The sequence below is a fragment of the Alligator mississippiensis genome, chromosome 4 (genome assembly GCF_030867095.1).
Source record: "Alligator mississippiensis isolate rAllMis1 chromosome 4, rAllMis1, whole genome shotgun sequence".
Classification (NCBI taxonomy): domain Eukaryota; kingdom Metazoa; phylum Chordata; order Crocodylia; family Alligatoridae; genus Alligator; species Alligator mississippiensis.
Window position 1 is genome coordinate 132,428,679 of NC_081827.1, and position 144,179 is coordinate 132,572,857.

A 144,179-nucleotide genomic window follows, 5' to 3' on the forward strand; every position below is an offset into this window, starting at 1 on the left:
TCAGTGACAAATTCTTTTGTTTGTGAGTACTGTGTGATTTATTGACTATGGTCTGATTGATTATTGGCCTGCCTCTGCTTTGGGGGGTCAGGAGCTTTGGAGAGAGTGGGGTACTTCCCTTTGGGCATGGTCACACTGGTGCCAGGTTGAGCAGAAAGAAGGGCAAGGGGGTGTTGGCTCCTGAGATGCAGCAGCATTGCTGTGGTCTTGAAATGTTTCACCTCCTTGCCCTGGCTGATCTGCCTTCAGCAGTGCTGGCAGATAGAAAACCTGGGATCATCTTCCAGTTGAAAATTCTCCCACATTATGCTACTTTCCTGCTTCTGGGCTGAAGATGGGGATGCTGTCTTACCCCACTCTTTAGCAGGCTGCAGCACAACAGCAGGAGGAGCTGCCTCAGCTGACCTACTTGCCTGAGCCTCCACAACCTCAACCTCCTCCAAGGTGATGCTTTCTGGAGAAGGAGATCTGGGTCTAGGGGAACTTTGAGGGGTGTGGAGCACAAACTCAGATTCCCCCTCGGTCCCCAGAATTGCTTGAGCTAGGGCGCTCTGGTCCCTTGATTCCAGCTCCAGGTCCTGACTCTGGCAGTGGGAGGCTCATGCTGGGAGATGACATGCTGGGGTGGAGGAGACAGAAATTCTGCTGCTGGTGCCTATTTCTGGAGTTAGTGCAGGTGCAGGGACCTCAGGTACTGTACCCACCTCCTTGCTCCTACTGTTGTCTTATGGGGCCAGGCCAACTCTCAGGATCTCAAAATTGCGCTGTTAGATGGGAGGGTGAGACAAAATTGCACATATACACACACAAAAATCAATCAGGTGCATACACACAACGTACCAACTCAGGCACATACGCATCTAAGATTACCAGTCTAAGGATATGCACACCTATCACCAATTCAAGCACATACATACTATACACACCAAAAATTAGACAAAAATCGGTCTTGTTAATACCTGCACACCCAATACACATACACAATCATGCACTTTCATAGCTGTATGTTAACCCTAGGGTGTGTTTGGGGTAACTTGGTGCTTGGGGTTACTTAAGGTCAAGTGGGTCACTGGAGGTCACTGGGTTATTTGAGATCACTGAGGCTTGGGGTTACATAGGATTAATGTGCCCTGGGGTTATCCGGGGTAACCTGGTGCTGGGGAGGAAGCAAGGCAAAAAGCCCGGTGGCAAGAAGGAGACAGCCGGGAAACAGAGAGGCAGAAAGCTGGGAGGTAGCCAGGAAACTAAGGAGGAGGTTTGGGAGGTCAATAAGACAAAAACCCAACTTGCAGTTTCAAAATAACAGGTTTATTAAACATACTACACAGCCCCATGAAGTTATTGGTTCCTACACACACACACACACACACACACACACACACACACACACCCATGCAATGGTAGCAGGAGAGAAAAAGGCTTGGTGGAGGGATTAAAGTCAAGGTATATAGGGAGAGAATCCAGGTCCTTTCCTTGGGGAAGGAAGGTGGGTAATAGCTACCTATCGTGGGCTGTGAGTTGATCCTCAATGGCCAGTCAGGGTCTTCTCCAGCAAGGTGTTGTCTAGAGGGGGTCACCAGCAGGGCCTCTGGGTGGATAGGTGGCATAGCATAGTTCTAGTCCAGATGGAGAGGGTGTCCCACTGGGTCTGTCTTCACAATCCCTCTTTGTAGGGGCAGACCTTCTATTACCCTAGTGGCAGGGGCATGCCCAGGCAAGGGTCAGCCCTGGTGTACTGAGCTTGTGCACTTCAGGTGAGAACGAGGAGTTTCAGGTGTCTGTGCTGCAATGGTGGGTTGGCTGGTTTGTGCAGCAGTCTTTGTCTTTCAAATGTTGGGTTCCTGTAGGCTCTTTATCTTTCAAATGCTGGGCTTTGTCTCTGTTCCTGGGTGAGTCAATGCAAGGCAATGGTCTTGAGTTGTTCAGTTGATGGTTCATTCATTACTGGTCATTCAGAAGAGGCCTGCTACCATTATCCCTCAAGCACCCTCACTCATTCCCATTCATTCAGGAACCAATTTTCATAGGAGGGTCACCCTGGAGTGGTGGGGGAAAGCTGGAGACAGAGGGGGTTGCACTCCCAAGGTGAACGAGATCACCCAGAGCATTGGGGAGATGCTTGCTCTGGATAGCCAGCCCTTCTCCCTAGCTGAGTGGCCAGGGTTCAGGCAGCCCATGGCACTTGTAGCTCCATCTTACCGAGTGCCTGCACACACCACTTTTAGCAGGACAGTGGTGCCCTTCCTGTATGAGGCATGCAGGGAGTATTTGAAGGAGGAAGTGTGCAAGGCAGGGCCACAGGTAGCCTTGCACTTCACCTCGGACATCTGGAGCAGCCAGGGTGGTGATCACGCCTACCTCTCCCTCACAGGGCACTGGTGCGATCAGTCAGGCCATTGCTGGTCTCTCCTCAAAGCTGAGGTGCTGGATGAGTCCCACACAGCAAGGGAGATCATGGTGGCCATGAACCACATGGTGCAGGGGTGGCTTGTTGGGCAGGCCAAGCTCACCCTCGGGTTCATGGTCACCGACAATGAGGCCAATATGGTCAAGGCTGTCCGTCATGTCAACTTTGCTGGCATCCACTGTGTGGCACACAGGCTGCACCTCATAGTCTGGGATACCTTGGAGGGAGACATGGCTGCCAGTGATGGCACCACCACCATTACTGCTACAAGCCAGATGATTTCAAAATGAAGGAAGGTGGCAGGCTACTTCCACAGCAGCATCGAGGGGGGCGTGATGCTGTGGAAGAAACAGGTAGAACTGAACATCCCACAGCACAAAATCTTGCAGGTTGTGGAGACTCAGTGGAACTCCACATACCTGATACACAAAAGACTCATGGAGCAACAGAAGACCATCCATGAGATGGCCTTGCTTGGGGAGATTGGGATCAGCAGCCCCCTGAATGGAGCTGAGTGGGGAACCATCTCCTAGATCTTGGTGGTCCTCAAGCCCTTCCTAGAGGCCACTGAGACCCTAAGCACTGGCAATGACCTCCTCAGCCAGGTGATCCCTGTAGTGAGGAAACTTGAGAACCAAATGGAGAAGTTCCAGGGGATCAATGTTCCTGGCTGGGCCAGGGCGCTCCCACCAGATGTGCAGGCACTGGTGAGGTGGCTGAATTAGGTCATTGGGAGATGGCTGGATCCCTTGCAGTCCGGTACGGTCTACATGCTGGCAGGCATGTTCAACCTGAGGGTGAAGGGGAGCATGTGCACTGGCAGCACCAAAACCCTTGATCACTGGATGCAGGTACTGGTGAACAAAGTTAGGGAGACTGAAGGGAAGAGGTGAAGGGATGTGGAAGGGGGGGATCCACTTTCCCATGCCAGCACTCCCAGCACTAGCACTGACACTGGCACCAGCCAATTTCCTCCACACCAGCCACTGCCAATGTGGGCCAATGGCATGGCTTCAGCGCTGGGATCCAGATGCACCAGACCTGAGCCTTGGGCAGGTAGTGCCGAGGATTTGGTGGGTACCTATCTCGCTGAGGATGTGGAGCCACTGGACTATGACCCTTTGGCCTACTGGGCAAGCCTCAGCCAAATGTGTCAGGATCTGGCCACAGTTGCCCGGCAATGCCTGTCTTGTCCACCAACCAGTGTTCCAAGTGACAGCATGTTCAGCATTGCTGGGGATGTTGTGACACCCCACTGCACCTGCTTGGATCCTGGTTTGGTGGTGCAGCTGGTGTTCTTGAAGGTTTCATAGTTTCATAGTAGCTAGGGTCAGGAGGGACCTGAACAGATCATCTAGCCTGACCCCCTGCCACAGGCAGGAATGAATGCTAGGTTCACAAGACCCCAGACAGGTGATCGTCCAACCTCCTCTTGAATTTGCCCAAGGTAGGGGCGAGGACCACTTCCCTGGGAAGCTGGTTCCAGATTTTGGCCACCCTAACTGTAAAATATTGCCTTCTGATCTCCAACCTAAACCTATTCTCCATCAGTTTATGACCATTGTTCCTCATCACCCCAGGTGGTGCTGGGGAGAAAAGAGTGAGGAACCTCCCACTACTGGGGTTCCCCAAGCTCTACTTGCAGACAGACTGAGAGTCACCCTCCTCACTCCATCTGCACCAATTTCCTTTTTCATTTTTTTAAAAACCAGTTAATGCCCCACTCTCAGCCTGAGGGGCCATTCACTGCATTACCAGACAGCAGGGGAAGAACATGTCCCCTACTGAGATTACTCCCCTGCCAGGACAAACTTGGAGGTATGGGCTGCAGCTATAGGGAAGGAGGAGGCCCCAGGTCCTGGGCATGACCACTGAAACTGCACCCTGCCAGGGTCGGGAGGCCTGGTGGGATTGCTGGCAGCATGAAAGCCCCATAAATGCCAGGACCAACGATCCCCTGGTGAAAGGTGGGTAGGAGGTGTGTAACAGGGGGGCTTCTTGGGGTTGATTTGACATTGGCCTGCCCACCTGTTTCTTGGCCAACCACCCGCCTTCTCATTTGCCATCCCTTGATGATATCTAATTAGGATGTTAATTAGGTGGGAAGCTGCCCATTTCTTGCCCTGATGCCAGGGGGCGCTATCTGCGGCTCTGTTCCTCCCCTACACCACAGCCCAAGCCTTGCAGATGGCATCCACAGTTGTTAACATCACCGGCTCCACTCTGGGCCCCAGAATCCTCCAGTCCAGACTTCTACAAGATCCCTCTACTCAGGCGGCCTACTCCACCGTCATTCTGGGCTGCCTAGCTCCCTGAACTGTTCCCCCTTTTGGGTGTGGCCCCCCTGAGACCTTTGGCCACACAGGCCCTGGCCTCACCTCCAAGGCCAGTCAGAAACCCCAGGCTCTGAGCTCTGGGCATCCCTTGCAGTGGGCCTCTAGCTCTTTTGACCCTTCCGGTTCTTGCCCCAGCATTGACTAGTTGATGGATTTCAAGTCAGGTCTCTGAGCCTCTAGCTCCCTCTCTAACTTGGGTCCACCTTCTTGGCCTGGCTATGGGTTAACCCACCCATTTGTGGGAGCTGAGGTTATTAAGGCACCCTAACCCACCTTTCACCAAGGTGGTAACTGGCCTGGCATTTCCTGGCGGCTTCCGCGCCACTGAGAGCCCCACCAGGCCACCCACTCCTGGCAGGGTGCAGTTTTAGGTCATGCCCAGTGTAACAGGGGGCTTAAGCTGAGCCCCTGTTATTAAGGGTGAAACTGAGGGTGAAACTAAGACTCAGGTAAATAAGGGAGATAGGATGCACACACCAGGAATGGATAAGAGGTTAATGACCACTGCCAGACATAAAAGGCGGTGGTCAAATAGCATAGCATTAGATACTATGCTATCAAATAGCATAGCATTAGATGTTGCCCTCGGGGCATGAGAAGAAAGGAGAAGGAACTGTTTTCAGCAGAATTGCCTGAAGATTAAAGGGCACCATGAATAGGAACATGAGAAGATGGCCTGGGTCTGGTGAGATGCGGGGGGGAGAACACTTACCTCTGGGAGGAGTGACAGGAAAATCAGCCAGCAACACCTCAGGGAGGCGGGAGTTGCGATACTTGGTAGCTCCATTTCCCGTGATGGTTGATGGGCATCTGAAGTGGCAGCAAACAGCTGCAATTGGGGAAGGAGTATTGAAGGAATTCCACCCTGGGACACAGGGGACAGCAACCAGCAGTGCAGACCTCCAGGAGGGGGGAGAGGAGTGAGAAGCATGACCCCAGTGACCAAACCCCAGGAGACAACTGGCATAACTGGAGCTATGGGGAGTCCCCATGTCCAGCAGCAGAGCAGCTGGGAAGCTGAAAGTTTCTTGAGTGGTGATTTTGCCACCTCATGCTAATGAGGCAATTAGCATGATTATACTTTTGTTTCCATGTTAAATAAAACCAGCACTGGTGAAGCATCCCATTGGGTGGCCTGGCATATTTTACCCCTCCCCTCAGGGATTAACATCAAATCATTTTTCCATCTCCTTAGTCATTGCAGGTGAGTCCTGAGGAAGGACGGGGCGGAGAGTAGACACACTCCAACACCCAGGACCAGGAGCCTCCAAACCATTCCCTTAAGCTCCTGCCCTTACCACTAGGATGTTGCATGCAGCCTTGCAGCCAGGCAATGATACTGCCTGGCCTGCCAGCAGTGAACTGTTCTGTTTATATAGGCAGCCAGAGATTTAAAATGGTCACCACAATCAAGCACCTGCTGACTGCTTGGCTCAGCCCCTAAAGTGGCAGGCACTAAAAGTGCCCTGACACAAGGTGCCATACGTAACCTCCAGCTAATGCACTCATGCACTAGCATGACTGGCTGGGGAAAGCCCAGACATGTTACGTCTTTGACAGGCCCGAGGCTTGCTGGTTACAGTGAAGTTGTGAGGCTCTCGGTGAGCTCAGCTTGGATGCCTGGGATGCCAACTTTTGTGTTGAAAAACTCTTTGTCAGGCTGAGGAATTATGAGCAGTTGGTGTGTCTCCTGGTCTTGGATGGAAGGAATAGTAAAGAAGCCAGAGTCTTGCCTGGCACACAATGCAGGCAAGAAAGCCAGTCAGTGAAAATGGAAATGGAGGCATCAGGGGATGAGGGACAGGCTGGGGACAGGGGGCAGGTGGGAAAGGGGGATGTAGCAGCGCAAGTAAAAGTGCAGAAGTACCTGGGAGTCATATGCAGTGTGTCATTTTATGTCCATTTTATTACAGAAGCACAGTACAGCCTTATTATATTTCCCCCAAAACTGACAAAAGTTTTGAATAGGCAGGAGAGGAGTAGGCAAAACATTTTTTTTGTCTGCAAGCTTGATTACATCATAACAGATGTGGCTGCAATGCTTCTCCAAAAGGCACAATGCCCCGGTGCACTGGGGTGAAGTGTTGAAAAAGCAGCTAAGCCATGCAGACACACAGTTCCTGCCACAATGGTGCAGACAGGTCAGTGGCCGCTGCTGGGAGATGGGCAAAATAGAAAATGAGGATGAAGTACATGGCATGATGATGGAGAACATGGAGCATGAGGAGCAGGAGGGGGAGGATGTATTGCTGGGAATGCTGTTTTATGGTAGAATGCTGTACAACACTACAGTTTTCAGTGGCAAGTGGTGTGATGTCTGCTTTAAAAGCACAAACTAGAAGATACTCACCATACAGAAGGGAGCAAAGCAGCAAAGAAGTAGAATCTGACTGGGCTCTGTGCATAAACCTCAGGAGGACCAGCAGAATCTGTGAGCCCACAAGAGCAGCTCAGACTGGTGGGAGCAAATCGTCCTCACCACTTGGAATGATCAGCAGTGGCTGGAGATGTTCAGAATGAAAAATGAGATATTTTACCATATTATCTTGATACTGGGCCCACACATCACGAGGCAAGACACAAAAATGTGTCAGGCCATCCTACCAGACAAGAGGGTTGCAATTGCCATTGTGAAGCTAGCCAGCCCAGCCAGCCTCTGCTACATTGCCAACCAGTTTGGCATGGCTGCCTGCACAGTGGGGCAAGTGAGTCAGGAGGTATGCCAGCTGCTTATGAACATAGTTTCTAACAAAGTTGTCTGCCTGGCAAATCCACAGCAAGTGATGGATGGCTTTAAAGAGAAGGGGTTCCCAAGCTGCATGGGGCCTTTAGACAGCACTCACATTCCAGTGCTGTGCGCTGCAGGGGGTGAGAGGCTTTACACTAACAGGAAAGAATATTCCTCCATGATCCTACAAGCCATGGTGGACCACCAGAGCTGGTTCATGAACATTTTTACAGAGTGGGCTGGCAGCGTGCACGATGCACAGGTGTTGCAAAACTTCCCTCTGGCTGACATCATGAAGAAAGGACACTATGCACCTGATGTGTAGGAGTGATCTACAGTGTCACCATTCCCCCCATCATACTAGCAGATGCTGCCTGCCCCCTAAAGCCCTGGCTCATTAAACCTTATGGAGGGAACGTCATGGACCCACAGAAGCTTGTTTTTTAACTACCACCTCAGCAGTTGCAGGATGGTGGTGCAATGTATGTTTGGATGACTGAAAGGATGATGGAGGATGATTATGTGCTGGCTTGACATGGACAAAGAAAATCTAATTCACTTTACTGGGGCAGCCTGCGTGCTGCACGATATCTGTGAGAGCCGAGGAGAGGTTTTCAAGGGCTCATGGGAACAAGAAGCACAACAGGTGGTAAAAAGACAGCAGAGATGTAGGACAGCAGCACAGGGACCGAGGAGATATCCTCAAGGAGAGGCTGGTCAGGTGGCCCTTGTGCAAGATTGTCTTGCATGGCACATTGCTGAGAATAGCCACTAGGAAGTGCTTTGTTCCAAAATAAATTGTTTTTCTCTTTTACACTTAAAAAAAAATCTGTTCCTGTCTACAGTGGTTTGTGGGAGACATACATTGGCTGTATAGCTTCTCCACTTCTACTTTTTTACTGTCTTTTTATGGATAAAAACACCACAGGGGTTTAAGCTAGTAGTTCTTATCAGGCTCCACACACAACATAGCTAGAGAAGGTAATGCCTCTCACTTTTTGTTTTAATTGCACTGTTTAGTGACTAAAGTACTTAGTCAGGATGTGTGTAAGATTAAAGTTATAGAAATAGATGTTGCCACATGAAGCAGCACAGCTGATGTGTGTCCTGGCACAGGTGATCCTTTTCACTGAGCAAAACATGTGTTGCCTGTTGTCCTGCCCACGGATCTTGTGAAACAATGGGTGATCTGTCCCCACTTCCAGATGCGCTGCTGGAAATCTCTGAGGCAGATCTCTACAAGTGGTAAAAGGCTTTCCAGAAAGGGTTGGGAGGACTTTCTCCAGCTCCAGAGATGCACCCTGAAGATCCTAACAGTGTGCAGGACTGAGCCCCTCAAGGCCTGAGAGCACATGCCAAGGACAGCTGTATAGTGAAGGAAGCTCTGGGCTGTCCATGCTCTCCTGCCACAAAGCAAATAGATGTCTGCTGCAATAAAGCAAGCAGTGCAAATAATTACTACCATTAGTCAGGACCACACATTGTAGCATGACAAAGAGTAAGAACATCTATTTACTTTGCTTCATGCCACCATAAAAATGTTTATGGCAAAACAAAGGTGGCAAAAAGTGACATGTTTCCATTCTGTGAGTTTTTCAGGTGCTTGCTTGCTTTCTTTCTAGATTTCAATTGCATGGTCGATGTGCATCTTGACTGGAATGAGATGGAACCCCATCCCTACTCAGCCTGGAAGCTGTGGACTACCTTAGAGGCAGCAGATCTTGTTGATGTCTGTCACCATCTCCATGTCAATGCAAGGCAGTACACCTGGTGACTGCCAGTGGGCTCTCTATAGCATGCTTTGATGGCCTGTACATTGCCAGGCACCACCTACCACTCCTGCGTAGCAGCCACATTACCCCAGCAGGACTGTCAGATCATAGCCATATTCCTGTGTGCTGAGCCTTCCTGGCAGGACGCGTTCCTGGGCACCCTACTGGTGCCTCGACACTACTGTCTTGCAGGATGCTCACTTGTGTCACTGTTTTGCTCATTCCTGGCAGACATGGTGACATGGCAAGCCACAAGAGCCACCTTTCCCTCCTGGAAGCAGTGGTGGGATGTGGGAAAGGTGAAGATTAGAGTTTTCTGTCAGCAATACATGCAGTTGGCAACAAGTGAGCTTTACTGCCATGTTTGGGAGTTGGAGGAGGATGTGGCGCAGCTTGAGGTGGCCCTGCATGACACTGGTGGTGATGCAGGGCTGCTCAAGAGTCTTAAGATCCACAAGAAACATCTGTGGGAACTGGCAGAGAGTGCAGCCCAGGGTGCAAGGGTCTGCACCCACTTCCAAGAGCTGGTGGAGACTGAAGCCCCGACTCATTTCTTCAGCCTTTAGAAATGATGAGCTGCACGGAAGGACATTGACTATCTTAAGACCACAGATGGTCAAATGCTCGCAGATCCTGTTGAGCTCCAACACCATGCCATTGCCTTCTACCAGGAACTGTTTACAGCCAAACTGACTTCCCTAGAGTTTGCTAGGCACTTACATGATGGCCTCCCTAGGCTTTGCTCATCATAGCCCGATCATCTTGAGCAAGAACTGTCTTTGGAGGAACTCATGGCTGCTGTCAGAGTCCTCACCTCAGGCAAAGCCCCTGGTATTGATGGGTTGCTTGCTGAGTTTTATAAGACCTTGTGGCCTCTCCTTGGCCCCTGCCTCCTACGTGTTTTTCATGAGAGTCTCGTGGACCTGACAATGCCAACCAGCTGTCACCAAGCAGTCCTCACCCTGCTGCCTAAGAAAGAAGACCTTGGCTGCACCAAGAACTGGCAACCAGTGTCTCTCTTGTGAGCTGATTACAAGATCCTGGCCAAGACTTTGGCTAACTGGCTGTGCACTGTTATGACTTCCATCATTGTCCCTGAGAAGAGCTACTGTGTACCGGGCAGGACCACCCAGGACCATCTGTTCCTGCTTCGAGACCTGCTGATGGCTGCAGACCTCTTTGGCCTCAACTTCAGGCTCATCTCCATGGACCAGAAGAAAACCTTTGATCGGGTCAGCCATGACTACCTGTTTCAGACCCTTGAGGCCTTCAGCTTCGGGTCTGTCTTCACCTCTGCTCTCTGGGTCCTGTATTGGGACATTTCAAACATCCTGAAGGTGAATGGCATGCTCTACACCCCATTCTCAGCCTTCAAGGGCATCCTCTAGGGCTGCCGTCTGTCAGGAATGTTGTAGGCTGTATCCATCGAGCCCCTACTTCATGTCTTGTGACAGCACCTGGCCAGACTGACTCTTCCATCTGCCTCTGTCCCAGGAGGCTGCCTGCCGGTCAGGCTGACAGAATATGCAGACAATATGACTGTCCTCATCAGCACCCAGGGTGATGTTCAGTCCTTGGTCACCTGTCAGAAAGCCTATGAGCACACCTCTTCAGCTCATGTGAACTGGACCAAGAATGACACCCTCCTTACCTGGTGTTGGAAGGGCCTCAAGGCCCTGGGGGGTGTCCCTTGGGCCATTGGTCTTCTCGGCATGGAACTAGGAGGACTTCGGTGCTGAGGTGGAGGCATGCCTGCAGCGATGGTACTGGCATCTACCCAGCCTCTCCTACTGCAGGCAGGTCCTTATTGTCAAGAACCTGGCAGCTGCAAAATTGTGGCACTACTGCACCATATTGGACTCCCCATTGGACCTGCTGGAGATGCTCCAGTGACTGCTTGTGGGCTTCCTCTGGGATAGGCATCACTGGCTCCCCTGAGGCATTCTTTATTTGCCGGTGGCTGAGGGGGGCCAGGGCTTTGGTTGGCCTGGTGGGCAGAGTCCTAGCCTTCAACCTACAGGCCCTCCAAAGGCTCCTCTACTGTGAAGACCTCCTCCCTTGGTGGCAGCTAGCTCCTTTGTTTTTGCACTGGGTGCAGGGCCTCAGTTTTGAATGGGAGCTGTTCCTTCTGGTCCCCACCTTCCTGGACTGGGGTGTCCTCCTGCCCTTTTATCAAAGCATGGCATGGTCCTGGTGAGCTGCAATCTGCCTCCTGCCCCAAGCCAGGTATCTGTGGTTTCCAAAGTTACTGCAGGAGCCCCTGGTTCATAACCCAGCCCTGCAGCCCAGTCTGTCAAGCCTTGCCTTTATCAGCCTTGTCGAGCCCCTCATCTTTTCACATACCATCTGGCTGGGATACCTCCTTGACATGACCCCATCCAACTGGTTGTCAGCTGAGGCTCTGGCAACCTTCTTAGTCATGTGCTCAGTCTGCTGTGCTGCCCACTTCCTAAGGGATGTGCAGGCCATTTTCCCGGAGGATGTGGCAGCCACCCTGGAGGAACACCTCCAAGCATGGAGAGCCCTCTCTGGTGGGGATGTCCTGGGTGCGCCCTTTCCACCACTGCCCACGGTCCTGGTTGTGGATAGTAACTGCATAGAAGTAGGGTCAGAAGGGACCTTGTAGATCATCAAGTCCGACCCCCTGCCCTGGGCAGGAGAGAAAAACCAGGCTCAAATGACCCCATCCAGGTAGACATCAAGCCTCCTTTTAAAGACCACCAGTGTAGGAGCCATCACCACTTCCCTTAGAAGTTGGTTCCAGATCCTAGCCACTCTGACTGTGAAGTAGTGCCTTTGGATGTCTAGTCTAAACCTTCTCTCTAACAATTTGTGACAGTTATTCCTTGTTATCCTGGGGGGTACTAGGGGGAACAGGGTCTCTCCCAACCCCTGCTGGTCCCCCCTGGTGAGTTTATAGATGGCCACCAGGTCTCCCCTCAGCCTTCTCTTGTGAAGGCTGAACAGGTTAAGGTTCCATAGCCTCTCTTCATAGGGTCTGCCATGCTGTCCCTGGATCATGCAGGTGGCCCTCCTCTGGACCCTGTCAATGCTGTCCACATCCCTCCAGAAGTGCGGCACCCATAACTGAACACAGTACTCCAGCTGCGGCCTGACCAGTGTTGCATAGAGGGGGAGGATCACCTCCTTGACCCTGCTTGAGATGCATCTCTGGATGCACAACAAGGTACGGTTAGTGCTACTGACTGTGACCTTGCATTGTAGGCCCATGTTCATCTTCGAGTCAATAATGACTCCAAGATCTCTTTCTGCCACCGTGCTCTCGAGAAGGGAGTTTCCCAGCTTATAAGTGTGCTGCTGGTTCCCAATAGCCCTGACTGTTGCAGCTGTTTGCTGCCCTCAGCTCTTTGCTTGAGGCACTAAGTTTGGCCTTCTCGGAGGCAACTTACTTATTCTCCCTCCCCTACCAGGCAGCCAATGGGGGTGTCATCTGGCTGGCCAACTTCTTACTCAGCCAGGCTAAGGTGGCTATACTCTAGAGTCACAGGTGCCGGCTTGCCAGGGCCAGCATAAATGATGCCCTGTGGCTCTTCCAGTTTTTGGTATGGTCATGCCTGTCCCTGGAGTTTGAGCACACTGTCCTCCAGCATATGACGACTGCCTTCCAGGCATGTTGGGCAATTCAGAGGGTGCTCTGCAGTGTCAAGGGTGGCCATTTAGGCCCCACACAGTGATACTGCTAGGCCTCTTCATAGGGTACCAGCAGGGGTCTCAGAAGGCTGATGTTGCACTGGATATTTTTGTTTTTAGACTGTGAGGGCAGGGCTTCCAGACCAAAGACTTAGGCTCTGTTTGTTGTACCTGGGCCTATGCATGGGCAGTGTTTTATTACTTTGTTGGGTTGTTGCCCCCTTTTACCCTTAATAAACCTTCATAAAAAGTAAAAAAAAAAATCTTTCTTTCTTTCTTCCAAGATGGCCACCAACGGGTGAAGCCTTTCTGAGCTCCTGCAGCTCAGGTGCCTTCTGCGCATTCCCCGGCACTCCCCGCCCCCCCAAACCTTGCCTCTCCCCAGCCTGTGCTTGGGGACCCCCTCCCTGCCCCTTTCCCCCGCTTTCTGGGCTTTTTCACCTGGGCTCTGGCAGTCTCGTTTGCCTCTGCCCCTCCCCCACCCCTGCCTGAATTCTCCCTTTGATTCCTGCTGCTCCCTCCCCCAGAGCCCTTTACCTTGGTCTCTGCCATCTCCCCCTATCTTAGGGCTTGCCTTCAGCCCCTGCAGGGTTGCTCTGCACCCCATCAGGCTGATTTTGGGGCTGTTTCAGCCCCCTCCCAGTCCCACTCCCCAGCATCAGTCTGAGGCTTTTTTTTTCCCCTCCCTTCTGTGGAAGAGTTAACCCTCTCCTGCCCAGGATGGCTGCCAGCAGCCAGGGCACTTGGCATGAGGATGTCTGTGTGGCCTCAGCCATGGCCTGTGGGTGCATATCCCTCTCCACGTCAGGTTGGAGGACTGCGCCGGAACTCTGTTGGACCTTCTGGGATGCATCTAGTATGCCTCCCGGGTAAACTCAGTGCCCATCATATATTTGAGCTCTCCCAACCTGGTGAGGGAGGTGTGTGTGGCAGGGCTGGAAATCTCGGGGGTCCACCATTTGGTTATGCCCTTGGAGACCCTGGCAGTGCGGGTGGTGGCTTCCAATGTTTCCCCGCACTTGCCAGACTGGGACCTTACCAATGCACTTGAGCACTATGATGTCCTCACCAGCCCATGGCGCAGGTTGACCATGGGGAGCAGGGACCCCAAGCTCAGACATGTCCTGTCCTTCCAGAGGCAGGTGTTCATGCTTCTCATAGGTGGTGCCCAGAAACCGCCTCTCTCCCTGACCTTTGTGTTGGATGGGAGGTCCTATGTGGTGTATTGCTCCCAGGGTGGGAATTTATGCTGCCACTGCAGTGGAAGCTCCCACCTAGCTGCCCAGTGCCCATTAGGGCAGTCAGCTGGGGCACCACCTGCTGCACCCTTACAGGAGGATGGTGCATCCACCTCTGGTATGGGACCCTCATCAAAGGGTGGGGTTGGGGGATCCGCCAGGCCCCCCGCCACCCCTGCTCCATCCAGGGGGATTGACCCCTCTGGCGTTGGCATGCCACCCACGGGGGGGGGGGGGCCTGGGACATCCTCCCAGGTTTCTCCCACCCCTGTTGCAGTTGATGCCCCATCTGGCGGAGGGGCTGGGGAGTCCTTCCAGTCCCAGTCCCTCTCTATCCTAGTTCCACGCGGGGTGGCTAGCTTCTCAGGTGCTGGGGCCCCATCAGGTGGAGCACCCTCCACCTCCCTCCACCCCTGCCTCAGCTGAGGTGGTGGACCAGAGGTGGCAAACCCCAAGCAGCCTAGCCCGCCCCCTATGGGGGAGGTGCCGGCTACCCAAAAAAAGCCAAAAGCAAGAGGCAAAAAGGAGTGTCTAAAGGAGCTCCTGCCCCTTTGGGGCCTGCCTCAGACAGCATTGGGGAAAAGGTAGCCAGGGAACCTGAGCCCGCCTTACCTGCCCCCCCAGAAACCCTGCCCCCTCAGGCCATGACTGAGGGTGTCCCAGAGACATCTGGCAACCCCTCGCCCCCATCCCAGCTAGTGGGGCTTGTGAGCAGCAAGGCAGGGGGAGAGTGCCTGCCTCCCAAGCAGCAACAGGCACGAGAGACAGTAGAGGGTCCTACCACCCCACCGCCCACTCCCCTGCCTGCCAAGGCTGATGAGGAAGGAGGAGGGGATGGAGTGCCTGCCCTCCGAGTGCCACAAATGGCCCTGGGAACAGGATGACATCTGCCCCTCAAAGCAGATGGGGATCGATCTCCCGGAGACGGTCTTCAACCCAGATATGGAGGGGGACCTGCTAGGAAGCCTGGCCCTTGAAGGCACTTTCACCGGTCTCACCGGGAAGTCCCTTCCCAGAGTACAGCCCCGCTGGTTCTCAGTCATCAATATCCAACTACTTCTGGAGAAACCCCTCTGGGTGGCCCCCAGCTATGGAGGACTCCTCAACCTCTTGGACCAGACCAAGGGCCAGAGGAACGTGGCCGAGAGTATCCAGCAATGGTGCCCGGACCCCATGCAGTTTGTCCACACTGTTAGCGACGCGGCGAGGCTCACGCGCCGGGACCCGGGCATGCATCAACATGCCTTCCAGCTTGAGAAGCTGGTGACCCGGGTGAGGGAGGTGTGGGGCTGAAATGGGCCCATGGAATAGGGCAGGGCAACACTAGGCCTCCCCCTGTCTCCGTGGTTTTTACCCAGTATCTGTCACCTTCTCTCCCACCGGTACCCTGCCTACCCTTTCTCCTTCTTCGCCTGTTCATGGCAGTTACCACAATTGCCTCACTCAACACCAATGGCTGCAGAGACCCGGTGAAGTGGACGGCCATCCTGGAGGGCTTGCAGCAAAAGCGACTGGTGATTACCTTCCTCCAGGAGATGCACAGCGACGTGCACGTTCAAGCCGACTGGCATGCCGCCTGGTGAGGTCGCTTGTTCTTCAGCCACGGCACCAACCTCAGCGCAGGAGTGGCAACCCTCCTCTCACCACAGCTGTGGTACGACTAGGCGGTGGCATGAGAGGTCGTCCCCAGCTGGCTGCTGACCGTCCACGTCACCCTGGCACACCAGAGCCTGATCCTCCTCAATGTCTATGCACCCACTGATGGGAGAGAGAGGGTTGCCTTCCTAGAGACCGTGGGCGACCTCCTGCATGATGCCAGCGAGAAGGATGACCTGCTCCTTGTGGGCGGGGACTTCAATTGCACCATTGACGTGCTGCTAGACTGGACGGGGCCAGAGCTGCACATGCCTTCAGCCCACAAGTTGCGGACTGTGCTGGAGGCGGCTGACCTCATCAACGCCTGGTGGGTCCTCCATGCTGACGCGCGACAATACACCTGGGCAAAGATGAGTGCCAGCAGGCTCACCATGGCCTGCCTCGACCACCTCTACATCGGCCAGCACCACCTGCTTTTACTGCGCAGCAGCAGCCGCATCATTCCATCGGCCCTCTCAGACCACGCCCTGGTCTGCTGTGAGCTGAGCCTGCCTGGCAGAGCACGTACGCGGGCCCCTTACTCGTGCCTCAACAGCATCAGCCTGCTGCAAGACACCCATTTCAGGGACTGCTTTGCCCACCTCTGGAAGAGCTGGGAGGCAGCGCGAGCAGACTACTCCTCCTGGCGCCTGTGGTGGGACGTGGGGAAGGTCCAGATCCGGGCATTCTGCCAGCAGTATTGCCAGCTGGCAGCGAGCGACCTCCACCGCCACACCCAGGAGCTGGAGAAGGATGTGGCGGAGTTCGAGGCAGCCCTGCTCCACACGGGCAATGACACGGCACTCCGAGAGCCTCAGGTCCTGCAAGAAATGCCTGCGGGAGCTGGCAGAGGGCTCAGCCCACGGTGCGCGAGTCTGTGCCCGCTGCCAGGAGCTGGCAGAGGCCGACGCCCTGACCGGCTTCTTCTTCAGCCTGGAGAGGCAGTGGGCTGCGGCAAAGACACTGGATCACCTCAAGACCCCGGATGGACCGCTGCTCACAGACCCAGACGAAGTGCGGGAGCATGCCGTCGCCTTCTATCAGGACTTGTTTATGGCTGAGCCTGTTTGTCCACGGGCCACCCAGCAGCTGCATCAGCATCTGCCACGCCTGGGCGCTTCGCAGGTCGAGGCCCTGGAGCATGAACTCTCCCTGGCAGAGCTGGAGGCCGCGGTGGGGAGGCTCGCCTCGGGCAGGGCCCCGGGCCTTGACGGCCTGCCCGCGGAATTTTACAGAGCCTTCTGGCCCCTCCTTGGGCCCAGCCTCCTCCACGTCTTCTGCGATAGCCTCAGCGACAGGACCCTGCTGACCAGCTGCCGCTGGGCAGTGCTCACCTTGCTGCCCAAGAAGGGGGACCTCGGCTGCCTGATGAACTGGTGGCCTGTCTCCCTCCTGTGTGCCGACTACAAGATCCTGGCCAAGGTGCTGGCTAACCGTCTCCGTACCGTCATGGCCTCCATCATCGGGCCCGAGCAGAGCTACTGTGTGCCAGGCAGGACCATCCAGGACAACTTGTTTCTGCTACATGACATGCTCACGGCTGCGGAGGTTTTTGGCCTGGACATTGGCGTGGTCTCCGTGGACCAGGAGAAGGCCTTTGACCACGTCGACCACCGGTACCTGCTCGGCACCCTCAAGGCTTTTGGCTTCGGGCCACTCTTCACTGCGGCGCTCCGGGTCCTGTACCACGACGCCTCTGGCCTGCTCAAGGTGAACGGCGCACTGTGCTCCCCATTCCCCGTGTATCATGGCATATGCCAGGGCTGCCCCCTGTCGGGCATGCTGTACACCCTGGCCGTCAAACTGCTGCTGCACGCTCTGCGACATCACCTGACCAACCTAGCCCTGCCACCGGCACCAGGCCCCACCACCGGCCCCCCGATCCAGCTGACAGCATACGCGGACGATGTGACCATCTTCCTGGGCAGCCAGGAGGATGTGCGGGCCCTGATGGATTGCCAACGCGCCTATGAGCTCGCTGCGTCAGCCCGCATTAACTGGGGCAAGAGCAACAACTTCCTGCTCGGGACGTGGGCCAGCATGCCACGTCCGGACCTGCCGGGAGGCCTTGCCTGGTGCCGGGAAGGCACCAAAGCCCTGGGAGTGTTCCTGGGGCCACAAGCCTTTTCAGCCCACAACTGGGAGGACCTGGTGGAGGAAGTGGAGGCCCGCCTTCAGCGCTGACACCTGCCTGCCCTCTCTTACCATGGCCGGGTCCTCGTCGTCAACAACCTGGCAGCGGCGACCCTGCGGCACCGCTGCACAGTGCTGCACCCTCCACCGGAGCTCCTGGAGAGACTGCAGTGGCTCCTGGTGGACTTCCTGTGGGACGGATGCCACTGGCTCCCACGAGCTGCCCTCTACCTGTCCACCAGTGAGGGGGTCCAAGGCCTGATCGACCTGGCCAGCAGGGTGGCCGCCTACTGGCTGCAGGCCCTCCAACGGCTCCTGTACGTCGAAGGCCACCTCCCGTGGTGGCAGCTGGTGTGCCGATTCCTATGGCAAGTGGGGGGCCTCGGCTTTGACCAGGAGCTGTTTCTGCTGGACCTCACCTTCCTGAACAGGGTGGTCCTTCCTCCGTTCTACCGCAGCATGGTGCGGGCCTGGCGGGTGGCCTTCCATCTCTGTCCCCAGGCCAGGCACCTGTGGTTCCTGCAACTGCTTTGGGAGCCCCTGGTCTACAACCCGGCCCTGCAGCGAGTCGCGCTGAGCCTGGCATCCGCCAGCCTCGTAGCAGCTCTCATTGAGGCGTGCACCCCCCACCTGGAGCACCTCCTGGACCCTGCTCGATCGGACTGGCTGTCACCCGAAGCCTTGGCTGTCCGGCTGGCGCTGTGCTCCATCCACATTGTAGGCCAGCTTCTGTGAACCGTTAGGGGCGCCCTCCTGCCGGAAGCAGCAACCGCCCTGGAAGTCCATCTCCAGACTCACTGGACCCTCCCCGCTGCGGACGCCACACACGACGTCTTTCCACCGCTGCCTGTCATCCCAGCAGTACCCGGCAAGCTGGCTGAGTGGCCCAACACGCTGCTCAGGCTCCCGGTGCCCCCCAGCAGCAATACAGGCTGCCTTTTTGGCACCCTGCCCCGCAAGGGCCTCTACGCGTGGGTGGTGTGCACCCAGCATGCCCAGGTGCTGGCCAGCCACCCTGACACTATGTGGCGGTGGTGCCTGGTGCGGCCTGGGACCCCAGAGTGGCACACGCTGTATAAGGCACCCACCGCCAAGACGGGCGACCTGCAGTGGCAACTCATGCACGGCATCCTGGCCACCAGCACCTTTGTTCACCATCTGGACCTGATGGGCTCAGCGGCTTGCCTCTTCTGCCCGGGGGTGCTGGACGAGGACATTTTCCATGCGTTCCTCGACTGCCCCGGCTACAGCCACTCTTTGCCAGCCTGGGCGTGCTGCTTTGGGCACTGGGCCAAGACTTCTCGGAGGACATCTACATCCACTCCTTCCCCTACCGGGCGGTGAGCAGGCCACGGTCAGCCTGGCCAACTTCCTTCTGGGCCAGGCCAAGATGGCCACCCTGAAGAGCCGGTGAAACTGGCTCACCGGTACCAGGATGGTCGACGCCCTGCAGCTCTTCCGCCTGCTGGTGCAGGCCCACCTCTTGCTTGAGTTTGAGCATGCGGTCCTGCGGCGGACGGTGCCCACCTTCGAGGAATGCCGGGCCCTCGAGGGGGTGCTGTGCCAAGCCAAGAACGGATGCCTGCTCCTCGCCCTGTAACATCACTGGCTGCTCAAGCTGCGGAGACGCTTCCAGCGGGCCGAGGCCTTGGACTTTGTTTCACGCTGGTCGACCCCTGAGGCCCCCCATGGGTGTCCCCGCTGGCAGAACTGTAAATATGTAAATAGTCCTTTTGTTCATTGTGGTTTTTAGTCTAGAGTGTACGGGCAGGCCTTGCAGGCCATGAGCCCAGGCCATGTCCGTGAGGCCCAGGTGTTCGGGCCAATCTGTACATAGTTACTACTGGCCCCGATTTGTCACCCTCCCTGGAATAAATGCCTCTTAAAAGTCAAAGTCTTTCTTTCTTTTCATTTGAGTAAGTTAGATTATTTCTGTAAAAAAAAAAAAAAAAAAAAAAATTATTGATGTAATAAAATACAAAAATTAGAAAAACATATCACCTGTACATGTAAAACTGAATGATATCAAATAAAATAAGCAAAACAAGGAAAAAGGATAAAAAGGAGGGAAGAATGAGGAATAGAAGAAAAGAGACATGTACAATGAACAACAATCTAGTGTGACAGAACTGTGTCCCAGGAGTGGCTATGATGCCCCCTGGTGGCCATTCAGCTCTTGCCTCACATGCTTCTGTGGGGTACCTTCCCTTTCCTCTTGTGTGTCACACCTTGCTGGAATTATTTTCTGCTGTAGAAAGAAGGCTGCCCCAAGGTCCCCGAGGAAGCCCTAGCCTGTCTTGCCTTGCCCTCCTGTGTTCTACAGTGCCCTAAGTTGGGGCTCCCCTTGGTCCCCATCAGTGCTCTAGAGCACTAGTTGCCTTAAGGACTACTTGTGGCCCCCTTCTGCAATTCTAAACCTATTTGCCATATTGGGCCATACTTGGAGCTCTCAATGTGTTATGTGGGCCACACCCACACAATTTACTTCCTGTGTATCCATTTAAAAACATTTTAAAAGGATGTTGCATGGGCCACAACAGCATGCTGACTGGGCTTCATGCAGCCGGTGGGCTAAGAACCAATGCTCTAGATCCATGCACCAACTTGTGTGGGCTTCAACCCTCTTAAACTTTAGCCCACTGGTTACTCTCATTGTTGACTGCCAGCCTAGGCCCACTTCCTCTGTTTCAGCTTCTGAGTCTTAGCCTGGTCTGACCCCTGACCCATCTAACTCTGCTTCGGCCCTCAGCCCTTGGCTGGAGCCTGCCCCTATCTCCCTGTTGGGGCTCAGGGTCAGTTCCTCACAGCTGGAGCTGGTCTCCTTGTTGGGGCCCAAACCTTGGCATTCTCATCTGGAGCCTGCCCTTGATAGGAATAAAAATCTGGATCACCTCCCAGGCACCCTTGTGTGGTCTCCTGTCCTCCCTTCCAGGCACTACTCAGTCCTCTGGTTCTTAATTGGAACATAAAAGCAATCTCTTGGTCAGTAACTTCCTTATATATGAAAAGTCCTCCTTGGATCTATACTTGCATCTCTCAGGCACAACCTAGGTGCCAGTCAGTCCCTTTCTGCAGCCATTCGGGCTGTGTGAAAATTTTCTGGCTGTTTCATTTTAACACTGTTTCAACTCATTTTGAACTCGAAGCAGTGTAGTCAAAATCAAACAAATGGGTTCAAAACAGCCTCAAAGCAAAACAAAGGCAGTTGAAATGTTTCAAAAGTTTTGAAATGTTTCGAGTTTCAAAGCTCAGGCTGGGCTTGCCTGCAGGGAAACAGAAAGTAAGGAGAGGGAGGGAGAAGGGCTACTCTCATATTGACTGTGTAGCTGGCCAGTGATTGTGATCTTTCCCTGAGGTCCCTTCCAGTCCCAGTGCTGTGGGGGAGGGATGTAAAAACAGCATAAAAAGCAGCATTGTTTGAACTGAGGTGCTTTCTGCCTTGGGATCAGTTACGTAGCTCCGTCTTTCAGCACCTCAGCAAAATCAGGCAATGAAGGCTATCATTTCCTACTTGCTAGCCTGTTTGTAAGAAGTGATAATCATTATTATTATTATTATTATTATTATATTAATTCATTCCTTTCAATTTATTCCTCCCCCAAAATCCTCTTTTTGTTTTTGTTAGTCTCTTTTGATTCTTTTCCTCCAGAAAAGCAAATCTGTGCTCTCTCACAGTATGCATTCCATTGTGCAGGGAAGCACAGCATATATTGCAAATTATAATATAGAATTTATTCAGGAGCGCATAAATAAAATATATAAATATGTGTACTATTACATAAATACATACATTACATAAATCAGATTACATTACAGAAGAGCACACAGATTTTCCAGCACACCAAGGCAAAGACACTATGAAAACACACCATGAAGCATCTTGGAAAGGCAGCTGGCAAGCCTTCAGGGAGGAGCAGAAGAGGGGGTAGAGGGAGAGCTGTAAGTCCGTACCCCCCCCCCAAAAAAAAAAACAACAAAAAAAACAAAACTGAGATGCAACCTCTTTGCTACAAGCAGGTGGGAGGCTTCCAGTCCTACAGGCAGCAAGGAGAGGGGAGAAGTGTTATTGCCTGTTCCTGAGTCTGCATCCCCTCCAAGAGCATCAGCCATAACCTCCCCTACCACCACCATGACAACAAGCAGCAGCACCAGCATGACAGTCTCATCCACGTCCATTTTACTTCCCATGCTGAGCCTACCAGTGCCAGAGGAAGAGCTGGAGCTAGAGCTGGATCCGAGTGCCATAGCAAGGGAAATTCTAAGGAAGGAGGGAGAATCAGCTGAATTTCTGCTCCACACCCATCAAGTTTCCCCTAGAGCCAGCAGGTCTCCTTCCTCAGAAGGCACTTTGGAGGAAGTTGAGGTAGAGGGTGTGGAGGCAAGTGGCTCAGCTGAGTCTGATCCTCCTGTTGCTGTGCCTCTGCCTGCTGAGGAGGGGGAAAATGGCAGCATCAACACAAGCACCCGCACCTCAGAAGTGAGCAGGTAATGTGGTATGGGATCATTCTGAGCTGGCAGATGATCCCACATATGCTATCTGCATGCACTGCCGAGCCAAAACCAGCTGGGGCAAGGGAACAAAACACATGAGCACCATGGGGATCCTGATGCATCTCTGCAGGCACCACACCTTGACCTTGCTCCTCCTCAATCTGGCACCACTGGTAGTGTGCCCCAAAAGAAGTCCCCTTCTTGCTCCAAAGTCCCCCAGTCCCCTGAAGCAGAGGCAGGACACCCTGGAACAGTGGGGGAAAGATGGACAGAAAGCGGGGCATGTTGCAAAGGCGAGAAAGATCACCCAGACCATTGGGGAGTTGCTTGCTGTGAATGGTCAGCCCTTCTCCTTAGTTGAGAGGCCAGGGTTCAGGTGGCTCATGGCACTCGTGGCCCCATCATACCAAGTGCCCACATGCACCACCTTCAGCAGGATGGTGGTGCCCTCCCTGTATGAGGCATGCAGGGGGTACAAGGCAAGAGCTGAACAAGGCAAGTCCACAGGTGGCCTTACACTTTACCTTAGACATCTGGAGCAGCTGGGATGGAGATCATGCATAACTTTCCCTCACAGGACACTGGTATAACCAGGCAGGCTGTTGGTGGGCTCTCCTTCAAGCCAAGCTGAAGGATGAGTCCCACACGGCAAGCAAGGTAATGGGGACCATGAATTGCTTGGTGCAGGGGTGACTCATTGGGCATGGAGAGATCACCCACAGATGGTCATGGTCACTGACAATAAGGGCCAATACGGTCAAGGTTGTCCATGATGCCAACAAAGTTGGCATCCACTGTGAGGCACACAAGTTGCACCTCATTGTCACAGACACTTTGGAGGGGGACAGGGCTGCTGGTGATGGCACCAGCACAACCAGCAAGCTCATTTCCAAATGCAGGAAGGTGGCATGCTACTTCCACCAGAGCATCAAGTGGGGCAGGATGCTGTGGCACAAACAGGCAGAGCTGAACATCCCACAGCATAAAATCATGCAGGATGTAGAGAAATCGGGGAAACTCCACATACCTGATGCTTGAGAGGCTGGTGGAGCAACAGAAGGCCATCCATGAGATGGCCTTGCTCAGGGAGGTCAGGATCAGTGGCCCCCTTAGCAGAGCTGAGTGGGATACCATCTCCCAGATCTTGGTAGTCCTCAAGCTCTTCCTTGAGGCCACCAAGACCCACAGTGCTGGTAATACCCTCCATAGCCAGATAATCCCTGTAGTGAGGGAACTTCAGAACCAAATGGAGAAATTCCAGGGGATCAATGTTATTGACTGAAGAAGCCACTGTCACCAGATGTGCAGGCACTGGTGAGGCAGCTGAAGGAGGGCATGAGGAAATGGCCTGATCCCTTGTGGTCTAGTACAGTCCACATGCTGGCTGCCATGTGTGACCCAACAATGAAGGGGAGCGTATACAGCAATCAAAGCCTGGATCAGTGGACAGAGGTTCTGGTGAAGAGTCAGGGAGGCAGAATGGTGGAGGTGGGGGAACATGGAAATGGAGATCCACTGTTCTGTGCCAGCATGCCATCTATCAGCGAGTCTCCTCCTCCACCACAGGTGTTGCCAATGTGGGCCAAGGGCATGGCCTCCATGGTGGGATCTAGAGGCACAAGACTCCACCATCAGGCAGGTAGTGCTCAGGCCCTGGTGGCTGCCTATTTCACTGAGGATGTGGAGCCACTGCTGTGTGACCCCCTTGGCCTACTGGAGAAGCCATAGCCAGATGTGTTCCAGGACTACCGTGGCCAGATCCGGTCACCTGTCCTGTCCACTGACCAGTGTACCAAGTAAGAGGGTGTTCAGCATTGCTGGGGATGTAGTGACACCCCATCACACCTACTTGGTTTGGTGGAGCAGCTGGTGTTCCTCAAGGTGAACCTCCTGCTGCTGGGGTTCCCCAAGCGCAGATGGAGTGAGTGCCACCCTTGTCACTCTGACTGCACCCATTTCCTTTTTTCATTTTTTAAAAACTAGTTAATGCCCTGCTCTCAGCTGGCGGTGCAAGGCCACTCACTGCATCACCAGCCAGCAGGGGAAGAATGTGTCCCTACTATAACAGGTTGCCCTCCCCAGTTCCATCTTCCTGGTCATCTGAGCCTTATGTGGGTGCGTCCTTAGAGCCCTCTTGGAATTCTTCTGTCCTGCTCTAATCTCACCTGCCACATCTTCATGGAAATTATGTGAGCGGGAGACTGCCTATTATATTGGTTATGTTGGGGTCTCTCCTAGAATGGCCTGACCCCTTTTCCTCTAGCTAGGCCTTCCCATCCAAACCCACTAAACAGGATTTGACTCCGAGGCTCTAGCTTTTCCTTTTAGTGCCTGGAGGCTCGTTGCCCCTTTTTCTGCTCCCTTCTGGAGCACGGCACTCCCTGGCCCAGGTGCACTAGGCCTCCCTGGCCTTTTTAAAATCGTCCCAAAACTGTGTCCTTACCAGCACTCGGACTGTACGCAGCCCCGTCTCCCTCTACGCCTCACTGGCGCCAGGGTCTGTGCCCCCAAAAGCTGCGTCCTCACTGGCGCTGGGGCTCCCACTCTGGACTGGGTCCCCAAAATGAGGCCTCCTCCATCCCCTAATAGCCTCACCCAAACCTCCGGTCTTACTATTTTGTTTTTGGGATTATTGAATAATAATAACTGCATGCACTCAATCAACACAGCAGGTCAGCTTACATGAACTCTCTTCGAGTCTCAGCTCCACACCGCTGGCTACAGTCCTTGTTGTGGATGCAGTTGTCGTCTTGCAGGGGCTTTGGTAGTTTCTTCCTTCCTGCTGTGGACCACCCCCAAACTCCTTCCTGGAACTCTCAGGGGCACTGCTTCCCCTTCGGCTGCTGACTTTCTTACTGCCATTCAACCCAGAGTTTTTATAGTCCTGCCTCTTCTGGTCAGCTGACTAGCCATCCCAGTTCAGCAGTTAACCCCTTCCTCACCAGCCCCCCATGCCCAGAAGGTTCTGGCCTTATAGGGACACACCTTCCTCATGACAGGGTTAGGGTTCTCTGTCACACCTAGGTACCACAATGAATGGGAGTTTGTATACTCATTTTTTTATATTGGGTACCTTTCACTGGTATATTTGTTTATAAGTTGCCAGTTATTTTGATGTTTGTTGGACTCACTTTTGGGCTCAATATTAATTTTCTATATTCAATCTCTGGTAAAATATTAACCTGTGCTCCAGTACCCAATTTAAGTGAAACAATTATTCCTTCTGCTTCCACTCACAAAATCCAGTCTCTCTCATTGATTTTGCTTAATTCTACTATAACTATAAAAAAATTGCTTTCCACTATGTGCTTAATTGCATGCACTTGAGGTTTATATGTTTGGGATCTACAGCACTTGGCAAAATGGTTCCTCTTGTCACATTTAAAACAAAGCTTTCTGAATACAGCACAACACTTGGGGTATATTGCTTTCCACACTTGTTGCATGTCTGCCTGTGATCTCTCCCTCCCTTGGAGGGCTCCTTACCAATGAAAAATTCTACCTGTGAGGTGGCTTTTTCTAGCCACATGCTTTAATATCTACTGCAGAAATGACAACTTTGGGGGCAGTCAGCTCTGCAGTTAGGTTTTAAGTGTGTGCTGTCCTGCACATGTGGATAGTCTTTTACAGGGACAAGTCTCCCTCCACCAGCTTTTCTTGTAATTCAGTGTCTGTGATGCCATTAATAATCCCACCTCTAAACAGAGATTCTGTCAAATTCAGAATAGCATGGTTTATACTCAGTTCCTTTAGTTCAGTCTCAGTCTCTGATCTTACAAAGACTTACGCTTTTGCTTTATTTTACACATTGTGAGTAGCTCCAATGACTGCATGGACTATGCAATATATAAAGTTAAGCACATGTATTGACAAGATCAAGAGGATCTTAGTTTCTAAGCACCCAGATCTGCACAATAGACATAGCTAAACAGACAATGCACAGCCAATAACTAACTTATGGCTTTGTGAGATGTTTCAAAACACCATGTATAAGCAAGTCACTGCATAAAACCAAAGGTCAACAGTGGTGAACTACCATATGTTGATGGAAAGGGAGTAAAATATCAAAAGACAGTTGACCCAAACAATCATCTTCCAAGCACTTTCACTCTTTTGCTTTTATGGAAACTGAATGGAACACAGTTTAAAACAACTTTTAAAATGCTGGATCTACTGTACAAGTGGAAGCCACAAAAGATGTTGTGCTTAAGAATCCCAATGAAAAGTTTGTTTACACTGTGTTAGAAGTTGCCCAGACTTCCATAGCTGACCTTTGGTCAACTGTAATTGTGCTGCTTGTGCAAAAGAGTAATATATATTAGTTCAGCTGTGAAATCTACCACAGCAATTGAAACGACTTTCCTAGGTGAAACAAAATCATACTAAGCTGCTTATAATGTTTAATAAGGGTCTCAGCTTATAAAAAAAATATTAACAAGAAGTAAAAAAAGCAGAATACCTGCTTATCATGGGAAATACTGGTTTACTTGACCTGCATATTACCCAAATTAATTAAATAGCAAAGTATTCTTGGAGCTGCCAGCAACCTTTCACAGACAAAGTCATGAATCAGAGGTGTAACAAGTCAGCCGGGCTCCTAGGACAGCTGTGATAAACAGAGGCAGCAGCAACTTCTAGCTGCTGCCATGCCACCAAAACAATGATGTAGTTGTGGTGCCAGCTGCTATTTTTTTACACCTGTCCCCACCAAATTGGCACCCAGGGCTTCTGCTCCAGTTACCCTGCCCTAGCTATGCTACTAGTGGAAACAACACAGATTGTGTCTGACATAATGTGTTCGGACCTGGCTGTCACTGCTTTTCTCTGCTCCACAGCTGTGGCATGTGTGTAGCCCACAACTGCCTAGTCCTTGTGTCCATTCTTAATGAATGCTAAAGTGTAATTGATGTCAGTCTCACCTCAAAAGTAATCAATTAATCTCATATGGTTATTACTTTCTCTAGAAGGTTTGTTTGTTTTTTCCCTCCTACTAAAGCAGTGATTCCTCTTTAGCCAGCTGACTGACGACTGCCAGGATCCTTCTTGATGCAAAGTTCCACACACCCCCAACTCTCACCTGCCACAACTTGATGACAAGGGAGAAAAGAAGAAATGTCTGGGCATGTAGCTTCTTGCACAATCAGTCCTTATGTCCACCTTAGTATAGTGAGGGCTTCACCAACTCCTATGCCGTCTCCTGTTCCATCGGGTGTTAACTTAGAGTCCATATAATCTGCCAGAGTCTATCAGAGTCTGTCCTATGTCTCTGACTCAAATAAGTCACCACAAACTTAGTCCCGTTTAGCCTCCACTAGGGCTTTAGAAAATGAAGTGACTTGTGTTTAAACAGCCTCCTGGCTTATGTGCAGATAGTTACTCTTCACTATTGCTCTGTGTCCAGGAGGGTTCTTCCCCTCTTCCCAGATGAAGAAAGCAAATTTAACTTTTCTCTGCTCTTCTATTCAGGTCTTTACTATACCTCTTTCTCAGTCCTTCTCACCAGGCCGCTGTGCTGATTCTTCAGGTTACCTGAAAGCTGCTTTGTCTTGGCCTCATCACTGTCAGCTATCTCACTAGAGCTGACTCCCTGAAGACACTTCCTTGCTGCCTCCTGGATGCTCTCAGCCATTCTGAGTCTCACTCTGTAAGATTCAGGAACTTCTGGTTCTGGTTGTTCCCTTCTTGTCTGCTCTGAGTCTCTTTTTATAGTGGAGCTCACATTCCTTCCTCCTCCCCTCCGGAAACATTGGGAGAAGAAAGATCCCTGTGTGGCTATGTTTAGCTTCAGTGATGGAACGGCTGCTTGCAAGCACCCTTCCGACCCCAGTGTCTTACTCTCTGCCACTGGTGTCTCTTCTCTTCCCTTACACCTGGGTACAACCCCCCCCCCCCCCCCACTACCAGTGCTACCAAAGTCCACTGGGCTATTTGTTACAGGTGCCTGGTCTAGAGTCCTTGAGCCAGATTCTCATCCATTGTTCTGATTCCACAGTGATCAGAAAGCTGAAAGGCAAGATTGAGATTCTCCTCCCATAGAAAACAATCACTTTCATGCCTCCCAAGGCTGGGGGGACACGATGAGCTCCCACAGGTGGTGGTGGTGGTGGTGGTGGTGGGAGCATGGTGGTGGTGAGTGAGGAGCTCCCACAGGCAGCTGTGGCAGTGTTGGTGGTGGGGGGTGGGGTGGTGCTGAGTGGTGAAAAACAGAGGACATAAAGTCATTCAGTTTCATATCAATAGAGGACAGAGGAACAAAAAACTGGACTGTCCTCTAGAAAACCGGGTGAATGGGCACTCTACTTGCTTCCCTTCTTATATTCAGCAGGCATATTGGAAATAGGGTTGTAACAGAGTCAGTCTTCATCCACAGAGCAGTCTAGAAGCGGTCACCACTTCCGATGTAATTTACAGCAGTCCCATGAAACAGCAGATAGTTGAAAGACTGCTAAAGCGAACATTCTCGACATTATTTAGGTTCCTACTTGCCTAAACTCTTTCAGCTGCTAGTTAATCCTGTAAAAGCATATCTTACATATGTACATACACTTCTGCCTTAGCACTTTGTTACAACTTACTCTGTAAGCCACACAAATGTTGATGTGTATTATTGCTAGCTCAAGTTTGGAGCAGTCACATTTTCAGGCCAGCAGGGGCCTAAAGGACTGAAAGGTAAGACTCTACCCCCTCCCATTCCAGGCTCCACTCCATGACTCTCCCCAACCCCCCCCTGGACTTCCTCTGTTCCTCCTTGCCCCTCAGGGTTCCCAACCTACACCCCTTCCCTACTGTCTACTTCTAGGTGCCGAGCTATCTGTCCCAAAGGAGCAGGCAGGGAAGACTTGTCCAACCTGTTCAGCTACTAGGGCTGTGTGAAACAGCAGCATTCCATTTGGACTAAAGTTTCAATGTTTCGATAGAACAGCATTTCGTTTTGAATTTTGTTTTGATTCAAGTCAGCTGTTCCATTCTGTTCTGTCAAAACAGGGTCAAAACAGCAAAACTGTTTTGATGTTTTGCCCATAGGGTATAGTGGAGAAGGACAAAACAGCCTATAACTTTGTCATTTCTGGCTTGATTTGGATGAAACAAGCCAGCATGGTAGCCCTTTCTGAGAACATGAAGTCTGCCAGGTTTCAAGGAGGTAGGTACAGGGAATTTGGGGAATCTGCACACCATGTTTTTGAAAGGAAAACTTGTGTCACGTGTATGTGTTAAGCCACAGTGGGGCCAAAACTGCAGGCATGCTAGCCCCTGTGGAGGTCACAAAATCTGCCAAGTTTTAAGGAGATAGGTGCAGTAGTTTGGGGGGAACTGCACCTCAAATTGTGTATTGAGTTGGTCCCTGAGTGAATCATGATTGATTGCATAACACAGTAACTAGTGAGGATAACAAGTTAATGAGCAAGGATTAACATCTGCAGAACCACAGACTAAGGAGAAGAAAGAATCAATACAGATGCAGACATGCTAGCCCCTTCTGAGGCCAGAAAGCCTGCCAAGTTTCAAGGAGATAGGTGCAGGGATTTGGGGGAAACTGTACCACAAATTCTTGAAAGCAAAACTCATGTCACGTGTATGTGTTAAGCCACAGTAGGGTCAAAACTGCAGGCATGCTAGCCCCTTCTGAAGCCACAAAACCTGCCAAGTTTCAAGGATATAGGTTCAGGGGTTTAGGGGAAACTGTATGTCAAGCTACGGACAAGCAAAACTCATGACATGGATGACACTGTGTGCATTAAGGTGCAGCAGGGTGAAAACTGCAGGCCTGCTATCCCCTGCTGAGGCCACAAAGTCTGCCATCTGTCAAGGAGATAGGTGCAGGGGATTCTGGGTTCTGGGGCCCTGTACCTCTAGCTGCTGACAAGCAAAACTCATGTTATAGTTGCTTGTGCAACTGTGTCTGACTTGAGGCATGGGGGGCAAGCAGAAACTATTGCAGGCCTATCTGTTGTCCCTGATGCAGCCAGAAAGCCTGCCAACTGTTAATGAAATAGGTGCAGGGGTGTTCTAGGGCCCTGCACCCCTACCTGCTAACAGGCAAAACTCATGACATGGGTACTTGTGCAACTGACTGTGTCTGTGTCTGTTTTGGGGCAGAAGCAGTTCCGGGCTCTGTATTGATTTTTTCCTCTCCTTAGTCTGTGGTTTCATAGGTGCTAGTCCTTGCTCATTAATTCATTATCCTAGTGAGCTCCCGTGTATTGAGCTGGTCCCTGAGTGAATCATGATTGACTGCATAACATAGTAGCTAATGAGTTAATGAGCAAGGACTAACACATACCAAACCACAGACTAAGGAGAGGAATTAATCAATACAGAGCCAGCAGGCTTCAGACCCTCAGAATGGGCTAACATTCCTGCAAGTTTAATCCAAATCAGGCCAGAAATGATAAAGTTATAGGCTGTTTTGTCCTTCCCCATTATAGCCTATGGGAGAAACGTCAAAATGTTTTGACTTGCCTCATTTTGTTTCGAGGTTGTTTTTACTATATCTTTTCCATTTAGATTTTGTTGTTTTGACCTTGAAACAGTGTTGAAACAAAACTGGCAGTGAAATTTTGCACAGCCCTACCAGCCACCATTTCTGGGCTGTTGCTCTTCTCAGGGCTGAGCATGCTCTGAGAGCAGCAGTGGCAGTGGCTGGGAAGGAAGATGAACCCTTCCCTGCCTGCTCCCCCAGGACAAAGGGCACAGGCAGTGGGCCCAATTCTGGCCAGCAGGGGAAGGGGGCAGAGGGGGTGTAGCAAAAGCTGAGTAGCACAGATCAGAGATGATCTTGCCCTGGAGTGGCATCACTTTGAGCTGAATAACATGTGCTTAAAACCAGTTTCAGGTGTTAATGTATGTACAATCCAAGCGTTAAGAGCTCCAGGAGACATCCAAAATTATCGTGCAATAAGGGCCCTAGATACCAAAGTTTCCACAACTTGTCATGCAAACCTGTCTAAGTGCTGACAGTGCTTAGAGGCCTAGGCATTCCCTCAGCTCTCTAATGGAGGTCCAGTCCTATGGGCATGTTCACCAAAGGCAGCAAGTCAGGATTTGTTTTTATATTCATGTATCACCCAGGCACAGCACAGATGTGCATGCAGTCCTTTGTTTCATCTTGTCTAAATTGAGGTGGATCACTTTAAGCTGCATGAAAGTAAAGTGGGAGTGGCATGTATAGGCATAAGGGCATATGGGTGGGATCAGGGTAGGGGGTATTGGTTGGCAGGTCTGTTGGGGGGGGGGGTGCTGCCTGAGAGTATAGGGGTTAATGGGTCTAAAAATAGCCTGGTCAGGGTTGGTGGGAATAAAAGAGAACAGCCCTGAGGCTTGGGTGAGCAGCTGAGCTTTTTTTAGCCCTGGGGTTGCACTCCAAGGCTAGGGACAGATATTCTCAGAAGCCTGAGCCTGAATTGACTCAATCTTTGCAGGTTAATCTAATCTGCAAAGCTTGAACCAATTTGGAGGTGGATAGATATTCCCTTTTCATTCCAGAAATGCAGGCACATGCCTGCAGTGACTCAGGCTAGAAGGTGGGGGTCATTAGAGCAACCTTCTCTTCCAGAGCACTGAGATGAGGGGGGGCCTGGCCAGGCCTTAGCAGGATGCTCTGATTAGCCCAGCAGGGAATTGATAACAGTGTTTATCATTCCTAACTCAGTGTTCATCACCCCATTAAGAAGACAACAGAGGGACATTACTAACTACCTGTTGGTTCTGCCTGTTGATTCATCACAGACCATAGCCAGCATATGGTCTGCTAAATACACAGACACCTTTCCACAAGGCAGAGGGGGAGGAGGGAATTCCTGCTTAGCAGGGAATGGGGAGGGGGAAGAGTAGCTTGCAGTCTTGACAGACCTGCAGCCAGGGAGGAGAGCGGAGGGGCTTGCCCTGCTATGGAGCAGAGAGCCCTGCACAGCCCAGAGAGCATGGCAGGATGCTGGGGGAGTCTGATTAATCTTAAACCAGCAAGGGGTCTGGGACACATGTTGCATAAACCGGTTTGATCAGTTAAGTCTGATACTACATTCAACCAGGTTTGTCTCAAACCAGTTTCAGCCATTTTCAAACAGGTTTGTGTGCACTGAATATGTATTCTGTTAAAAGTTTTAAACAGTTTCTGATCACTTAAACCAGTTTATATGTAATGTCTGTCCCTAGCCCCTATACATACAAACATTCAATAGATTGGGCTAACCCATTCCTGAACTAAATTAGTTCACCTCCTCAGGCCTGCTATTTTTTGCTCAATTTAACCCCCCATAATGCCTGTACATTTCGGTATTTAGAGCAACCTAACCTAACCTAATGAAGCTGATTGACCACTAGATTTGGAGGAGAGAAATCTAGGTTCAAATCCATCCTCTAGAGCGGGTATGGCCACCTGTGACAGGTGCCAGAAGCAGCATGGAAGAGGACAGGCAGCACAGTGGCAAATGGGATAGGAAGTAGACAGCAAAGCAACAGCTCAGACAAGGTAAAGAGATCAGAGTGATACTTGTGGAGGATGCAGGGCTAATTTGTGGTTGTCTATACCTACAGCAGAGATATCAAATCCAGTCTCCTACATATTCATTCAGCTCAGAGAGCCGCATAGTCTTTCTCCCACACAATAAAACAATTCTAGCAGGGAAGTTTGATTGGGATTCACCCAGAATATCACAGAGTCTGGATGGCTGTTAAAGTACCAGGTCTTAGTCAGATAGAGCAAGAATTTAAACGTGGGTTTCCTGCATCCCAGCTCTAACTACTGGCTGAGTTGCTACTCAGAGGTTGAGGTTCCTCTGTCTCTCATTTTTTTGAAGATAGGCATCAAAATCCAGAAGAGGATTCATAGCTGATTGTTGGGAATTGCCTATCACTTTGGCATCCCAATGCCACTTGCAGATAACAAAGCAGATAACAGTTGTTTCTGAACTTTGATTTCAAAAGCCTGAGTCAAAGAATGAGGTACTCAGTCAAGAGAGGAAATACCAGGGTTTATCCCTAAAGAAGTGCATGAGAAAGATTGCAGAAGCCTTGGTGGACTGATGGAAGGTTTTTCCATCTGAGATCTAATTACCAGTTCTGACACGGCTGGACACCAGAACCAGATGCTTTGATACAAGACATTTTTAGGACAACTTGTCAATGTAAAAGAAAGGAGGTGCTTCATTCTGGCACCCAAACTCCAATAATTGGCAACATGCCTACCATAACATTGTGAATTGCAGAGTCATGAGATGTATAATTCTCATAGGACTCTATCACTTAAAACAAAACTGAGCAAAGCCCCTGCATTAGATATCAACTAAGATTTTGTAATGTGTCACAGGGATTTTCCATGTTACTTTTTATTCTGACTTCCCAATGACATTTATATGCCCATGCAAATGGTACTGATCTCAATAGCAGAAATTAATCCATAAAAACATGCTCCAATTACAGAGCCTCCTAGATTGATAAAACAAAAGAGAAAAAAAAAAGTAATACAACTATTAGTATTCAAGGAAAGTGTCCACCCTACAGATTATAGCTAGACTGACCCAGCTATATTTAAGAGTAATTAAAACCCTTAGTAAAACCCTTTCAGGAAAATGCTGCTTTATATTCATCACTCTCAAAAAGAAATCATCAATCGTGTAAACCTCTTGCCACTTTATCCAGCATGCACATAGTAGAAAGTCACCATTTAGCAGCTCTATTTAGAATATGGCTTTGAGTCTTAACAGCAGAAGGTTTAAACATGCCATGAGAGTTGCAGCCACAGATTAATGATTTAATGACTGGCTCTGACTTAGTTGCTGCATGGGTTTATAAGAGAATTTTCTCCTCTAATTGCCAAGAGTTTTGCCCTCTATTTTTACACCACTGTTCAATCTGTGCTTTGCTCTTTGAAGCTTGAGAAAGGAAAGGAAGAAGAACAGGAGGCTGTGATTATTTCATTGATTCCCCACATCCAATATTACCTTAACAATATGATATAATCTCCCGCAAACAACGTGAAAAAGGGAAGGTAACACCACTATATCCTCTGTGCAAACCTGTGAAAGGCATTTAGCTACTTTCTCTCAAGAAAAAAATATAAAATATGTGGCTCAGGAAGTACTCTCCTACTTCCTTTGTGTTCTAAGGCTTACCTAATATTCATAAACCACTGATTAAAAAAGTCATGCAATATAACAGAATTGCTTTGGTGAGGAGGATATTTTCCATACACATTATGGTTTTTTTTCTGTTACCTCTCTCTTTAATAATATTGAAATATTGTTGTTACTTCTGTGAATGAATAATATACTGGAAGCATAAAACTTGCACAGAAGAGCAGTTGCAGGCATTTTAATGGGCAGCTGAAAAATGAGACAATTCAGGAAACAAAAGTGATGAACAGAAACAAATTTACTGAACCACAGCACAGCTTTTATTCCCCTGAGTTTCATACAACATTGTAACAACATAACACATGCAGCCAGTCCCATTTAATCAAAAAGCTCATTTTTTGTGATTGTCCAGAAGAGGGGGTTTTTTTGCTCCAGAAGAGGTTTTAGGGAAACCTGACAAATTTCCATGAATCAAGTGGAACCTGCTGGTTAGGGCCTTGTCAGGCATTCACTTGCAAAAGTTACAATTACTGGGCGTGCCTACGCATGTGCATTTAATGTGCATTAGCCCAATGTAAGGCATATTAAAAGTATGCATCTACAAGAGCATGTGCTTAATGTGCCTTAAAAATGGTGATTTTAGTCTATTCAAGCCTAAATTTGATGCCTGCATAAAGCAGGTATCAAATGTATGCGGGAATAGCTGAGTTGCATTAATGAGCATGTAGACACACTAATGCACATTAATGTGGTGTGCATCAATGGATAGACACTGCGTTAATGTGTATTAGTATGTCTGCATTTGTCTGCATATGTGCTAATGTGACTTAGCTACTCACGCCTAAATTTAATGGGCCTTAATGCATATTAGTGCATCCATGTGTAGATGCACACCTAAATCACCTTAAGCAAAGGCGCGTTAAGTTTAGGTGTGTGTAAATACATGTGTAGACATGCCCACTGAGATGGCCTATTAAAGTTAGTATGTGGTAAGGAGATAATCCTTGCCTAAAATGGAGCAACTTTGTAATAATAAGAGGGCACTTAGCATGTGTTAAACTGATTGACCATGTGGCTGCTTGAGTTTTAACAGCACTTAGTAAGTCTTAAATTGAATGTGACACCACTCTTAGCCTCTAAAGAACATCAGTCTAAGAAAAGGAGTTTCATATTTCTCTAAACTCGGATGTCAGACTCATCCAGCTCCATTTGGCATGCACCCCAGCCTGTGTCTCATGTGAAATGAGCCCCTGAAACCAAGCCTGTATACTGCCCGCAGTGCACATTGGTTCCAGCCCCCACACCACATGCAGACCACATCAGATGGGCTACATGCACTGTATGCAGCATGTGGAGCCAGGGCCACTGACAGCACTGCAAGTCAGATGATATGGTAGGGCTCTGAAGGCTGGACTCAGCCTTTGGGCCATATATTTAACACCCCTACTGTAACATTAGAGAGAAAGGGTGGTGTCATACATTCAACTTAACGCTTACTAAGTGAAGTTAAAATGCAAGCAGATGCATATTGAAGCAGTTTATCACTTGTTATGTGCCCTCACTGCATTGCAAAGTTGTTCTAATTCAGGGGAGGTTTATCTCCCAACATGTACTTACTTGAATAGGTCATTACATCCTAATGATTTACAAGTATTGCAAGTGAACCTGTGACAACGTCCAAACAAGATGCACTCCAATCTGAGTTGCATCTTGGATCATAGCGAAGGCCCCCCAGCATTATTTCAATAAACAATAAGTAATAACTATTATTCCTGGGTACCTGTTTCTTTTAATACATTTAGGGGGAAAAAAGCCAAATCTCTCTCTCTTTTTTTTCTCATTCCCCTCCACATATTAATAAAAACAATACAAATGTCAATTTAAAACATCTTACCAAACTGAATTATTGCAGATTTTGTTGGAAGAGGAGCAACAGAATAATCAATAAAGAGCTTGCAAGACCTAAATTGTAGGGGTATGTGAAACAGGCCCTATTCAATTTCAATTTGGCCTGAATCAGGGATAGTGATTCGATTTGTTGATTCAGATCACTGTCCCTGATTCAATTTGGCTGAATCCAAATCTGAAGATTCAATGCTTATTTGGAGAATCAATGATTCAGACATAGACACAGCTTTTAATGTTTTTTCTACATACCTGAAGGTACCAGACATGGCTCGTGAACACTGAGATATTGGGGTGGATACAGCGTCCCACAAGAGCATGCCCCCCCATGCTCAGCATTGAACCCAGAAGTGGACCAGACCAGAGGTACTTCCAATCCACTTCTGGGTCCACTGGGGAGCGTGCCGCCCCACCCTGTGCTACCCTGGCTTGGTGATTGGCCACGGGGTGGCCATGGGTGCCCCCTCAGACCCAGAAGGCACCAGTTGCTGAGCAGGAAGGTGCAGGGAGGGAACCCAGTGCACTTTCCTGGCAGACCCAGAAGTGCAGGTGGGGAAGAACTGCTCTCATGTTGACATTTGTACCTGGTCAGTCTCAGCGATCTGTCCCTGAGGTTCCTTTCAATCCCAGTGCTCTGCTGGAGGGACAGCAGTCTGCTGTCATCAAGTGTGCAGATCTGGGGGTCTGTGCCTCCCAGGAGAAGTCTGGCACATCCCTGCAGCCCTCCTGGGGGGAACAGGCCCCCAGAACTATGTTCAAGATGACATCATGCTGCCTCTGCCTGCTGGGACCAGCGGCAGCACCAGTCTTCCTGGTGGTTGGTGCAGGCTGCACCAACCACCAGTCCCAGCCAACAGCGGCATCCTGCTGTCATCCTGCATGCAGATCTGGGGGCCCACATCCCGCAGGAGGAATCTGGCACAGCCCTGAAGCCCTCTTGGGGGGCTTGGGCACCTGGATCTGTGTGTGGGATGACAGCATGGTGTGGCTGCCGGCAAGTGATACGAGTTTTGCTTTGAAGTTTGAGATGCAGTTTTACAAAAAACCCTAAATCTATGTCCATGAAACTTGTCAGGTTTCATGCCCTTAGAAGGGGCTACCAGCCCTACAAGTTTCATTTGAATCAGCCAAAAACTGACAAAGTTATAGGTGTTTTAGTGATTTCCCATTATAGTCTGTGGCCAAATCTCTGAAATAGTGTTGAAATTCTGAAACAATTTTGGCCAAATGGAATCGGGACAGTGATCCAAAACACTGAAACAAATTACTGTCCCTCTGAAATGGCCAAATCCAAATCTTAATTGGAACAGCGCTGTTTTTCATAGCCTTACTTTCAGGCACCAACTGCAATGTTTCAGTTGCAAATAAAGCAGGAATAAGTAGAAGTCATTCTTGTTTTAACTTTCAATGGATTAACAAATCATGGCAATATTTTTTTGGAATAAATTTTGAATTTAAGGCAAGATTTGACAAAATAAGTGAACTGTTAGTGTTACTGAAGCAATATATCATTAAATTATGAAATGAAAGACTGTTTAGCATAGAGGTATCAACATATGACCCGTGGGCCAGATTCTGCCCATGGAGCCTTTCTATCTGGCCCACCAGGCTACCAGAATGCACCCTAACTTGGACCCTGTGACCCTTCCTTGCCTCTGCCAAACCCTGAAACACCCCCTCTCCAACTGTCACTAGAGGCTGAACCCCTGGCCCCACCCATACTGGATCCTGAGTACTGCATAGCTTCTAACATCATTGCAGTGGCCACTGTGGCAGACTTCATGCCCCAAGCTGGATCTGGCCTGCTAGTAGCCCCAAAATCCAGATCTAGCCTAGAGACCCATATGAGTCTGACACCCCTGGCCTAAGACATTTAGAGAGTGACCAGAAATGACATGATAGAAACAAGACTTATGAATGAAACAATCCTGTAGCAGATAAGGCAGTTGATTAGGATTTAGAAGACTTGAAAGTTTTTTTCTCACTTAGGATGCTCAAATTTCTGTTGTCTCATCCTATCTTGCCTTTTTGGATTATTAACTCTATAGACAGATAGTGTCTCTTCCTCTGTGTTTGTATAGTTTCAAGCCCAATGATGGTCTGATATAGATAAGGTACTGCACTACTCCAAATAAAAACAATGGATTTTGCCATATTTTGCCATGTTTTTTGCCATCCTGTTTTTTTGCCAAAAGAATCTTCTTTATGCACATAATGGAGATATTTTAATAATATATCATCTGAAAAATCAAAAAATACCTCTGTATGTTCTGCTTGTTAATTCAAGCCATTACATTTTATCAGAGTCGCTTTTTATCAAACACAGCACCAGGAAAAAAAAATTGCTGCTACTGACAGATAGTGGCTAGTCAAGCAATTGCAAATTGGTAACTGCTGTTAAATTCCAGTAGAAACCTTTGCACATTTAATTTTTCCCCCATAAAAGTGGAATAATTTATTGTGAATGAATTTTTCAGTGCTATTCAAAGCCTTAATTCCATTGCCATTTCTTTCTGTAAAAGGTTTTGTTTTTCTTAAACTGATTTCTTCACAATGTCACCAGTGCCAATAACTGACATTACTACAGGGGTGCTCAACCCCTGGCCTATACAGCCAGATCAGACCTGTGTAGCCATGTCATCTGGCCCACTGTTACATCTCAGCTGTGTGTTCTTGGGAACCCTAGCACAGGATGCAGTCTGTCTGACTCACCCCCTCCCCCTCCCTCCCCTCGTCTACATAAATAAAACTGATTAAGATGCAGTGAGAGACACACCTAAGACCCTCCAGATAAGGGTGACAAGAGTGAAACAACTGCCCTAGGTCTCATTTGCATTTGAGGTGGAACCAGATGACCATTCATTTACATGAGAGATGGAGAACAGAAAGCCTGAAGCAGAGACTGTAGTGAATTCTGGGACCAGAGAAGCAGAGGAGCACTGCATGATGGGGAATCTGTGCTCCATATGTTAATCAACCCATGTTCACACACACCCAGCTCAGCATTTATCAGACCAGTTCTAATCTGGATTTAATAAGGACTTCCCCCCCCAGACACACACACACAGCTCTAAGTTAGGCATCTCGGGCTGTACATTCCCCGGTCCCACTATGCTCCCATAGTTCAACTTGATTGACTAAAACTCAGTTGCCGGGTTAGGGAATGCTGAGGCAAGAGACCGAGTCAGAGGGGGTATGGGCAACATTTGAACAATGGTTAAGGGTTCATCACAGCATCCAGCCTGTTGGAGACCTAATCACAGGTGTTGTCGTGCTTTTCTCAAGACGACTGGTGGAAGTCCTCTCCACTAAAGGTTATGAGCACCCCAATAATTGTCTTAAGTCTGTTAAAAGACTATAGTAAAATCTGGAAAAGTCATGCTAACCTGAGGCTTGTTCACAACAAGTAAAAATCCAAAATCCTGATGCTGAAAGCTATCTATTGTTTCTGAAGAAACCATGAGATATCCTGTCAGTATATCTGCTATCCATAGGAATTTCAAGCTGGCTCCGAAGTATTTGGTTACTCCCTAATCTTAAGTGTTTCCTGATTATCAATCAGTTTCTTGAGATGTTCCAAACCAGATAACCCCTTGTCAATAGAAAAGACAATGATTTACACAACTGAGGATGCTTCGAAGCAGCTGAACTGAGGGTATAAAAATCTGTAAAAAGTGTGGGTGCTTTAGAGATAAAGGAAGAAAAGAAGAAGAAAACTCCTGTGCTGACACCATCCCCTGTTGTTCTTGGGACGCTGGAAGAACAGATCATCTCCCTTCAAGGACGGTGTTAGGAATTTTACCTGTCAGCTTTGAGACTCGAGTACCTTGAACTGGTGAGATCACAGCTCTCTCTCTCTCTCTCTCTCTTTTCTCTCTAGGCATACATTTCTGAACCTGAACTGTATTAGTTAAGCTTGAGCTAAGTTTCCCCAAATACTTAGTGAAACCAGGGTAGTATTGTCATTGTTTGTGTTTGTTTTTCTTTTGCATGTCTATTACTACTAGTACTATTATATCTTTCATATGCTTAGCAATAAATAACTTTTATAGTCAAACTGGTAGTAATTGGGTATATTTTTCCTTCTCTGCTTCTCTTTCCTCCCATGCTCTGCAGCAACGCTTCTTTTACCTAAGCTAAAGATCCCTGTGAAGCCCAAAAATACTGTGGGGTCTGCTCATCAAGAGGCCAAAGATTGGGACGTGCTGAGTTTGAAACACATAAGGGGATCAGCTTGTACAGGCTGATTGACCCAGTTTGACTCAGACGTGCCCTTATGAACTGAATGCTGGCCCATGAGGGTGTCAGCTGGACACCCAGCTGGATTCAGAGGGATTCTGTTCACATGTGTGCTTGTGTCTCACTGCAGTTTATTGTTGCTCTGATAATGAACTGATTCTTGGCATATGAGGGTGTCAGCCTGTCCATGCTGATCAACCCGGCCGGGTCAGGCGTCACATTAATTTGTGTGTGTTTGTGTGTATGACTGATTTGGTGACTGGAGGAACCCAGTCCCATTGAAACTGAGTCCTGCAAGATAGCTCCATTGGGGGTGAGGGCTTGCAGAAGGGAGAGATACAGCTCCGTATAGTAACACAAGCAGCACATTGACAGAATTACCAAGACCCTAGAAACTATCCCTAATAAATGAGCACACCCCAAAGTAATGGGCAAATCTGGTAACACCACTGAGCTCCCTATGGCCCACCAGCCATCCCCAGGTATCAGGGAAAGGATGGTAGCGTTAATTACCACTGCCCTGCTGCCAAATTTCTAGACCTGTGGGCTGGACAGCATGGCCCTGTGTGCTAGATGGGCCACATGGAGAAGGGCAAGACAGGATCAGGACAGTGAGGTTTGATCTGGACACATGGAATCTGATCTGGGTTGTGCAATGCAAGACCCAAGCCATGTGGGGCCTGATTTAGGTGGTGACCCCAGGGACCTGGCCTTGGAGTGGCTGATCACCACTCATTGGTCCTGTAGGACCAAAAGGATGAGCACCACTGGATTACAGTAACAGATACTACCATTTCTGTTGGGGACCTTCCATTAGTTTACCAATGAATGCTGAATTTCATGTCTGACATAACTAATCCTTGGAAGCACAGTAGGATCCCTGACCGAGATGCAAAGAATAGGCACTCAAAATCAATTAAATTGTGCTACATTCCCAGTTAACTTAATGGATTACTTTAAAGAGTTCTCTATATGAAGGATAGATATATGAAACTAGAACAGTCAGTCCTTTCATTCCATTGACAACTCATTTTTTCATTATATTGATATCTCAGCATGGTTATTCAAACACAAATTAAACATTTTTAGTAATGTAAAGAGGTGAATGAATTACAGAGATATATAGAGATAGAGATATATAAATATGGGGATACATAGAGATAGAGATATATAGAGATGGAGATAGAGATGGAGATAGTGATATATAGAGATATGTATAAGGGAGGTTACAGGCAGTGAAACAGTTGAACTGATTTAAAAGGTATGCAGCAGAATCTGGTACAACAGTTTTATCTCTCTGCTCCTTCCTTTCTGGAGGTGAAACTAAACTGTAGTGAACTATCTCATTTTATTCAGTATTAAATTGTTTTGGATTATCTTCACTTCTTGTGGGCAGGCAAAATGTTTATAACAGATTAGCTGAAGTTCCTATCCAGCCAATAGGCCTCCAGCCTAAAATGATATCATTGTACACCTGTCCTGAGTTAATCTTCTTCATGTGGTCTGCAGACAGATGTTTTTTAAATATATGGTTAAACAGAATATTAGTTTTAACTTCATTTTAATGTTACATCAGTTTAATGTAAGAGTTGGCAAGCTATGGCTCACGGGCTAGATCTGGCTCATGGAGCCATTTGATCCAGCCTGCAGATATGGGGCTTCAGCAGCTGGATTTATCTAATTTGGATCAGAGGCAGGCAAGCCTGCAGGCTCTAGGACTCAGCTACTCCTGCCACCACTTTTCCCAGTGGCTGCACGGGAAAAGTACCCAGCACTGCTGCTTTTCTGTATGGTGACACAGGGAGAGTGCCTGGAGTCAGAGCTTGTCCCTGCAATTGTGGGGGAGGAGGAAGGTGTGGGCTTTGGAAGCAGTTGTTCTCCCCTACTACCAGTGGAATAAGTGCCAGCTGTGGACACTGTCCCCATGCTGCTGCAGGGAAGAGCAGCAGCAATATGCACTTTCCCTGTGCAGCCACTGGGAAAACAGGTGGTAGTGACTGGGTCATAGTGCCAAACCATCACCTGCTGGACCACTATTGACTCATAATAATAGGTCAGTCCAGCCCACAGCCTGAAAGGGTTCCCAACCCCTGGTTTAAATGTCCTTTTAATGACAAAATCGTGCCTTCGGCTAACATTTCCTAAGGTCAAGTGAAATGATTTGATGCAAGAGCTGGACTCTGGGGCTGACTCCCTTATCATTTATACCACTGTAAATCAAAAGTAAATCACACTGGTGAAGTACTTTTCATTTAACTAGAACAGGTTCTAATATACACCTGTAAGAATGAAGCAGGCCCAATAACAAAGCGAATGTTTTGAAGTAAGATGCAACATAAAGTAGGTGACAAAGATTGTCAGAATACTAGCATGCTAATCTCTTCATTCTTAGCTAATTGGTGTGTTAGAGAGCTAATTTGGGTGATTATTAATCTTTGATTAAAAAGCCTATCAGGAATTTTGTATTTTGTCATCTTTGTCTTCTTAGAAAATGGTGCTTTCACAAAGAGCTCCTATACACATGCAGGGAGGCTGCTGCGACACAGTATAATGATAGCATGTCTGAGCAGACTTGATTAATCTTGGTAATTACTAACACTCCAACAGACTCCAGCATCACATGTATCAGCCTCCCCACACTAAAAGATGGGTGCATGGTGCTTTAACCTAAAGCTTATTCAATGAGCTTTAGTTCAAAGTGCCGCACTGCCATTTTTCAGCATGGGAATGCTGATACATGCAACACTCCAGGCACTTTTAATTAACATGACTCCCAGAGTTGTAATAATTAAAGTGTCCCCACCCCTTACCTCCCAAAGCGCATGTAGAGGCATGCCTGGTAGGGTTTCTGTCCTGGACCAGCAAGAAGAGGCTCAAGGTTCTGGCAGCTGTGGACTCTAGCTCTGTGCAGCAGAAAGAGGTGTCTAGGAGCTAGGTGGTCATTCCTAAGTATGACTGAGTGGAAGTCAGTCCACTTGTAACTGTACTATATATTTTGAGTCAAGATATACTAGAATAGGAGAGCCCTGTAAAGTCAGCAATGTCATTTTGAAAACTTCTGCAAAGACAGCATCACCATGCTTCAATCAGTCATCAAGGTATAGCTGTGAACAAAAGGTTTAAGTGTAATTTCATACTGTAGGATTGCTACTTTTTCCACTTTATAATTCATATTTTACCCTAGGTTTTGTGAAATGTCTTCATCAACAGTTTTTCACCCCAATTCTAGAGTCAGATACTTGCAAAATAATGAGATTGAAGGAGAGAAAGAAGGACCTATTGATCTGGAAGCAGACCTTAGCACCAAGAGAACGTATGAGTTCCAAACACAGCAATAATGTAGGCTGACTGTGCAGCTTTGAGTTAATCAACTCTCCATACTGCAGTTTTCTTATTTTTAAAGTGAAGATAATGCTTATGTCTAGAGGATGCTGTGAAGATTCAATACCACTTGAAAAACACTTCAAAGATAAGCTTCTAAATACAGTACTGGCAATTTAAAATCTTGCAGGCTTGAAACATGACACAGTTGATTTAAGAACATATATGATGAGATAGCAAGAATTGGTTTTATTTTGTTCATTTCCGGTAGATAGAAGCAGGTGAGATTAAACAAGTTTTTGGCCAGTGTTTGGATAATTATGAAAAAAAAAAATTTTAAAAAGAGAAAAAGAAAGGACAAACAGAAAAATTAAGATCCCACTAGAGATGAGGGGAGGAGAAAGGACTTATCAGGAGATCACATAATATACAGTTTTATATTTGTAAGGAAGGCAATAGATTGGTGAATTTGATCCATAGTGTTAAGGTGACAATAATTTGGATTTTCGGGAAGTGTTAGATCTGCAGCTGGAATAAAGGCTTTTTCCTGTGTCTCAGCAAAATTGCTGGTCACAAGGCAGGATAATATTGTCCCAGGGACAACGGGACTAGAGGGAGCCCCCGGCCCAGGGCCAGGGGAAACACTCACTTATGCTCTGCAGGAGAGGGGAGCAGCGGCGGTGTGCAGGCCGGGGAACCACCCGCGCGGCTCGTTAGCCACGCTTTCATACGGCTGGGGCGGAGCGACGTTAGCGAGAGGTGCCGCTCAGGGGAAATAAAACGCGGCCCCAAAGACAGAGGCAGCGCGCGGCGGGAGGACGTGGAGCCCAGGAGGAAGCCCGGGAGTGGAACCGGGCCCCTGCAAGGGGCCTTGGCCGTGGGCCGAACAGGCTGCAGCCGCACAAGGAGCAATGGAGGCTGGGAGAGCCACGCTGCCGGGGAAGAGCAGCGAAACTGACGAGGGAGCCGGCAGAAGCTCCGAGGAGGAGCCCAGAGAGAGGGCCAGCTGGAACCACCGGTGAGGTAACTGGGGACGAGCTGGCAGAGGCTCCGGGGAGCCGGCGGAAACCCCGGTGAGGGAACTGGATGGGAGCTGGTGGAAACCCCGGTGAGGGAACCAGATTGGAGCCGGCGGAAGGTCCAGTGAGGGAACCGGATTGGAGCCGGTGGAAACTCCGGCGAGGGAACCGGGATAGAGCTGGTGGGAATCCCGGTGAGGGAACCAGGGAAGACCAGGCAGAGACGCCGGCGGGGCATCGGGGAAGAGAGCCACAAGGGGCAGAGAGGGCCCTCGATGCCCAGTCCTCATTCGGGGACAAGGGACAGAAGGTCCACGACCAAAGGTGGCATTGTCCGGGGTGTAGGGGAGGTCAGAGCCCCGTGTGAGCCCACCCCGGGGCGCTTCGGCGCTGGAGGCCACAGTGAGGGGGACCCTCCTACTGCGGGCCCAGCTGCGACCGCGGTCGGCGAGTTCCGGGGACTCCCCAGCGAGAGCGGGGCAGGCCCGGTTAGCCACCCGTGCAAGAGTTGCCTGGGAGCACCTTCTGGAGCAGAGGCGGGCACAACGTAGTGGCAGAGGTGGGATCATGGAGAACCCCGATCTGGCAACTTCGCCGACATGCAGGCCCCAGCTATGGGCCCCGTTGATATTCTTGGACAGAATCTGCAACTGCTGACCCAGATTCTGGGCTCCCAGCAACAGATGTTGGACCAGCAACAAGAATGGCGCCAGCAGAGCCTGGCATCCTTTAAGATGCCTAAGTTGACTAAAGAGGATGACCCGGAGGTGTATATTGAGGCCTTTGAACGGCATGCCCTCGTGGTAGGGTTGGATAAGAGATACTGGGCCAGCCAGCTGGGGGCCTTAGTAGTGGGCAAGGCCCAAGCCGCGTATCGGGCCCTGTCGAGGGAGGATGCCCTGGACTACGAGTCCGTAAAGGAAGCCATCTTATATCGCTTAGAGATCAACCCAGAGCACTACCGGCGCCAATTCCAAGCTAAGAAGGGCCACGAGATAAGACAGCCGAGTGTGTTGTTACAACAGTTGTGCGACTTGCTGGATAAGTGGGTGAGCCCAGCAGGGCATGACTGGGAGGCACTAGCCGACCAGATCGTCCTGGAGCAGTTCCAGAACGACTTAGAGGAGCGGACGCAACGATGGGTCTGGCAGCATACCCCACGGAACTGTGAGGAAGCTCTGAGGTTGGCTGAAGCTTTCTCTGCCTCGGAGGCGTACTACCCCAGGGAGAGAAGGAGCCAGGGACCCTCAGTGGCGGCCCCACGAGAACCGGAACGCAAGCGTCTGCCCGACCGAGGGACTCCCAGGGATACGGTATGTTTCCGGTGCGGGCAGAAGGGCCATTTTTCCAGAGAATGCCTGAGGCCGGCCACGGAACGGTGGGCCCTGGATAACTGAACAAGAGCCCCAGCGGAGCGGTGGTGAGGTCAAAACCTCGGTGAGCCTATGGACTGCAGTTATGCGGTCGGCGGAGGGAACGTGGCTTGGAAGCGCCCGGTTGTCACAGCGTGGGTAGAAGGCCGCCCCGTGCAAGCTACCTTGGATTCGGCATGTGCTTAATCCCTTGTCAGGGAAGATTTGATACCACCGCGTGGGTGGAGGACAGCTTCCCCCGTGAGAATTGCCTGCCTCCATGGGGATGCAAAGCAGACCGAGCGCCAATGGGTCCGCCTACAGGTAATGGAGCATCAGGGAAAATTCCTGGTGGGCGCAGTGCCCCGGTTAGCCTGCGAAATGCTCCTGGAGCGAGGCGGGGCACCGATATACGATGTCCTAGACAGGGTAAGGGACTCAGAAGGGGCCCAGAAAAGGATCCAGAGCCGAGAGGGCTGGTTGGGCGAGCTGGAAGAAGACGAGGGGCCAACCGATGAGGTGAATATGTTGGACCTCGACAACCTCACGAGTAGTCTCCTGTTCCATGACGCCCAGGAGAAGGATCCGGAGATTGGGGCGCTTCGAGAACAGGCCCAAGGTACCCAGAGGGCCTCTACGTCGACACCGGAAGGACAAGCCCACTTCGAGGTAAGGGATCGACTCCTGTACCGCCTACAGGGGGACAGGGGGGAGGAGGTCGAGGGTCCACAGCTAGTGGTGCCCGCCCAATTCCGCCAGGCTATTTGGCAGTTGGCGCATGCAAGCCCCATAGGGGGGCATCTGGGCCGAGACAAAACCCTCGTGAAGGTGAACAGATGGTTTTTTTGGCCCGGGATGAGGGAGGAAGTAGCCTGCCGCTGTGCGGCCTGCCCCATTTGTCAAAAGACAAGAACCGAACGCCCTCCTCGGGCCCCCCTCCAATCCATGCCTGTTATTACCACCCTGTTTGCGAGGATCGCATTAGACGTCGTGGGCCCTGTTCCTGTAGCTTGGGTCACCGATATATTCTAGTTATCGTGGACTATGCCACCCGATACCCGGAGGCAATCCCCCTGCGAACAGTGACGGCACCGTGTATCGCGGAGGAACTAATAAATTGGATAGCCCGAGTGGGGATCCCACAAGAAATCCTGACAGACCAAGGGAAAAATTTAATGTCTGGGGTTTTAAGATCGGTATGCCGGACCCTTCAGATAAAGCAGCTCCGCACCTCGGTCTACCATCCCCAGACCAACGGGCTGGTAGAACGCCTTAACGGAACCATAAAACAGGCATTGCGACGGTGCATACAGGGGGATCCCTGGAAATGGAACCTCCTCCTCCCCCTAATACTATTCACTCTCAGGGACACCCCCCAAGAATCCACAAAGTTCTCATCGTTCGAGCTGGTATTGGGGCATCACCCGCGGAGCCTATTACAGGTCCTAAGAGAAGAATGGGAGCGAGGAGAAGGACCCTCCCAGAAGCCGAAGACATACCAGCAGACGTTCCAACAGAGGATCAGATTGGCCCAGGATCTGGCCCACGAGAACCTCAGGGAAGCCCAAGCCCGCCAAAAGGGCCAGTATGATCGCTGGGTCAAGGAGCGAGAATTCGAACCGGGGCAGAGGGTCCTGGTATTGCTCCCTACGTCCACCAGTAAGCTCCTAACGCAGTGGCAAGGGCCGTTCGAGATCCTCCGCTGGGTGGGGCCTGTAGATTATGAGGTTCACAGACCCGGACACCTCTGGGAGAAGCAGATCTATCATGTGAACCTCCTGCGGGAATGGCGGGATCCCGAGGGATGGGCAGCCTTTTCCGAGGCTGAGGACAAAGAACTAGGACCCCAAGGGCCAGAGAGAGGGATGGAGCCCACTCCGGGAAATACCCCAGTCAGGCTGGGGGAGGAATTAACTCTGGCACAACAGCGAGAGGCCCGAACTCTGATAGATGAATTCAGAGGGGTCTTTCGTGAAGAGCCCGGCTGGGTTCAGAATGCGTGCCACACCATAAAAACACCCCCTGGGGCAATAGTGAGGGAGAGATGGCGACCCATTCCCCACCATCTCCTGGAAACGATCCGCAAAGAGGTTGAGTCCATGTTGCAGCTAGGAGTTATCCGGCCTTTCAGAAGTCCCTGGAGAAGCCCATTGGTACCTGTGCGTAAGCCAGATGGATCGTTAAGACTGTGCGTGGACTACCGGCGCTTGAATGCCATGGCGGTCTTTGATGCATTCCCCACGCCCCACGTGGCAGAGCTGGTAGAAAGGATAGGAGATGCACGGTATATATCGACCCTTGACATGGCCAAGGGATATTGGCAGATTCCGGTAGCCAAGAGAGACTGGCAGAAAACGGCATTCAGCACCCTGTGGGGGCTGTACGAATTTGTTTGCCTTTTGGATTGCACGGTGCCGCCGCAACATTCCAACGTTTGATGGATCAAATCCTGGCACCCCACACCGAATATGCAGCAGCGTATATAGATGACATCATCATATACACCCGGACTTGGGAACAACACATGGGAGCCCTTTGGGCCGTCCTCGCAGAGTTGAGACGCGTCGGCCTAACTGCAAATCCTTGGAAGTGTGCTTTTGCGCAGAAAGAAACAAAATATTTGGGATTCTTGGTCAGCAGGGGCACAATTAAACCTTTGGCCGACAAAGTAGAAATTATCCGAAACTTCTCGGCCCCACAAGATTGTCGCCAGTTACAGTCCTTCCTGGGACTAACCAACTATTATAGGCAATTCGTACCCCATTTTGCAGAATTAGCAGCACCCCTGTCAGGGGCCCTCAAAGGGCGGAAAACGGGAGTAGTCAGGTGGTCGGAGGAGATGATACAAAGTTTTGAAAAGTTGAAGAGGGCATTATGCGAAGACGTCATAATTCATACCCCTGACTTCCAAAAACCCTTGATCTTGCAGCCAGACGCCTCGGAGACGGCGGTGGGTGCAGTCCTCACCCAAGAAGGGGGGGGGGGGGGCGAAAGACCTGTGGCATATGCGAGCCGCAAGCTACTACCGGCAGAAAGAAGGTACGCCACTATTGAGCGCGAGTGCCTGGCAATTCGGTGGGTGGTGGATTACTTCAGGTACTACCTGATGGGCCGAGAATTTACACTAGTGACGGACCACGCCCCACTGAAGTGGCTAAGTACGGCCAAGTCCGATAATGCTCGGATCACCCGGTGGGCGTTAGTGCTCCAACCGTATAAGTTCCACGTCACATACCGACCCGGGAAAACCAACACCGTGGCGGACTTCTTGTCTAGGTGTGGAAATGAAGACCAGGCCGGGGACCAAAAGGATCCAGGGAAAGGGTGGACCGACCCTACAGGTACGACCCGCAGGGGAAACAAAGCAGCGCCCCAAGGCATCTTAAGTGGGGGGTTATGTCCCAGGGACAACGGGACTAGAGGGAGAACCCGGCCCAGGGCCAGGGGAAACACTCACTTATGCTCCGCAGGAGAGGGGAGCAGCGGCGGCATGCAGGCCGGGGAACCACCCGTGCGGCTCGTTAGCTGCGCTTTCATACGGTTGGGGCGGAGTGACATCAGCGAGAGGCGCCGCTCAGGGGAAATAAAATGCGGCCCCGAAGACAGAGGCAGCGCACGGCAGGAGGACGTGGAGCCCGGGAGGAAGCCCGGGAGTGGAACCGGGCCCCCGCAAGGGGCCTTGGCCGTGGGCCGAACAGGCTGCAGCCACGCCGGGAGCAACAGAGGCTGGGAGAGCCGCGCTGCTGGGGAAGAGCGGTGAAACTGACGAGGGAGCTGGCAGAAGCTCCAAGGAGGAGCCCAGAGAGAGGGCCAGCTGGAACCACCAGTGAGGTAACTGGGGACGAGCTGGCAGAGGCTCCGGGGAGCCGGTGGAAACCCCGGTGAGGGAACTGGACGGGAGCCGGTGGAAACCCCGGTGAGGGAACCAGATTGGAGCCGGCGGAAGCTCCGGTGAGGGAACTGGATTGGAGCCAGCAGAAACTCCGGCGAGGGAACCGGACTAGAGCCGGTGGGAACCCCGGTGAGGGAACCAGATTGGAGCTGGCAGAAGCTCCGGTGAGGGAACTGGATTGGAGCTGACGGAAACTCCAGCGAGGGAACCGGACTAGAGCCGGCGGGAACCCCAGTGAGGGAACCGGGATAGAGCTGGTGGGAATCCCGGTGAGGGAACCAGGGAAGACCAGGCAGAGACGCCGGCGGGGCGTCGGGGAAGAGAGCCACAAGGGGCAGAGAGGACCCTCAACGCCCAGTCCTCGTTCAGGGACAAGGGACAGAAGGTCCACGACCAAAGGTGGCATTGGCCGGTGTGTAGGGGAGGTCGGAGCCCCGTGTGAGCCCGCCCCGGGGTGCTTCGGCGCTGGAGGCTGCAGTGAGGGGGACCCCCCTGCTGTGGGGGCCCAGCCACGACTGCGGTCGGCGAGTTCCGGGGACTCCCCAGCGAGAGCGGGGCAGGCCTGGTTAGCCACCCGCGCAAGAGTTGCCCGGGAGCACCTTCTGGAGCAGAGGCGGGTACAAATATATTAAGACTAACCTTGCAAATGCTTAGGCAAGCAATTTTCTAAACAAAGTCTCAGTGTTAGAGCCCATTGTGTAAGAAGAACAAGATGAAGCCCACCAGCTATTGTCAGGAGATAAAGCAGAAGCAAGACCTTGGAGCTGAAAAAAGAGTCAGGAAGAACCAGCAAAAAACAGTGATTGACAGAGAGTACCCGAGTTCATGGCCTTATGCATGAGCTCCTAGCAGAGAGGTATGTAAATGAATGAAATGCATAGGCAATTCTATGCTAATGAAGTATACGGGGAGCTGGAGGAAAAGCAAGGGCAACATTGGACCCCTGCTAAACCAGATGGGATGACTGACAACTGACACCCAGGAAAAAGCCAACTTGCTAAATGAGTACTTTGCATCGGTTTTTTCACCAGTCCCATGTGATGCCCCTGCCAATTATGGGATGGGAAGGCCTGGGTGAGAGAGATTCCTTACCCTCCATCATAGCTGACATTGTGAAGGAACACCTTGAGAGGTTGGATACCGTCAAGTCAGCTGGCCCTCACAGCTTATACCCCAGGATACTCAAGAAGCTGGCAAACATCATAGCCCAGCCCCTGGCATGGATCTTTAAGAGCTCCTGGCACTCTGGTGAAGTGCCTGATGATTGGAAGAAGGCCAATGTAGTGCCTATCTTCAAGAAAGGGAGGAAAGTGGATCCAGCAAACTACAGGCCCATAAGCCTGACCTCTATTCCAGGGAAGATCCTAGAAAAGATCACCAAAGAGACCATTCTCAACAGACTGGCTGATGACAAAATCCTGAGGGATAGCCAGCATGGGTTTGTTGTGGGTAGGTCTTGCTTGACCAATCTTATTTCCTTTTACAACCAGGTGACCTATCGCCTGGGAATTGGCTCCATGGTCAGACCCAGAGGGTGGTGGTTGATGGAAGTCAATCATTATGGTGCACTGTAACCAGTGGGGTCCCTCAAGTCTCTGTCCCTGGGCCTATATTATTTAACATCTTCATTAATGCAGACACTGGAGACAGAAGTGGAGTGGCCAAGTTCGCAGATGACACCAAACTTGTGACTCTTCAGCCTGGAAAAGTGCAGGCTCAGGCATGAACTAGTGGCCACCTATAAGTTTATCAGGGGTGCTCATCAGGATCTGGGGGAATGTCTGTTCACCAGAGCACCCCAAAGGATGACAAGATTGAATGGTCACAAACTCCTCCATGAACGTTTCAGGCTGGACATACCAGCCATCCACAGATGCATCTCAAACAGGTTCAAGGAGGTGATCCTCTCCCTCTATACAACACTGGTCAGGCTGCAGCTGGAGTACTGCATCCAGTTCTGGGTGCCGCACTTCAGTAGGGATGTGGACAACATGGAGAGGGTCCAGAGAAGGGCCACCCGCATGATCAGAGGTCAGCAGGGCAGGCCCTACGAGGAGAGGTTAAGGGACATGAACCTATTCAGCCTCCACAAGAGAAGGCTGGGGGGGACCTAGTGGCCATTTACAAACTGGTCAGGGGGGGACCAGCAGGCCTTGGAGGAGTCCCTGTTCCCCTGAGTACTACCAGGAGTGACAAGAAATAATGGTCACAAGCTGGCAGAGGGTAGATTTAGGCTAGATATCAGGAGGCGCTACATCACTGTCAGGGTGGCTAGGTTCTGGAACCAACTTCCAAGAGAAGTGGTGCTGGCTCCTACCCTGGGGGTTTTTAAAAGGAGGCTGGATGAACACCTTGCCAGGGTCATTTGACCCCAGTACTCTTTCCTGCCATGGTAGGGGGTCGGATTTGATGATCTGCTCAGGTCCCGTCCGACCCTACCAACTATGAAACTATACGAACTTCTTTACTGTCTGAGTCCCCAAGGTTTGGCATAGACTGCTTCTGGAGGTGGTTCAAGCACCTACTTTGAACGTCTTCAAGAGCCATTTGGATGTTTATCTTGCTGGGATCCTATGACCTCTGCTGACTTCCTGCCCCTGGGACAGGGGGCTGAACTCAAAGATCTTCTGAGGTCCCTTCCAGCCCTAACATCTATGAAATCTATGAAATCTATAAAGTAAACAGTAAATGGAAGTGGAGTTTGAGATGGTAGGAGAAATGGGTGGAACTGAAGGAGGGATGAGGGCAGAGTGGATGTTAATATGTATGAACCAAAGTGTATAAAATGTAAAAAGAACTAATGTTCAGTGCAGGTCCCTGGTTTGTTGGTTTTTTGGGACCTGGTCCAAAGTTGTTTCCATTCTAAATAAAGCTGTTGTGAATAATGTGTGCTGGTGTTTGCTCCCTGCTTGCTCTGGCTAATGAGTAACAGGATCCATGGGCAATTGGATCGTCATCTCCCTAGTCATTCAGTACTGAATGGAGTGAGGGTCTAACACATAGTTCTATGAAAAACAAATATAAAGTCGCCAATATGCCCTGTGTTTGCCCTTTTTCAATCATCTGGTATCTCTTCTGATGGCCAGGAGTTTTTAAAGATGGTGACCAGTAGTTTTGCAATCACATCAGTCAACACCCTCAGCACCCTTGGGTGCATCCCATTTGTTCCCATGGACTTATATATGTCCCACTTTTCTAAATAGTCCCTAACTTGTTCTCTCACCACTATTGGCTGCTCACCTCCTCCCCAAACTGTGCTGCCAGATGCAGCTGCCTGGGAGCTGACCTTGCCTGTGAAGACTGAGGTGAAAATGGCATTGAGTACTTCCACCTTTTCTGCATCTTTTGTCACTAGGTTGCCTCCACCATTCAGTAAGAGACCCACACTTTCCCTGATGTTTCATCTTGTTACTGAAATACTTGCATAAGTTCTTCATGTTACTCTTAGCATACCTTGATAGCTGCAACTCCAAACATGCTTTGGCTTTCCTAACTTCATCCCTGCAGGCTCGAGCAATAGGCCTGTCTGAATAGAGAACTATTCGATTGGGATTTGGATTCAGCCAATTCAGAAGCCAGTGATTCAATTCAGAGATTTGGATCACTTTTCTGAATTGATTCAACCAAATCAGCTTCAGAAGATTTGGCGCTGATTCGGCAAAATTTGGAGATTCAGCCATAGAGTATATTGGAGAATCAATGAAATATCAATAATTTTGTCAATTTTAGCCTTCCTTAGATGAAACTTGCCGGGATGGTAGTCCCTGCTCAGATAATGAAGTCCGCCAAGGTTCAAGGAGATAGGTGCAGGGGTTTCTGTGAAATTGCACCTCAGGCTGATGACAAGCAAAACTCATGACATGGGTGACACTGTGTGTGTTAAAGTGTGCCCTCACTTATGCTGGGGCTTCTACACTACATGGTAGTGTGTCCCAATGAGGTCTTCTCCTCCCCTACAGCCTCAGTCCAGGCCACCACTTTACATGACAACACATAAGACCATCTGGTGTCTTTTTAGTAGGATAACTTTATAGGTAATGTATTTTAACAAGCTTTTGGGTTGAAAAATGCTTTGTCAGGCTGAGGAAGCATGTGCAGCTAGTGGGTCTGCTGGTCCTGGATGAAAGGAAAAGTAAAGAAGCCAGAGGATGAGCTGGAACACAATTCAGGCAGGAAAGCCAGACAGTGAAAATGGAAATGGAGGTGTCAGGGGGTGAGGGACAGCCTGGGATGGGGGGGGGGGGCGGGGGGGCAGTGGTGAAGAAGGGATGTAGCAGCACAGGTAAAATTGCAGAGGTACCTGGGGAGTCAGGATGTCTGGCAGGTTGTCGTGTGTCAGAATTACACTGTCTATATGAGTCCATGAGTTTCTGTACCTACTACCTAGGAGATTGATGAAGTGGAGTTCATAGGCCTGGCTCTAAAAAGTGGTTTGAAAATTCAAACAAGCACCTAACCTCATCACCAGAACTGAAGCCATCTTCTAACAGCTCAAACCACAAAACCTGCCAACTATCTCTGGAACCCCCCACAAACTGAACACCAGAATCTATCAAATAAAACAATACCCAACTACCTGTGGGGGCACATTCCTCACCAAAAAAATACTCTGCCTCCAGGCTCTCAGGCCTGATACTGAAAGGGAACAATTTACAAACCCCTTTTCACAGCTGGACCCATGAACTTCACTTCTTCAGCCTCCTAGGTACAGAAACTCATGGACCCAATATAGATTAGACAGTGGAATTCTGACACACTGCAACCTGCTGGACATCTTGACTACCCAGGTGCCACTGCACTTTTACCTGTTCTGCCTCCATTGCCATTTTCACTGACTGGCTTTCTTGTCTGCATTGCATGCCAGGCCAGTCTTTGTCTTCTTTGCTGGTCCTGGATGGAAGGAATAGTAAACACACCTACTGCAGGTGCTTCCTCAGCCGGATAAAGGGTTTTTCAACCCAAAAGCTGGCATCCCAGGCAGATAAGCTGAGTTCACCTGGAGCTCACAATTCCAATGAAACCAGCAAGCCTGAGGCCTGTCAAAGACATGATAGGTCTGGGCTTTCCCCAGCCATGACTGTGTGTGTGCATGCATTAGCTGAAGGTTATGGTGCCTCCTACCCGCCTTTCACCAGGAGATCATTGGTCGTGGCATTTACAGGGCTGCCACAACACCTGCAGTCCCACCAGGCCCCCCTACCATGGCAGGGTGCAGTTTGAGTGGTCATGCCCAGGACCTGGAATCTCCTCCTTCCCCATAGCCCCAGCCCATACCTCCAAGTTTATCCTGGCATGGTTGCGAGCTCAACAGGGGCATGTTCTTCCACTGCTGGCTGGTGATGCAGTGAATGGTGTGGCCCCTGCACTGAGAGAGGGTCATTAACTGGTTTTAAAAAAATGAAAAAAGGAAATAGGTGCAGACAGAGTGAGGAGGGTGGCACTCAGTCCTACTGCAGGGGGAGCCTTGGAAACCTCAGCAGTGGGAGGTTCATTTTCAAGAACACCAGTTGCTCCACCAAACCAGGATCCAAACAGGTGCAGTGGGGTGTCACAATATCCCCAGCAATGCTGAACACCCTCTTACTGGGAACACTGGGTGGTGGGTAGGCCAGATGTTGCCGGTCAACCATGGTCAGATCCTGCCACATATGGCTGTGGCTTGCCCAGTAGGCCAAGGAGTCACAGTCTAGTGGCTCCACATCCTTGTTGAAATAGGTAGCCACCGAAGCCTTGGTGTTATTTGCCCAAGGCTGTGGTTTGGTGTGTTTGGACCCCAGCATTGAAGCCATGCCCGTGGTCCAAATTGGCAGTGACTGGCATGGAGACTGGCTGGTGCTGGTGCCAGTGCTGGAAATGATGTCACAGGAAAGTGGATCCTCCTCTTCCACATCCCCTTGCCTCTGCCCTTATGCCTCCCTGACTCTGTTGACCAGCACCTATGTCCAGTGATCAAGGATTTTGGTGCTGCCAGTACACATGATTCCCTTCACCCTTGGGTTGCACATGCCTGCCAGCATGTGGACCATACTGGACCACAAGGGATCCAGCCATTTCGTTCATCTGCCTCATGAGTGCCTGCACGTCTGGTGACAGTGGCTGATCCCCTGAAACTTCTCCATTTGGTTCTCCAATTCCCTCACTATGGGGATCACCTGGCTAAGAAGGGCATCGGCAGTGCTGAGGGTCTCAGTGGCCTCAAGGAAGGGCTTGAGGACCACCTGTACCTCGGAGATGGTACCTACTCAGCTCTGTTTGGGGGGCTGCTGATCCTGATCTCCCCAAGGAAGGCATTTCATGGATGGCCTTCTGTTGCTCCACCAGCCTCTTAAGCATCAATATCCTGCATGATTTTGTGGGGCAGGATGCTCAGCTCTGCCTGTTTCTCCTGCAACATCTTGTCCCCCTTGTTGCTGCTGTGGAAGTAGCCCACCACCTTCCTTCATTTGGAAATGAGCTGGCTGATAGTGGTAGTGACAGCACCATCACTGGCTGCCCTGTCCCCCATCAAGACATCTCTATGAGGTGCAGTCTGTGCGCCACAGCGAATGCCAACACAGTTGGCATCACGGACCGACCTGACCATATTGGCTCCATTGTCAGTGACCATGAACCTGCGGGTGAGCTCAGCCTGCCCAATGAACCACTCTTGTACCATGCAGTTCACGGCCACTGTTAGACCCTGACTCCATGTGGTGCCCAATGAGTAGGGAGATGACAATCCAATCACTCATGGATCCTGTTACTCATTAGCCAGAGCAAGCAGGGAGCAAACGCTACTTGCACACATTGCTTGCAACAGCTTTATTCAGAATGGAGACAGCTTCGGGCAAGCTCCCTCATAGACACACAGCCTGTGAACATGGGGAGTGGCAGTGAATATTAGTTCTTTTCACATTTTATATGCCTTGCCTCATACTCATTAACATTCACTCCACCTTCGTCCCTCCTTTTGTTCCACCCATATCTCCTCCCATCTCAAGCTCCAACTCTGTTTACGTCATTAGCATGCAATTGTCTATGCATTTCATTTATTTACAAGCCTCCCTGCTAAGAGTGCATGCTCAAGACTTTGACCTCCACTTCCTCCAGTCACTTGCTGGTTCTTTCTGGTTCCTTGCTGACTCCATCTTCATCTCCAAGGTCTTGCTTCTGCTTTATCTCCTGATGATAGCTAGTAAGCTAAATCTTGTTCTTCTTACACAAGGAATCATGCATCCTGCATGTTATCCCATTCTTAGGAAACTGCTTGCCTAAGCATTTGCAAGGTTATTTTTATACATTATTCTGCCTTGTGGTCAGCAGCTTTTGCTGGGCCACAGATTAAAGCCTTGTTTCAGCTGCAAATTCAGTGCTCCCCAAGATCCAAATACAGTTACCTGCCACCATGATCTCCCTTGACATGTGGGACTCATCCAGCACCTCAGCTTGGAGGAGAGACCACCAACAGCCTGACTGATTGCACCAGTGCTCTGTGTGGGAGAGGTAGGCGTAATCGCCACCCAGAATGCTCCAGATGTTGGAGGTGAAGTGCAAAACTACCTGTAGCCCTGCCTTGCACAGCTCCTCCCTCAAGTATTCCTTGTATGCCTCATACAGGAATGGCACCACCATCCTGCTAAAGGTGGTGCATGCAGGCACTTGGTAAGATGGGGCCATGAGTGCCATGAGCCACCTGAACCCTGGCTGCTCAACTAAGGAGAAGGACTGGTTATCCAGAGCAAACATCTCCCCAGTGGTCTGGGTGATTTTTCTTGCTTTGGAAACATGCCCTGCTTTGTCTGCAGCTTTCCCTCACTACTCCAGCATGGCCTGCCTCTGCTTTGGAAGACTGGGGCTTTGGAGTGAGTGGGGGACTTCCCTTTGGGCACACTTGCACTGGTGCCAGGCTGAGAAGGAAGAAGGGCAAGGGGGTGCTGCCTCCTAAGATGCAGCAGCATCGCTGTGATAGTGAATGTTTCGCCTACTTGCTTTGGCTGAGCTGCCTTTGGCAGTGCTGGCAGATAGCAAACCTGGGATCATCTGCCACCTCAAAATGATCCCACACTACACTACTCCCCCACTTCTGGGTTAAGGGTGGAGATCCTTCCTTATCCTCAGCTGAGCCACTTGCCTAAGCCTCCACAATCTCCTCTGAGGTGCTGCTTTCCAGAGGTGACCTGGGTCTAGGTGACTTGTTTGCTTTGCTTTTTGTATACTGGACTGCAGCTATTGATTATTAATAAGTACGTGGTGTGTGTTGTTCTTCACTGATGTGCTGTCTGCCCTGACTGAATGGGTGACTGCCTGACGTCTTCATGTTCATCTTAGTTTTCCTAAATCTGACTCTCTGACTTTTTCTGTGTTGTCTTTAGTCTATATGTAAACTAACTATAATAATATTAATAACTTATAACTACTATGTATAATCTAAATCTCCTTTTTGTCTATGAATATCTGACTTGTTCTTCTATGATGTGTATGTGTGCAATGTGTGCTTCCCTGCACAGTGATGGATAAAACTGCCAGGAGAAACAGTGAGCTTTCTCTTTAAGAGGTATTGGGAAAAAACCCAAAACAAATATAAATTTAAAAAAAATGAATTGGAAGTAGAGGCATTCTAAATTAAGATAAGATAAACTAAGCTAATCTATATCCTATCTAATCCTTTCTAAGAGCAAGAAGTAGCAGGCCACTGACTAGGAAGCCAGTCCAGTAGACACAGTACCTTTGAGATGCTGTTGCTCAGGCAGAAACAGCTCAGAAAAGGGACAGAAAAGCCTACAGACAGAGGCTTTTATGGTGTTTCTATGTCTCTCTGCCAGACACTGTGATTGGAAGGGGAGTCAGAGAGAAATCACACTCACTGGCCATGTAGAGATGTCAATCCTTCCCCCCCAGCTTCCCCACCCTCCCCTCCCTCTTCTAATTTTGTGTTTCCCCTCAAAGACTACCTTCTGAATCACCAAATCTCTTCCAAATCTTTTCAGAATTGATTCAGAAAGTTTTAAGCTTTGAGCAATTTGATTTGGATTTGGAGATTCAGCCTCTGAATCAGGCTGAATCTTCTCCAAATCAAATTGCAAACTGAAGTTTCGCACAGCCCTACTGAGCAGTACTTACACACCTCCCTAAATGGTTGTCCAAGTTTCCATTTCTTATAAGCTTCCTTTTTGTGATTTAATTTACAGAAGAGTTCCCATCTAGGCCAAGCTGGTCTTCTGCCATATGTGCTAGTCTTCCTGAACATTGGGATGGTTTGTTCATGCGCCCTCAATAAGGCTTCTTTATAGTACAGCCATCTCTCCTGGACAGCTCTCCCCCTCAGACTGGCTTCCCAGGGAATCCTGCCCATGAGTTCCCTGAGTGAGTTAAAGTCTGCTTTTCTCAAGTCCAGGGTCCTTACTTTGCAGCTTTCCATCCTTCCTTTCCTTAGCATCCTGAACTCAATCATCTCATGGTTGGTGTTGGCCATGTTGCCATCTACTAGTACATTCCCCACCAATTCTTCCCTGTTTGTGACCAGCACATCAAGAAGATCATGGCTTCTAGTTGGCCTCTCTAGCACTTGCACCAGGAAGTTTTCCCAGCACTCACCAAAAACTTCTTGGATTGCCTGCATGCTGCTGTATTGCCCTCCTAGCAGATGTCAGGATGATTGAAGTCCCCCATGAGAACCAGGGCCTGTGATTGGGAAACTTCCATTAGCTGTTAGAAGAAAGACTCATCCACCAATTGCTCCTGGTCTCATGGTCTATAGCAGACCCTCACCACAACATCACCCTTGTTGCTCTCTCCTCTGACCCTAACCCAGACACTTTTGACAGACCTATCTTCAGTTTCATACTGGAGCTTTGAGCAGTCATATGACTTTTTTACATCAAGTGCAACTCCTCTTCCTTTTCTTCCCTGCCTGTGCTTCCTAAACACTTTGTAAACATCCATGACCATACTCCAATCATGAAAGCTATCTCACCAAGTCTCTGTTGTTCCAATGATGTCATAGTCCATTACTATGCAAGGACTATCAATTCTTCCTGCTTGTTTCCCATGCTCAGTGCATTTGTGTACAGGTACCTAAGGTAACTAGTCTATTGCCCTGATATCTCAGGAAGAATGAAAATACCTCCCTTGTTGCCCCCTGCTTCTTACTTTTCCTCCAGGTCACCCACTTCCCCACTTACCTCAGGGCTTTGGTTTCCATTCCCTGGCAAACCTAGTTTAAATCCCTCTTCAGTAGGTTAGCAAGCCTATTTGAAAAGATGCTCTTCCCCCTCTTCATCAGATGGATCACATCTGTTTCTAGCAGTCCTTCTTGGAACATTATCCCAAGGTCAAATAAACCAAACCCCTGCAGGTGACACCACCTGAGCAGCCATGCATTGATCTGCAGGATGAACCCACTCCTGCCAGGACCATTTTCCCATGACTGGGAGGATTGAAGAGAACACCACCTGAACCCCTGTCCCCTTCACCCTTGCACCAAAAGCCCTGTAGTTACTTTTGATTTACTCAGGGTCTTCCCTGGCAGTTTCATGGTGCCCACATGGATGAGCAGCATGGGGTAGTAGTTAAAGGGCTGGATGAGTCTTGGTAATCCCTCCATGACATCTTGAATATGGGCTCTGGGCAAGCAGCAGACTTCCCAAGAAAATGGGTTAGGTCAGCAAATGGATCTCTCCATTCCCAGCAGAAGGGAGTCTCCAACAACCATCACCCATTGCTTCTTCTTGGTGGCAGTGGTGTCAATCCTTCCCACCTTGGGGAGGCCTTGTCTGTTATCTTCCACCAATGGAAAGTGCTCCTTGCCCTCCATTGCTAGGGCTCCATATCTGTTCTCCAGATGAACTGTTGCAGGTGGAGATGAAGATTTCTGCTTGCTGCCAGAGGTCACAAGCTTCCAGCTTCCTGGGAGCCCATGTCTTCTCCCTTCTATAGTGCTGCCTCTGGCAGTTCTTCCTCCACAATCCAAAAGGTCTCCTCCAGCATGAAATTGATGAATGCCTCATGGCGGACAATGCTTTGGAGCCTTACCACCTTCTCCTGTAGGTCTCTTGCCTGTTCCCTGAGAGTGACCACCAGGAGGCACAACTCATACCACAGGAACTCCCCAACCTGCAAGCTGCAGTCCCCACAGTGCCAAACCCAGACCTGGATGGAAGCCTTGATGGTGAGCAGTCCTGGACAGAAACCTCACAGGGCAAGCAGAGGTAGTGGCAGTGGCTCTGGCATTGTGATGTTCACCAGTCATTTCTCTGAGTCTCTTAATCTGCCTCTTCTCCTTTACTGCCCTTCTTCCCAAGCTGAAAGGCTTCCCCCTCAAGGGAAGAATGGGGGGGGGGGGGGAGGGGGGAAACTGACCTGTGAACTGACTAGTAAACTGCCTGCAAACTTCTTGCCCTGTACACTTGGGCATCATGAGTAAGTGTTGATACTATAGTCATTATTAGTCTTGCTGTGCTATCATAGCCAGGATGGTCCATAAAAGATGTAAGAAGCAAGATTTTTCTGGTGACACTGTTTATTGAACAAACTTCACAGCTGGAAGAGATACAAGCCAGTCTTTCAGGCACAAAGTTGTCTGAACTATAGAATTGGTCCAATAATAGGCGTCCCCAGACAAATCTTGCTTCTTGCAAACACAGCATTAGATAGGCAGACTATCCTACACAGCTTGGAACTTGAAATATACAGGAGACATATATCATGTACAAAGTGAAATGGAACACCTGCTCCATGGGAAAAATCAAAAGAGAGGTAATGTAACTTTAAAAAAAAAAAGACACAGAGCCAGATTCAAGAATAGAATTAAATCAGGAGCTTTGAGGAGTTCTTTCCATATCCATATTAAGAATATTTCAAATGTGAGATGTTTTAACTATTTTTTCCTGTGAAACCTGTAATGATATTAAGAGCCAGTAGATCAGTATCTATAAAATGATAGCTTTTTAAGCCACAAGGGAGCATTATGCTTAACTAGACTGATATCTTGTATGACACAGATCACAGATTTTCACCAAATGATTTTCATGTCAAGTTTCTATCTTTTGTGTGATGTTCTAGCCTGCCACATTCTGTTTATAGTTTCATAGTTCCATAGTTGGTAGCGTCAGAAGGGACCTGAGCAGATCATCAACTCTGACCCCCTGCCATGGGCAGGAAAGAATGCTGGGGACAAACAAACCTGGCTAGGTGATTTTGAAGACCCCCAAGGTAGAAGTGAGCACCACTTCCCTTGGAAGTTGGTTCCAGATCCTAGCTGCCCTGACTGTGAAGTAGTGCCTCCTGATGTCTAGCCTGAATCTACTCTTGGTCAACTTATGGCCGTTATTCCTCGTTACTCCCGGTAGTGCTTGGGGAAACAGGGACTCTCCCATTGCCTGCTGGTCCACCTTGGCCAGTTTGTAGATTGCCACCAGATCCCCTCTCAGCCTTCTCTTGTAGAGGCTGAACAGGTTCAGGTCCCATAGCCTCCGTTCGTAGGGCCTGCCTTGCTGCCCCCTGATCATGTGAGTGGCCCTCCTCTGGACCCTCTCAATGCTGTCCACATCCCTCCTGAAGCGTGGTGCCCAGAACTGAACACAGTACTTCAACTGCAGCCGGAACAGCTTTGCATACAGGGGGAGGATCACTTCCTTGGACCTGCTTGTGATGCATCTGTGGATGCATGACAAGGTGCAGTTAGCTTTCCTGATCGTGCCCCCACATTGGCGGCCCATATTCATTTTGGAATCAGTAATGACACCAAGATCCTTTTCTGCCTCTGTCCTGACTAGAAGGGAGTTCCCCAGCCTGTAGGTATGCTGCTGGTTCTTCCTCCCTAGGTGCAGTACCTTGCATTTGTCAGTATTGAATCCCATCCTGTTCTCATATGCCCACCCCTGTAACTTGTCTAGATCTAGTTGCAGCTTGTCCCTCTCCTCCAATGTGCCCACTTCTCCCCACATCTTAGTGTCATCTGTGAGTTTGAACAAGGTGCTTTTCACCCCCTTGTCCAAGTCGCTGATGAAGATGTTGAACAGTGCAGGCCTGAGGACTGAGCCCTGGGGAATCCCACTGCCCACATCCCTCCAGGTTGAAAAAGACCCATACATCACCACTCTCTGGGTGTGGCCCTCCAGTCAATTTGTGATCCATCTGACTGTGTAGGCATCAACGCCACAATCGCCTAATTTTTTAATGAGAATGGGGTGAGAGAGAGTGTCGAAGACACTCCTAAAGTCCAGAAAGACTTCGTCCACTGTGACACGTGTCCAAGGATTTTTGTGACCTGGTCATAGAAGGCCACCAGGTTGGTCTGACAGGACTTGCCTCGAATGAACCCATGTTGCTTGCACCTAAGCATGATCCCCGCTGCTGGTCCCTCCCAGATGTGCTCCTGGATAATTTTCTCAAAGAGCTTCCCCAGGACTGAGGTAAGACTACCGGGCCTGTAGTTTCCTGGGTCCTCCTTCCTCCTTTTTTTGAAAATGGGGACCACATTGACCCTTTTCCAGTCCTCTGGAACCTTGACAGAGCACCATGAGTGCTTGTAAAGCTGTGCCAGAAGTCCTGCAATGACCTCTGCTAATTCCCTCAGCACTCTGAGGTGGAGATCATCAGAACCTGCTGATTTGAACACATCTAGTCCCACCAGAAGTTCCCTGACTAGGTTCTCACTGATCCTAGGTCTGGCAGCACCTCCCCTGGGTCTGTTGGGGATCCAAGTAGGGGGGATGCCCTGGTCCCTGCTCAAAAAGTTGGAGGCAAAGAAATTGTTAAAGAGGTTAGCTTTGTCGTCTGATGTGACCACTCAATTTCCTAGCATATCCTGCAGAGGCCTTACATTACCTGATACCTTCTTTTTTACCCCCTATGTATTTAAAAAAGGACTTCTTTTTATCCTTGATCTGGGTCACTAGCCCCAGTTCCATCTCTGCCTTAGCCTTCCTAACAGCCCCCCTACAGTCTTGAGCAATGGAGGTTTAATCCTCCTTGGTGATGGCCCCTCCCTTCCATTGGGTGTATGCCTCCTTTTTGGCTTTGAGACATTCCTGGATGCTTTTGGTGAGCCATGGGGGCCTTTGAGCACTCTTGCCCCCTTTGATCCTCACTGGGATTGTCACCCTTTGGGCTTGGAGGATTATCTTCTTAAGGAATAACCACTCTTCTTGGACTCCCCCCTCCCCTCCATGACCTAAGTGCCTCCCTGACTAGTCTCCTTATCTCATTTAAATCTGCCCTCCTGTTGCCTTGCTGCAGGCCTTTGACACCCTGCACTGGATGGTGAATTCCAGTAGGCAAAGATTGCTATCACCCAGGTGGTCAAGAACCCGCAGTCCACTCACCAGGTCATCGCCCATAGCCAGGACCAGGTCGAACAAGGCATTTACCTTGGTGGGATGTGCACTTCCTGGGTTAGATGGAGGTCCTGTATCTCATCTAGGAACCTACAGGAGCAGTTAGACCTGGCTGACTGCTCTTCCCAACAGATGTCTGGGTAGTTTAGGTCACCCATGATGACCATGTCCCTTGACTTAACTGCCTCCGCATGCTGAACTGAGAATTCCTGGTCCAGCTCTTCCCCCTGGTTGGGTGGCCTATAGTAAACCCCTACTGTTAAGTCTCTTTCCCCCTGAACCCCTTATATATGGACCCAGAGAACTTCAGTCTGCCCCTCTTCTGACCCAGTGCTCTTTGTTGAGGATGTGTATTGCTCTTTGACGTAGAGTGCCACACCCCCACCTTTCTTCCCTGTTCTATCCCTCCTGTACAGCCTATAGCCCCTGATGTTTACCACCCAGTCATGCGTTGAATCCCAGCAAGTTTCAGTGAGCCCCACTATTTCCGGGTTAGTGTTAGCTAACAGGAGGGCAAGATCCTCCTGCTTGTTCCCCATGCTATAAGCATTAGTGTAGAGGCATTTAAGGCCTCCTGGAGGTGTATGCACTGCCCCCCTAATCTCAGGACTATCTGGGCCCCTGTCTCTTACCTGGTTATTTCTTGTGCTGATTGCCTGTCTTGGCTGGGCTGTTCCTGTGGGTGGCTCTTGGCTCAGTGTTCCATGGCTCCCTCTGTCCTCATCTTCCCCCTCACGTGACATGGGATCTTAGCAACAGATGAGACCCTCTGTACCTCTCAGGATAGAGTCACCTATGACAAGCACCCAGCATCTCTTCTTCTGGGTCAGCTTGCCTCCTTCAGCCTGTTCTGCACATGGACAGGCCTCCTCTCCAGTGGTTTCCTCCTCTCCTTCCTCTTCCTATAATCTCATTGGGGCCTCATACCTGTTCCCTAGCTGAACTGAGGGAACTGGCACTGCACTGCTGCAAGCAGCCCTGGCTCTGGAGGGAACTGTCTGCCATTCTGCTATGGAGAGCACCTCCTGGGGTTCTTCTCACTTTGGTGCTTGGCCCTGCAGGGAAAAGAAATACCCATCAATTTCATCCTCTGCTTCTTTGATCCCCCTCAGCCTGCTAACCTCCTCCTGGAACTCCCTCACCTGCTCCTCCAGGGCCCTAAGATGGGCACCTGCAGGATAGGTGTGGGGGACCCCATTCCCTGCCCCCCCCCTGGCCCTGCCAGGCATCCCCTGCAGGCCATGGGGTAGGGTGATGCCAGCCCCCCTGTGGGCTCCATCTGGGTGGAGGCCTCAGAGAAGCCCCGGGTGGGCAGCATCCCCCAGGCAGGAGCCCTAGCTGCACTCCGCATTCACACCATTTTTAGTTATTTGGTTTGGTGCCTTCACCTTTCCCTTGCTGAAGACTTCCTCCTGGCCCCTTCTGCTTGCCTGCCTGTGTGAACGCCGGCAAAAACACTGGCGCACTCTGTTCATGTGAATGGCTCAGGAGCGTGGCTCCCTGCTCGCTAAACTAAAAGGGATCTGGGAGGCTCTCCCTCTGGATCCACCTCAGCTGCACCAGGTCCCTCTGCCCCACTTACCTTAGGGGGATCAGCTGGGGCTGCCCCCGCTGCTGCCTCTGCCACCTCCACTGTCGATCAGGTAAGGTGACACACGTGTGTATGGGGACTCACATGTGCCCAGCTCCCTCCTTTCCACTCTGTCCCCAACTGCCAGGGGTTACGTCAAACCGTGGCTTTTAAAGGCTGCAGTTTTAATTTCCCACAACTGCCCTAGAGCCAATCAGGTGCTCTGGGCTTCCCAGAAGTGCCTGCCGGCAGTTCTGTCCCCTTCGTTCCTCTGCTGTGGGGATCTGGTGCCACCGGTGACTGTGCCTGTGCCCCAAGGGACAGCCCCTGGGGTGCTCCCTAGCTTGGGGGGGGGGGATCAGTCCCCCTTAGCCCACCCCCTTTTTGTGCACTCTGTTCACGCGCATGGCTCAGGAGCGCAGCTCCCTGCCGGCTAAGCTAAAAGGGTTCTGGGGGACTTCCCCTCCAGATCTACCTCAGCTGCACTGGGTCCCTCTGCCCCTCTTACCTTAGAGGGATCAGCTGCTGCTGTCCCCACTGCTTCCTCTGCCACCTCCACCACCAGTCAGGTAAGGGGGCACACGTGTGTATGGGGACTCACATGTTCCCAGCTCTCTCCTCTTCACTCTGTCCCCAACAATTAAAAGGTCCCCTATTTGGACCTTTTAATTGGTCCCCTGATTCAATTCAGAAATTTGGCCACAGAATCGGGCTGAATCTCTTTTCAATCAAATCAGCACCTGAAATAGCATATAGTTAATAAAGCAAAGAAAAATGGTGCTTCTGTTGTAGAACGGTCCCTCACAAAAGCTATCCCCACTACAGTAAGGGTTCTCTTTTACAGGGCCTTCCTCAGTGATTTTTTTTCTTCATGCTGAGCTGCTGCTTATAAAGATGTACTCATTAGGCCTGTGTGAAGCGGCTAGTATTCACTTTAGATTCAGCTGATTTGGAGGACAGCGATTCAATTTGGTGATACGAATCACTGTCCCAAATCAATTCAGCTGAATCTCTGAATCATGCAGGCCCATCCCCCACTCGCTCTCCCAGCCCCAGTAATGGCTGCCTCACCCTCCTCAGCTCCTGGTACTTGGGGAAAAAAAGCCCCAACTCAGCGGGTGCTGCTGGGTGGGGGTGACGATTCCCACTGCCCCACTCTTCATGGGGGGCTCTGCACAAGCCCCCTAACCCCTCCTGCTGTTGCAACCCCCCCCATGGCTGCCCCACCCACCCCAGCTCCAGCCCTTTAAGAAAAAAAACAAACAAAATCCCTGGACTCACTGTTCCTGCCAGGTGGGGAGTGATCCCCACTGCCCCACACCACGTGAGGGGCTCTGCACAAACCCCCTGAAGCCCCAAGGGCACTGCAGGAGTTGGTGAGCCCTGGGGCTTTTCTCATTTTTTTTTCTTCAAGGGCTGGACCTGGGGTGGGTGGGGCAGCAGCGTGGGGGGGCGGGGTTAGGGGAACAAGGTTGGGGGTTGGAGGGTTTGTGGTAGAGTCCCCCACATGGTGTTGGGAAGTGAGGGGCAGCAGGGATCACCCCCCCCCCCCCACTGCCTGGTAGCACCTTGTGAGTGGGGTTTTTTTTAAAGCACTGGGAGCTGGGGCAGGCAGGGCAGCCATGGAGCGGGGGTGGGGGCTGTGGCAGCAGGCAGGGGATGAGGCCTGGCAGGGGACCCCCCCCATGGTCCACTCCCCTCCTCTTCCAGCCCCCACTCCCTGCCCCATGTCACTGAGTCATCAAAGCTTTCCAAATCTTTTTCCAAAGGCTCAGAGTTTTGAATCTTTGAATTGGTTTGGACCTTTTAATTGGTCCCCTGATTCAAGTGAGAAATTTGGCCGCTGAATCAGGCTGAATCTCCTCTCAATCAAATCAGCACCTGAAGCTTTCACAGCCCTAGTATTCATGTAAACTCAGTTAAGCAAAAAGTAAATGTAGGAAAATTAAAAAATTATACAGAGGGGGAGGGGGAAACGACACCAAACAACTCAAATTTTCAACTTGAATAGTATCTAATTGTCTAACATGAAATGTTAAAACTACACCCTGCAAAGGAGAAACAAATTTCCAGTGACAACACATAGGAATTTACATTTCTGCATGTGAAAACTCCATTCTGTGACATTTAACATGAAAGCTACATTCTGCTAGTGTAGAATATTTCACAAATATTTTAATAATTTTCCATTAACCACCCCCCACCTAACCAGAATTCTGTGGTTCCTGGCTTCTATGCTTGTACTAAATCACACCTCAGTTTCAGAGATTTGTGAACCTCAATTTAAGGTCTCTTTTGTTTTCATTTAATCTTCAGGGTTATTCATGACTTTTAAAGAATGTGCAGTTTATCTCATGTTCCATTTTATAGTTTGCAAATTCATTTTGAATTAGATATAACTTATATGAAAACCAACCCACGAACTTTGGCCCAAAGTAATCAAAGGAAGGAAAGCCAGCTGACAAAATGAAAATCGCAGCATGTTCCTTAAAATGAGTAGTTGGGGAAAAGATATCATGATGAAAGTGATAGACTAATTTGAGATAAATAACTGAACGATAGCTGTACGGAGTCCAATCAAGTCTGAATCAGTGCTCAAATCTTTCAAAGCCTGAACAATCTTCCTTGCAATTTATGGCTTCTTGCTGCCTATTCTCTCTGGGATTGCAGGTGGAAATTGTGGCCAAGAATGTCAGGCATTCATCACTTCTTGATGCAGTCCAGCTTATCAATGCTATCACCCTTTACCACTAAGTGAGGGAATAGAGTTTATTAGCTAATAATATATACTGTATAGACTGATGACATATCACATTATGCAAGAAGTGACTAGATGACAGAATTATGTGCCAAGAATATAAAGATGCTACATACTGAAATTTAAACTGTAGTCCATTGGGAAATTAAAGTACAACATGCAACTAGCTCCTGTCATTGTTAGATGATAGGACAGAAGAAGGGAGGACAATTGCATATTATTTATACATGGACATATATCTTCTTTCTCTCCTTCTCTCTCTGTATAAATATATAAAGAGAACATTGCAAGCCAGTGGGCTATGCAGACAACATGCCTACTATATCTATCTTGATCCACCTACATGCTTTCATATTTGGTATACTAAAATCTAACTCAATAATTGTAGGAAGTGTTCACTTCATGCTTACACGAGTGCTTCTTAATCCACACCACTTGTCTCCTCCTCAGATGTCTCCACTGGCCTCCACTTGCCACATGAAGGCCAAGTTCCTCTTCCTTCCTTCAAGGCTCCACATGACTCCCATCTCCTACACTTATTTGGATTATTGAACATATTTTTTCTCTGCTACTGAATACTATTATGCTATTTCTTGGGTTTGCTTCTCTCTGTACTGCACCCTAAAACTTCCTTCTTACCCAAGAGCCCAGGCATTTTCTTCTTCCCTTCCTCTTAAAATTCTGTTTCCCAACCACACTCAGCTCCCATCTTGGTTAAACAGTGTCACAAAATTCTTGTATTTCCTCTCCACAAACTTTTAAAATGAATAGCATTCTTCAGGTCTCCCAGTCCATTCTTCTGTTTTCTTTGCCAACTAAAACTAATTTGGGCAAAGTACATATGTTGTCCTTTTTCTTGTACAGCACTGTAGTTATATCACACAGAACAGACTAACCCATGACTCAGATATCCCTGTCCTCACAGTGGCCTTACATTGTCCTTTGAGGTGATCTTCTAGTAAATGGTTTCCATTCCGTCTTCACCAGATGTGCCCCATCCCACCCCCAGCATTTCAATCTTGAGCTGAACTCAGGGAGAACCATTCTCTGAAGGTCAGCCTAACTCTCTGAAACCACTGGTTTTCACATGCATAAATCGTCCTATAGTGTTATGTCCAAGCAATCTATTTCTTTAGAAACCTCTTTTAGCCCTTCCTTTTGAAAGTCCTCAGATTAATTAATTCTACCATATAGCCTCATTAATAGAGCTGCACCCCATACAAATAGGATACTTTATACAAGTAGAAATAATTGAAATTATTTGATTATATACAGTGTCTTTCTATTTTTCCTTAGCAAAAAGCTTTCAACCTCAGCTGCCTAATTTAGTTTATAGCCCTTCTTCAAACCCTTAGTTAAAAACATGGCCACACCAAATTAGAGAAAACTCCAAATGATAGTCTTGAGATTATTTAGATTTAATTATCAGGTTAACTCTAGGGTGCTGTTTGGATTGAATAAACAACAAACAAGTCAATTGTACTTTGAGATGAGTAATATAGATGGGTCAGGAATTATGTCAGGGGAATTAATTGCAGAAATGATAGGATTGAAGACCAAACTCCTGATAAGGACACCTATTACATGCGCAAAAGTTTGTTAAGCCTTCAACCTCACCAGGCATCTATATAATGCAGGATAACAAAGGGTTAATTGCCCTGGACATTGGCCTGCAGACTGGCCCCATCCAGATGTACACCACTATCATTGAAAACTTAATGCTTAGGCAAAGGTTAACAAGAATATATTATCAAGGTAAATATAAAAAAACCCCACAACAATAATAAATACACAATACAACAATGAGCCAGTCAACAGAGAGTTAAGAGAACACTATATACAATAATAGATACAAGAAAAAAATCAATGCGGGCCGATCACCAGAGGTGGCAGGCAAGATTACTCTGAAGCTGAAAGGCAAGATGGTCCATCAGTCTGTTACAGAGTGCCTATTCCCTAGAGGATTTCTATCTTTTCCTCACTCACAGTGAGTACTCAATACCTCAAAAAAATGGGTGATACTTCACCATCCAAAGGTATACTTGTAAATACACGTGAGTAGAGCATGGCTTTGTCTATGAGTGTATACCTCCATGAATGGATGGAGTTCAGTTACCCACTCCACTCTACACACTCCACTCAAGCAACTCTCATACTAGTCACATATATGAGCAGGTTTCACACCACACACTCATCAAGGGACTCAGTTTCTCACAAGCTTTCAGTCCCAATCATATACAACATGCACTAACACCAACTTAGTCACTCTCCCAGGTGAGCACCCAGCCACCACACAGGCTCACAATGCACACAGACTCAATCGCTTCCTCAGTAACTCTCCAAGTGACAGTTCTGACAGGTTTTATAGTGTCTACCTCATGCCACTTGTCAATCATATGCCAGAACCAATTATCAGTTAAACACTTGTCACAGGCCAGCTGGGCACTGTGAGTGTATCAATTCTATCACAGGTCAACTGAGCACTGTGAGGCTATCAGCCACTGGGCTGTTTGGTTCAGTTTCAGATTGAGGAGGGAAAGTTGGGAGTGAAGTAAAGGCAAATTTATTATAGCTTACACACACACAACAGTTAATAGAAAGATAAATGCGATAGATAATGCAGTATTAAAGAGCTAATAGTAAATAATAACAACAGATAGACCAATTCTGTCCCAGTCCAACTGGGCACTATCAGCCACTGGGCTGTTTAAAACAACAAATAGACAGACATGAGTTGGCAACTTATTGATAGTCCCTCAATACCAGGTATGAGTCAAGTGATTCCAGTGAAGATAGGTGTCCCCGATGTTGTCAGAGGGATTACCTGATCCTTGATTAGGATCCAATCCTTACTCACACTGGGAGTCCAGGGTCCAGGCGTGGAACAGAAATGATTGTTCTGTTCCCTCCTTCCTGCTGGTCACCTGATGCATGTGCTTTTTACACCTAGTCTTATGCTAATCTTTTGGCTTTAGAGCCACTCACAATCTTGCCCTATAGCTGTTACCCTATGGGATTAAAAGATGTTAAAAATTATCATAAAAGATTACTACCCAGACTCAGGTTTATCCAATAAGTAAATTACAATGCAGCACCTTTAGGTTTGAAATTGACATTACTAAGCCCAACCCTTTTACTTTTCTCTGAATATGCTTTCTTGGGATTTGCTTTCCTGGAATGTGTTGGGTGTGCCAGGTGGTTAGATCCAGTTTTATCGTCAAGGCTGAACCCTAAATAAAAAACCATCATGTCAGCTAATTTTGCAGCAACAGCTTTGCCTATGGGGCCCAGTCAGTTCAACAAACAGTTAATTTATCATTTTGGTTAAACTTATGACAAACAAGTTACATTTGCGGGTTACAAACTTATAAATTTTATATTATCTAAAATGACCTGTTTAGGAAAAATACCAAATACCTCCAAGAAGCACATATTTATTGCTTATTAATCCCTCTGGTTCTGACCATCACAGACCCTTCCATCATTCATCTGTCCATCACATACTAACCAATCTGGAGGGTTGTTAACCGCCTGTGAGAATACTAGCTGTGAGAAGCGGCTAGTATTTACTTCAGTTTCAGATTTGGCCAATTCGGGGGACAGTGATTCAATTCAGTGATTCGAATCACTGTCCCAAATTGATTCAGCCAAATCAAACAGGCCCCATCCCTCGTCCACTCTCCCAGGCCTGTCAATAGCTGCCCTGCCTGGCCCCAGTGTCCCGGCTCTTAAAAAAAACAACCCCCCCCCCCCCCAAAAGCTATGCACTCACCAACTCCTGCCAGGTTGCGAGTGATCCCTGCTTTACCCTGCTGCTCTGTGTGTGTGTGGGGGGGGGGGTCGGGTCTTCCATGAGCCCCCAGAAGATCCAATGTCCACTGCAGCAGCTGATGAGTGCAGGGCTTTTTTTTTTTTAAGACCTGGCACGCTGGGGCCAGGCAGGGTGGCCATTGAGAGGGCTGGGAGAGTGGGCAGGGGTCAGGGGGGCACTCAGAAAGGCTGAGGGAGCAGGCAGGGGATGCGGCCTGGCGGGGGTCCCCCCATGGTCCCCTCTCCCCTTCTTCAGCCCATCCCCTGTCCCCTACTTACTGGCACAGAGCCTGGGTCCAGCTCCCTGTGGTGGTGAGCAGGGACTGCCCGAATTGCCAAATCTTCCTCCAAATCTTTTCTGAAACTTAGAGGCTTTGAATCAATTTAGACCTTTTTATTGGTCTCCTGATTCAATTTGGATTCAGAGATTTGGCTGCTGAATCGGGCCGACTTTCCTCCGAATTGAATCAGCACCTGAAGCTTCACACAGCCCTAGTTATTACCTCAGGTAAGTATTTCATGCCACACTTTACAGTGGAAATAAGTTCCCTCCAAAGTCAACTTATATAATACAGGCTGAATGAGCATGCTTGCCAGTCCTATGTGGGTCAATGGACCCGTAAGTTCAAGAGTTCACTCTCCTCTATCCAGGGTACTGCAGCTGGGGTTAACAGGGTCAAAGAAAATAAAAGTGATTACATTGGGATGAGTAGTAAGGAATGGAATTCAGAGGAGACTGGTGTGGTCTGGGGGCAGAAACTTCAGTGTTGAGAGAGGCATTTAAACATTTGGGGTTTCATGAAACTGAACCAAGCTTCCAAACCCATTGAATTAAATCCACAATGGAAGACAGATTCCCTGCATAATAGCAAGTGACAATTGGAGAAAACATGACTTTTAAAGTAATAGCTTTTGTAAATCATTTAGTCTTTGCTTTATTAAAGGATGAAGGGTAAAAAGTAGAAGTCACTCTCAGAGAAGGAGTATGGTTGCAGGTGGCATTTAAACATCATAAGCCTTGTAGATGAGTAATTCAGGGACTGGATCTGAAAACAGTACAAAGGCTATTTCACACTCCTGTGACCTTTTTGCCTAGGGAGCTGCTATTTTACTTCTTAGTAATGAGATTTGCTCAGCTCTTAGGAAATTCATATTGAAATGGAGAGCTAGAGGAACCCTGAAGCAAGGCATTTTTACTAAAGGAATTATCTTTGCATTTTATATGAGAGATCAATATTAAATTAGTTCTTACACTGAAGAAATGGTGCTTTTTTGCAGCAGCAGGCTATTATTTCATGTCAAACAAGTCAATAATCAACCAACGAGGAAGTCCCTGAAGGCCATAAAAGATAATTGTAAAAAAAAACAAAACAACCCTCTGCACCACCACCCCCTACAAAACCCCCCCCCCCAAAACCAACAAAGCCTCCAACATAATTTTTGATTTCTTCCTCATTTCAACAAAACACCTGAAAGAAAAGCACTTACCCAAAAATATACTCAAGTTAGTTGATTAACTAGGAATGCTCACTTAATTATTGGCTCTGCTTTTTTGATTCAAGTACCAATCAATAAAAGCCTGTGAAGCTCTGAAATGAGTTTGGTGGTTCCTAGAGAATAGGCACTGACATCACAAAAAAACAACAACAGTATGTTCATATTGAAACCCCCTTTGGTACTTTCAACAAAGAGCAGCAAGGAATGCTTGAGTACAGCAGTGAGCCTAGCCTCCAGGTCATGGTTGAGGCAAATAGGGAAGGCAACAGAGAGGGAGCTGGCTCCCCTGCTGCTGACTGCCTGCTGTGGCCTCAGGTGGGGTCAGCTTCCAGCAGCAGCACTCACTCCCAGGGTACAGGGGGGGCCTTTGCCTCCCAGATCTGTGTAGAGGGTGGAGACAGGGTGGGTGCACGCTGTGTGTGGCTTCCCTGAAAGGCTGATAGTGCACCACTCTGGGTCCATGCACTACCGGCCAGGCAGGTACTCCTGCAGGAAGCTGGCTGGGGACTGAGGGAGTGGGGAGATGTTGGGGAAAGCCCTACATATAGTGCCTGCCTGGACAGCAGCACATGGACCCAGAGTGGTGTGGTATTGGCCCTTCAGGGAAACCACACAGGAAAGTATGGAAACCACTCAGGCTGAGAATGCTCTGCTCCCGGTCTATGCACCGCTAGCTAGTGGTGCACTCCTCCAGGAAGCTGGCTGGGGGATGAGGGAGGGGGGAGGTGTTAAAAGCCACGTGTGGAGTGCCCACCAGGCCAGCAGCACATGGACCCAAAGTGGTGCACTATCAGCCCAAGCAGGCTCCAAGCCTCCATGTGCAGCTTCCTTGAAGGGCCAATAGCACGTTGTTCGAGATTCATGTGCTGCCAGCTGGGCAGGCACTCCATGATTTTCCCAAACACCACCCCCTCCCTCAGCCAGCTTCCCACAGGAGTGCCCACCTGGCCAGCAGTGCTTGGACCCAGAGCGGTGCACCATCAGCCCTTCAGGGAAGCTGCACATGAAGGCACAGAGACTATTTCAGCCAATTCCACACTGCTCGTGGTACACATGCCACCGGCTGGGCATGTACTCCATGTCTTTCCCTAACACATCCCCACTCCCTCAGTCCCCAGCCAGTTTCCCGCAGTCAGCTTCCCCCCCCAGCCCTGCTGTTGCCCCCCAGCCTTGACCTGCAACCCCCTATCTCCCTGCAAGCCCCACTTACCTCACAGGGTCCAGGAAGGAAAGTGAGCCTGAGCCAAGCCTTGGGCAACTAAGAACCTCAGGCCCTGCCATTTCCCCCTCTCCCTCCTCTGCCGGACAAGGTTGGGGGTTTCCACCTGTTTCACAAGCAGCTCCTGCAGGCTGGAATTCTTCAAGCCTAAAGAGCTCTTTGCAAAACTGGGAAATCCATGGGCTTCTCTGCTAAAATGTAAAATCCATTTTTTATCTGATAAAACCAGGAAATTCATGGTTTTCTCTAGTTTTCCAAAGGAAATGGAAAACCTGGATCTCTTACCATCGTACATATGTGCTGGAGATGTAGCTAAGGGAATTTGCAGACAGCTTCACCAAAGAATGCAGAGAGCTACATTTACGTTATGAAACAGAATCTGTAAAATGTGGGAATACCTAAACAAAGCCTTTCTGAATGCCTGGATGTAAGGAGACACTGCCCTATGGATTATGTAAGACTTATGCAAAGCTTTCTCTTGTCTTCCTGGTTTACATTTGAAGTTAGACTAAACTGTGTATGCTGTGTTTTACTGGGCAAAGATTTTTGGTAGTTCCCTGCTGTATGCTTTGCAAAATGCCATGTTCAATGCATGCTTGCTTCAGAGAAAGGACTTTTTCCTCATCCTCACTCCTCATTCCTCAGTCTGCCTGGAAGCAGCTGCCCTCCCTGCCCCCTCCACTCCAGGCTCATGGCTGGCATCCCGTGTGTTGTGCTAGCCCCGGCTGGTGCCTGGCCAATCCCCCTCTGGTACAGCAGGGAGGGCTGAGAGCCTTGGAGAGCATCTCTCTTCCCTCCCCTTTGGCAGTGGCTGGCAGGTGTGCTCTAGCACCTCTCAGCTTCCGGCTTGAGCCACTACAGGCACATGGCTGCATTTCCTGATTTAACAGAGAATGTCTGTCCAGTTATTAATCAGTTTAAGCTGAGCAGTTTAGACTAACCTGCAAAGAGTGAATCAATTCCAGCTCAGGCTTTTTGAATGTCTGTCCCTAGCCCAAGGAGTAAATTACTCTATAGTTATCATGTAATATCTATACCCTTAGATTACCTTTTACCGTATCCATACCCTTAGATTGCCTAAGCCACTCCATAGGAACCAATGCCATGCTAAGATCAGATAACACGTCCTGGCTGGCACTGCCCAGTTTTGTATACCACTCAAACAACAGACTTGCAGTATTGAAGGAGATTACGTAGCAGCAACAGGTAATCTGGACAGCAGGTGTGCTTGGAAAAAGCATGCCTTTGGCAGCTGCTTGAACCTGCATACACATTTAACAAGACAGTTGTTACAAACTGGATATGGGATAGTACAGGCTTCGAGTAGAAGCAGGGCACATCCATCAAACAGAGATGTTTAAATCAATGCACATACCAGATGGGATCAGGCAGCATTGATAAGTCCTTGCATTCACTCCATAGGGCCAAACAAAGCATGAAGTAGCCACTATTAAAATCTTTGCAGATGCCTTAGCAAGATAATTCCTCATTGATATTTGTTATTTCATGGTAAAGGCTGAAAAGTCTTTTTTGAGTTCAATTTTTTTTTACATTCCACTTACAGTGAGTTGCTAACACTGTATGTTCCTGAAAGAGAACAAGAGTTTGGACACCAGACATTTCCATAGGTGGCTGCAAAGTCATAAACCTGAACAGAAGATATTAATGATATCGGTAAAAAGTTTTTGGGTATTAGGTTGAATATGGGATTTGATTTAGAGGCCTGATAAGGACTGTGGTTAAACCTAGGCAATGCCAAAGGCAGATCTGGGAGTGGAGGAGGTGCAGTGGTGCAGATGCATCTCCCTTCTGCTGCTGTTGTCTCAGTTCCCAGCCATTGGCGATGTGTAAGGGATGCATGCAGGTGCATGTTCACCCCTTGAGCATGGCAGTGCACCCCCTGGTAGCTGCTCACCCCCCCTCCCCCAATGCTGACACTGCTGGTGGTGTCTGCAGGCAGTCCGCGATCACCACTGGCCCCCACCGACACTACTGGTGGTGTATGTGGGTGATCACCGACCACTAGTCAGTGCTCGCCACCCCCCCACCCCCCACTGCTGACAGTGCTGCAGCTGCCTGTGGGAAATTCTTGCTTACCTCCACCATGCTCCCACAGCTGACAGCACCGCTGCCACCCGCAGAAGCTCCCATGCCCCCCCAGCCTCCAAGGGCACAGTGTTAATGTTCCCAGCTGATCCAGGTGCAGAGGAAGCCCCAGAGATGCTCCTGCACCCCTCTAAGTGCAGACTGCAGCTATAAATGGTGCTGGGCTTGGTAAGGGATTGAATGCTGGACTCCCCTGCCAAGCTCAGAACCTTGTATAGCAGGAAGGAGGAACCTGAATGCTGCAATAGCTCTCCCTGGCTGATGCAGCCACAGAGGAGCCTAGAGCAAGTCCTGCCCTATTCTGCGGGGAGCAGCTGTGCAGGGAGCTCGGCTCAGCTAGGAACAGCAGCAGCAGGGAGACAGTTCCTCCTTTCAGCATCTGCTTCTGGCCATTAGGGAACACCTTCAGGGGAGAGGTGGGTCAGGAACAGATTGAACTGTGGCCACTGCTGCCACTGCTGAAGCTCAGCCAACATCCCCCAGCTGGAGCAGGGCAGGAGCGCATATCAGCAAGGGCCAGGGGCTACTCATGGAGATGGCATCATTTGCAGCCTTGCAATAACAGCTATGCTCATGAGATTCAGATGATGTGCAATATTGGGATCTAACCTCACATTGAGCCACTGGGGCTGACCTGGCCCCAAACCTAAAAAATCAAAGATATATGGATTGGGATTATGCCCTTAGCTGGTGAAGATCAGTTTTGTTGAGCCTTACATGCTCCAAATCTTTCCCCATCTCCAGTAAAGAAAGAATCCAAATTCATTCCTTGACAGGTATATGGAGGCTTTGACTTTAAACAATTTTGATCTACTCTAAGTGTACTCAATGTCTGCCCTCATGCCTGATGTTACTCAACACCGATTTTATGTAGGACTTTATTTAGAAAGTATTTGGGGGTTTGTTTTTCTTTTTCTCCATTTGTTCAGGGGCTGCTAGAAACCAAAGGATTGAATGTGAGAAATCATCCAAGATAGCACCTAGAAAGCAATGATTAGCAAAAGCAATTGACTCTCATAAGTAAGTTTTGTCCATTTGCCATGTGTTCAGTTTTGATATTTTCCTGACACCTGACAGTGCTTAGCTTCAGGACACTTTCCCAAGGGAAACCTTCAAAGGTAACACATTAACAGTCTTCAAAGGGGAAATAGGATCTGAAAATGACAGTGAATATTAGATCACTTGTTCTCTTAACACCATTCCAGTATAGAGCCTGGAAGCAATTGCATATGACTACCAAGTATGATTTTTCACTCACATCAGTTTTACTAGTGTAATTCTATTGCCTTTTATGAAATAACTCCAATGGAATGAAATAATGTAAGTGACATAGGAATCAGGCCCTTAGGATACAGGAAGATATAGGAATCTATACAAAGCTATTTGCCCTTAAAATAGCATTAATTAAATGCTAGAAGAGTATTCCCAGGGTGGATATGCTGTCACTTTGCTTTATATTTAGTATTTTTCTAGCACTATAGCTAGTGATTGGACAAAAATTGTAAGTCTAGCTAACATAGCCTAACCTAACCCTTCATTAAGGGAGTAAGTACAATTTTCTGGATAATAGCATTGCTTCCAGCCCACTTACAGTATTTTCTATCCATAAAAACACAACTGGCCTTAGGAAAAATGGATCCCTGGGCAAACTTGTAGATTAGCACTCTCCCCCTCCCTCCCAGGCACCCCTTCTGCCTAGTCAGTGGTGCTGCTGCAGGCAGAGTTGGTGGGTAGGGGCACAAGTTACAGGCTGGTGGGGTGGCAAAGCAGAATAGTGCACTACTGCCCCCTGTGTGCCTCGGGCCTGCTCCTCCTTAGTAATAGCCAAAGGTGGGGAAGGTGGACTGGAGGCAGACAGGTGGGCTAGGCTGGGCATCACTCCATCTGCTAGGGTGGGGCAGGGGGAAGTGCTGCTCTAGGTATGGGCTGCTCATGAGTGTGTATGTGGTGACCTTCTGACCATGGCATGCTGGATGGTCATCCATGTTGCCCACCTCTGAGGCCAGCTCTGCATATAAAGTATAAATGCCACTAACATAACTATTTCTGGATATGTAGAATCTAAGAAGTATCCATGATTGTCAATGAGACCTGGAATGAGGCCATATTTAGAAGTCATGGTGGATCAATATGACAGACCTCAGCTGTCCAAACCAACAAAGAGAGTCCTTGGACCGATACTTTTCAATATCTTCATCAGCAACTTGGACGAGGGAGTGAAGTGTACTCTGTCCAAGTTTGGGGATGACACAAAACTGTGGGGAGAAGAGGACATGCTGGAGGGCAGGGAACAACTACAAGCCGACCTGGACAGGTTGTACATATGGGCAGAAAACAACAGAATGCAATTCAACGAGAAATTCAAAGTGCTGCACCTAGGGAGGAAAAATGTCCAGCATACCTACTGCCTAGGAAATGACCTGCTTGGTGGAACGGAAGTGGAAAGGGATCTTGGAGTCCTTGTGGACTCCAAGATGAACATGAGTCGGCAGTATGACGAAGCCATCAGAAAAGCTAATGGCACTTTATTGTGCATCAGCAGATGTATGACAAACAGATCCAAGGAGGTGATACTTCCCCTCTATCGGACGCTGGTCAGACCGCAGTTGGAATACTGTGTGCAATTTTGGGCGACACACTTCAAGAGGGATGTGGATAAGCTGGAGAGGGTCCAGAGAAGGACCATTCGTATGATTAAGGGCTTGCAGGCCAAGCCCTATGAGGAGAGACTAGGGCACCTGGACCTCTTCAGCCTCCGCAAGAGAAGGTTGAGAGATGACCTTGTGGCTGCCTATAAGTTCAACATGGGGGCAAAGAAGGGAATTGGTGAGGCTTTACTCACCAAGACACCCCTGGGGGTTACAAGAAATAATGGCCATAAGCTAGCAGAGAGCAGATTTAGACTAGACATTAGGAAGAACTTCTTCACAGTTAGAGTGGGCAAGATCTGGAATGGACTCCCAAGGGAGGTGGTGCTCTCCCCTACCCTGGGGGTCTTCAAGAGGAGGTTAGATAATCATCTAGCTGGGGTCATCTAGACCCAGCACTCTTTCCTGCCTATGCAGGGGGTCAGACAAGATGATCTATTGAGGTCCCTTCCAACCCTAGCATCTATGAATTGATGAAAACATCAATAGAATACCTTGAAATTGTTCCCTTGATTCTCCGTGGTAGAACCACGTTTGTTTTGTTTTTCTTTTATCTGCCAATGAGTAAACTGAAAGGATATACCTGGAAGACAAAAATGCAAAGGTTTCTCAGTGAAAGCGTCATAATTGTACTCAGAAACAAATGAGGAAAAATGTGTGTTCAGTTCCATAGTTGTCTGATGTCCATTTGCTTTACCACATGGAAAAGAGAAGTTTGCTAAGGACAATGGTGAAATCTTGTAGATAAATGCTTTTCCACATAAAAATAATGAAAGAAAAAACATGTTAAAAGAAAAGGATGACAGACCTTTATCATTTTATTAGATCTACCACTCTGCTGCAAATGGTTATTTATGTAAGAAAGCCTCAATTCCAAACTTCATCTAATATATACTAATTTTCACACAAAAGAACTAGGAAGGATTATAAATCATAGACTATCTCTGTAGCCCCTGATTTATGGCTCCAGATAAAAACCAGGCCTGTCTATAACACATGCAACAGGAGTCCTTAATTATGTCATCTGAAGACCATTCGAATCCATAGAGAAAGAGGCCTTCGCCTGTGCTGAGGATCTGGAAGAAAGTGGCTTTACAGTCTAGGAATTCCCTCTAGGCTGTGGAGATTCCCCAGGTAGCAGGGTAAGTTGGAGCAGTACAAAACAGGTAGAATAAGGAGCAACATCTGAGTTCCCTTTTTTTCCCCTGTTACTATATATTTATATTCATTAGATTCAGAGACGAACAGCAGCAACAGACATCATTTATCTTAATTTAGTGTAAAGGTGGGGTTTTCAAAATCTCAATATTGTAAACGGAGCCACATTCTAATACAGTTTTTATTCATGTATGGTTTAAACCAGCATTTCTTCTGCATGCAGAATTTGCAGAGAGTTACTGGGACCTGCTTAGCAAATCTGTTTTAAGACAGATTTATTTTTCATCTCTACAGAGTGCTGATAACAATTCAGACTGTTCTCTCCTAGAAGAAAATAAAAGGCATTTATATGAATTAAGTGTAAATTACCCATGGAATTCATTTTGTTCATGACATGCACCACTTTCTTATTCCAGCAACGTTGTATAGAATAATACATTATTCAGGGTAATCAGAAAACACTAGCAAATCTATGCAGGTAGCAAAACAATTAAAATATAGAGAATCTTACTTTCACTCTTCAGTCCTGAGAATAGGGTGGATTTGGAAAAGTGCAGCAGTTAACATCCTGGGAGACCTTCAAAATGTTTGTGGAGAAGAGGTGAATATATTACAGGATACATTATTTTGCAGGCTTTAGCTATGCATGGTGCAGTATTACCTCTAACAGATTTCTGCTTTAAAGATCCTAAGTACTAGCCAGCATACTACAAGGTGATAAGAGCAATGAGCTATACTAAAAGTACATGGTTGATAATTAAATATAGCCCAAAGAGCTGTATCAGAAGATACATAAGAAGACAATTAAAATACATGTTTTATGAATTTTTTATATAGAAAGTTGAGAAAAATTTAGGCCACCAAGCACTGTGCACCTTTTCAAACAACAGAAAAAAGCATTAAATAACTGCACCTATTAGAAGTGTAACTGAACAGTTGCATTTCCTGGGCGGTGATGACCTCATTTCCCATTCCTCACCCTTCTAAAGATTTCCACCTTTGTACACCATTTGGAAGATAGAATAATGTATTCTGTATGACACATGAACTAACAAAACCTTAGATTAAAGGAATATCATTAAAGTTGCAAAGTCATACATTCTAAAATCTGGAATGTCAGAAGTAAGTTTTCCTGTGCAGTCATATTTGGTAGCTCTGTGTATATGCATTATAGTATGGTCTTTAATAATGTGGTGAAATGCTGCACTTTTCACTGGGGTCCTAATTCAGTGAAAAGGATGGATAGTGCTCATTTAAGACCAAGTCTTCTTTACTCTTCATGTCCCCTCCTTGGGGGTCTGTCTTTTGGTGGCCCCACCCACCTATTATGGGCCAACCGCCCACCTTCTCTCCTGCCATGCCTTGTTGTTAATGAATTGTTATTAATTAAGCGGGAGGCTGCCCACTCTATGCCCCAATGCCAGGGGGCACTATCTGCTGCTCCATTCCTCCCCTACACTGCAGCTCAAGCCTTGCAGATGGTATTTGTAAATTCCTCTTTATGTTGGGGTCTAGGTCACTGTGGGCCCTTTTCTGTGGGCCCTTTTCTCTCTAGCTAGGCCTGTCAGTCAACCCCCCCCCACTAATCAGGGTTTGACTCCCAAGCTCTAGCTTTCAAAAAAAAACTCACTCAGGCTCCTGCCCCTTTGTGGCACTGGGGTCTATTCACCCCTGAATACTGACCCTCTCTGGCACTGGGGTCAGCTCACCCCCAAATATTGTACCCTCTCTGGTGCTAGGGTCAGCTCACCCCTAGATATTGTGCCTTCTCTGGCGGTGGGGTCACCACACTGCAGTGGGCCCCCAATGAGGCCTCCTCCTTCCCCAAATAGCCTCATCCAAACCACTGGTGTTAACATTAAACAAGGGAGGCAATATGCCTGCTTACTTTAGATGATCATGAGGATGGTTCTGGGCATGGTGTAATCTTCCGACAGAGACTGCAGACACGGCACCATAGTCATTGGGAGTCCACTTCCCTGCTGCCCCTCTGGCCTTCTCCACTCAACATATGTAAGGTCCTGGCCTTCCTCTTCCTGTCACCTGACCAGCTGGCAGGGGTTGAGTCTTAACCTGTACTTGACTGGCCAGCCATGACTGGAAGGTTCTGGACTTAAAGGGGTTACCCTGTATCTTAGTAAGAAGGTTAGGGTTCCCTGTTACAGTGCCACATGCATACCTGCAGTTTTTGATATTTATAGAGAATTTGGGATGCATGGTCACTATACTCACTACATATTTCCATACTTATTGTGCACAGAAGGCCACACAATGGCTGTGTAGCTGCCCATGAGGAATGGGTTTGCCAGGCATACTCATAATGTTAAGCAAGTCTCAAAACCTTACTTGTAGTAAAAACATGGCTAGTAGGTATGAGGAAGAGAGGCTCTCCTGTATTTTAGCCCGATGTCCTAGCAAGAAGGGCACATGCCCATAGAGCACTCTCAACAAAGTGCTCTAACTAACCAATTAAGAGCTAGACATTGCCCCCTATGACTCTGGGAGCTGGCCCACTGGATGGCCAGAAGATGAACAAGTGGGAGGAAGGGTTGTTCAGATGTCTGGTACCTTAAAAGGGGCCTTGGGTTCTAACTTGAGCCACTGCTCCCAGTGGAGTAGAAACTATCCCAACATTGTTTATCCTTTTCATCCAGTGAATGTAAAATGCAAATGAAATGGATCAGATTCAAGGAGAGGGCACTTTGGGTAATACCTAATCCACAGCCTCATAGTTGGAGGGGTTTTCTTAAAAGCAGGAGACACAACTTCAAAACCTTTCTGAGTAAAAGGGGAGCTCAAACCCAGGTTTCCTACTCCCTGCCAAGTGCCCTAACCACTAGACTATTAAGCTGAAAGATAGGTGAGCCCCCCTTTTGCTTCTTCTTCATTTGATTTCTGGCAAGTACTCATGCAGCACGAACCCATTAAACCATATAAATAAATAGACTCCCAAACAATGCAAAAGTGCTGAACTTTTCAACTAGACAACCATATATGTAGCATGCAGTATGTATCCATATGCTATATTTACCACACACTATTCAGATTCTATTCTGACTACAGACTTAATTTCCTAAAGGATTTTTTCCAAGCTGCTCATTACAATAGCATCTTGTGAAGAAAAAATTAATCTATCTCCCAAAAACACCTATGGAAGCAAGGAGGCATTATGAGTTCTAACTTCTAGATTAGGAGCCAAAGGTACACGTAAAGTTCTTCATTAGTGTTGGGTGGTCAATTTGAGACACACAGGACCCGATTTTCAGTATAATTATATGTTAAATCAGCACAGAAGGCCACACAATGTTAAATCACTGGCAACTCTCACTGACTCCAGTTGCAGATCTTGGGACTGGAAGTCAGGCACCCAGCAACTGAGAACTGGAAAAAAACAGTGATTAAATAAGAAAGAAAAATAAAGAGGTAAACAAAAGAGGCTAGCTATTTTGGTGGCCTGGGCAGGGGTTGGAAGGAATGGGGGCTTTGTGCTGAACTTTGGAGAGTAAAGGACTTTGGATATTGCTACTGTGGCAGCAGGACAATAATAGGCCTAGACCCAGATTCAGATTCAATTTTCCTAAAGTAGGGGGGTACTCAAAATAAGCATTGGAATCTTGTCTTCACTGAAGTGAATGGTGATTTTGAATCCATTTCATTTAATGCTTAGGCTTTGGATTGGTTTGATATAGAGGGAGGGTAAGCTTCATATTTGGACAGGCAGCTAGTGGTAGAATTCTTCTGAAATACACTCAAATTAATATTTGGGAAAGTTCTTTTTAGACCAGAGAAAATCAAATAGTATTCTTGGAAGTCACTTACATATGAAAACAAATTTTATTTTGACAGTATTCATAATTCTTTCATATTTGTCTTCTTCAGTTACTTGAGCAGTTTAGCTTTACTAGCATGACTACTTGCAGGAGGACATTTTAAGTTCAGATAATTAAATATTTACCAGAGGTATATTTCATATAGTGCATTACAGTGAGGTAGCAATGAAGTTTGGTGCCCAGGGCAAAGCCCTCAGTGGTAGCCCACCGTTGCCCTGCACACAGATCTGGGGGGTACACACCTCCTCATGCTTGACTGGGAGTGCACGCAGTGGTGGAAGCCACCCTTTCCCAAGCCTGCACACCCCCCAAACAAGCCACTTGCAGCTCCATCCCATGTTCTGTCCTGTGTGGGCAGTGCCTGTTGGCACCCCTTCACTTCGGTGCCTGATGTGGTCACCCCACTTGCCACCTCTTTGCTATGGCACTGGTGCATTATTTTCAGTTCTGTTCATTGAGATTAACATTGTTTTGCCTAGCCATGTAAATAATTTAATTAGGAAATACAAGCAATGTCACAGATATATTCTAATATTATAAAAGCCTAAGTCTGTTTATCTATCTGTCTGTAACACTTTATTCATGCTCTGATTGGCTGACAAACAACCAATCAGAGTGTGAACAACCATTGAACAGGAGCTGGCAGTGCAGTGGAGTGCCGCCATGATGGTAGGGGCACAAGGGACAGAGTTGGGGAGGCAAGGGCAGCTGTGCTGGCCTTGCCCCCCTGCCCTGCTCCATGGAGGCAGAGGCAATAGAGATGGAATGGGGAGGGGGGGGCGAGGCCAACAGCACTGGCCTCATCCCCCCTGCCTTGCTCCTGGCAGGTGACAACGATGTAGTGGAGGGGGGTGTGGGGCCACTGGAGCTGGCCTCGCCCACCCCCACTCCTTGCAGGTGACAGCAGTGGTGGTGTGGGGGGAGTGGAGTCAGGACACCATAAGGGGGCAAGGCTACCAGTTCTGGCCTCGGCTCACCCCTCCCCACTTCCATTTTTGATGCCTGCAGGGCCTCACATGGGAAGACGTGGCGCCAGTGGGAGAAGGAGTGGGCTTGATGTAGGTTGGGGGAATAGCGGGCATGCTGCAACAGTGGTGGTGGCAGTGGGGGAAGGGGAGGAGTGGGTACAGGCCCTGTGGGGGTGGGGGGAGGAGGACTGATCCCAAACTGAGAGAGAAACTGGCCCACCACAGCAGTTGGGGAGGGGCAGCAGGCCAACCCGGCAGCAGAAGGGGAACTGGAGCAGTGGGCTCTAACTCAATGGGTGGGAGAAGAGGAGGAGGACGCTTGCACATATGTGTGTGTGTAAATAAATTGAGTTTTAGAATTATAGATTCATAGATTCATAGATTCATAGATGTTAGGGTCGGAAGGGACCTCGATAGATCATCGAGTCCGACCCCCTGCATAGGCAGGAAAGAGTGCTGGGTCTAGATGACCCCAGCTAGATACTCATCTAACCTCCTCTTGAAGACTCCCAAGGTAGGGGAGAGCACCACCTCCCTTGGGAGCCCATTCCAGACCTTGGCCACTCGAACTGTGAAGAAGTTCTTCCTAATGTCCAATCTAAATCTGCTCTCTGCTAGCTTGTGGCTATTATTTCTTGTAACCCTCGGGGGCGCCTTGGTGAATAAATACTCACCAATTCCCTTCTGTGCCCCCATGATGAACTTATAGTCAGCCACAAGGTCGCCTCTCAACCTTCTCTTGCAGAGGCTGAAAAGGTCCAGTTTCTCTAGTCTCTTCTCGTAGGGCTTGGTCTGCAGGCCCTTAACCATACGAGTGGCCCTTCTCTGGACCCTCTTCAGGTTATCCGCATCCTTCTTGAAGTGTGGCGCCCAGAATTGCACGCAGTACTCCAACTGAGGTCTGACCAGCGTCTGATAGAGGGGAAGTATCACCTCCTTTGATCTATTCGTCATGCATCTGCTGATGCACGATAAAGTGCCATTGGCTTTTTTGATGGCTTCGTCACACTGCCGACTCATGTTCATCTTGGAGTCTACAAGGACTCCAAGATCCCTTTCCACCTCTGTGCCACTCAGCAGGTCATTTCCTAGGCTGTAGGTGTGCTGGACATTTTTCCTCCCTAGGTGCAGCACTTTGCATTTCTCCTTGTTGAACTGCATTGTGTTGTTTTCTGCCCACTTGTCCAACCTGTCCAGGTCTGCCTGCAGCTATTCCCTGCCCTCCGGCGTGTCCACATCTCCCCATAGCTTTGTGTCATCTGCAAAATTGGACAGAGTACATTTCACTCCCTCGTCCAAATCACTGATGAAGACATTAAAGAGTATCGGTCCAAGGACCGAGCCCTGCGGGACCCCACTGCCCACACCCTTCCAGGTCGAAACCGACCCATCTACCACGATACCAATAATATGATGGTTAGAGGTCTATATATCTAACCATCACATTATCAATTCTAAAACTCAAGTATTCACAATGAATTATGAACAAAATATTTACATGGAGATCTCTGAAGAAATGCACAAATAATTTCAGACACACCATCTGATAACTCTATGATCTGCTCATAAATGGAAGTAGGCAAAATTAGTCTAATTGTTCAGTATAAATTATTCACTCAGTTTGACTTGTTAATTTGAAGTCAATTGATGTTTTCATGAAAGGAGAAAGAAAATGCCCTTTTATAGGCTAACTTCAGACTAAATCATATGCTGTTTATTGTGATTTATGACAAAATTTCACATTAGCAACTGATTGAACTATAAATTCAGCTGTACAAACATTTTTATTCCCTGGAGGCTGGAAATGATACCATTATGACAGGCAGCCACAGACTCAGTCTGTATCATGGTAAACTCTGCAATACCCTGAAACACAGAAGTAAGCTCAGCTCTCTCTCTCTCCATAGCACTTGTTTAATACCTGAATTTTTATTTTCTGCAAATTACTAATAATTTTGTTTAATCTGAACTGAACTGGGAAGAGCTACTTTCTAACAGGGCTGTGCAAAGCTTCAGGTGTTGATTTAATTTGGAGGAGATTCGACCTGATTCAGTGGCTGAATCTCTAAATCCAAATCAAATCAGGGGACCAATTTAAAGGTCTGAATCAATTCAAAGCTCACCAAATTTTCAGAAAAGATTCAGAGAACTTTGATGATTTGGACAGTCTCTGCGGCTGCAGTAGGGAGCTGCAGCCAGACTCTGAGCTAGTAAGTACTAGGGGTGGGGGCAGGGGGGCTTGGAGAAGGAGAACTTCTGCCAGCCCCCTGACCCCCCGCCACTCCCCCAGCCCCCTGACCCCCACCCGCTCCCCCAGCCCTCTCCATGGCTGCCCCACCTGCCTCATCTCCTGGTGCTTTAAAGAAAAGCCCCAGTGCTCACCGGGTTCTGCCAGGTATGGGGGGGCAATCCTTGCTGCCCCCCACCTTCTCCACATTGCATGGGGGACTCTGCCATGAGCCCCTCAACCCCCGTTGCTCCCCCAGCCCACCCATGGGTGCCCCACCTGGGCCAGCTCCTGCTCTTTAAGGAAAAAAATGGAGAAAAGCCCCAAGACTCACTGCTCGTGCTGTGGCCTCAGGGCTTCGGGGGGCTCGTGCAGAGCCCCCCCCCCCCCCATGTGGCACAGGGCAGTGGGGGGCAGCAGCTTTTCTCATTTTTTTTTCCTTAAAGGGCCAGAGCTGGCCTGGGTGGGGCACCTGTGGGGGGCTCATGCAGAGTCCCCCATGCAGTGTGGGGCAGTGGGAGGCAACAGTGATCCCCCCCCCCCCCGCAGCACCCTGTGAGCCAGGGCTTTTTTCCCCCCAAAGAGCTGGGAGCTGGGGCAAACAGGGCAGCCATTGACAGCCTGGGGGGGATGGGCCTGGCTGATTTAGAGATTCAGCAGCAGCTGAAGATTTGGAGATTCAGCTGAATCTATTCAGGACAGTGATTCAAATCACCAAATTGAATCACTGTCCCCTGAATTGGCTGAATCCGAATCTAATACTAGCCATTTTGCTCAGGCCTACTATCTAATGTTCCGGGGGGGGGGGTGGAAGAGGAGTTGTTTCCAGGAATCTGATTGCCTGTGTACAGGTGTTGACAAGGCAGTGATTTGAAGTGATACTTCAATCATTTGAATTAACCAAGGAAACAAGAAACCAATATAGAAAGACATAAATAGACAGGGACCAGGCTGTCCGTTTCTACACATGGACTCTTCAATGTACATGTTACTCAGTAACATGCTACTTGAGCTCATCTTTCACAGTAGTTTTCAAAAAGGAGTAGTTGTGAGCAGAGGACAAGGTTCTTCCACCTTTCTTTAATGTGTATTTGGCCATGATTCTAGACTAATGTAGCTTCAGGTTTCTTCTAAGACATATGAAAAACCACAAGAAAAGAACAAACCATGCTTCATGAAACACAGAAGTCTACAGAAAACATCTTCTATCATCTCAGGGTGCAAATGATGGGCAGCAGGTAAGGGAACCTAGTTCCATGTTTAAAATAAATCAGAATAGACACTGGGTGAGTAACAGGCAGAAGACGATTCAAAACATTTTACAGTAGATTGGTTTCCCTGTTAATTCGCAGTGTTAGCCAGCTTCACTTGTTGAGGAGAGGGTTAACAGCAGATAGATCGCAGTGTGCTATATAAACATTGCTTTATAATGTTTTTCTTTATTCGTTATCTCATCCATACAGAGAGAAGAGGAAGCCTGAAGAGTGCTGATAAAAAGGATTATACTATACAAATGAATGGAAAGGTGCTGCACCCAACCATCAAAACATGTCACTGCCTAAGCATCTCATGGTGCAGATAAGCTATTTCTATAGAGGCCATTTAAAGAGAGGAGAGAATGCTGGGATATCATTCTGGGGGAGAAAAGACTGAGGGACACTTGCAGGACAAGGCCCGAATACAAAATCGACTGTCCATGGTATAGTTCATCTCACCCCAGCTTTCCTCTTTCAGCACAAATTTCATTTCTGAGGAAAAATCTATGAATAAAATTTTTGCTAGTTGCATTGTGTTATACTGAAAGGATGACTTTTCCCCAAGCTGGCCTTTATAAGTTCAAGGGCATAGAAATGGGACACCAGTATAGTTAAGTTCAGCTCGCTTATGCATATCATGATACCATATGAACAGCAAGACATTTACCAGATATTTATTTGTATCCTCTGACCATAGTATATTATTTCCCTCACACTCCCATAGACCTATTAACCATAGAACTAAATATGCTGCACAAGACAGAGCTAGCTTCTCCCCTCAGTTACATCCATCCAACCTCACTGTGTTTAAAACACCAGACAAAAGTCCGTATACTTCCTAGTCTATGAAACATGAAGCATACAGTCACACACAATAGTAGAATGCACAGCTGAGATGAATGACCTTCAGTAGCCTAGTAGTTTTCAACACAAAACTAGTTACTCAGGTGATGTAAATTGGTGCTGCTTTACCCAAATCAACACAGCTACACTGACTTTCACCAATAAAGTACCTATTGACCAGATTCAAGTTCTATTACATCAAAAACACCCAGACATATGTACATTTCGTTACTTCTGTGAGATTGCTTGATGTGTAGCTTTTCTGCACATAGTGGGATAGTTTTATAAAGGTACAAATAACCTGGGAGGCCCCTAGCTTCTAGGTAAATCAATGACTTGTGTAAAACTCATGCATGGCATTGTTCTGTTACTTAGATGAAGTTGTGTTTGTTTCTCTCTCAGACCTGAGGAAGGGTGCCTTGTTCTTGAAAGCCTGACTAAATCTCTCCCAACTATGCAGTCAATCTAATAAAAAGATGGCATCCTTGCCTGTCACATTTCCTGGATCATCATGGCTACAACATCGCACCAACACTAACATAGCATGACAGTTCATGAACACATTACATGTAATCTCCGCTATTTGTACGTAACTCAACTGTGACACAGATTCTTCTCCAATGTAAGTAAATGGTAGAGCTTCTATTGGCTTCAATACTGGGACCTATTCTTTTATTTACTACTTAAAGGAAACTATAGTCCTGGTCCTGTGAAGTGCTTGCCAGATTCCTCTGCCCATGTTGAACCTTAGTGACTCTAAACAACAAGAATATCCACTGGGACAAGAGCCCACAAGGGTGAAGCAGCTTGGAGGATATGCCTCTTCATTAGTGCACTAACTGAAGGTAAATGAAAAACAATAAAAGGGTAGATGATTTAAATATAAATAGGAGTTCTTACTGGATTTATATGCTTGTTAGAACCAGACCTTTACTGAACACAGATGTTGCATTGTTTCTTTGTTCACTCTCTCAGCACTTTATTCCTTTAGCAGTCTACTGAGCGTGATCTGTTCTCTTTACAGTTCCACTTTGTGGCTTTCACAGTTGAGATCTTTTCTGAACTCTTGGGCCATGTCCAGATGAGCACAGACTTTTGGTTCCTTGGGCACACCTTGTGCTGTTGCTAGTTGTCCCCAGGGAATGCCCATGCCACTCGCTCTCCAGGTGGGATAGTAGAGGCTGAGGCCAGCAACAGTGGAGGAAACCCCTAACAGTGCAGCAAACAGGAATTTCAAATTCACCTCATCTTGCACCAGTAGTGTTCTCATAACATTGCATAAAATGTTATTTTGGTAAATCTCAGTGTAATCTTTTGTTCATTTAACAATGCAGTTCCTTTAAACCTTAACTTGATGTGCTTAGTATCCTTGTTTCCTATGGAGGATCATAGGGTTACTGGTAAGGCAGGAGAGAGAGCCAAGTTCTTAAATGATTTGTATACAATGAAGAGAGCAGTAACCAGTAGATATCATTTAATTTGTAATCTCCGAGTAGAAAACGTTTTTTTTGTGTGTTCCTATTCCATCACCTAGCATACTAAAATCCTGATCCCTGACTAGGCCTCCTAGGCACTATGGTAAGACAAATAAATAGTGGATGTTCCAAAGCCAAGAACTGTGACATTTAGTAATTCAAGACCAGAGTTTACCCAAAAGTTCTGAAGCAATCCTAACTGGAATTAGGCTTAAGTGCATGAGACTTTCTGTCTGGAGGGTCTTCTGCAAAACAAAATGACTCTTATTGCTAAAATACTTTGATTCTTTGTTGTACTCATATTTGTGTTCCTACAAAGTGACGCCTTTTCATGGCATGCTTGTGCTAATTAATAATGCCTCCTAACCCTTTGGGGACACTGTAGAAGTTATACAACAGATGGTGGACAGTGATCCAGGCAATGACACAGCAAATCATTGCAGAGTCTTATACACAAAGACTTAGATACAAAACTGTGCATGTCAATGAAGTATGCAGTAGTGGAATTGTTCACGAACAGGCTAGCCCTCTCAGTTTGCTTCTTCACAATCATCTTATTATTTGATTGATATTTTTATGGATGAAGAATTTCCATTTCTGGAGGAGGGGAAACAGCATCCTAAGACTGTTACAAATGTCTTTGTAGGGGGCTCTGCACAGCAATATATTAACAGGAAGAATGTGGAGATAGCTTTTTTTTTATCTCAGTAGCAGCTTTAATCTTTCAATTATTTTGCTATCAAATGAGAAATTAATTTTCAGAGCATGGATAATTTTATGTTACTTGCAAGTTTTTTTTTTTTCTTTGTAATTACAATTGAGTGCTTACCTGCCTGCAGCATCACATTGGCAGAATTGTTTTCTTTACAAAAGAGCTTTCATATTAGCAGAGAACAAGCACTCTGAATTGGGCCAGTATGACAGGGAGCTGTCCCAAGGCCAGTCTCAACATTGGCCTGACCACCTGTCTAGGGCAATCTGCCCAAGTAACTTTCTTGCCATGCCTTTGATGCAACTCCAAAGTAGTTGTTTATAAGGCGGGGGGGGGGCAGGGGGGTTGCCCATTTTACTGCCCAATGCCAAGGGTGTAATATATGACTCCATACTACCCCTATGGTACACAGCTCTGTACCATTCCATGTCCCATGCCTTGCAGATGGCATCACTACATGGCTTCATCCCCACATTAGACCTCACTCTATGCCCACCTGATGTTTGACCCCACCTGGATCCCTCATTCTTAGGTGGTCTACTCCACCCTCATTCTGAGCTGCAAAACCCCCTAGGCCTTATTGCCTCTCAGCAGTGGCCCCTTCCAGGACCTCTGGCCACACAGAACCTGGCCTCGCCTCTAGGCCAGTTGGGACTCCTGGTCTCTAGTCTCTGACCGTCCCTCATGGTGGGCACTCTAGCCCTTCGACTGGTCAGGTCTTGGCCCCAGCATGGGCCAGTTGAGGTTACGCTGGGTAGGTTACTGAGCCACTCACGCTCACTCTCCCACATGGGTCTGCCTTCTCAGGCCCCTCCAAACACAGCTCACTTGATCACTAAGGCCGGCTTATGCACAGTCCTTCAGGCCCACCCATGCAGACCCTACTCTACACAGCCCATGCACAGTCCTTCAGATCCTCTCACGCAGACCCTATTCTATGCAGCCTATTGCTTTCTCAACATGCCTCCTCACTGGGGCCACTACTTCACCTCCATGCCCCTTGGGTCGCAGGTCTGATGGCATGCCTAAACCTACCAGGTCGGGGGGGGGGGGGGCTGAGGCTATATGGTGCCCTATACTCACCTTTTATTAGGGAGGCACTGGTGTGACATTTCCTGTGGGCCACCCCACCACAGGCATCCCTACCACACCATCCAACCCCAGCAGAGTATAGTTTTAGGTCATTCCCTAAGAACAGGAACCTCCTCCATCCCCATAGTTCCTACCCTTGACCTCCGGGCTGTTCTGGGAGCAACAGTACTCTGGCCAGAAGATGTTTACCATTTGACTCCCCAGTTGCAACTGTTGGCTTAGATCTGAGGGTCTGGGTTTATATTGAGGCTGCCCAGACCCACCCTCCAATCCAGGAGCCCTCGTGTGGACATGGAACTACCTCATTAAGCCTACTCACACCTGCTGGCTGCTCCCCAGCATGCTCAAACCTCTTAAAGTGGCAGGCACCAAAGGTACCCTGCCACAGCTAACTAAAAAATATAAGAAATACTATAATCTTAGGGCCTTGATACACCTCACACTGTAAAATGTGCAAATGTTTATGGGTGTTAGCGGTAGCTTAAATTTGGAGCGGTCATACTTCAGGCCAGCAGGGATCTGGAGGACTGATAGGAAAGAATCCCTCCCAGCCTCATTCTGGGCTCCCCCCCCCCCCATCCTCTGTGGCTCTCTGTTGCCCTCCCCCTCTGGGGGAGGGGGTCTGTAGGGGTGGATAGGTGGGGTGAGGGAGCATGTGGGTGTGTGTGTAGATATGTGGTGTGGGTGGGTATGGAGTGTGTGGGGGAGGGTGGCTGGGCTGTGGGGGTCTACATGTATGGCAGCATGAGGGGAGGTTTGGGTGCATGTATATGGTGGGTTGTACATGTGGGACTCACCCTATGAACACACAGACACACATACATACACTCTCTCTTTTCCTGCCTCCCCCATTGCGCGCGCGCACACACACACACACACTCTCTCTCTCTCTCTCTCTCTCCTGGTCCTGGCCCTGGGGTCTGGTGATACAGCTGGGGGCCACATGGTGCTGGACCAGCTGGAGGGTGGGCAGGGAATCAGTGAAAGCTGCAGCAGGAAAAGGCTTCCAGTTTGGGGGGGGTGGAGGTGGGAGGTAGCTGGAAGTGGGGCGGGGCCAGGCCAGGCCAGGCTTTGCTGGGTCCTGCTGGCTTCCCCAGGTTCTACTGCCCCTGGCTCCTGTCATCTTTGACAGGCAGCCAGAAGCCAATAAATATTAATTTTTCTGAAATTTTTAGGGGCCCTGAAGGCCAAATAGAATGGCCTGGCAGGCTGTATCTGGCTCACAGGCCATATTTTCCCACCCCTGCACTAAGGTATAGCATAGAGTGGCTACACCTTAATATAACATGAGCTGGGTAACATAGATCAGAAATACTTCTGCTTTGCAGTGACTTAACTTTGAGCTGCCTAATGAGCGCTTAAAAACAGTTTCAGGTGCTAATGTGCAGACAATCCAGGGGTTAAGATGGGCAGGCAAAATATGGCCTGAGGGCTGTATCTGGCCCACCAGGTGATTTTATCCAGCCTGTGAGCAAGCACCCACCAATTCATTGCATCCAGCCTAACCCACAGCTACCCCTGCTGTGCTCTGCATGGAACTAAGCCTTGCCCACTCCTACCGGGGCATCACATTTTGCTCCCACCCTCACCCATGAGAGGGCCCTGACTTTGGCCCGGGCCAGTGTGCACAGCTTCTGGGCAGGGCTGTTGCTGCAGCTTCCCAGGGGACTGCTTAACTTCCCTGGCCTCTGGTGGCTCCTCCTCCTGTCCCTGCTGCAGCAGGGTAGCAGGCAGCACATAGAGAAGCAGTGGCAGGTAGTGGGAAACTACATGTGGGGGAGAACAGGCTGGGGCTGAGACGTGCATGGGATAATGCTAGTGGGAACATGGGGCCCAGGCCTGTGTGCCTCCCTGCAGCTCATGTGCAGCACCTGAGACTTGTCTGGGACAAGTCTAGTGGGAACATGATGGAGGCAGCAGTGGCCTGGCCGCACTCCCTGTCACCATTGTTACCAAATTTGCCCATTACTTTGGGGTGTGCTCATTTATTAGGGATAGTTTCTAGGGTCTTGGTGATTCTGTCAATGTGCTGCTTGTGTTACTATACGGAGCTGTATTTCTCCCTTCTGCAAGCCCTCACCCCCAATGGAGCTATCTTGCAGGACTCAGTCTCAATGGGACTGAGTTCCTCCAGTCACCAAATCAGTCATACACACAAACACACATAAATTAACATGACACGCCTGACCTGGCCGGGCTGATCAGCATGGACAGGCTGACACCCTCATATGCCAAGAATCAGTTCATAAGAGCAACAATAAAATGCAGTCAAACACAAGCACACAGGTAAACAGAATCCCTCTGAATCCGGCTGGGTGTCTAGCTGACACCCTCATGGGCCAGCATTCAGTTCATAAGGGCACGTCTGAGTCAAAATGGGTCAATCAGCCTGTACAAGCTGATCCCCTTATGTGTTTCAAACTCAACACAATCCAATCTTTGGCCTCTTGATGAGCAGACCCCACAATAATTTGGGCTTCACAGGGATCTTTAGCATAGGTAAAAGAAGCATTGCTGCAGAGCACGGGAGGAAAGAGAAGCAGAGAAGGAAAAATATAACCAATTACTACCAGTTTGACTATAAGTTATTTATTGCTAAGCATATGAAAGATATAATAGTACTAGTAGTAATAGACATGCAAAAGAAAAATGAACACAAACAATGACAATACTACCCTGGTTTCACTAAGTATTTGGGGAAACTTAGCTCAAGCTTAACTAATACAGTTCAGGTTCAGAAGTTTATGCCTAGAAAGAAGAGAGAACCCTGGGATCTCACCTAGTCCATGGTACTCAGGCTGCAAAGCTGACAGGCACAGTCCACAGCACAATCCTTGAAGAGAGAGATGATCTGTTCTTCCAGCGTCCCAAGAACAACAGGGGATGGTGTCAGCACAGGAGTTTTCTTCTTTCTTCTTCTTCTTTCCCCTTTTTGCAGCACACACACTTACAGATTTTTATACCCTCAGTTCAGCTGCTTCGAAGCACCCTCAGTAGTGTAAATCATTGTCTTTTCTATTGACAAGGGGTTATCTGGTTTGGATCATCTCAGGAAACTGATTGATAATCAGGAAAAACTTAAGATTAGGGAGTAACCAAATACTTGGGAGTCAGCTTGAGATTCCTATGGATGGCAGATATACTGATGGGATATCTCATGGTTTCTTCAGGAACAATAGATAGCTTACAGCATCAGGGTTTTGGATTTTTACTTGTTGTGCACAAGCCTCAGCTTAGCATGACTTTTCCAGATCTTACTATAGTCTTTTAACAGACTTAAAGCAATTATTGGGGTGCTCATAACCTTTTGTGGAGAGGACTTCCACCAGTCGTCTCGGGAAAGATATGACAACACATGGGATTAGGGCTTCAGCAGGCTGGATGCTGTGATGAACCCTTAACCATTGTTCAAATGTTGCCCATACCCCCTCTGACTCGGTCTCTTGCCTCAGCATTCCCTAACCCGGCAACCGAGTTTTAGTCAATCAAGTTTAAATAGGCCTCCCATAGTGGGACCGGGGAATGTACGGCCTGAGATGCCTATTAAACTTAGAGCTGTGTATGTGTGTCGGGGGGGGGGGGGGGGGGAGTCCTTAGCAAATCCAGATTAGAACTGGTCTGATAAATGCTGAGCTGGGTGTGTGTGAACATGGGTTAATTAACATTGGAAGCACAGATTCCCCATCATGCAGCGCTCTCCTGCTTCTCTGGTCCCAGAATTCACTGCAGTCTCTGCTTCAGGCTTTCTGTTTTCCATCTCTCATGTAAATGAATGGTCATCTGGTTCCATCTCGAATGTAAATGAGACCTAGGGCAGTTGATTCACTCTTGTCACCCTTATCTGGTGAGGGTCTTAGGTGCGTCTCTTACTGCATCTTAATCAGTTTCATTTAGGTACAGGAGGGGAGGGAGGGGGGGCGGTGAGTCCTTTGTGAGTCAGACAGACTGCATCCTGTGCCAGGGTTGCCCAAGAACACAGAGCTGAGGCGTAACACCATGTGCTGGACTCATGCGCCATGGAGGGGAGGGGAGGTGGTTCTGTGTGCCACAGACCATGAATGACTAGAGGGCATGCTACCTGCTGCTACTGCTACTGGCAGTGAGGGCTGAGCACGATGGATAGAGGAGGAAATGGGGGGAGGCTATACTACCCCCCCTCACAAGCCCTACACCCCTCCACAAACCCCATACCCTCCCTCCCCCCACAAGCCTCCCCCAAACAATATACAAGAATAAGACTTTATTTTCAGCTGTCATACAATTGCCTCTATATACACTCTGCAAATGTACATATTTGCAGGAAAAAAATATTTTTTTGAAATAAAATTAAAATATGTTATAGTAGATGTTTGATTTATAGTATGCTATTTGGGGTTTTTTCCAGTTCCAAGATGTCAAACCCCTCTCGCAAAAGGAATACTTCCAGGAGCAACAGAGGGACTTCCAGTGGCAATGGTCAGAGTTTAGGGGCAGGATTTCCGCTCCCAAGATAGTGACCAGGGTGCAGGTCACCTGCCATGTGGCGGGGCTGAATCTGTGGCCCTTGATAGCTCCCCAAAACTTGTTAAGCAGCCCTTCAGCCAAAATAATTGCCCACCCCTGAGTTAAGACCTGCAGAAACCACCCAAAATTACCATGTAACAAGGCTCTTAGATATATACTATACAGGGTTGCCAACCCAAGAATATTTTTTTACTGAAAATCTGCAAACATTTTACTTACAACAAAACTTTTTTTAAACCAACACATGGTTTTACTTATATGTTTTACATAATGCAAATATAACTCTTCTACCAGGCCTCAGGTAGAACGGCTTGGGAGGTTATCACCAGTCATAGTAAAAAAGTAAAAATGTTTGGTTATCAAGCATTTGATTTAAGCATCTGGGGCAGGCAAAAATGATGGCCACTGCAGTAAAGGGACCTTAGGCCCTCCTATCCTACCTCAATAATTTTGGTCTACCTGGCTTCAGAAATTGTTTCCTCAGCCTCCAGGAAACTGAACACGGGTTCCCCCTCCACCTTCCACCTCCCCCACAATATGAAAATATTTCAGGAAAGCAGATGTTTTCTGAAAATACAAGTATTTTCATACTCTTGTCCCACTCTACCTGGTGGCTTCTGGGAGTGAGAGCAAGGGGTGCTAGGCTTAGCAGGTGGATTGTTTGGAGCTTCATCTCTCAGGTTGCAAAGAGCTTAATATAATTGAAGACCAAGTGTCTTCTTTTTAAATGAAACAAATTGTTTACTCCAGCAGTCTGCCGTTTCCTCCCCACCTTACCCCTCTGCTGTGTGGTACTCAATTACAGCATTGAGAGGATGGCCACTGCCGCAAAGACTCAGATGCACTAACTGTTTCACTTCTGTATTATCCTAATGTTGAGCCTCAGCTCAAGTCTGGGATCGTGCCCGGTATGCAAAGGCCAATAAAGATACCAGGGGTGAAAGTATAAAGAAGATTTATTGCTAGCAATAAAAGGTGCAAGCGGAATAATTTCACAGAACAAGTACACAGATTTCTAATTCTAAGCATCTTTTATACAGGGGTTTTGGACCTTCATAAGCATCCTTGTTTGCTAATTGGTTATAAAGGAGTGACGCAAGGAGTTCTTTACTGAGCATGTCTCTATACCTGTGTTTTAACTATGTATCTCATTTACATACATGTATGTTTCATTAGCATACTTTTTCCCCACCTAGGGGCGTGATTTTTAGTATTTTAATGAGCTCTTTGACCCAGTACTCTGATTCTGCTTTTGTTTTCAAGCCTCCTTTATCTAAGACTGTCTCCTCCTTATCATTGCAGATGGGCATTTGTCACATAACATTCCCTTTTGCTTGGGCTTTGCATAGTAGTTTCTAGGTCACTCCTTACACTAACAGTAACTTACACTGACCCAAAGAGCTTTCCAGTAAAAGCAGCAACTTTTGTCACTGCCCATCTGCCCCGCTCTTGCATTAGGGGGCTTTGCAGACACATAAACTTTGTGGTATTTGAGGGATCATACCTGCTCATATAGTGCTCTGGGGACCAGATGTTCTGTTCCCCACTTCCAGGTGTTCCTGCTCCCAGCCCATCCCCTCAGTGTCCCCATGCTGCCCATCCCACAAGTCCCCTACTCACCTCCACACCCTGCAGCCTGTTGCCCCTCCAGCCCACCCATCAGCCTTAATCCCACTGAATCTGCTGCCCTTATCCTGGAATTGACCATCCACTTGCTACCTCTCCCCCATCCCAGCCCTGCAGCTGTCTCCCAGCAGCAGTGACTGGCCCCCTTCTCCATATGCTTTCTAAGTCTGTGCAGCCTTGTGTAACTTCCAGGGGAAAAATGAGCAGCCAATACGCAATAGACAATAGCTGGGACATAGCATGAGCAGCACATGATCCAAGTGAGAGGAGAAAGGGAACTATAGAGTATCCATCAGGCCATAAAGCCTTAACAGTTCCCTGCAGGGCTGCAAGCACTGCTCCTGCTCAAATACGGGGTGTCACTGCCGTTCTCTCTCTCTGTGTCTCTGTCTCTCTCCACAGATGCTTGTCTTCCAGTTTCATTGTGATGAGGTGGATCTTTAAAGAACCAGCAAGCACTTTTTTAAAGAAATTTACAGGCAGGGGGGTTTAATGTCACTTTTTATAAATTTAGAGATAGTTGGTAACTCTGAGGCTGTCACTTGTGATGACCCATCCAGCAGGGGCTGACTTCTGATCCTTCAGATATAATAGTACATGCATATGTAACACCCACACCCACTTGGGTTGTATATGGCAAAGTGTGCGTTTTTGTGGGGGGGGGAGGGGGAGCTAAGACAGTCACTGTTGTTCTGGTCATGTGTTCTGCATGTGGAAAGCTGGGGTATTGTTTCTGGGCAAAATATTATAAAATCCTCTGGCTAATTAAGCAGAAGCTTCTCCAGGAAGATTGATTAAGAGAGAGGCTGAAGCATGACACTCCTTAATTGGACAAGGTTTGGGTGATGTCTCACCAGGTATTTAAGAACAACTCCACTATGTTTTTTCAAATTTCTCTTGGAGTGGCTAAGAGCTGCACAGGTGAATTGGGAGCCAGAAAAACTGATCCCCATGGGGGTGGGTGGGGGTGGGGGGCATGTCTCTACCTCTCTTGAGTGGAGAGGCGGGCAAAAGCTATATGCTATATGAAGGGAAAGTCTCAGGTACAGGGAGAAAAAGTCTGTCTTGGAGTTTGAGACCCCTGTTTCCTCCCTCTACTCCCCTCCCTCCCTTTTTTGAGTGGGATAATACTATGAGGGTATTAAAACCTGGAGCAGACTAACCAGGAATGGGGTCCTGGCAGTTAATGGCCACATGAGCCTGGACCCCTCTGTTTTGTAATTGTAGTGTCTCAGCTAAAATGTTATCTAAAATTTCTTGCAGCTTCCCTTCTGAATCAGCTATTAAGACTGTGTCATCAGCATAATACACATTTTTCAAATTCTGTCCACCAATGATGAGCCCTTGTAAATCCTCAATCTTCCTCAGTATTCTTTTACTATTCAAGTTGAACAAGTCAAGTGAAGACACAACCTTGCCTCATGCCTCTCTTAATTTGGATGAAAACACTTAGTTCATTTTCTATCCTCACTGCTGTGGTTTGGTCCTAATAAGTTCTCAAGTCTTTACCATCAATGTTCAGTTTTTCCAGCATTTTCATTAACACTTCATACTAATTTTAGATAAAATTGTAGTGAAATCGAGAAGAAGGGTCTAAGTATCAATTGCAGAAAAAACAGAATGCATGGTAATTACAAAAAAGATCATCCCTGTACACAACATCAAAGTAGATAAATGTATTGACCTGCCTTATCTGTTCCTTAACTACTTGGGAAACTGGATAACATCAGATGGTAAATGTGATCCTGAAATGAAACAGAGGATGAAAAGAAATGAAAAAGATATTGACAAATAGTAAAATTTCTATGAGGATGAAGCTCAGAGTTTTGGATTGCTATATTGTACCAGTCCTCATGTATGCATCAGAATGCTGGGAAATATCACTAAGTATGGAAAAGAGAATTGAAGCAAATGAGCTGTGGTTTTTAAGGTGCATCTTGAAAGTATGTTGGACAAGCCACACCTCAAATAAAGATATATTGTCAAGAACAGGCTGCAGGAGGGACCTGCTGATCAACATCAGAAAGAGACAGAGTTTCTTGGACGTGTTACAAAGAAAGAGGAAATTGAAAGTCTGGCTGTAACTGGAAAGACTGAAGGAAGGAGAGATTGTGGAAGACAGAGGTTGATTTATGTCAAGAGTTTATCTAGATAGGGGCCCCCTCTCCAGCCCATTGCTGAAGGGCAGGTATATGGGTGCAGGCCTCCAGAACTATGTTTTGGGGAGTCCCAAATCCCAGACCACCTGGGCATGGATGAAGCCTTCCCTAGAGGGTTCTACATATAGACTTTGTTTTGCAGCTAATAGCGTTTTAAAATTATATTTAAAAGGTGTTTTCTTTGCTTTTTGTCTTTATTTTCTGTAAAGAATTTGGGGGGGGGGGTGTTTACACTGCTTGTGAAGTGAGGACTTTACTTAAGTAGGGCGCCCCAGCAAATTTAGTGTTCCCAGATCTGAGTGAGGGCTCAAGCCACTGGTAAAACTTATGGGGTACCCTGAAACATGAATCCAGTCTTTCTTGTTGCTGACTGGTGCCCAGCCAAAGGGTTACACATGTATTAAAGGAACAGGCCTGTAACATTAGAGGCAGAAGAATGTCTTTTGGGGTCTAGCCATTGACAGGGGAAAAAGAAACATTTGGCTCATATGTTGCATATTTATATACCAATGTTTACAATTTTTAGAGCAGTAGGCAGTGATATTATCTTTATGAGGTTATACAGTATCTTCTCAGATATATTCTATTAGACAACACTGCTTGCATTCTTGGAAGAAGGATTCATTTAAATCATTAACTTTCAAGATAAAAAAAAATATTGAAATCAGTTAGACTACTTACAGAAAAACTGCCACTCTGTGCGCCAAACATTTGACATAGAAGTTGCAAAGTTTTTTATAAGCAGAACTCAGTCAAACTAAGAGTTCTGAATGTCCTCAAATGAACTATGAATTGAATTGGATTCAAAACTAAGCAGGGAAAATTAAGCCCATGTTTGACTAAACAGTCCAGAAGACTGTCTTGGAATTGACCAAGATTGAATAGGTCTAGAAACAAAGAACTACAAAGACATCACTCTGTATGTGAATTGCCTCAGAAGGCTCCCTCCCTACCTCCCCTTTTGCTCCACAGAAGAAGTGATAATCTCCTACTGGCCCAGACTAAAGGAGTAGGTAATTGCCCCTCTATCATGTAAGATAAGCTATACTGGTAAGGAGGGATAAAAGCAACTTCACAGATTTCCTATTGTTCTCCACCCATTTACAGAAAGTAATGGATGTGTAATCCTTGCTTTGCCCTACTGCATCCCATCCTATCTCTCTGCAGTGCTACTGAGCTGGGTTTGGTGAAAGTGTTTTAATGGCTTTGAATGCCTGTGCAGCCACATTAGAAGCAGCCACTGTTTGACCCTATGTGTATTTTTAAATGTATTCATTTTTGCTGTTACTCTCCTTCAAAAGGTCTTTTGATATCATCAAAACCTGTTGCTCAAATAACACTGTTCCTGTTTCAAATGGCCAAATTCCTGGCAACTACTTATTTAGAAATACACAGAATCTGGCAGCAAGCTGTCTTTTGAATAAAGAAAACCCTTTTTCAAATTAAACATGTTTTGTCCTCATTGTTTGGCTGCATAGACAAAGGCTGACAGCAAATACCTAAGCTAAGTCCTTCCTTGTCTTTGGTGCCAATTAAATTAAATGAAACCTACAATTCTGAAAGCTAGGCAGAATATATCAATGGATCTGGAAAAACAAATTGCATTGTCGGGAGCCTATGAGCTTCTGGGCCCTGGTTGTACTTAAAATGGGGTCATAATTACATGAAAATTAGATTTATGTTCTAAATAGTTGACTTTTAGAAATAAGTCAGTTACGAGACTGGGGGTCTGAAAACAGGAACAGTGTTATTTGAGCAACAGGTTTTGATGATAACAAAAGACCTTTTGAAGGAGAATAACAGCAAAAATGAATACATTTAAAAATACACATAGGGTCAAACGGTGGCTGCTTCTAATGTGGCTGCACAGGCATTCAAAACCATTAAAACACTTTCACCAAACCCAGCTCAGTAGCACTGCAGAGAGATAGGATGGGATGCAGTAGGGCAAAGCAAGGATTACACATCCATTACTTTCTGTAAGTGGGTGGAGAACAATAGGAAGTCTGTGAAGTTGCTTTTATCCCTCCTTACCAGTATAGCTTATCCTACATGATAGAGGGGCAATTACCTACCTCTTTGGTCTGGGCCAGTAGGAGATTATCACTTCTTCTGTGGAGCAAAAGGGGAGGTAGGGAGGGAGCCTTCTGGGGCAGTCAGCACCACAACATGATTATTTCTATACCCAAAGGATCAGGCAGAATGGATACATCATTCTTCATGACTTTTGTTAGTAGTTAATAAAGGTGACTATGAAGAAAGTGTTCAGATTTTGTGCCATAATACAGGCAAATTCTGTATTTCCAGTATCATCCAGGAGAATGTTTTATGACGTTTATGAATCAAATTTCAATATTTATGACCTATAATTCAGTTCCAGTCTCTACTGTGCAGTTACTTTATTACAACAAATGCACCATACAACCAGAGTGGCTGCTTGTAATGTTCCTATACTCTGAGTAGAATGGGTAGTTTTCAGCTTAACATGAGTTGTAGCTAAGTATTTCATTGAGTGCCTTCCTGTTAATCATCTTTATTAGCCACAGAAAGTAGCTTGTACAAAGTCATGTCAGGTTCTTATAATACCTCACATATACAAAGAACTGCAGGCAGACAAGAAATCTCTGCAGCCTCAACCTCAAGTCTGATTTCACTTGGGAACTTGATTCCCAAGTATGTGGTACCCAATTAGGTCACACTGACACACAGCGTGAAAGTATGAGATGTGGGGTTTAAAGCAATTTCACCTATGACTTAACCCAGTTCCCACTGACATCAACAAGTATTTCTCCAGTAACTTCAGTTTACTCCAGTAGTTCAGTATTTGTCCATCTTTTTGATCACCCTACTCAATATGTACATTGCTTGTTTGTATTTAGGTAAACAGAATTAAACAGGATTCCTTTTTATGGGCTCTAATGAGTTAAGGGTATATCAGCGCAAGAATCCAAAAGAGAGGTAAATTATGAGTCATATAAAATAAAGCAAGCTGTAATAAGAGCTGTCAGTGGCCGAGGCAAAGAAAACACTTGTAGCACTTTAAGCTAAGAGTGGAGGACTTACTGTTTATCAGCGTGTCAGCTGATCCCCTGTAACTTGTGCATCTGCTCCTGTCCCACAGCAAATGAAGCTAAACCAACATAAACTTAAAATGGTCCAAAACAGTGGCTAATTTATCATTTTCACATCATTCACTATGGGGTAGACTGAAACAGTTACAGTCCATCAGCTTGGAATATGTTAAGCTCCCCCACCTCTCTTTTTAGTCATCCCTTTACAATACTTATGCCCAGTAATTTGGTCTTTTTGTTGGACAAACTTGTCCCATCTTTCCTTAAATAGTTAAGTTATGTTATACACCTATTTTAGGTATTTATTTGGCCTCATTACTGTAATTTTCTAAATGTCACCAAATCTTTCAATTACTAATTCTCAACACCCTTGTGAGGTCAGGAAGTGGTACAGATGGGGAACTAAGGCAAAGAGAGAGGGTCTATATTCTCAAAGATCTTACAGTGCCTCACTCCTGCTGAATTTAGTGGGAGTTTGGTTCCTTTGAGGATTTAGAATAAAGCCCAAAGAGCTGCAAGAAATCTGTGGCAGATGAGGGAATTAAGTCTTCCACATCTCAGGTTATCATCCCAGTGACTGATCCCTCCTTCCATCCTTTCTTCCAAAACAGGATACATAGAATCATAGAAAAGTAGGGCTGGAAGAAGGAACCTCAGGGGACCATCTAGTCCAATCTATCTGGTCCAGGCAGGAACATTCTGCTCCAAACCATTCCATACTAATGCTTGTCTAACCAGTTTCTAAAACTATACAACAAAACTGTCACAGTACTACAAACAAGACACCAAGAAGAACTTAACCTACTACACATAAAGCACATAATGTCAACATTATTAAAAACACATATACAGACAACCCTTACTATTCACAGGGGATATGTTCTCATATCCCCTGTGAATGGCAAAATTGGTGAATAAGGCACTGAGTTCATTGTGTATGAAGTGCATTTAAAATGCAGGTTTGGCATTCACGAATATTGAACCCATGAATCGCGAGGGTATCCTGTAGTATATACATAGTAAGCCTTTTAATTTCTCTTTAATTCTTCTATTCTTTGGTTCTGTTTGTAAGTAGAATTTAATGCTGATATGTGTTAGGTTGGTAGGTCTGGAGATAAATCATAAGTGGAAGGTTTCCATAAAGCATTGCACCTGGAGACATGGGAAAAGAGATAAGCTTCCATGTTTATACACACCTCTATTTCAATACGGATCATTCTTGACTTAAAAGGATCACTCATTCAATAACTCTCTGAATCTGCAAACAAACATGCCAGGTAGTGCAAAGAGTTTAATAATGGATGCATATATCTAAAGTGGAATTTTGAAAGAACTTAGGTGCCTAGGTCCAATACTACAATCCTGAAAAACCATGGAAATTACTAAAAGCCAGAGATGCCTCACTTTCTGACCTTAGCTTCCTAGGTGCCCAAACTTCCATCTCTGAGTTTCTTCTAGGCATATATAGTCTCAACATGACTGAGCAGCTAAGTCCAGTGGTTATCCAGAAACTTCCTCCACTTAGTGACCTGAGGGGCTTGATTTAATCAACCTTCTTATAGTATAGCTAACACATGCTGCCCATGATTCCTTCCCTTTTTATACAACAATAAAAAAGTAAAGTACTCACTCCTGAAGCTGGAGACTTCTGGTCAATTCTTTCCCCTGCCTGACAAGATTCAAATCTACAGTTTCTGCCTCCTTGGAGAGTGCCCTTACCACCAGGCCATGCACTATTTGGTGATGGGTGGCCTCTAGGGCTGTGTGAGGCTTAGGACCATGCTTCAGATCTGGAGAAGCTTCAGATGCTTTGGCATCTGAAGCAGCATGTCTGGATCAAAGCATTGGCTTCTTCAGGCTTTCTGAAGCGGTTCAGAGCTTCCAAACCACTTCAGAGCCGCTTTGGAGATCCGGCCATAGGGTATAATGAAATATCTATAATTTCATTATTTTGTCTGATTTTGATGAAACATGCAGGAATGGTAGCCTCTGCTGAGAGCATGAAGCCTGCCAAGTTTCAAGAAGATCGGTGCAGGGGTTTGAGGGGAACTGCACCCCAAATTCTTGAAAGCAAACTCATGTCACATGTATGTGTTACACCACAGGGGGGGTGAAAACTGCAGGGGTGGTGGCCCCTGCTCAGGCCACAAAGCCTGCCAAGTTTCAAAAAGATTGGTGCAGAGGTTTGGGGGGAACTGCACCTCAAGCTGGGGACAAGGAAACACACACGCTGTCACAAGTTTAAGGTGCAGCAGGGTGAAAGCTGCAGCCACAAAGCCTGCCAGCTGTCGAGGAGATAGGGCCCCAGAACCCCTGCACCTCTAGCTGCTGACAGGCAAAACTCATGACGTGGGTGCTTGTGCAACTGTCTGTCTCTGTCTTGGGGCAGTTGATTGTCTGCATTGATTATTTCTTCTCCTTAGCCTGTGATTTTGTAGGTGTTAATTCTTGCTAATTAACTTGCTGCCACCCCTGCAAGTTTCATCCAAATCAGACAAACAACAACAAATTTATAGATATTTCATTGATTCCCCCTTATATCCTATGGCTGGATCTCCGAGGCAGCTCTGACGCTTTGCAGCCGCTTTGGCAAGATTGAAGCGGAAAACTGATCAGGAGCTCCGGATCAGATTGCTTGCATCTGAAGTGGCCGGATCCACAGCTGGATCGAATACTTGCCTGCTCACATAGGCCTAGTGGCCTCTCATCCTATTGGCTGTTTTGCCACTGTATAGCAAAAAAAAATGGTTCCTTGATTCACTGGGTCAAAGTGAGAAAGAATGAGCAAGACTCACTATCTAAGTGATTATGGTGTTTACCTGGGACAGGGGAGACTGAAGCAGGAACTGCAATCCAAAAATTGTTTGTGTAGTGTGATAAATAATTACTGGGTAAGACACACAAACAGTCCTAGAAGCAGGGATCTGAACTCAGCTCTACCTCTTCCTTTGTTAGTATCCTAACCACTGGGCCAGAAAGTTATGATCCTTCCTCTTTGGCCTAGTAAATCCTGAATCCTCTTCTACAGTGGAACAATTTCAAGAGGATGGTCTAGGAATGCCCCTACCCAGCCTGGCCTATAGCTTAGTTTTTGAAAGAAAGTATGTCAACACCTACCTTCAGGAGATGGTAGCTTAGGCATCTCAGCAAGTTGGCTGTTTTGGAACCCATTCTGAAGCACCATACTTTCCCCATGAACAAGGAGGCTTGGATCCCAGTTCCAGTTTCTGGAGTTAGGCTTTTAAAGGCATTCAATCTCTTTTCAGATCTAGCCAAATTTGCCTGATGTCATACAGGTCACTTATGGAAGAGCCAAGAAGTGGTATCAAGGAGTCCCAAATTCGAGGCGGGTGTTTTAACCACGCAGCACCTTTCCTTCCAAAAACTCAAATGTAAAAATCTTATCAGTCTCTTTGTTTAAGAGAGGACTAAAAAGCATTCGAAGTATCCATTCTTACTCCCTTTGCCCTGCTCCTCCAAGCCCCTTCTTTTCTGATAAGTTAATTATTATTATTTTTCCTGAAACAGGCAATTGCACATATTCAAATAAGTCAAGCTCTCAAGCTGTTACTTCCAGTAGAATGACTGCATTTTACCCTCAGTCAAAACTCTTAGCTGCAATGATTTTCCTACAATGGTTCAAATCACTCATGTCACTGCAGTAATTGTATGTGGATATTCAGCTGACTCCCATTTCTTCATTAGCAGCAATGACATTCTCTCCCCCAGTCCCTCATCCTTCCCAAGCATGCATTGTTTTTTCTACCTGATAACATGGAAACCTTGTGTTCCGGTAAATGGACTCTCTTCTGCATTCATTTTTTAAAGCAAATTATAACAAAAAGCTGTGAAAAGATATCTAGGCCTCTATGCAGGAGATCTAGCTATTCATCTTGTCTATGACTTGCATTAAAGGGCTATGAGACTACAAGCTCTATTTACATTTGAACTCTTGAAGAGGCAAAAAGAGGGAAAAATCCATGAAATATAATTCCCTTTGAGAATCCTATATTAGCAAGCTTCTCTTTAACTTTTGAAGCTTTTTTGGCACTTCTTTGTGATTTTGCTAAACTGGTGTAAGTCAATAGGACAAGCAGAATATGCACTTACATTGTCATGTTAGAGCAGGAGTGAGGAAAGAAGCCTAATGCCAATATATGATTTTTGTGTCTCCTTTAGTTTACAAGAATTAAGCTATTCTATAAATGTAATTTAAACGCCTATTGTACACTACAGTACAATACGAAGGTTACAGGGTTTTTGGCAGAGCTGAAAACAACTTCTCATGAATGTATTACATATATTAAAAGCAATTTCCTTGTGCCTGTTCAAAGTAAAAACACAACAATGTCAAACAGATAGAAGAGGTAGCAATTAAAAAAAAATGTCATTTATGGACTTAGACTACATTTGTTCAATAATTTTGTTTTGGCCCTCTTCAGTTTCTATATTTTTACAAAAGTTTTGGTTATACACAAAGCAAATGCCCTCACAGCATCACTTGCAAGAATATGCATAAACACTTGTAAATTCTTTTATCTGTACTCACTTGATTTTAGTGTTAATTTCCCTTCGTGGAAAAAACAGCAGCAGTAGAGATGGGTATCTACAGTCCCCACTTCATCACCTCAATAAAATTAGAGCTTCAACACCTAATTGTAAACATTTAAATCTAATATTAAACATTCCAAAAAATATTACCTTCATTAAACGAACCCTAGGAAATGAAACAACAACAAAAAATAATGATGCTAAGGAAGCACAGTTATTCAGAAAGAGCTAGGAAATACAATCTTAAGGTTCAAAGAGCAACAGTAAGTGGGCTTTATGGCAAAAATGTATCTTCTTTTCCATTTTTTTCTTGTTAAATATAAAGTCTATTCCATTATTGTACTGTTTTGCATGGAATATACACTAAGGCTTGCTCTAGCCTAGAAAAGTAATACCAATAACTAGATACAGCAGGGGCAGGCAATTATTTCAGGCGGAGGGCAACTTACTGATTTTGGGCAAGCTGTCAAGTGCCCCTTGACAAGTGCCCTGCCCCCTGGTCTCCATCTTGTGACTGGAAGTCCTGCCCCCTAACCCCTGACCTTTGCCACCAGAAGTCCCTCCCCTTGCTCCTGGAAGCAGTGTTCCCTCTAAGCTATATGACATGCGTGGCCATGCACACATGCTTATGCCACACTGCCAGGTGCACCTGCATGGCTGTGCACACCATGCAGCTTGGGGGGAATGCTGCCCGGAAGTACTCCTTTCAGTAAGGGGTTTTGCCATCTCAGAACCAGAAAAATACGAAATTATATTCTAAAAGAAAACATCTACATTAATTTGATTTCAAAAACTATTTGTGTCCTGATTTACATATGTTTATATAGTTTACCTAGAGATGATTGCACAATAGTTTAAAATGAAATCTTACTCTTGTATATTATGGGGGGTGGGTATAGGCTTGTAGAGGGCTGTGGGTGTGTCTGTGGGGTGAGGGACCATGTGGGTGTGTTTGTGTGGATATGTGGGATGTGGGTGGGTATGAGGTTTGTGGGGGCATGAACATGGGGGGTAGCTGGGGTGTGTGAGGGGTGTGGTTTTGGGGGACTGTGTATAGCCGTGCAAGGCAGGGTCTGGGTACATGTGTATGGTCGGGTGTGCGTGTGGGACTCACTCTACAAACACACATACACCATCTGCCCCTACCTACACACATCCACACACCCACACCCATCCTGCTTCTGGCCCAGGGCACCAGTGTGGCCTATGGTCCCCAGTCCAGTGATGCAGCCAGGAGCCACGTGGTGCCATAGCAGAGAGGGGGCAGGGAAATGGCTGAAGGTGGCGCAGGGCTGGGCTGCTTGGTCCTGCCAGCTCCCCCTTTCATCTTTGACAGGCAGCCAGGAGCAAATAAATATTAATTTATTAATTTTTTTTAGGGGCTCTGTGGGCCAGATAGAATGGTCTAGAGGGCCAGATCTGGCCCACGGGCCATATTTTTCCTGCTCCTGGTATACAGGGTTCTACCTAAATTGCTGAGAGACTTACCAATTTCCACAGGTTGATTGCAGCTTAAAGCTCCAATTCTGGGATCATTTCATGGCAGCCACACTCCTAATCACTGATTGACAGAGAGAGCCCAGGGGGAGGAGAGACAAGGGGGTGGCTGCCCTTCATGCAGGCCCATCCCCCAGTGCTGATTAGCAAAGAGGCTCTGGATGAGGAAGGAGGGACAAGGGAGCAGCCACCATCTTGTCTGCTACCATCCATGCCACCCCACCAGTCAGTGTCTTCCCCTTCCAGCACTGGGGATTTTATTTGTATTAAAGTTTATTTTATTTTTTTTTGGTTGAGTTTGTGGATTTTGTAGCTTCAAGGAAATCAAGAGTTAAGTGGGTCCCTAACAGTATATAATGGTGTAAGCTCTAGGGAAGACACAGGCAATGTCTAACATATGGGGACTTCATCAGCATGCTGGGTAAGGAGGCTCACAACCAAATGGGGTGGCAGCAAGTTTGCTGCGGATGGCTGCTCCTTGCTGCTGCATGGGTTTCTGTTGAACACCACCACCAAGGATTTTCATTGCTCTGCCACTGGAGATTACTTCTCCTTGCTACCACCAGGGGTTGCCAGTGCTTTACTGATGGTGATTGCTACTTCTCACCACCATTTGGGGCCATGGAGACTCCACCACTGGACACTGCTATTCCTCTCTTCTCTTAGCAGGTCACCACCACCACCACGGATTGCTGCTTTCTTGCTGTCTTCAGGGTTTGCTTATACAAGATCAGCTCTTTTAGACCAACTTGCCCAACAGAAGGTTCAGGGATTTCAGCTCTTTCAGAAGCTAGCAGGGTGACAGGTTTCCATCTAGACCCACTGCAGTGACTAGTACTAACATAAAGTTTCCCTTTGAGGACTGATGACCAACTGCAGTGCCATGCAAAGAGTAACTCCTGCCTGGAACTTCTTCTACTCCTCTTACATATCATTTTAACTAAGATCTGATGGCCATTCCATTGAAGACTTCTGCATACATCACAGTGAATGCTAACCATGAACACTATGTGCCCCCAGAAGCTGCGGGGGGCACAGCAAGCTCCCACAGGTGGTGGTGGTGGTCATGCTGTCAGCAGTGGGAGAGTGGCAGTGGTGAGCTCCCACAGGCAGCTACGACACTGTTGGCAGGGGGGGCGGCAACCACTCACAGACACCAGAGGCAGTGACAACAGTAGCCAGCAGCAACTGGGGACCACCCGCAGACACCACTGGCAGTGTTGGCAGCAAGCAGGGGGGTGGTGAGTAGCAACTGCCTGCAGGTGCCATTGGCAGTGTCAATATCAGGGGGTGCATGTGCACCTGTGTGCACCCCCTACATGTTGCCAGTGATGCTGACTTCTTGGTGACCTTTGTGAAATTTTGCTTTGCAACAGTAGTGCATCTATAAACTTTACAGTTTTGGAAGGAAAGGTCTGCAGATATAAAGACTTATCCCATCTGGCCCTTTGTATTTGCACAGTTTACCCACAGACAGTAAGAACAAGGAATAATGGCCACAAATTGTTGGAGAGTAGGTTTAGATTAGACATCTGTAGGAACTACTTCACAGTTACAGCAGCTAGGATCTGGAACCAACTTCCAAGGGAAGTGGTGCTGGCTCCTACCCTGGGGGTCTTTAAGAAGCAGCTCGATGCCTACCTGGCTGAGGTTACTTGAGCCCAGTTTCCCTCCTGCCTAGGCAGGGGGTCAGACTTGAAGATCTACAAGGTCCCTTCCGACCCTACTTCTATGATAAGAACAGACACACATAGCCTCCAACTCTCTGACCACACATACTCATGAGGGTATGCAGGGAAGGAATACACGAACTTACCATAACGGAACATATGGAACACAGCTGCCAAAAGCTAGGTACTGTGGGCTAGATTTGGCCTGCAGAATCACAGCAGCTGGCCCATGGGGCTCCTGGAAGGGCACAGGTGAGCAGGGACAGGGCCTGCCACTGAAACCAGGGCATGGAGCCCTGTTGAGGATGCATTTTGGTGATGAGAGGGTGAACAGCAACTGCATGAACCAGTGTGGCTCCCTGATACTGCTTGTTCTGCTACCACTGCCATTCACCCTGCCAAGGGAGACATCTCCAGATCCAGCACATGAAGAGTGTTATATTCTAGATCTAGCTTGGGGGACCACCCAAGCTTGACACCCCTAACAGAGAACATAAGCAGGGTTATACTGGCAAAGCTGTGGTTTTACTGGTATAGTAAAACCACACTATAAACAATACCAATAAAACAAGCTATACCAAAATGATAGCAGGAGAACTTACATCTAGAGTAAGTGCTCCTGCCAGCACAACAAAATGTATCCAAGAACACACCTAAACACACCCATGATGAACATAACTATGCTGGCAGGAGTCTAGTGTAGTTCAGGGCTGTTCAACTGGCTGCCTGCAGGCAGTCCCTATAGGGATAAACTGTGTTTTCTGCACTCCTCATCCAGGTACCACTCCCTGCTTTGCTTTTTGCTGCTACCACTAGAGTCCCCAGGCTCCCTCTCCTTCCTCCAGCTTCAGCTGCCTGTCCCCATGCCTGCAGGTAGTGCTGTGAGGCAAAGCCTGTGGGAGCCCATGGCTGGAGAGCTCAGAGGTATCTGCGGATGGCACACAGTGTCTGTGCTGCTGTGGTGCAGGAAAAGTCACCGGCTGTGTGGCAGGGAGGAAGAGGCACATGATGCCTCCCACCTCCACCCCTACATGGCATATCTATATGCTCAGGACACCTCTGTGGCACAGAAAGTCCATGTGGTGGGAGCCTGTGTTGTGCATCTGGAGGGCTTGCATATGCACTGGAGACTCCTGTGGTGCTGGGGGATAGGTTTGCAACAGGGACCTATGTGGTGTGGCAAGGGAGGAAGGTCCACAGTGCATCTGTGTGGTATGGCTGGGAGTAGGGCTCACCTGGCATGGTATATAACCTGGGGTGTGTGACTGGGTATCCTGTGGCCTCTGGCCACCCAAAAGCTGCAACTGCCATGGTGTAGATAAAGCTACAGACAAAGGTGTTTTATACCAACATAATTTATTTGCTTTCTACAAGGGAAAAAACTATACCAGCATACAGCTTTGCAAAATTCTCTCGTGATACAAGGCCCAAGTAACATGATTGAGTTGATCTTTCTGGTAGAAACCCAGCATCACAAATTCAGGCATTATAAGAGGAATACAGCTTCTAGCTTGGTCTACCATTAGAAGTTTTGCTGGCATAGCTGTGTCATTTGGGACTAGCAAATCTTCAACCTCCCTCCACCCCTCGCTTTAATTGCTATTTCGTACAAGTTTCCCCCAATTTATGCGGGTTCAATTTATGTGAATTCGCTCTTATGTGATGACCCTTTTTATACCTGAAATTCATTACATGCAAGGTAAATTCACTGTTATGCAGTCAGCATAGGCGCACTCCCCCTTCCCCCAAGCAAGTAAGTCTGTGAGTTTGTGAGGGGAGGGGAAAGGGCTGTGAGCACAGGGGAGGGGTGAAGGGAGGGGAAAAGGGTAATGGGGCTGGGGCCCCACTCATGACAGCCCCTGCTGCAGCTGCTTTGGGAGCAGCTGATGCCAGTGGCTTGCAGCCACCAGGCTGTGCCATGCTCTGAACCCCCTGGGGCTCTGCTTCCCCCAGGGCACTGTCCCCCAAACTCCCTGGCATGGCATAGCCCAGCAGCTGCAAGTAGGTGGCATCCACCACTCCCAGGGCTGCAGCAGGTGTGGGCAGCAGCCTGCAGTGGGATGAGAGCAGGCTGGGGCTGGCAGCTGCTGCAGGCTAGGGCTGGTGGTGGTATCAGACTCTTCCCCGAGCTCAGGGTGGGCCGTGGTGATGGTGGGGAGCTGCTGCCATCCCAAAATTCACCATAGCCCCCCACAACCTGCCCTCCCAGCACCACTGCTGAGCACTGGGAAGAGCCTGGTGTGGCCAATGGCCAGCCTGTAGCGGCCATTGGCCCCAGCCTGCTCTCATCCCACTGCAGACTGCTGCCTGACCCTGCTGCAGCCCTGAGAGTGGTGGGAGCTGCCTGCTTGCAGCTACTGGGCTGCACCACACCAGGGGGTTTGGGGCATGGTACAGCCCAGTGGCTACAGGCAGCTGGCATCAGCCACCCCTGCAGCTGCTTCAGAAGCAGCTGCAGTAAGTGGGGAGAAGTGGGGTGAGTGGGGCTTCCCCCCACCCCAAGTGCAGCAAAAAGCCCAGCTTGCTGGTGCCCTGGGAGCAGCAGATGCCACCTGCTTGCAGCCACTGGGCTGTGCCACACCCCTATCCCTTCCCTAGCCCCAGCCTCACTCCCTCACCACCATGGGAACACATCCCTATCTGTTTCATTGTAAACTGGGTTCACTTCTTGCAAATTTGATTTATGTTGCATTCCTTGGAAATGCATCTACTGCATAAATTGAGGGAAACCTGTATTGGCAAAAATTCTAATGTAGAGATACTGACAGCAAAAGCCTTCTTCACGGTATAGTTTATTCTGTTCCTTGGCTTTGCAACTGTAATTTTTTTTTTTTAAACTTAGTTATATTTAAATTACTGTTCTTTATTAAAAACAGTGCAGACGCAAAGCAGACTGGATTTCCATTGTGTGAGACCATAATGAACCCTGTGAATTTTGTCAGCATTAAAGCACTGTAGATTAATTTCTTCAGGTACCAGAGTAATTGCTAAGAGTAGCTTGTAATCCTCTATGTGGACCAGTCACAAAACAGGTGATATGGGGCAAATACTTTATCAGTGGGCTTTGCAGTCCATGGAGGGATGACTAGATTTAGGAATCCTGGGTTCTCTCCCCTGTTCTGGGGACAGGTTATGCAAATAGTAAGAGACCTTTCAGTCAATATTGCTCAAGTCTCACCTTCCAAGCTGTTCATTCCCAGCATCCCATTCTTCCTTCTTAAATCCTTCTCCCAGTCCCAATCCTTGTACCTTCTTTTTTTCTCCACATACAAGTTCCCATGAGCTTCTGAATCTAATCTCATTCCACTTAGCCACATCTCAGTCCTTTACCCTCCCTCATCTTGGTTCCCAAATTGTTCTGGCTCTGTCACTACATTCCCCTATCTCCTTGCCCTAGCTCCTCTTAACCTCCTTGTCCTGGTCTCCTTTCTCCCCATGCATAGCTCATCCGATGCCCTCCTCATTCCAAAAGAGGCTATTTTTCCCCTTTTACTCTGCACTGAATAAATGCCAGAAGAGGAATAGGATGGGTTTCAATACTGACACGTGCAAGGTACTGCACCTGGGGAGGAAGAACCAGCAGCATACCTACAAGCTGGGGAACTCCCTTTTTGTCAGCACAGAGGCAGAAAAGGATTTTGGAGTCACTATTGATTCCAAGATGAACATGGGCCGCCAATGTGAGGAGGTGGTCAGGAAGGCTAAGCACACCTTGTCATGCATCCACAGATGCATCATGAGCAGGTCCAAGGAGGTGATCCTCCCCCTCTATGCAACATTGGTCAGGCTGCAGTTGGAGTACTGTGTTCAGTTCTGGGTACTGCACTTCAGGAGGGATGTAGCCAGCATTGAGAGGGTCCAGAGAAGGGCCACTCATATGATCAGTGGGCAGCAGGGCAGGCCCTATGAGCAGAGGCTATGGGACCTGAACCTATTCAGCCTCCACAAGAGAAGATTGAGAGAGAATCTGGTAGTCACCTATAAAGTGGCCAAGAGGGACCAGCAGGTAATGGGAGAGTCCCTGTTCCCCCGAGAACTACTGGGAGTAACAAGGAATAATGGCCATAAATTGACTGAAAGTAGATTCAGGCTAGACATCAGGAGGCGCTACTTCACAGTCAGGGCGGCTAGGATCTGAAACCAACTTTTAAGGGAAGTGGTCCTTGCTCCTACCTTGGGGGTCTTCAAAAGGAGGCTAGATAAATCACCTGGCCAGGGTCTTTTGATTCCAGCATTCTTTCCTGCCCATGGCAGGGGTTGGACTTCATGATCTGCTCAGGTTCCTTCTAACCCTACCAACTATGAAACTATGAAGCACGGAGGCCATTTTCTGTTGCCTTATACCAAAGTAGCCCCAGCTGTTGTGGTGAACAATTTCAGGGGAAAATCCTGATCATTCTCTGAAGCCTGATGGAGCATGCTTAGTTGTCCTGTAGGGATATCTTAGGCACAGTCTACCTAGGAACAAAAGATTGGAAAAGGCTTCTTAAGTTATTGGGTCTAGTCCTCTGCTTTCTCAGGCAAACATTTCCCCAAGGAATTCCCCAAGAATCACCATCTATAGCCTCCATACATAACTACAGGAAACAACATGCAAATCCTCAAGAATAAGGTACCAGAGGCAAAAGAAAGGGAGAGGAAGGAACATCTGTTGCCTACTACTAAATGACAGGGATGTAGTTTGTTAGTATATGTCCAGAGGATCCTCTGAAGAAGACCATGTCCCAGGCAACAGAGGAAATCAAGAAGCTGCCCAGTCCTTGCCATTCTGAACTAGGGGACAAGTCCTTCCTGAGACCTCATATGGCAGTCAGTATGACCCTGAACAGCAAGACCCTCTAACTAAGAGGATGGGTCTTCTAAGAGTTTGCAGGGGCATCAAGAAACCCCAGTTGGAAGTCTCTGGGGATCAGAAAAGTCCTACTGATGATCACGTACTTCCAGTTCTTTAAGAGCTTGCCACATCTTAACATGGTTATCCTTTGAAAGTATCTCACCCACAGGAACAGCGAGATGGAATGTGTCTGATATAGACAGTTTTCAGAGAGTTTAGCTGTCAAACACTACTAAATCTCTCCTGAATATATTCAAACCAAGATTCAGAGGCTCAGATTTCCCCTAACCTAATTTGGAGAAACAGATGATCTATTTTTAATTAAAATAATAAATACAAATAAAATAAAATAATAAACATGAAAAAAGAAACCCATAGCAGATGCCAAGCCCAGAAAGTTTCAGTCCAAATTATTAAAAGCTGGTAAAATTATAAGCAACTATAAACAGAAAATCTTGTAATGGAAAACATTGGTAATTAATGCTTAAGGTTGCCCATTCTCTTCAATTGTTCCAGTCCTCATTAGGGCTGTGTGAAGCTTCGGGTGGTGATTTAATTTGGAGGAGATTTAGCCTGATTTGGTAGCCAAATCTCCAAATCCAAATCAAATCAGGGGACCAATTAAAGGGTCCAAATTGATTCAAAGTTCTCTGAATCTTCAGAAAAGATTTGGAGAGCTTTGATGATTTGGACAGTCCCTGGTGGCTGCAGCAGGGAGCTGCAGCCAAAGTAGAGAGGGGGGAAGGGGGGAGGGGACCACGGGGGGACCCTTGCCAGGCCCCATCTCCTGCCTGCTCCCCCAGTGCCCCCCACCCCCCGCCATGGCTGCCCTGCCCAACCCAGCTCCCGGTGCTTTAAAGACAAGCCCCAGATCACCAGGTGCTGCCAGGTGGGGAGTGTGATCTCTGCATGGGGGACTCTGCCATGAGCTCTCGACCCCCCCAGCTCTCACATGGCTGTCCTGCCTGCCCCAGCTAGGCCTTTAAGAAAAAAAGAAATCTGAGAAAAACCCTAGGACTCACTGCTCCTGCAGTGAAGCCTTGGGGCTTCAGGGGGCTCATGGAAGATCCTCCCCATGCAGTGTGGGGCAGCGGGGAACAGTGGGGGTTGCCCCCCCCCTCACTGGCAGGAACAGTGAGTCCAGGGTTTTCTCATTTTTTTTCCTTAAAGGGCCAGAGCTGGGGTGGGTGGGGCAGCCATGGGGGGACTGGGGGAGCAGGGATGAGTTGGGGGGCTCATGCAGAGCTACCCATGCAGTGTAGGGCAGTAAGGGGCGGGGGGGGGGGGGGAAATCACATCCCACCTGGCAGCACCCAGTGAGCCAGAACTTTCTCTCTTCCAAGCGCTGGGAACTGGGGCGGATGGGGCAGCCATTGCCAGGGCTGGAAGAGTGGGCAGGGGATGGGCCTGGGCTGGGCGATTCAGAGATTAAACAGCATCTGAATCAGATTTATCTGAATCAATTCAGGACAGTGATTTGACTCACCTAATTGAATCACTGTCACCAAATCTTCCAAATTCAAATCCAAAACGAATACCAGCCACTTCACACAGGCCTAGTCCTCACCATAATATATAGTATTTAAGAAAAAAAGTTGCATTTGTATAGTGTTGAGATGATCATAGTTGATTCTGCCAATTTAGATTAAAAGCTACCTGTAAAGTACTAAGTAGTAATAGTTAGCAAATCTTCACTTTCCAAGATAGTGGGCACATCTACACATGATGCTACATTGCCATAGCAATGTGCTATGGTGATATAGGGTTCATGGGCGTCTACACATGACCAGCAGTTATGTTGCCATACTAACATGCTCTTCCAGTATAGAGTGCCTGTACACCAAAGTAGCTGCCAAAAATAAACATGCGCCATGTGTACAGCACAGTACAGGCTGTTACTGCACCATACAAGGCTGCCAGTCCTGTACTTTAGTACTTTTGGAAGTACTAAATCACAGCACAGCAATGTCGCCAAAACAACACATGTAGATGTACCCTGTAGAAACAAAAATTAGAGGGGCTTTTTACCTTGGACCGAAATACCTAGTTCCCTTCAGTTCTACGTTCAACATTTTGGACAAGCAGATCTTGAAGCAAAACCTTTTTTCTTTTTTTTTCTTTTTTTATAAAAAAAAGTGTCATGGGACCTTTAACTTATATGGAAAATAATAGATTGGGACATGTGCATGATTAATAGGGGGAGAAGTAGAAATTAAGTGGTATTAAAGTTGAGCAAATGGTAATCAAGAAGAGGGAAAACTTCTTACAGAAGACAGATGAAAGAGTGTAGCTCTTATGACATATGAGAACTGTTCAAATATTATTTGTAGATCTTGTCATTTAATGACCAGTATTTTAGTGGCTTTGGACAAAAGATACATGTAGCACTTGAATTTTTAAATATCTGGTCAAATATCCTCAAACTCAAGTGAAAAGTGATGATAGGAATCAAAGTAGAGTCAGGGATCAAACAGGTCTGTGAGATTAAGTGAGAGATAGTGTAAATGGTGGCAGTAGGATTTTGATGGGGAAGCTGAAGTGTCAGAGTAATTAATGACACCATGGGAAAAGCCTGAGGAGTATGGTGAGATGAAGAAAAATAAGTAGGAAAAAAAGTAGTCATCTTGGTTAATAATTAGCTTGCTGGTTTTAAGAAAGTTATAGGTGAACAGTTGCTAAATTTTAACTAACAAGTTTTCTAAGTCTATTAGTGTATGACTATAGCATTGTTCGATTGCTATTGGATGCATAGGATTTAGCATCTGGCATATTAGAATACCATATTTTTTTTAGCAAACAGAAGTTAGGGAGCTTTTGCTCTCCTAATGAAATTCAGTTCAGAGTTGGGGTAAGTTTGTACAGAAAATTGAAAACAACTGAGCTAGAGGATAAACTAAGCAGAACATACAATTATGGAGCTTCCCTGTAATAATTTAAAAATATGGTATGTTGACCTGGCTATTGGAATGCTTAAATATATTTAATTTAGTGTGGGTTTCCTGGGGGGGGGGGGAGGGGGGGGAGGGAGGAGGGGAGGGGAGATCCAGAAGGAGAGAGAATGGCTTGGGATAAGCTATGCTTTAACCTTATCAAGTATTGTTAAAAAGGAAATGCAAGAACAGGGAAGGACACAGAAGATTAACAAAATTAGGAGATGTGTTCAGGAAAACCAGGAGACTCCTGTAATTAATTATTCAGGAGAACTAGACTGAGACACTGGCATTCACTGGGTTTATTAGAAGTTAGGCCTGCCTTGGTTACCATTTGGGGATGATAAATATACTTGCAGATAGTTATTTTAAAATCCCCATAATTTTATTCTTATCACTAAATACAAGAAGTGTGTCATGGCAGGGTGCTGCAGGAGGGCCGTGATCTCCTCAAGGCCCCCTTCCCGTGCCAAGTTGGCCCAAGGGCACCCTCAAATTCTCGCCCACCACATCTTTGGTGTTCTAATATATTAGGGAGGCTGCCTTATGTCCTCTTGGACACGGTTTGCTGGAACATCTGACCCTGTGGACTCCTGGACCCCTTGTGGGTCCTGTTCTGTAAATGGGTACTCTGGGGCACCCTAACCTTATGGGCTATGCCTGGCTCCAGCCACCCCTTTACCATGCCCCAAGCCTCACAGCTGATATAGACTTTGTTCATTCTAGGTCTACACCCTCTCTCCACACCCTCTCTCCAGGGCATTCTCACCACAATGCTGCCCCCTTCTCCAGGGCTCACCATACCAACACTGGGGCTTCTTAGCAACACCACCTTTCTGGGGCTTCTCAACTGCCCCTCTCTGGGGCTGGGGCCTGTGTACCCCAAATGCTGCACCCTCACTGGCACTGGGATTCCCACACTGCTGTGGGTCCCCTATGAGGTCTCCTCCAATCTCTAATAGCCTCACCCAAACCACCAGTGACAAACAGCAACACAAACTCAAGCCCCTTAGCTATAACTGAAACTGAAGCCACCCAGCTATAACCATGCTCAAGTCTACCGGGGATTCTTCATCTCACAGCAGTCAGATACTGCTCCTGCATCAGACTTCTCCTCTCTTCCATGACAGAGCACTCCTTTCTCCTTGACTGCTGGCAAGGAACCACCTCTAACCACAGTCCCTAGGGTTTATAAGGGAGCGAGGCCCTGCCCCTTTCAGTCAGCTGACCACTGGCAGGTGTGATCTCTTACTAGCTCCGGTTGCCCTGGCAACCAACAGCTGGACTCCTTACTCAGGGCTAGGGCTCTTTCCCTAGCAGTTTCCCCTCTTTAGGAGCAGGGCACCTAAGTGCTCTGCAACAAAGTGATGAAGGTTTTTTTGGGGGGAGGGTGGTTGCTGTTTGTTTTTTGCTTTTTTTATATTGGTGGGCACAGACTTCTGAATGGAAGAACAGTAGATGCCAGGACACAATTGGATATAAGGGTTAAGCATGGCAGATAAAGTGTTTTGCAAGTCAGGGGATGCGTCTACATGAGATGCTTAACTGTGCAGTATCATAGTTTACAGTGCAGTAAGCATGCAAGTCTACACATACACATGCTTACTGTGCAGTAAAAATGTTTAATCACATGTAAATTTGCTAATATTCACATGATTAGTTACTGCAGATACACACATGTAGATGTGACCCAGGAGCAAGTTTGTTCCCGGATCATCCCTGCCACTAGGGGGCCAGCCTGAGACTAGCCCCAGGGCTCCAGGCTGGGAGTCTCTACTCTCCCAGGGCTGGGCTGCCTTTATGGCAGCCCCTGCCTCAGGTCTTGAAAAGCCTGCAGGCACTCAGAGCCCTGGAGCACACCAGCAGGGAGCTTGAGGCCACTCCAGGACAGCCCCCAGCCCTAGATGCAGGCAGCTTCTGGCTTCTGGGACCAGCTCCACCTGTCTGCAGCCTATCCTCAGCAGCCTGTTCTGAGCTTGCAGGTACTGCAAGTCATTGCCTCTGTAATGTGGCTGCCAGTAATGTGCCGGGCCCCTGCACTGGGTGCTGTAGGCAGCTGCCCAGGCTCGGCAGCACAGGGACAGCTGTGCAGAAGCCAAGTATGGGAGAGAGCCAGCACGGGACCCACAATGGTGTCTTTCTCATCCATGGCCATACCCATGCCTAACACCCGGGGCCCCAACTGGTTCATTGAGGAGACACATGACCTTGTGGCACTGTGGGGTGAGATGGAGGTGCAGCATGAGATTGATTGGGGTGAGTGCTCCAATACCAACATCTGTGAGGGCCTGTCAGCCTGGATGGAGGACTGCAGGCACTACCGACCAGCACAGCATTGTTACATAAAGGTCAAGTCCTTGTGGGTACAGTGGGTTTCCATCACTGACCCCAACTGTTGGTCGGAGAGTGCCCACAAGTCCACGCCCTTTATACAGCAAGCGACAGGCATCCTCATGCTCTGGGACCCAGGCTGCAGCTGTGCTGTGTACAGCAGCATAGGCAGCCTGCCCAATCCCCAGTCTTGGCCTGGCACCCCTGGTGATACATCAGTGGGGGAGTGCCCCTCAGGCATACAGCAGCCCATCCTGCTGAGCTCCCCAGCTGCACCCTCCACCAGCAGCTCAGGGAGCACAGGTTAGCATCTGCCATGCCAGCTCTGGATCCCCAGCCCCTCCCTATCCCCCATGAGACACAGCCAGCCATGACACCACTGGCCACTGGCAGCTCCAGCTCCTCCGCAGTCGGGCACCCACTTGCTGCACCCTACTGTCCAAAGACACCACTCAGAACTGCATGCCATCACTGACAGCCATGACCACATGGAGCTACCAGGCACACCAGCCCTGGCCATGTGGTAAGGCCCACTCTAGGGAGGTGGGTTCTCCCCACCCTGGGCCCTGCCTCCTGCCTCTGCCTCCGTCCCCCCTCCCCACCTGGCTTGCCCACACTTTCCTGGTCCTGGGTTTACTCCCCACAGCATGCAGAGAGGTGGAAGGCAGTTCCAAAGTTAATTGAGTAGCACATGCCCCCAGAGCTAGGCAGAAACAGGCCTCTCATCCTGAGGAACATGTCAATGCTAACAGTGATGTCCTCCTCAAAAGCGGGGGCAGGGACACATAGTGCAGCCACAGGTAGCCCTACAGGAGGTGGTGGAGGTTGTGAGGCAGCCCAGGATTTCCCCCCATGCTGTCATAGCTCACAGTACTGTGCTAAATGTACAGGTACACCCAGGCACCATGGTCATCAGCAGGAGCAGGGTGTAGTGGGTTTGGCACCCCCTTGTCCATGTAAACAGCAGCTTGTGCTCCTGGGGGTATGATTGGTGCACAATGGCAGCACGGGGGGGGGCGGGGGAGGCTGGCCCTAGGGTGCTGCCAAGGTGAAGAGCCCTGTGGACAGGGCGGAGGTGTGGGCAGCTCCTCATCCCACTCATCCAGAAGCCCTGCACCCCCTGAGCCAGGATGCTGTGGGCTGAGCAGGCCTGCAGTGGAAGGGGGAGGGGGAGGGGGAAATAATTGGTATGTAGAGCCACAAAAGCAGGTGCTGCCAGAAGCCTGGCCTGTCCCACCCTGGGAATAGGATGGGGGAGGCAGGCTGCCCATGCCAGCATCCAGCAGCCCGCTGGCCCCAGGGGAGTGAGTGGGAATGGGTGGCTTGGCTGGTGGCCACCTGGCTCCAGGCCTGCCCTGGTCTCTGGCCACGTATGCTCACCTGACCTCTCATCTAAGGCTGGGCAGCACATGGCCCCTAATATAGAGCATCTTATCTGTGAAATGTTGCAAACTCCCACATACAGATTCTGTCTCATGACTCTATGGGACCTGCAGTGGCACATGGGGTAGAGGCTGCCCTTGGCAGCCAGGATACAGCCTCAGGGTTGCCACTGCCCACAGCCTGGGCCCTGCAGATGCGCCAGCTCCACTACAGAAGGATCCTGAACAGGACCCTCCCCCTGGACTGCCTCGTCATGGCATTAGAGAAGTGACTGGGGTATGCTCAGGCCTAGTGGATAGGAGATGTGGCCAACCAGGAGATGAAGACCAGGCAGATCAGGAATTCTGGGCACAGATCCGAGCCCTGGAATACAAGCGGGTGGAGGTGCTGCAGGAGCAAAATGCCATCCTGGTCTGTACAGTGCAGGCCATGGATGACACCTGTTAAGTGCTGGACATAGTTCTGGACCTAGCAGTCTCCTTCATGCCACCTGCTGCCTGGTCCCCAACTCTATCTGGGCCTGCCACCTGGCAGTCACCCAGCAGCAGGCCCCTGCCTGGGCCTGGGAGGAAGTCCTGCACCACCTCCAGCAGCCAGGAACCCCTATCCCAGCCCCCACACTGGGTCCCATCCCTCGCAGCCTAACCACTTACCCCAGCTCCACATGGACGGAGAAAAAGAGCTGCCTCCAGTGGAGCCAGGACTGCAAGATGGACTTGCTGACCCTGGACATTGCCTGCTAGAGTGGGAGATGCCCATACTCGGGGGCACCAGCTGCTGTCACCCCCGAGTGAGGCCCCCCATTCACTGTACTCACTGCAACGTATGCACAGGCAGGGACATAGCCAGAGGCCAGAGTGCTGGCTGCCTGTTCCTGGGCTCTGGTCCTTAGTTACCCACACCCCATGGCCCTCCACCCTAAGACAGCACACAAAGGACATTGTACATAGTACATAGTTTCCATGGGGAAGAAAGTTTTTTTATTATTGGTGGGTGGGATAGGTGGTGTGGGGGCTCTGTTTGGTGTGAAGGGAATAATGATAATAAAACCAAAAAACCCAAAACAAAGCAAAAAAAACTTGTTCTTGTGAGACATGTCTGCAGTAAACATGGTGCTGGGGGTAGGCATGGGGTCTGTGGGCAGCAGTGCAGGCACGCTAGAGCAGGGACTGCTGGAGGAGATAGTTGGCCAGTAACTCCTGAACTTGGTGCCCTGCCCCCACTGGTGAGTGTGTGGCTCTGCTGGTGCCTTGGCAGGAGGAGGACTGCTACTGCCACCATAGGTGAACAAGGGGGGGACAGTAAGTGTGCACCAGTGTCCCTTTAGGTGACCAAAGGCACAGTCCACCAGGGCAAGGGTAAAGCCCAGGAAATGATTGAAGTGGGCCTAGTGGGGGGTCCAGGTGGCCAGTGTAGGTTGACATATGCCAGGGCAAGAGCAGGTAGGCAGGGTCTCCACTGAGCAGGGGTGGGACCACCACAGTGCCCAGCTGGAGGTCCAGAACCCTTAGTACAAAGTGGCTGCTCTGCATTGTTTCAGTCACATGCATGAAGGCTCCTCTGTGGTCCACAACCACCTGGAGCACCATGGAGTGAAAGCCCCTCTCTCTGTAGTATGCGTGGTCTCTGTGGGGTGAGCAGGTGACAGGGATGTGGGACCCATCCAAAGCCAGAATGAACTGAGGGAATCCCAGGACAGGGAACTCTGCCACCATTGCTAGGGGAGTCATACACACAGAGCACAGTGTCTCCCCACACTTCCTGGATGATGCCACACACCTCCAGGATGGCCACCCTAGTGGTTGGTGTGCACATGCCAAACAGGTGTGTCTGATATACTGGAGGCTGGTGGGTGTGGCCAGCTTGAGCAGAGTGAGGGCCAGGCAGCTATCTGCAAGGAAGGGCAGCCACATGCCAGTGTGCTACCACTCCAAGTGGGGCCAGAGATGCTCCAGAAGGTCCCAGAAGGTAGCCTGGGTCATGTGTAAGGCCTCCAACCACTTCTCATTGTCCCAGATGTGCTGGATTACATACTGCCACTAATACTGGCTGGCCCAGTGGGCCTAGGAGGTGGCTGGGCTGGAGGCCCAGGAGGAGGACAGCAGCCCCAGTGGTGGCATCCTGGAGCTGGTCAGTGGTGTCCCACCTGGGGTCCAGCTAGGCATTAGGGTGGAGTTGGCACATGCACAGCAGCAACCCTGGGACCGCACATGGTAGGTGTTAGGGTGACAATAATTTGGATTTTAGGGAGCACTGGATTTGCAGCTGAATAAAAGGCATGACCTGTGACCTAGCAGAGCTGCTAACCAGAAGGCAGAATGATATATTAAAAATATATTGTAAGATGCTTAGGCAACCAGATTTTACTTACAAATGCTTATGCTAAGCCAGTCATTTGCTTATGCTAAGTAACCATTTTAACCGTGTCAACCATTTTCTGAGGGAAAAGCAGCAAGTGAATCTGTGTGAGTCTTTGGGCTGTGAACCAACTACAGTAAGGAACAAGATAAGATAGAGGGGCCCAAAAAGGTGGAAGATGGCACAGAAAAACAGACTGGAATGTGAAAAACAACACATAATTGGTAACAGAATCCAAGATGAACATATGCAAAAAGGTGAATGGTGATGGGTGAAGAAGCCTCCAGAAGCTTCCAGGCTTTGGTCAAAGTCCACCCATTGACCAAAGAAAAGAAGTCAAGGTCTTAGACATGCGCTTATAGCAAGAAGTCATGTAAATGAATGAAATACATAGGCAATTCCATGCTAATGAAGCAAACAGTAAACAGAGGTGGACCTTGAGATGGGAGGAGAAATGGGTGGAACACAGGAAGGGCGAGGGTAGAAGAAATATTAATGAGTATAAACCAAAGTGTATAAATATAGGAGAAAACTATTGTTCATTGCTGTTCCTCATCTCTTATGGTGAGAGAGCTCACCGGAAGCTGTCTCCATTCTGAATAAAGCTGTTGCAAGCAATGTGTGCTGGTGTTTGCTCCTTGCTCTGCTCTGGCTAATGAGTAACAGGATCCACAGGAATTTGGACCGTCGTCTCCCTAGTTGTTGGGTGCCGCACAGAGTCAGGGTCTAACAGTGGGCAGGCAGGCAGTTACAGCACATGCAGGAGCCAGGAGGGGCAGAACAGCTGTGGGCCAGGCAATGTTCAGCACAGTGGAATAGCAGGGCCAGTATGGTGGCCAGATGGTCATCCCTGCCAGGGGCAGGGGCTGGAGTAGCCATGGCATGGGGGGCACAGGCTGCAAGGAGAACACTGCCACATACTATCCTTGCACTGGGCACACTGTTCCTGGCCAGGGAAGTGGCTGGCTAGAGACTAATGAGCAGGGCTGGATTTTGAAGGGGGTTGATAGCTGCAGCCAGAGCCTGGAGCTCCCCACCGTGGCAGCAGATTTGCAGAAAATCTGCTCTCACTTCCCTGCGCATATGGATGCATGTCTGGCATCATTTACTTGGGAGTAATTTACTCACGAGCAAACTGATGCTGCATCAGATGCATGTGTAGACATGCCCAGGGAGCAGCAGAGTGGGGAAAAAAGTGGGAAAATTGTGAAATTCCCAATCAAGATAGACACATGGCACAAGTCATCAGGGTTGCATTCAGAGAGATGAGAAAGATGACTAAAGTATTGCTAACTTTGTAACCATGAGCAAATTTAAGTACAGTTCCTTCATTTCATGGGCTTAGAGTAAGACTTAGAGTAATTAGTGATTTTGGAACTTTAAATTATTGAGGATTTAAGACTCAATGAGAGGTTGCAGTTTTCAAATATGCTCAGAACATATCCACTGATGTTAGGCCTTAGAAAGCATGTGATGCAGCATCCAAAAAATGAATGGGATGCACAAAGCAATAGTTGTTTTTGAAACCCTTGTCCATTTGTTCAACTGCAGTCTCCCTAAGTACATAATAGTGCATCTAGCAGTAGGCAAGCAGGGCAGCTGCCCTGAATGATAAATGGGCAACCCCTGGGGAGCCCAAGTCACAGGGCTGCTACAGCCCGTGTGTGTCAGGCCCATCCCCCAGCCTGGGTATCCCCAGCAGCAGCAGCCACTGCCAGAACGTAGAAAACCTGGGCTGTGGCAGATAAGACTCCACCCCCCTGCCTTCCATCACTTCCTACTTTCCAGAGGTCAGCATAATATCCTCATTTCCCTCCCCTCCCTCTCTTTCCTCCCTGCCATTTGCTCTGCCCAGGGCATCAAAGAAACCTATAGGTGGACACAAGTCACATGATGCTGAATCTGTGGTTTCATGAACACACTCAAGCACAAGACACCAGCCTTATTCCACTGGATGCCTTGGAGTCCCCCTGGCATTGGTAGGGGCTACTCATTTCTACCTAGGCCTGTATGATAGATATTAAACTCAAAATTAAATTTTGCTGCAATTTAAACAAGTGCTTCCAGATTAATGTAAGGATTAACAAAAAAATAGTAAAAGCATGCCTCTCCCTTCACCTGCACAGTTGGACTCTGCAACTATCTTTACTCTCTCTTTACTTATCTAAAATTAACTCCCTCTTGGTCCTGCCCTATAAATTCACTATTGCTGGTTTGACAAGTCTCCTTCTCAGCAAACTGCACTCCTGTGTCTTACTGACTCAGGAGCTTTTTAAAGTTTCATGAGATATCTTCTTTCTTGCCACTTCTTTTAAATCCCCAAGCTTTGAAAATATGTATTTTTTTTTAAGTTTAACTGTATTCAATCTTGTTTTCCCTAAACCTGTACAGGAATGAATACACTAATACTTAAGTAATAATAAAAAAAAAAGTGTATGAAAGCTGCCATTACAAATACTGTGAAACTGATTTCTTTCTATAATATTAGTTACAACACTAATGTTGAATAGAAGACCTAGATCAGCCAAAAGCCTGTCTTTGTTAGTTCAGTTTGAAAGGTCATATTATTGTTAGCTTTAAATGTAATTCCAGTTTGGTAGCTGACTTGGTGAAGACTGCATCCCAGGTTTCCATTTTTATTGCAATTCAGTGACACCAGCTCATATGTTCAATTAATGAGAGAAATGTTTTTCTACTAAATACTATACTGCAAACTCAGCCTTCAATTTGCAAGCCAAGCTGCTATCAATTATGAAGTTCCAAAAGCCAAAATTATAAATCACCAGGGATTACTGTGAAACCTACTTGTCTTCTTTCTTTGTGACATCCATATTTTGAAGACAATAGATCTTCAATCTACAGGCAGCCTCATTGTGTTCATCTTCAGCTCTCAGGGGCCTAGGTTGTAGCTGTGTTGGTCTAAGGACATAGGCAGACAAGGTTCCTTGGGTGAATTTGATATCTTTTATTAGACCAACCCAAATGGTTGGAGAATAGTTATTAAGCAAGCTTTCTGGTTCAAAAACCCTTCATCAGGCTAAGGAAGCTTCAGCAGTTGGCGTGTTCCATCATTCCATCCAGGAAGAGCGCACACCAACTGCTGAAGCTTCCTTAGCCTGACAAAAGGTTTTTGAACCCCAAAGCTTGCTTAATAACTATTCTCCAACCATTTGGGTTGGTCTAATGAAAGATATCAAATTCACCCAAGGAACCTTGTCTTCAGCTCTCAGTTATTCAACTGAAAGTCATTAGTGTCACAGGTATCTTTGCGTATGCCTACATAGCCCAATGCAGTACTATTTAAAGATACCCAAGAAAGCTTTGAACAAGGCAGTTTGGGTACCAGAACAAACATAACTACATTAGAGTGGCACTTCACCCAGACTACATAAATCTGTTAAGAATGGCAGAATAATGAGCCAATTATATTGGTTATGGTTTTACCTACATGATACTGCCTTGTTGTGTAGACATACCTGAAGTTATCAGTTCTATTGATGAAGCAAAGGAATAGAAGCTAGCTGAAAATCTCACAAGATACATATTACCTGCTAACACCTTGGGACCAATGTAAAATCTTACTATTGTCACTTAGGTAAGAGATAGAATTCTAAGTGACCATGGGTCTATATAGGTCATTTTTCAGAACAGTAACACATTTGGAAAAAGCAACACATTTGTTCACAGATCTTTGTAGTCAAAGATATCAGAAGACATTTTGGTTGGATGGAACCTCTTTCCTAATCAGTACCTTCCCCAAAGTTAGAGTCTTATTGTTTCCTCACACACATGCACACATACTTACTCAGTGACTTGAGGTGAAGAGAACAAACTGGATTCCTGTATGCATGCAAATTCATTAAAAAATGAACTTACATTTTTAAGCCCAAGTTTTCTATCTGGAAAACTGACCATATCAAAGTGACTTCCTATACCAAAATAATTGACCTACCCCATATGGGAAAAATAGGATTTTCATGGTAATATCTTTTACTGGACCAACAATATAGTTGTAAAAGGTGTTAGACAGGTTTATGTGCAGGAACTGTACCTCCTATTCCTTGTCTTCAGAATTCTAGCTGCTACCCTCAGTGGCAAAAATAGAATTTACAGCTATGAAGCCAGGAAGACTAATGCATTTTGGGGTGCTTACCTATATTCTTTTCCCCATGCATCATCAATAGAATTGATAATATTGGATATGTCTACACAGCATAAGACAGTACCACGTAGGAATTCCCAAGCTGACTCTGAAAGAGCCAGCTCAGACACTGGGTGCAATACAGGTTATGGCATTACATTTGTGGCAGGAGAAACGCCTCTCTCCTAGCACAAAGAGAAAGCATACAGCCGAAGTGTTTCTTGATGAAGAGAATTGGACCTTCTGCAAAAAGAGTTCTCCCTTCTCACAAAGTTTTCCCTCTTCCAACACCAGTCTGAATGGCTGTATGATTTTCTTGGCTGTTGGGGACACCTGATATCACACAGTCCTATCCTCTCTTTCCCTCCCTCTCCAAAAGAGAGAGCGCACTGGTTCCCTGATAGCCCACCCAGAAGGAAGCTGTCAGGGAGCCCTGTGGGGACCCTGCTATGGATGTCAATACCTCCCAGCTACTGAACAAATCTAGGTCTTTGCAGGGAGGAAGCCTCCCCCAGGCTAGAACTATCTTAGGAAGTTTCAAGTCTCAGGCATCTACCTCCCACTGCGGCCCCCAAATGGGGAACTGGGACAGTTCTAGTTGCCACAGTTCACCAGGCCAGCCAGTCTAGTGAGTACAGCCAGGTATGGAACTGGGAGTCGCAGAGATAGGGGTCAGAAGCCACAAACCAGGAACCAAGTGCCAAGCCAGGATCAGGAGCCAAAAATTAGAACCTTAGTTACCAAGCCTGAAGGATAATCCACACAGCAAAGTCCAAGAGTGAGCTAAACCATGGGTCAGAAGCCAGGAGTCAAATCTGCAGTGAAAAATCTAAAGTAGAAATCCAGTAACAAGCCAAAAGCAGGATTAGAAACCAAAAATGTGGTTTATTTTATTTTATTTTTATAAATAAACATATACACTTAAAAACACAGCAAGATCCATCATAATAACCAAAAAAACACTCCTTCCTCTATCAACAAATATCATATCTTTTTAACACATAAGCAAAGAAGCTAGGAATGTTGCTAGGACTAAAACTACTCAGAAACAAAAGACTAGTGTGTTAAACAAGGCTCAGATGTTGGAGGAGTCCTTTAAGTACAGCTCCAGAACCAATCAGGGAAAACGGGCTGGGGTCAGCTGGCCTTGATTACTGTAATTGAGTCAGCTGCACTTAACAAGGGCTGCAGGGCAGGATCATGACTGAGCTTTATAGAGCTGACCCATGCTGAAACACAGGAGTTTCATACTAACTACGAGAAAATGTCCTCCGTTTTGTATAGCTCTCTGGGTCATTCTGGAGGAGTACATGGTGTGGGAGGCAGATGTCCCAAGGGTTAGAGCCATCATGTATTTTCAGGAGGGTTCTAGCCATGGGAGAATGTCCCCTACTTGATGCAACCCTCCGGGTTCTCCAGTGGGTAACCACAATTGATGCAGGGGGCAGGGAATGAAAGGAGTGAGAGAAGCAGTTTTCCTTGCCCCTCTTATCCCTATATGATGAAGTACTACTTCTTGACAGCCTTCCCCATGCTATCAATTATTGGGCTCTCCTAAGGTGGTGGTGGTAGCCCAAGGAGTATTACATGAGTTAAAACATGTAATATCAAGAAAAAATATCAAGGAGACAATGCATCTATTTACCTTCATTAGTCTGTATGCTTGTTCAGAGCTGTGATTGCTTAACCTTTTGATAGCACCAATGGCAATAAAATCTTCATAGAAAATCATCACTGAAAATATAGGGAGATTCCAGTTACTGAGGATATGATGTGAAGTGGCTTTAAAAGGAATAAGTGAGTTGATTGGGAGTGATAGTAACCTTATAGAAAATAAACAACAACTAAATGGGAGATAGAGGGATAACTTGGGATATGATATTGCTGTCCAAACAAATCTAGCTATTTCATTCAACCTAAAATGGCACTGGAGACTTATAAAAGACTATTCTCTGAGCAACAACTACCTTTTAATTTTGGTTTACGGTGATAATATTGTCTTGATAAGCCTCCTAACCACAAGTCATAGTATGAAACCACCCTAGTTAATTGTTGGGGGAGAGGGAGCAAATAGCTTAGGATGGAGCAGGAGGCAAAAACCTTTACTAATTCCACTGACAGAAGTATTTATCAGTAAGAAAGCCGCTTTGGTGAATTCCTTCATGCAGGGATAAGAAAAGAGCACCCTACAGCAGTTGCTTTCATTTTTTTTTTCAAAGATTGCCTTTAGTAAGGTAACTTGCTTCAGTGCTGGTTCCTATTTTAAAATTTCAATACTTTATTTAATATTGCCTCAGCCTAATCCACTTGCTTGTTTCATCCAGCTTTTAAACCATTGTTTCATTCATATGTTACATCTTGTCTTTTGGAATGCCATTTTTTGGGGTAGGGACTGTGTTTTACTCTATATTTGTAGTGAGTGCAACAGCCCTCTACTTTGGATACTGGCGTAACACAAATGCTAACTAATAATAACAAAAGTCAGAAAATATATATCATATTCAGTCTTTCAAAATGAAAGTACTTCTAAATGCTACTATAGATAACTTTGGCCAGAAACCTATTTAACTTTATTGTACCCAAATGACATTTATTTAGCTACATAAGTGCCATTTTTGGCACTTAACATATAATTTATGTTCCTATTCCATGTGCAGGTCCATTGCTTGATATGTGTATATGTCCCCAAATTGTAACAGGGCAAAATATTAGCAGATGGGGTTAGTCTACTGCTGTACCCCAAGAGCTTCTTGGTTAGGGCACTTGGCCAGGAAGTAGTCCCAGAATGAGTTTGACTTAACATCTCTGCTGCATTCCAGCATAATGCTCTAAACACAAGACCACTAGTTAAGTATTAGCCCTACCTCTCTCTTGCCTTCCTATGGAAGTTGCCTCCCTCAACAGCCAAAAGAAAGAAATATATGGAGTCGGAGAGAAGCCACAGGGTGAATGTGTGGCTCAGTATGAGGCTCAGTGTGATGGCTGCTACCTTGGAAGGGGGAAAGCCCAGGGTCTTGCTCCCAATGTGAGAGAAACTTCTTCAGTGCATTTATCCAATGAATATGAAAGGCAAGGTGCAATGGCTCAACTGCAAGAAGAGGCTGGAGGGGGGTTGAATGATGCCTAACCTGAGGTCTGTAGAGTAATGTACTAAGAAGTGAGAGAGAGACACTGGATCAAGCCTCCTTGGGGTTAATGTGGCCTAGAACACACGTCTCTTACTTCCTCAGTGAGTGCTTTAACCGGTAGGATGCTAAAAGAGAGGAGGACATCACCTTATTATTTAACAGCTGCCAGTTGTGGGTTTTTGTTCAGCCACAACAGCAGGATATAAAATGGCCCAGCTACATACACATGGCTCTGCATGCCTACCTGCCTGGCCAGGGCATAGCTCACAGAGCACACTCAGTAGCCCTGTGGACACATCTATTGACTTCAAATAGACTATTTTCCCCAGGAATTTCATGTATATCAATGAATTGGAGGCACAGCTTTGTCACTTGGTAGGAGGATACACTAGTTTCCCTAAACCTTTTTTTCCTCTTTCTCTCTCTACCTAAGGGTTAAGAAGCCTTTCTTTTAAAATGTCTAATTCCATAATGATTACAATGCAAATATTAAATGGAATCATAATTCACCCTCACTTCAGTAAATTAAAAATGCAAGAGATGCTAGAGATTCAGTATATTAAATAAAGATTAACATAGCATTTCAGGTGTCAGGAGACAGATCAAATATATCAGATATATTTGAAGACAACAAATCAGATATATTTGGAGACAACAAATCCTAAATATATATTTAGAGTTAATCTTCTACTTGTCCATGAGGTCTTCTGCACAATAAGTCTAAACAAAAGATGAAAATTATTTAAAGTAACTCATTTACATACAAACAAGGTAATTTATCATAGACTACAGGATAGCAGCAGGTCTACTGAATTATCCCTCAAAGGAAATTTCTACTCTATTATCTTAATTGTAAATGTGGACACTATGAAAGAAATTTGAGTTATAACTTTCACAAATATATAAGTTCAATATACAAGAATTCTATCTTCAGAAGCTTGCATATCGTTCCTGTATACAAAAATGGCAGAGAGGAGAGAAACTGAATCTTTATGGCTATATTTATCATAATTGTACCTTTCCAACTTCTTACTGTTCAATTTGTGTAACAGAGATTTCATTTTGAAAACTATTTATTGCCACAGAAAATCTCAGTGTAAATGAAGATAATGAAGAATACACTATTGCTGCCAAGATTGCTGTTTTTGCTTTGGGAAAAACCCATGCTTAGAGTTTTGGAATATTCATTGTGACTATAGGGAAAATTATCCCTATTTTGAGTTTCACAGTGTCTCCTAGAAATCTAGAGACTTGAATGTATTAGAGTTTGGCCCATTGTCTTTACATTGTGCCAAAAGTGCACTGTGTAACATTCATTAGTCAATCTTCCAAAAGTACAACAGTAAGTTCAAACTGAATGGGGCAAGATGGTAGCATAGAATACTAACAGATCTGCAAACACCTTGAATTACTAAACCTTGAGAGGCTAAGTGGTAACATTTAAGAAAACCTGTTTGCCAGAAACATTCTCCATACCCAAAAGATGGCAGCCAGAAAATTATGCCTCCTGGGCTCACACTTGGTCATACCAAATGCACGCATTGAAAATATTAATGTAATTAAATTTTAGTGGAAGTGCATTATGAAAACACTCCAACTGGCGCAAAATGAGGCAACCCTTGCGTTTATCATCACAAGTCTTGTTAAGCCTGTTTGATGGTGAAGCAAGTCTTATATACTAAGGAGATGGATACCATATTCACCAATCTTATGGTTCTCCAGATGACATTTTCAAAACGATGCATGAGGATGTAGCTGGCAATACCTGGCAGAAAAAAAACAAACGCATCAGTTGGAGCTACATGGGGTGTCATTAACCACTACATGGGGTGTCATTAAACACTGTCATCAGATACAATCATGTTAATAAATGCTGCTTTCCATTGTAAACCCAATGAGAAAGTTTTGCAAGAAGCACATTCTTAAAATTACAATGCCCCACTACAGTTGTAATCTCTAGGCAATAACTATCTGCCATGAGGTTGTGACAGACTACAGGTTTTATTGTGATATGTCTGTGTTAACTGTGTTCAAGTTGCCATAATTTTGTGCATCTCAGTTTACCTCATTAGTCTGTGCACAGAAAATGAAGGGGTAAGCCAGGTCTGGCTGAATGCAGGAGGAAACAAGATGGGCAGCAACAGAGTGTTGATATGTCAACAAAACCATTTAAGAAAGCTGAGATGTCCAATACCCAGAAGGTGGTCGAAAGTAGTTAAAGATGACAGTGGGATAAAAGGTTAGAAAAAAGCAGCTTGGCAACTCTTGGCCGAAGACTCTGGAGACTGAGGTCTTTGTCATTTACTCAGAACACTTTTTAATGTGTTAAATCTGCACGATACAAACTGCACGATAGAATGCGTTATGAGCAGTCACATAGAACTATTTATTATGATCTCTAACATGAACAGTTCATTGAGTGTTGGTCCCAGAACACCAAGTCATGAACTGGTTCAAGTCATGAACCGGCTCTAGTGAGGCTCCTGGGGCTGGGACCAACAACAAGCTGATCTCATTTAGACCCCTGGGAATTGTGGGCACCTAACTTTCAACTTGCTCCTGGAGGAACCTGATAAGTGAAAGATCTGGGATCCTTCCTCCTGACATATGTGGCTTTTCTTGTCCCACCTGTAGCCTTGGTGTGGAAGAGGGTACCCTGGCTGATGTCATGGCTGGGTGAGGACTGCAAATTGCTTGTATTATAAGTTTTGAGAAGTCTGATGATAGCTGAATCTATGTTACTTAATACAACCTAGAGATACTCCTTGTGCAAAAAATCATAACTTTGCTACAGTACCACCATGCTTGACATGTGGTTTACTGTTTGAAAATATGGTTGGTCACATTTTAAGTGCATTTAAAACATGCTAAGTGTAATGTGCAACATGACCCTGACATGAATGGATGACATGAATGGATGAGAACAGGTGAGCTGGGGAGACTGGAAAGAGAACAGTGGAGTATCTTTGCGGGTGCTCAGGGCTGTGCAGGCTGGAGCAGGGAAAGAGGAATTGTTTAAAGTGTTTGAAGGAGCCAGAGAACCTCTAGCTGACTGGCCTTTGCCATAGTAAATGTCATAGTAAATGCCTTTACTGAAGAGACTATCTGCTGTGCTTCCTGAAGTCTTCTGAGTCACCCTGACATGGGTAATGTCCCTCTCTCAGGAGCAGAACTGGACCAGAGAAGGCCATTATGGTTTTGAAGAAGCACAACTCAGAGGGCATTCCATGATGGAAGTACTTTGCATTTTTCAATGTAGAATGGGGTGCCCAACCTTCTAGCCCTGTAGGCCACATGAGTGGTGAGGTAGTGGTCTGCAGGGTAGTGGATCTCATGCAGGGTCAATCTGTGGGCCCAATTTCATGCTGCCCTCAGCCAGCCATATACCACCCTCTGCCCTGATTCAGCCACATGCCATCTGCCACCCCAATCTGGTTGCACATGATTTGGTCATGTGCCACCATAATGCTGTACCACACTCACCATCCTGATCCAATCTTGTGGTCTCCCAAACCAGAATGCATGATCATGTGTGCAAGGGCACATTATCTAGTAGGCCTGTGCAAAGTGGCTAGTATTTCCTTCAGATTCGGATTCAGCCAATTTGGGGGACAGTGATTCAATTTGGTGACTCAAATCACTGTCCCAAATCAATTCAACCAAATCTGATTTGGAGATTCGGCTGCTGCTAATTCTTCAAATCTCCAAATCACCCTGGCCAGGCATGGGCCATCCCCCACCTCCTCTCCCAGCCCAGCAATGGTTGCCCACTCACCCCAGCTCCCAGCAGTTTGATAAAAAAAAGTCTGAACACACTGGGTGCTGCTGGGTGTGTGGGGAGGGAAATCCCCACTGGCCCCCACTGTTCTGCATCATGTGGGGGCTCTGCATGAGCCTCCCAAAGCCCTGAGGCCACTGCAGGAGCGTTGAGTCCTGGGTTTTTTTTCCCATTTGTCTTTTTTCATAAAGGGCCGGAGCTCGACTGGGCGGGGCAGCCATGGGGGGGGGCTGCGGGAGTGAGGACGGATCAGAGGGGCTCGTGGAAGAGCCTCCCGTGCAGCATGTGGCAGTGGGGGGGCAGTGGGGATTGCCCCCCCAGGCAGCACCTGCTGATTTAGGGATTTTTTTCTCAAAGCACTGGGACCTGTGGTGGGCAGGGCAGCCATGGGGCAGGGCTGGGGGAGTGGGAGTGGGTCAGAGTGGCTGGGGGAGCAGAAAGGGCAAGGGGGATGGCAGGGGTCCCCCCATTGCTCCCTCCCTGCTCCTCCACCCCCACTTACCAGCTCTGAGTCCGGCTGCAGCTCCCTGCTGTGGCCACCAGGGACTGCCCAAATCATCAAAGCTCTCTGAATCTTTTCTGAAGATTTGGAGAGCTTCAAATCGATTCAGACCTTTTAATTGGTCACTTGATTCAATTCAGATTCAGAGATTTGGCCACCAAATCAGGCCGAATCTTCTCCGAATCTCATCACCACCTAAAGCTTCACACAACCCTATTATTTAGCTCATGGGATTCCCTGGGGGGTCCAGAAATCTGGCCAGAGGGAAGCAGTAATTCTGCTCCCCTGCCTCCAAATTTCTGAACCACTGGGGACCCCTCCAAACTGGATGACACAGCCTTGTCAGTTCTGACCTGTGGGCTAGGGTTTGAGCACCCCTGATTTGTGTCATTTTTGTAGACATGAATGTGATCTTCTTTTTCAGCTCATACACTCAATTGGCAACTGCATGCTACGTGGTTTAAAAGCAGATAAACATGTCTTATTCCCAGCTGGCATTAGCCAGCTAGCTTTTCCAGGAGGCTTAGATTTAAGTATCAGTTCAGTGGAATAGAGTCTGTGATGCTTGCTACAAAATAAATAAACAAATAAATAAATAAAAAGAGCTGTGGCTTAATAGCAGATGTTGTTTATACACTATTATTCCTCCTTACTTTCATGTAATTTCAGATGGAACTCACCATCTGTAGCTTAAGACACTAGGGGAACTGAAAGATGAAAAAAAATAAAAGTATTTCCTCAGTTACTATTTGATTGACTACAAATAAAAGCACATTATCTCAGGGGTATTCATAGTTTTTCCAGGAGGAGGAGAGGTTGGTTACCTGAGTAACAAATATACCATAAGCCTCAATTCTAAAATGGCTCAGTGTCAAAATGTGATCAGCAGGAGAACCTGCCACTGCACTAATAATTATTTTTGTTACTGTAATTAGGAAGATTGAATTAATGGATGAAGCACTGGTTCAGGATTCAGGAGAGCTGGGTTCTAATTAAGCCTCTGCCTTTGGTTGCTGATTGCTTTGGACCAATATCTTCACTGTTCTGTGATGTGGCTTCCCCAGCTGCATATGGAGGCTAACAGTATTACATTCTTTTGATATATGAGAAGAGCTATATTAGATGTAAGTAATATAATTTATTTGTAGAGTTTTCTTGCAATTCCCAATGACATCTGACAAAAATAGGGTGTTGCCTATGAAAAGTTATGTTTTTCTGAATGAGTTAATCTCTTACGGTGTGTCCACACATGCAGGCATGTGCACTTGTAGAAGCTCAAATAGAAGTGGTGCAAATTTGAGCCTGGACTTTTTGCCTCGGTGCATGTGCCCAAACATGTACTTTGGTGTGCAGCAAGTTGTGTCACTTGGGGCAAAATAACCCTGCCTGGCTCCTCCTGGATCTGCAGCCAGGGGGAGCTAGAGCCTGTGGCCAGCACCTCTGCTGGCCTCAGCAGTGTAAAAAGCTACCCTGCTCTGGCCCCATCAGTACAAAAAGTTGCCCTGGCAAGTAGCTCAGGCCTACTCATTCTCAGGAGCTTCTGCGGGAGGAGCCTCTGAGAGGAAGTTAGCCACCCCCCTTTCTATCCCAGGCTGCTGCTGCGGCTGATTGCTGCAAGCTTGATCTCAGGAGCTTCTGGGGAGAAGATGGCCAGGCCCTTTCCTGCCTCTGGCTACTATTAGGTGTTGGCTTGCTCTCACAGCTTTTGGAGTAAGTTGGCCACACCCCTTCCTGCCTTGGGCAGCAGCAGCTGCTGCTGTTGCTGCCCCCTTCCCAGGGAGGGGGGGCGGGTCCTCTGCTGCATGCTGCTGCCACCCTCAGGGAGGGGCCCACTGCACTGCACTGCAACCAAGCTTCTGCGCCCCTTTTCCGGCCTGCTGCCCAGCCTGCCACCAAGCTGCAGTCGGGGGACAGCCTGGGGAGGGAGCCTGCGCTGCCTGTGGGCCCCTTCCCTGCCATCACTGACAGAGCCTAAAGGAACCTTGCCTGCCACAGCTGCCTTGGCAGGCCACCCCCACCTTCACCTCCACTTTCACCAGAAGCACACCCTGAGTGGCTGAAATGGATAGCTCCTACCATCACTGCTGTTTCTGCTGCTGCCCCCTCTCAGGAGAGAGGGAGATTCCCTGCTGCACCATGCCACACCTGCACTGGATCACCCCCTAATTGACTGACTGCTCCTACCCTCCCCAACACCTATGTCACTGCATCTGATCCTGATTTGTCTTCCTGCCTACTGCTCTGCTGCTGAGTGACTAGCTGGAGGTCTGAGGGACTTCCAGACAAATCTTCCACAAACAAGCCCCTCCACTGCTCCAGACATCTTTTTACACCTGCCTCAGCAGTCTTCCCTGTGTGTTTTTTGCCCTTGTGTGGTACGTCCTGTGGTCCACTCTCCCTGACCTGCTGTTTGTTGTATGCCTGAGAAAGCCAGCTCAAGTTTCCCCAGCCTTTTGTGCATCTTTTTTTTTCCCTCCCCCCCCCCCGCCCATTTTCACAACACAGGTCTCCCAGTTTTTTCCTGTGGGGCTGTGGCTCAGTGAACCTTGGCCCCCTTCCTCCCTATCACCCTTCTGCCCTACATTCCCAGCCTGCCCCTACTGGATTCACCAGCCCTGTGGGATATTTTATTTTTCTTTATTGTCTTCCCTGACCTCATGTGAAAAAATGGCAGGGCAGGAACCTTTGGGGGGGGGGGCAGACCCCCACAGAGCTTCCCACAGCCCCAAAGCTGCCCTACCTCCCAACACCCTTGCCTTTGTTGACCAGGTCCTGCATGATGGTAGTCCCCACCCCCCTGTGTCCTCCAGCCCACTGGAGTTTGTTGTGGGGCTGGCACCTAACCCGGCCTCACAGCGCTCTCAGCTCCACTATCTGTACTGGCTGGAGGACAACAGACTAGTTTGTTTTTCCACCATCCATCTCTACCACCTCTGCATGCTCGTGCACCACACGGTTCATCATACTGCCCTTGCATCCTGCTCAGACACCAAGTGGTGGGATATGCTAGGTGAGGGCATGGCTAGGGCACCCAAGTAGCTGAATCTGTACTCCACCCATACCCCATGAGCCACTGGGGACCTCAAATGGTGGCTCCTCCATAGAGCTCTTGCCACAGTCATATAAGTGGTAAGCTTCATGGACACCCTGGTCTCCTGCCCTTTCTGTGGGCAGAGGGAGACCCTGGTGCACATGACCCTTGAGTGCACCAGGCTGCAGCCCCTCCAACTCCAGAACCTTCTCCTGAGGTTCTGGTTGAATTTCACCCCCCACCTTTTTGTTTTTGGTCACTCCATCCATAGCCCCACCAAGTCCTGGGACCTCCTGCTCAACCTCCTCCTGGCCCTGGCCAAGTGGGCCCAGGACTGCACTAGGAAGGAATCTCTGGCTGGGAAGGTGCCCAGAGACTGTGAGGCCACTTTCCTCTCGCTTGTCTGTGAACTTTTCCAGGTGGAGCACCAGTGGGCAGCATCCACCAGTTCCTTGGATGCATTTGAGGACTGGTGGGTGTGGCCTGGGGGGCTTTGATCAGTGTCCCCCTCAGGCACACTTATTTTCATGTTTTGACCCTTTGACGCAAATGACACTTCTATCATGCTTTTTTTTTTTTTCCCATTAGTTGTCTCAAGAATTTAGTTGTTCGTTTCGTCCATTAGCTCCAATAAAAAGGGGCTACTAGTTCACCAGGTGGGCCTTGCCCATGGTAATTGGATGGACAAATAGATAGGAGCATGTGGGGTATGGCCAACTGGTACCTGGGGATACTACCCCTTGTGCCAGCTAGACTGCTGAAGCAGCCCGGAGAGTTTCCTGCACCTTCCACTGCAGCAGTCTGGCAGTGGGGTCTGATGCCTGGCTGTGACCTGCTGCCACCTGCAACAGCATGTGGCCCCAAGGCTGCATGCTGGCCAGACCTGGATGGTGACTGCACAGCCAGTACAGTCATCTGCCCCTCTGTGCAAGCTGTCACTGGGCAGTGGCTGCAGAGTAGGCCTTTGTTCAGCACTACTACCATGTTGACCCGTCTCAGCCATCTGGGCAGCTATTGCCTGGAAGATGTTCCCAGTGTGATGGCCTTCTTTGAGCTGTCAAAGCATGTCCTCCTGGCCCCAACTGGCTAAGAGGTCAGTCACTTCCAGCTGGGTCCCAGGAGCCAGCTCTGAGCAGATTCCTCTGCCTGGGTCTTGCCACTTGCCTCCCTAGCAGGAATTCTGCTGTTCCCTATTTGAAAACTGAAAAGTCCCTGATATAAAAATCCCAAAGTCACTCTGTAAAATACCCTGATATCCATGTTCCTCCACAATTAAAACTGAACACGACTATATATAGAGAGAGAGAGAGAGTGAGAGACAGCGATTAATTGGGCAATATTTTATTGATATATCTACGGTGATAAAGCAATTTGGAAGCCTACCAGTGTCTCTATCATCATAATAAAATGAATTCTAAATAACTATATGTTTTACTGTTTGCCTTTGCTTTTTTTTTTTTTTTTTTTTTTACCATAGAGCAGTTAGAGTTCCCCCTGACCCCTTCACTAACCAGGATGTGGGGACAGCTGCCCCTGAAGCCACAGCTCCTACCAGAAATTTGGCAGCTGGGTATGCAGGGTGTGTTCTGGGGAAATGTGGGGTTAGCAGAATGGGGGTGAGAAGAGGGGTGGGGGGATGTGGGTGACTAAGAAGCGATGTGGCAGGCTATGGGGTGTATGGGTAGGTGTGCGTGGATCATGGGGGGGACTAGCGGGGGCTTCTCAGGAGGGGTGTGTTCATGGAGGGAGCCCCACTGGCCCCATCCCCCACGTAGCCCTCTGAGTCCCCCTTCCCTCCAATCACTGCCCCACCCGGCCCCAGCATCCCAGCAATAAAAAATAAAAAAAAGCACCTCACTCCCTGGCAGTAGCAGCTGCTGTAGGGATCACTGGGGCCTCCTGGCAGAGCCCCACCACACAGAAGGGCAGTGGGGGGAAGCAGGGACTGAACCTGGCCTCCTGGCACCCACACTGCCACTGGCACCTGCATGTGGGTGTGGCCTGGGTTGGCAGAATGCTGTGCATCTCTGCATGTTGTTAGGCAGCTGGAGCCACTGTGGCTGTCAGCCCAGCCCTGGCACCACTTAGCCCGAGTGGCCCTGGCTGCCCTACAGCGCGCAGAGCCATGTGGTGCCCTGCCAATGCCCACTGCATCTTTGTGAAGGGGGCAGAGGCAATGCTAGTGCCAGGCAACTGAGGCCAGTCCCTGCTGCCCCCCACTGTGTGGGAGGGAGGATTCTGCCGATGAGTGTGGGGCTTTTTTTTTAATGCCAGGATGCTGGGGCTGTGGGGGCACAGTGATGGGGGAGCTTGGGGGCCAGGCAGGCGATGGGTCTGGATGGGTCAGTGATGGGGGTTTGGGAGAAAGGCAGGGGATGGGGCCAGGTGGGGCAGTGATGGGGGGGGCTCAGGGCCAGCAGGAGATAGAGCTGGGCTGGGAAGGCATGTGGGGGCTGGAGGAGTGGGCTGGGGATGGGCCAAACAGAGCAGTGATTGGGGGGGGCTTGGGGAGTGGGTGAGGGATGGGGTGGTGGGGGTCCCCCCATCATCCCCTCCCCACTCCTCCAGCAGGCAGTGTGCTTCAGCACTGGGGAGAGGGCCAACCATAGAGACATTCTTGCTGGCTACCAGAGCATCTCTGGAGGACCTGAGCCTCCAGTTGCTTCAGGGCATGGTCCTGGATCGTGCCCTGCCCTGCTTTTTTCCCCAGGGTATTTTTTTGACCCCTGGATATCCAGGCATCTAATTTTGCCCCTATGCTGCAAATTTGCAGTATGGGGAATGTTTTTTTGTTCCTGTACGTGCCTCTTGCAGTGTCTCAAAGGGCTTTGAGATGCTGCAATAGGCACCTGCATGCTCATCTGCATGTGCCCTTAGGGTGTTCCTAAGGCATCCTGATGAGCACATGACTGTGGTTTGTGGTGCCTCACGTGTACCTGTTCACTGTGCTGCTGACTTGCAGCAAGATGGGGCTTTTAACACCAGGAAATCCTGGCACCATTGAAGAAAGTG